Source organism: Macaca fascicularis, chromosome 10, assembly GCF_037993035.2.
Source record: "Macaca fascicularis isolate 582-1 chromosome 10, T2T-MFA8v1.1".
Lineage (NCBI taxonomy): Eukaryota > Metazoa > Chordata > Mammalia > Primates > Cercopithecidae > Macaca > Macaca fascicularis.
The window spans coordinates 55,175,253-55,319,431 of NC_088384.1; the positions used below are offsets into that span (position 1 = coordinate 55,175,253).

General features: G+C 40.4%; 1 protein-coding gene, 1 long non-coding RNA gene and 1 other non-coding gene across 4 annotated transcripts; 1 reads left to right on the top strand and 2 right to left on the bottom strand.

The window, feature by feature from the left end:
* Positions 1 to 22,910: 22,910 nt before the first annotated feature.
* Positions 22,911 to 23,014, bottom strand: LOC135965801 (U6 spliceosomal RNA). Its single transcript, XR_010578914.1, has one exon. It is a non-coding gene; the product is annotated as a U6 spliceosomal RNA (small nuclear RNA).
* Positions 23,015 to 25,922: 2,908 nt separating this feature from the next.
* LOC102115697 (uncharacterized) lies at positions 25,923 to 45,915 on the bottom strand. 2 transcript variants are annotated; one of them, XR_006689771.2, is made up of 7 exons: positions 45,748 to 45,915; positions 45,054 to 45,151; positions 36,552 to 36,619; positions 34,537 to 34,566; positions 33,373 to 33,522; positions 26,975 to 27,064; positions 25,923 to 26,082 (listed from the first exon to the last, which is right to left on the bottom strand). It is a non-coding gene; the product is annotated as an uncharacterized lncRNA (long non-coding RNA). The 2 variants fall into 2 exon arrangements; XR_006689772.2 differs by lacking the exon at positions 34,537 to 34,566.
* A 17,944-nt stretch (positions 45,916 to 63,859) lies between these two features.
* On the top strand, positions 63,860 to 69,684 carry LOC107127898 (uncharacterized). The gene is made up of 4 exons (XM_045362344.2): positions 63,860 to 64,723; positions 64,887 to 65,027; positions 67,244 to 68,207; positions 69,567 to 69,684. Exon 1 carries the CDS (start codon positions 63,974 to 63,976, stop codon positions 64,520 to 64,522), a length of 549 nt encoding a protein of 182 aa, XP_045218279.2. The 5' UTR covers positions 63,860 to 63,973; the 3' UTR covers positions 64,523 to 64,723; positions 64,887 to 65,027; positions 67,244 to 68,207; positions 69,567 to 69,684.
* The last annotated feature ends 74,495 nt before the right edge of the window (positions 69,685 to 144,179 follow it).

Consider the following 144,179-nt stretch of genomic DNA (forward strand, 5'->3'; position numbering starts at 1 on the left):
TAGTAAGGTTCCATTTTAACACTGGCTCTTTTTATGTTACCTGAAAGGCATTCTATAATCATGAATGGCAAGGTGGTCTCAGCAACAGTGCAGTGAAGATTGGGACCATTTTCTGTCACTATCATTTCTATTTTTGTGATACCCTCTTTAAATTAGCCTTTAGATGTAATTCAAAGGAGTGACTTAATTGGATTTTCTTTCTTTCTTTTTTTTTTTTTTTTTTTTGAGACGGAGTCTCGCTCTGTCACCCAGGTGGGAGTGCAGTGGCCTGATCTGGGTGCACTGCAAGCTCCACCTCCCGGGTTTGTGCCATTCTCCTGCTTCAGCCTCCCAAGTAGCTGGGACCACAGATGCCTGCCACCATTCCCAGCTTTTTTTGTATGTTTAGTTGAGATGAGGTTTCACAGTGTTAGCCAGGATGGCCTAGATCTCCTGACCTCATGATCTGCCCACCTCGTCCTCCCAAAGTGCTGGGATTACAGGTGCTAGCCACCGTGCCCGGCCCATAATTGGAAATTTTTGTACTGTTAGATCTAAGAATATTTTATGTGGTATAATAAAATATTAACTTAGTGAACTTCATTAGATAATTAGCATGGAATATATTATGCACTGCCCCGCAAGGGCCTAAGAGAATGGTCCACAGGGCTTGTGAATTTGATATGAAGACAGACAACTAGACAGTCTAGCTGAGTAAAAGTCTGTTGACATCTCTAGGGAGGAGCGGTTAGAGAAAGCCCTGACTCTCTGGATAGCTGGCATAATTTACACTAGAAAAGAAGAGCAGAGAGTCTCAGAGAGTACTTGAGGTTTAAATAAGAAAAGAGGATGAAAAATTACTTTGACTAACTACAAATTTTCTCAAGAATGGACTTATTCTCTACTCTCTATTGTCTCTTGAGAAATCATTATTTTGCATTGAGTCAAAGTAATTAGTAAGACTAATTGTGGAGGGCATTCAAAATAGAAAAACAGCAGCAGTCCCTAAGATGATATTTTATTTATGAATGGTCCCTCATTTGTAACTTCTTCTTCAGCTAGATGTTTTTCAATATAAAAATACCTTTTCAGCACCAGTTCAATTTGTGAAACGAAATGTGAAATTCAGGCATATATGTAATTTTTATGCATAAAATATTCCATGCTTTTTTCTGTTAATTAAGTAGGTATGTTTAACATGAGACATATCCTCTTAATAAATTTTTAACTGCACAATACAATCTTGTTAACTATAGGTGCTCTGTTGACAGCATACCTCCAGAACTTATTCATCTGTTATAACTGAATTTTATACCCATTGAATAGCAACCCCCATTTCCCCTCCTTCCAGTCCCTGGCAACCAGTATTCTACTCTGTTTCTAGGAGTTTAACTATTTTAGATACCTTATGTAAGTGCAATCAGGCATTATTCAAACACACTTTCAATTAGTAATGACTATAATTCTGATAGTTTAAATAAGAGAAAGCAAACATCACTACTACTAGCTTTTGGGGGAAAAGATTACAAATGGGGATGTTGTGATAAAAGCGTACAATATTTTTTACATTCAGGCACTTAGATCCATGTTCAAACTTTGCCACCTACACATGTATAGCACATTGGAATATGTGCTACAGTGTGCCATTTATAAAGACTGAAAATAACATTTTATAAAACATTATTATTTATTTTGCAACCTCATGAGTTTTGGCTTCAAAAATACCTGAATTACATAGCATAATCCTAGTGATGGAGAACAGATCAGTGGCTGCCAAGGGTTAGGGTTGGTTGGAAGATGTGATTAGTGCGGGATAACCTGAAAGCATGTTACACTTTCTTTGTGGTGATAGAGCTGTTCTGCATCCAGATTACGGTAATGGTTACATAAATCCACACTTCATAGATCTATACACACATCACACATGCACTCACACACACCTACACAAGAGTACATGTAAAATCCTTCAAAATATGAATAGGGTCTGAACCTGAGTTAATGGTATAGAAACAATGTCAATTTCCTGACTTTGGCAATGTACTAGGTTAAGTTAGATGTAATCATTGGGAAAAGCTGGCTGAAAATAACACGGTCATTCCTTTTAGTATTTTTTAACTTCTGAGTTGAGTCGAATTATTTAAAAATAATAGGTATTAAACAAAAAATCTAAAAGTTCTAAAATCAAAACCCTTATGAATTTGAACATATTATTTGATTTATTTTATAGACCTCAATTTCTTTCACCTGTAAAAATGGAATAAAAGTACAATTCCTATTTCATTATTGTCATGCTCAAATCATAGCATTTATGTAAGTGCACAGTACTGTGTCTGGCAGAACAACAATGCTTAGACACTGAGTTCCCCACTTATTTTGTGACTATTGGTTTATAGATGGTTTTAAAGTTCCTAAGTGGAAGTTTGTTTAAAAAGAGGCAGTCAAAATAAATGGCAATGTCTCAGAGCATCATCTGAACAAGAAAGGAAGGTGTTATTAGCAATTTTTAAAAGTTGCCGTACAATTTGTCATATTTCATTGTGTTCCTTAATGACAAATATGTCCAAGATTATACTGGGAGATGCCATTTTCTGTACCTTATCCCCAGATTTCGGAATGATACTTATTACAGCTTTCTGCATTTCAACAAATAGTGGCACTACTTTTAACTAGACTGAAGTCTTTTGTTTTTCTTTTGTATCACTTCCTGGACATTTGTAAATTCACAGGATGTCTTCCTCAAATCACAAAATGCCTATCTTCTAATTCAGTTGGGAGGTCACACTGGACCCTCTTGTCAGATATTGCTTTAATTCTGGAGTCATATGGATAGTGCCTGAGTTAGTGGTATAGCTGAATATCATGCAAATGTGGAAGAAGTCTATTGAATCAATACCATTTTATACATGGAAATAAGCAAATAGTTGTAAATAATATGGAACAATAAAAATCTTTCTAGTAAACCAATGTTCATGCTTTTCAATTGTCTTGCTAAAAAAACATTGATTCTTTAGCAAGATGTTATATACCATGATGGAAAATATTGTGTGCTGGAAATAAAGAAAATAACAAATTTTGGGTCTTGGCTTAGGTTATCAGTTACCCAGCCTTAAACAAAAGATATATCCCCAGTGAAATTTAGCTTTTAAAATCAGAAAAGAAAGAAAATAAGCCTTGTTAACCATGAAATATGTTGCAAAAATTAGATAACATTTAACTGGACTTATAAAAGACTTTTTTCAAGAAACAATAAGAAAATGACCTGAAATAGTATGTGTTTATTCATAAGTAAAATGATTGCTAATTCACTTTACAAGAGTCTACTTGTATTAATGGTTATCCTTGCATATTAAGTCTTACAATCCTATTAATAATTGCTCACCTACAAATGACATTTATCAAGGGATCAAAATCTTCATGTACCACATAAAATGCTTATTATAACAAAGTAAACCAGCTGTGTGTCTTTGATCACTGCATCAATAGCTCGCTATTTTACCTTCTGTTTCTGTTCCATTCTGCTAGTCAAGGGTCTTCATAAAAATACGAAGGAAAATGAACAGCTAGTAACACATTTGATGTGCCACTCTGATGAACTTCAGAATGCTTAATATCATCTTTTTAATTTCATGTTTCAAAAAGCTTCTCAATTGCAGGATCAGTTACTTTCAATCTCCACATCAGTCAGTCCAGATGGTTCTCATGATTTGCTAAGGAGAGCTGCAAATTGAACTTTTTGAACCCATGATGCATATTGTGTTAATCCTTGATGTGGAAGGGTCCTTCTGCAGAATAAGTGGAACTGAAAAAGGTGTTTACATTCACAAACAGAATATTAGTTAAGGAATAAAAGGGAATCTTTAAAGTATTAAACCCAGATGAACACTGAAAAATACAGTCGTCAGAAAAATCAAGTCATTTCACTTCTGTATTCATTGCTGAAATAAGAACATCATTTCACTTCTAATTTGAATTTTAAGATTAAAAACACTTTAGAATTGTTTCGTATTGCAGAATAATCTGTAACTTGTTCTGTAAACACTTCATTGCTAGGCGAAAACTGTGAGCTATATTTATTTGTGTATGATACCATTCCTTTATGGTCAATTTTTCCTGAACTCACAGGTAGAATATATGTTCTTTTTATTTTTATTTTTATTTTTTTTGAGACAAAGTCTGGCTCTGTCACCCAGGCTGGAGTGCAGTGGCGTGATATCGGCTCACTGCAACCTCCACTTTCCCGGGTTCACACCATTCTCCTGCCTCAGCCTCCCGAGTAGCTGGGGCTACAGGCGCCGCCATCACCCCCGGCTAATTTTTTTGCAGTTTTAGTAGAGACGGGGTTTCACCGTGTTCGCCAGGATGTTCTCGATCTCCTGACCCTGTGATCCGCCCGCCTCGGCCTCCCAAAGTGCTGGGATTACAGGCGTGAGCCACCGCGCCCGGCCGTAGAATAGATTTTCATTTGAATAATTTAAGAAGTAATGTCACCAATATGGATAGAACAGTAATTTCACTTTTGATACTAATTTAATTAAGAAGGTGATTTTTAGGCTGGGCGCGGTGGCTCACGCCTGTAATCCCAGCACTTGGGGAGGCCGAGACGGGCGGATCACAGGGTCAGGAGATCGAGAACATCCTGGCGAACACGGTGAAACCCCGTCTCTACTAAAAATACAAAAAACTAGCCGGGCGAGGTGGCGGGCGCCTGTGGTCCCAGCTACTCGGGAGGCTGAGGCAGGAGAATGTCGTGAACCCGGGAGGCGGAGCTTGCAGTGAGTGGAGATTGCGCCACTGCACTCCAGCCTGGGCCACAGAGCGAGACTCTGTCTCAAAAAAAAAAAAAAAAAAAAAAAAAAAAAAAAAAAAAAGTGATTTTCAGCAATATCCATTTCTATTTGGTTGTGTTTTTATCTATTTCAATTATTTTCTATATTGGAAGTAATCACAAATTTTAATTTTTTTACAGCCCTCATATCTTTTACTTTAAAAAATTTAATGTTTAATGAATTTGGAGGGAGGGCCAACCTTCATTCTTACATTTATTTATACATTTAATGGGAAAGGAGTACTATTCTCCTGAATGTTCAAACAAGCAATGGAAATTCGCAAGAGAGAAATAATTTAAAATCTTCATCACATTGTATTGAAATTTTTTCGTTTTTTTCCACTAGATCTTACTGAAGATGCATTGCCCATAGATGTTCTTCATTAATTTAAGCAATATTTTCAGGGAAGTTATTCTGGGAATATGCCTGTAGGACTGAACTGGTCTTTGAATTATGGATAATATTTGGAGAGCTGGAGAGGAGAGTGAAGGACACTATACAGGTGGGCAAACATCTTGAAATTTTCAAACTCTGTGTAATTATTTTACATGTAACTACCTGGGCATGACCAACAGGTATAAGAATAGCATCTGTTGGTTGCTAAATTTTTAGGTAATGTCCAACAGGTACCAATAGATGCCACTGACGATCTTTCGTGAAGTTCCCCCTAAGAGTCATAACTGGTGAACATAGTTCATCCATGGGGAACACGGACTATAACTCACTGATGGATTTAGGAAGGAATGTACCTAGCATTTTTGGAAAAAATGTGAATAAATCCACCTGATCAATGTGGTAGGTTCTTCTAGAAAATAGAAAAAAATGGGGTTAGGCTAAGTAATGTGGAGATTTAAGAAGATAGATCTGGGGTGACAGAATATTAGATACAACAAAGGCAGTTCCTTCAACTTCACCAAGTTTTTCCTGTCAGTTGTGCTGGTGTCTATCAAATTGTATGTGACCGCTTACTTTCATTATGGCAAATGCATCTTCAGAAACATTATAACTAAGATAACTTTTCCAATAGAGTGCAAAATGTCCATCTCTAGAAAGGTTTACTCAGAGAACTCCAGCAATGCAATGCCACATACATGCAGCATTATGATCTTTAGTTTGATTTCTCCTTCCCTTAACCCTGATTAGGACTCTATAGTCAAGGAAGTTGAATGGAGAGGGAATTTGAAAACTCAGGCTGTGTTTGTTAAAAGGGTTTTATGATGTCTTCACTTTGAGTAAATATACAGGCTATTGTATCTCCCTCCCTCCCTCCCTCCCTCCCTCCCTCCCTCCCTTCTCTCCCTTCTTTCCTTCCTTCCGGAATTATTTTTGAGAAACGCTGTGATGTGTCGATTGGGAGCACATCCTCTGGAGCTGGTTATTGGATTAAAATCATAACCCTTCCTCCTATTAACTATGTGACCTTGAACAAGCTACTAGGCTGTAAATTAGGAATAATAATGGCATCAATATGATCCTGCTATAGATTGAATTGTATGAGTTAATGTATGTGAAGCATTTTTATACGGTAAGAATTGGATGAAAGGTAGTTACTATTTTATTTATCGAACATTTAGCATTTTTTAGCTTTTTATTTTGAAAAGATCACAGATCCATAGGAAGTTTCAAATACAAAGGTCTCATGTACCATTCTACACAGTTTCTTCCAAGAGTTACATCTTGTATAATGTAGTACAATATCAAGACCAGGCATTGACATTGGTACAATGTGAATACATAGGTCTATGTCAATTTTATCATGTGTTGATTAATGTGACCATTATTACAATTGAGTTACAGAACTCTTCCATCACTAAAAGTGTCTTCCTCACATTTTATAGTCATATTCATCTCACATTCCTCTACAATCACTAACCTCTGGAAATAACTAATCTGTTTTCTATATGTATATTTTATTAAAGTTATATACATGAAGTAATATACTATGTGTCCTTTTGATATTGGCTTTTTTCACTAAGCACAATGCCCTTCCGATCTATGCAAGTGATTGCATGTGTCAAAAGTATATTCTTTATTTCTGGGTAGTATTTCATCATATGGATATACCACAGTTTACTCAACCATTCACCTGTCCAACATTTTGAATGGCAAGAATATGGGAATAAAGTTAAACAGATATGACTTAAGTGTTATCCTGATCATTTCTGATTTTGCTTCTAATGTTGTTCTGACCCTGCTAAATCTCAGTACCATCTCATGTTCAATACTCAATTAGATGCTATACATTGATATATATATATTTACATATGTGTATAAGTGATGTATAATAAAATGTGGGAGGAAGGAAGACCTATGCTCTCAAGGAAAGAAAAACATAAATGTTATTTTCCCACAGTTTTGTATATGTCACAGCCCCTAGGTAATTTGAATTTTTAAAATGTGTAATTAAAAAATATCAAATATGTTAAACTAAATTAAAATACCACATAAAACAAGTTTCCTTTAAAACTTTGACGCTTTGCAGCTGGAGTGAAAAGCATTTGTGAGTCTCTGTGAAGATGTTCATATAATATTTTGGCCCTTCCTGAACGGATAAAATTAATAATAATGATACAATAATGTAATATCCATGTATATTTTTATTTTACAACAACTTTTTTTTCCACTTTTTAAATGCCTGCTGTGTATCAGGGGGTTGGGAAGGTGATGTATATGTATCCTATTTGATATATTTATTTTTAATTGATACCAAATTGATAAAAATAATTTTATCTTAAAACATTTTTCCTAATTCAAAGTAGAAAAATGCCTTTAAAAAGTGCTTATATTTTGAAAAGTATATATAAAAATAATTCAGAAGTATAAAGCAAACAACTGTAAGTTTATTAATAACCTGCATTCTCATGAATATTCATTATGGGCTAAATATATCCCTTGTGTACATTATAGGACTTTCTTCAAAGATAAATAAAATGTATATTCATGGAAATAAAATCAATTTTGTTCCGGAGAATGGTTCATATTCTCAGAGTAGCTATTTAGAAATGTCATACTATAGGCTGGGTGAAGTTGCTCATGCCTGTAATCCCAGCACTTTGGGAGGCCAAAGCTGGCAGATCACCTGAGGTCAGGAGATCAAGACCAGCCTGGCCAACATGATGAAACCCTGTCTCGGCCGGGCGCGGTGGCTCAAGCCTGTAATCCCAGCACTTTGGGAGGCCGAGACGGGCGGATCACGAGGTCAGGAGATCAAGACCATCCTGGCTAACACAGTGAAACCCCGTCTCCATTAAAAATACAAAAAAATTAGCCGGGCGTGGTGGCGGCGCCTGTAGTACCAGCTACTCGGGAGGCTGAGGCAGGAGAATGGCGGGAACCCGGGAGGCGGAGCTTGCAGTGAGCCGAGATCGCGCCACTGCACTCCAGCCTGGGCGACAGAGCGAGACTCCGCCTCAAAAAAAAAAAAAAAAAAGAAACCCTGTCTCTACTAAAAATACAAAAATTAGCCAGGCATGGTAGTGTGCACCTGTAGTCCCAGCTATATAAATATGTATACTTACATTCTCAACAATCCACTGGACATGGAGCTAGAGCTGTGTTTAATGCAAAATATGGCCATGTGAGAAATACGGGCACTGAAGTGGAAAATATTTTTGCATTCTTCTGTGCCAGCATTGCCCATTTCTGTCAAGTTGCACATGCATGTGTCCACAATGGGAGCAATATTTACAAGCTGCATTTTCAATAATTCCAGAGAATGACTATCTACTCTTCCACTGAAGAGAATTCTCCTTGGCACCCCTGCTTGTCATTCAGTCCTGCTGGTTCGTTGGTTCTATTGTGTATCCTGCAGCGTGATACTTTGCAGCATCTTTGCCTGTTGTAGCTGAAGTGGAGTCATCCATCATTGTGATCACAGGAACTGAGGCCCTTATGGACCTGGAGTAAATTATGAAGCTATGAGGAAAGTGATCATTTTTGCAGAAACAGCTATTTTATGTTCCTGTTTTCTATACTATCCTTTCTTTCTTGTCTGGGATAATGAAAGAGTAAAAGCCACAGGACCAGTTTTTGTCCTTTTGATTCATGCTGAAGGAAGAAAATACAATCAATAAAAATGTACTTAACAAGCCTAAGATTGACTGGTCTTTTTCTGTTTATTTTGAATTTCAGATGTACTTCTCTGTTGACCTGCTGTTAATGCTGTGTAGCTGTGGATTTCCCAGATTTAAGTGTGTTATAAATAGATAAACTTCACCACATGGGACGATTTACACTAACTGATTTGAGATCCAGGCTGGGCATGACAAAGAAGTTGTCAATTACCTTTAGTGAATTTCAGTCATGTAGAACCAAACTAAATAACTCATTCTTTTCATACCCTTTCATCTCTCCCCTTCTCCTGCAGTGAAAGCATCAATTAATACCTGAAAATACAACCTAAATTCATAAGTTACTCCAAAATTTATATTTGCTGTATGTAATTTACATGTCTTTATTTTATCCTAGTGGATTTAGAATCAGTTTAACATTCATAATACGGTAAAATATGTTTAGGTAACTTATAGAAAAGTGACTTCCCTGATACAATTTTTAAAATTAAAATGAAGATTAAATAATACAATTTAAATAATGCTAATACATAACCAAGTGAACTGAATATTTTTTCTTCTGTCAGTTATTCTACAGTTACACAGTTTGATCTTGTAAAACCTGTCAGTACTGGTCTGCTTTGTCATTATTATACATTCATTGGCTATGTTCTAATAGATGAGTATTATACTATTATGAACACTTACTACTCCTTTCATACAATTTTTATATCTAAGAAGTGAATATTTGCTTTATTAGAGAAGGCTAAATAGCTTCACTTTAAAGACTGATTTTCTTTAACATAAATAATATGATGACTCCTCCATATGGTTACTTTGACATGGCTCTAATAGCAGAATTATGTCACATATAAATCAACAAACTAGATAATGGAATCTAAATATTTTAAATTTGGAAGGTACATTGCTTTTTACAGACAATAAGATTTTAAGGTAACAGTCTAATTAAATTCTGCATACTGGAAAGAGACTAACCCTAGGTTACATCTGGTTGCTGTATATGAAAGACAAATATTTAATGAAAATGCAACTAGCATTATTGAAACAAATATTTACCTTTTATTTAGATTGACCACACACATACTTTTTTGTACCATAGCTAATGAATGTTTATACAAAGTGCCAACATACATAGTGGTAGTAAAGTATAATGAAAATAAATGTTGGAAAAGAAATTAAACTTTCTTTGTATGGGAACAGTGTTTTTTATATGAAGCATAGCAAAGCAAGATAATCCTACTATGTTTAAATGCGAATTTTATTGAGACAAATCAAAGGCAATGAAAAGGTAGACATAGTAGTTTTATTCTATTTTCAACTACTTTATTGGCTACAGCTGCTGTTTTTGAATGAAGCCAGTCTCTTATACTTCATTGTCAGCAGCCTGTATCCAGTCAATCTTTCACTAAGAAACAGAAAGTTCACTACCCTGAGGAATACTTCCATCACTTTGCTTTAACCACTTAGCAAAATAATGAAAGGGCCACTCTGTGTTAAGAAAAATTGCATTTCTATATTATTAGTTAAAAGTTTAAAATTGTGGTGCTTAGAAATATAGGACCTACAGGAGCGCTAACTAAACAAAGATGGTTCTTGAAACACTCTTACATGTTGCATTTGTCATTTTCAGTTGTGCCAAGACTGTGCATCCAGTGGTAGCCTAGATGGAATACTTCTAAAAATTTCTAGAATTAGCCTAAGTTCAGACGCTAGATAGACCAAGATTCTAGGATTTCACATGTCCTTGCAATGAAATATTGAGACTCCCATTTCAAAGATAGATTTATAGGTGCATATGTAACACAGGTTCCTCAAATTTCACAGGAATATCCAAAATAGATTAAATTCATATGGTTTTCTATATGAGACAGAAAACAGCATTGGATGTACTACCTTTGTGTGTCTGCTTTTACTAAAGGCTAAGTTGCATAATCCATAGTTTGTGGCCTCTGGTGCTTAGTAAGTGTTTTTACTGTTTTTTTGCAAGATAGTTTGCAGATCTACAGCATAATTTAAAAACAATTTATGTAATTGACAGAGCAAGAGATTCACATGTCATATCTTAAACAGTCATCTGACTGACATGCACCCTAACATGACTAAACCTTTCCAGTAGTGCATTAATTTGCTGCATGAAGAAATAATAAAATTCATTGTTGAACTACTTCGAACTAGGGAGGAACGTTAGTCTAATTCTTGTTGTACATAAATTTCAAATGTGTGGACTCTAAAGTACTTCACCTTAATTAGATAATATAGTATAATTAAGTCACTGGTTTTGAGCCTTTTCATTCACTTGGAAAACAATTTCCACATATAAACTAACATAGCTAATCAAAAAGTTAAAGAAATTTGAGAGAAAATACACATACTGTCCACATCAGAAGCAACTAAAAAGTGCTCAACATTGTCTGACTCTACTATTTCCTGTTCAGAATTTGGAAGTTTCACTTGGTAGGTTTCTATGTTCAGTATCTTTATATTGAAGCACAAATGTTCTGATACAAATGACAGGAGCATGCATTCCATCAACTCGAAGTTTTCTCACAAAATAGCCCTTAACTGCTACAAAACTTGATTTTCATATTCCAAAGAGGAACCCCGTTCTCTATTTGATGAACACTGGGATTATTGTTCCATAGGAAGGCAATCATTATGGTGCCTTTGGCACCAGCGACTGATTTTCCCCATTTACATGTTCCTACATATTGTTAATCCTTCCCTTGTGTACTGAAAAGGCATCTAGCATTAATCAGTAGCGAAGTGAATATCTTCTATTTGCTTCAAAGATATGTTTAAGGCCCCATTTCTCTGATGTAGAAAATGCATGATTATTCATTTCTAAAGCCAGTTGTGTAATTTACCTATGGTTGTTTTTCAAAATTGAAACATTGAAATACATAAAACCCAAGGTAGGAAAAGAAAATTAACTTTTAGATAGCTGTATAATAGCAAAGGATTTTCACTTTCTACAAGTTGAAGTGATGCTTAATAAAACATAATTTTTGCAAGAATTGGTGTATTTTATCAGACATATACTCTATCCAGCTTGTTTTTGTATTTTATATAATCACCAAAAATAAAATTACAAAACGCTTGTCAGAATGGGATTTTTACTGGGATCCTGGACAACAATGACATAAAAATACAATGTCAGAAGTGTAAGAATATCTCTAGGACATCTACAAATGATGCGGAAATTTCCAAATACCCTGTGACCAATGGCATGCCCAGAAAAGTTCTCCTTTTGATCTAAGTAAATCACAGCGTTTAGAATCCCAGGGTAAACTTCCCCCTGAATATTTCCTGCACTTTTCATGCAGTCTGCTACCTCTAGTACTTTTTATCTGCTTCAACCCTAGTGAAATATTGAATAAACATCTCTCAAGAATCAGAGAAATGGTCACCCAGCATTGCCCCAGTTTTAATTTCTGTGCACTGATGTTTGCAACTTATTGAATTGGAACCAATGGTAAGACTTGGTCAACTGTTGTCATTTATTTATACCAGACAAGACTAGAAGGCACAGTGAGAACAGCCAACCGATACATGGAATTTAAAATTTAGCTAAGATCTGTAACCATGAAGAAATCAAGAGTCTTGTCATGATTCCAGATATGGATGGAGTGTCCACTAAAATTTAAGCTCTATGAGGGCAGTTCTATGCGTTCATAGAATTTAAGTTTTGTGAGAGCAGATATTTTTGTCTGCTTTATTCACTGCCATAACTAGAGTAGAACATAGTTGGCACCCCACAGACATTTGTTGAATAAATGGATGAATCAATAATATATACAACATGAGAACAAAATGCAGAACAGAGAGTAAAACAGAAGATGATGGCCAAGAAGAAAGATCAGGAACTAGAAGTCAAATCAGTTAGTAAAATATAAATCAAGCAAGCAGTCACACAGACAAGAATAAGAAAACTCCAAAATATGAGAGCAAGATAGTCAATGAAGTACTTGAGCATAATAAAGATGACCTTTTTGGGAGTACTTGTTATGTGTAGCTATTGCTCTAAGTATTGTACATATGTTACTTCTTTTTGCCCCTCACATTATCCTACTATCATCATGTTACAGAAAGGAATGTAAGTCACAAGAAGACTCCATCCAGTTTAAGGTCTCTATTTCAGAAAGTGGTAAAAATTGCATTTGAATCAGAGCTTCTGTTCCTGAACACTTTGCTATATTGCCTCCATTTGGACTTCCTGAATATAATAAATATTAAATGGAGCCTGGCATTAGAAGCAGAGAAATGGATGCACAACAGTAGGAAGAGAGCTAGATTTCCAGCCAAACATTGAGGCCAGCCAGGAAAACTAATAAATCGGATTACAGTTTGGGCAGACACCAAATCCAAGGCTTAGTTGACCCAGGAATTCATGATGGAACAAGACGTTAGAAGCACATGGTAAGATATGGACAGATTATGAGAGCAGGTTGTTTTTGTCTTTTATGTCACACTTCATCCACTTTAATTTTCTTAGTCCTGTAATTTCCATTTTTTTGAACATTAAACAATTTGTGGGAATCCTCCCTAACTCATTTTATGAGGCCAACATCATCCTGATACCAAAGCCTGGCAGAGACACAACAACAAAAGAGAATTTTAGACCAATATCCCTGATGAACATCGATGCAAAAATCCTCAATAAAATACTGGCAAACTGAATCCAGCAGCACATCAAAAAGCTTATCCACCATGATCAAGTGGGCTTCATCCCTGGGATGCAAGGATGGTTCAACATAGGCAAATCAATAAATGTAATCCAGCATATAAACAGAACCAAAGACAAAAACCTCATGACTATCTCAATAGATGCAGAAAAGGCCATTGACAAAATTCAACAGCCCTTCATACTAAAATTCTCAATAAATTCGATATTGATGGAATGTAACTAAAAATAATAAGAGCTATTTATGACAAACCCACAGCCAATATCATACTGAATGAGCAAAAACTGGAAGCATTCCCTTTGAAAACTGGCACAAGACAGGGACGCCCTGTCTCACCACTCCTATTCAACATAGTGTTGGAAGTTCCGGCTAGGGCAATCAGGCAAGAGAAAGAAATAAAGGGTATTCAGTTAGGAAAAGAAGAAGTCAAATTGCCCCTCTTTGCAGATGACATGATTGTATATTTAGAAAACCCCATCATCTCAGTCCAAAATCTTTAAGCTGATAAGCAACTTCATCAAAGTCTCAGGATACAAAATCAATGTGCAAAAATCATAAGCATTCTTACACAACAGTAACAAACAAACAGAGAACCAAATCATGAATGAACTTCCATTCACAATTGCTTCAAAGAGAATAAAATACCTAGGAATGCAACTTACAAGGGATGTAAAGGACCTCTTCAAGGAGAACTACAAGAACCACTGCTCGGTGAAATAAAAGAGGACACAAACAAATGGAAGAACATTCCATGCTCATGGATAGGAAGAATCAATATTGTGAAAATGGCCATACTGCCCAAGATAATCTACAGATTCAATGCCATTCCCATTAAGCTACCAATGACTTTCTTCACAGAATTGGAAAAAACTGCTTTGAAGTTCATCTGGAACCAAAAAAGACCCTGCATTGCCAAGACAATCCTAAGTCAAAAGAACAAAGCTGGAGGCATCACGCTACCTGACTTCAAACTGTACTACAAGGCTACAGTAACCAAAACAGCATGGTACTGGTACCAAAACAGAGATATAGACCAATGGAACACAACAGAGCCCTCAGAAATAATACCACACATCTACAGCCATATGATCTTTGACAAACCGGACAAAAACAAGAAATGGGGAAAGGATTCCCTATTTAATATATGGTGCTGGGAAAATTGACTAGCCGTAAGTAGAAAGCTGAAACTGGATCCTTTCCTTACTCCTTATATGAAAATTAATTCAAGATGGATTAGAGACTTAAATGTTAGACCTAATACCATAAAAACCCCAGAAGAAAACCTAGGGAATACCATTCAGGACATAGACATGGGCAAGGACTTCATGTCTAAAACACCAAAAGCAACAGCAACAAAAGCCATAATTGACAAATGGGATCTAATTAAACTAAGGAGGTTCTGCACAGCAAAAGAAACTACCATCAGACTGAACAGGCAACCTACAGAAACTTTTTGCAATCTACTCATCTGACAAAGGGCTAATATCCAGAACCTACAAAGAACTCAAACAAATTTACAAGAAAAAAACAAACAGCCCCATCAAAAAGTGGGCAAAGGATGTGAACAGACAGTTCTCAAAAGAAGACATTCATACAGCCAACAGACACATGAAAAAATGCTCATCATCACTGGCCATCAGAGAAATGCAAATCAAAACCACAATGAGATACCATCTCACACCAGTTAGAATGGCAATCATTAAAAAGTCAGGAAACAACAGGTGCTGGAGAGAATGTGGAGAAATAGGAACACTTTTACACTGTTGGTGGGATTGTAAACTGGTTCAACCATTGTGGAAAACAGTATGGTGATTCCTCAAGGATCTAGAACTAGAAGTACCATATGACCCAGCCATCCCATTACTGGGTATATACCCAAAGGATTATAAATCATGCTGCTATAAAGACACATGCACATGTATGTTTATTGCGGCACTATTCACAATAGCAAAGACTTGGAATCAACCCAAATGTCCATCAGTGACAGACTGGATTAAGAAAATGTGGCACATATACACCATGGAATACTATGTAGCCATAAAAGGGATGAGTTCATGTCCTTTGTAGGGACATGGACGCAGCTGGAAACCATCATTCTCAGCAAACTATCTCAAGAACAGAAAACCAAACACTGCATGTTCTCACTCATAGGTGGGAATTGAACAATGAGATCACTTGGACTCTGGAAGGGGAACATCACACACCGGGGCCTATTATGGGGAGTGAGGAGGGGAGAGGGATGGCATTGGGAGTTATACCTGATGTAAATGACTAGTTGATGGGTGCAGCACACCAACATGGCACCAGTATACATATGTAACAAACCTGCACATTGTGCACATGTACCCTAGAACTTAAAGTATAATTTAAAAAATTAAAATGAATGTATGTAAAATTATAAAAAAAATTTGTGGATTATCAAATATTAGTATTTACATTTTAGTTCCTGATCTGTTGGTTGATTAAATATATATAACAAAACACTACTAAAATGAGAGTAATTATTTTTCTATGCACTTGTATTTTGTACTTTCTAGGAGCATGTGTGTAATTTTAAAAAGTAAAAAAAAAATATTGAAGACATGTTCTTTACTTAATTGGCATGCCATTGTGAATTTGGATTGTTGAACCATTGGATGCAATTGGACGGCCACAGAAATGTAATCTAAAGAGTTGACTTTAAGCTGCATTAGGGTAACTACCACTCATTAAGTTCTCATTTGTTATCTGCTTGTATATTAATTAGCGCAGGTTTTCTCACCCTTGGCACTGTTGATATTCTGGGTAAGATAATTCTTTGCTGTGGGGAAATGCATTTTAGGATGTTTAGCAGCATCCTGGTTTCTATCTACTAGATGCCAGGAGCAAGCCTTTATAAGAGTGAGGTGCTTAGGGCACAGAATTTAATGTGCTCTTGGATTGTACCTCACCTCACTGTGGTCCCATGTGACAGATAATGTCAAATGTTCCTTTAAGCGACAGAAAAATTCTACTCACTGAACCACTAAGTTAGAGGAATATGAATAGTTTTAGCAACTACATTACAAAATGTATAAATGAAGTCTATAATATAGAAGCTTATTTCTCATTCAAATAATAGCCCAAATATGTATCACTTGCCATGAGAGACTTTTTCCACGTGAACATTCAGAGATCCAGGTTATTTGTGCATTGTGTCTCCAACATATTCTGAGCCCCTTATTTTCTGCTGGTGGACAGGGAAAGAGACAAACGAAAGAGATGCTGTTCTGCTGGTCATTGGAGGGGCAAACACATGACTTGAAAGCTGTATCTCAGATGTATCAGACTTTGGCTCACCATTACCTCAGCTACAGCTCGGTCACATGACTATTCCAAGGAGATCTGCAAAATGTAGTCTAGTTGCGTGCCCAGTATAAAGAAGAAACACATATTTAATGAATAGTTTGTGCACACATCCTAGAGAACATAGAAGCAACGTTTGTGTGAAGAAAGAAAAAAAGAAGGGGACTGGGAAGAAATATGCCTCCTACAACTGGAAATGATTCAAAAGCATGTTGACAGAGAAATGAATAAATAAGTTGGAATGCATTCACACAGTTTAATATACAAAGCCATAAAAAAAAATGGCCTGTATCTAACCATGACATCAGGGATGAACCTTTGGAAGCATCAAGACAAACTAGCAAGTCCTGGAAGATCACACTATTATATCTAACTATAAAATTTAAAAACAATCCCAAAATTATGCAGTATACTCCTTAGGCACATGATAAAACTAGAGCAAGAAGCTGGTAAACACAGAATGCAGAATTGTAGTTATCTTTTTAAAAAGACACAAGTGGGGTGGGACAAGAGAATGGCACAACGGTAGATGCAAGTTATTGGAAATGGTCTTGTTTGAAGGCTAAGTGATGGCCTTAATGTTATGCTTCATATTATTTTCTTGGTAACTTAAGTATAATATTGTTTATGCATACATAATGCATTACAATAGAAAATATTAATACAAAAACATCAAAACAGAACAAACACATTAGTATTTAGTTAGTATGGAACATCATATATTGTTTGAGCATAAAAATAAAAAAAATTAAAAAGACTATTCACTGAAGAGTTCATTCATGTTGGGATGAAAAATCAAGAAATAATCTTTTGGAGCACAAATATAGAGAAATAGCATCAATTTACCAAGATCAATGTTGTTTGTCTATGGGCCAAGTAGTTGACAGACCCTTATTATATTCAAATACCCTCAATTTAGTTACCAAATTAGAATGTGGGCTTGGATGCTGTCTGAGCTGAGGACTTTCTTTCGCCTCTTCAGATCCCTGTTTGATGTATTTTTTCATTTTCAGTTTGGAATCTATTGTGGATCATAGGTACTGATCACATTCTGGGGCCTCGTGGACAGAAAAAACGGTGCAAGAAATTCACTTAATCTTTCTTTTTCCTTTTCTCTTCTAATATCATAGGCATGCTTCTAGGGTTTCATTTAAAGTACAGCATCATAGAAATATCTCATAATTTAATTGGCAATGGATGTGTTATAAGACTGTGTTAATTACTTAATAGATGAGAGTATTTTAAAAGAGATTTCACATGAAGTCAAAAATACCCACTACATACCCATAAAAATGTAAAAAACCAGACCTTCTATTCCCTGTAACATTTAGTTATCATTTAGGTTTGAGTGTTCAAAGATATGCATATCGTTCAAGGATCCTTTTTTGGTAAAGGAACATATAAAATCTCAAGCAGATAAATTTGCATAGGGATGGTCATGACATTTTGACAAGTTTAGGGATGACACAGAAACTGTGATGCCTGACAGACGTTAGTGTCTGGTTCATTATTGTCATAGAAATTTTGTTTAAAAATATATTTGACAAGCTTTGTTATGTTTGATGCAATTGAAAAATATTGTTTGTGCAATTCCTTTGATGATTAACTGACTAGAGTTTTGATAATGCCATTGAAGAGAAAAACAAGGAAGCATCATTCCTAGAAACAGGTACCCAGCAGCACAGAAAATGATCCACATTTTTCAAATTTACCTTGAATACAGCTGTTGGATGAACATAAAATTTGAATAGTTGGAAGAAAAATGAGATATGGAGCCTAGCATTTATAATGAATTATCAAATGTGAGTAATTGCACTCAGTTGAACCAAAACACTTAGATTTTTGAAACTGACTCATCATTGTAATAACTTCCTTTTAAAAGCTGTTTTGTGCCTAATAATTTCATATATCATCAAAGTGCTTTGAAACATAATCTCTGCTATTCGTTTCATTAGATAAGGAAGAAGTGAACTTTAAAGTAAAATTTTCCCTGAAAAAAAATCTATTTTTACATGATATAATGATTACCACACTATTTATTCTGACTGTCTGGATTCATGATCTGGCTCTACCTGGTAGCAGCTGTGTAATCACAAAGCAGTTTTTGGAGAAAAATTTGGTTTGCAGAAGGAAAATTTACCAAAGAGAAAGAGCATGAGATTATATGCAGGATGGAGGTTAGACAGAAAAGGAAAAATCTTGATTTCACGCTTGCTGATATGTTAGTTGTTCAGGGCTATGACCCAGAACCCAGGACCTGTGAACTTAAACTCAATTGGCATAATTCTTCCTATTTGGGATAACCATGGTATCTGATTTTATCACATCTGCAGGGGAACAATATTACCAGTACATACTATTGCCTCTCTCAAAGAATAAATGGCATTCATAAAACTATTGCTTTTTCCTAGAGTTATAATAAGAAAGGGGAGTACAAGAAGGCACTTGTTTGATGTGACTCTGTCTTTCGTTTTACGTCTTCTAAACTTCTTAATTTTGATTGATTTCCCCTCTATACCTAGTGTTTATTGGAACAACTACTTTCCATTAAGTAGGAAGAAAGACTTTTATATACTGGGATTTACAAACCCTTATTTTTTTTATTTTTTATTTTTTACCAGAAACACTAAGAGACAGGTAACAGCTGGCCATTAAAGAATAAAGTAATACATAAAAATTTCACCTGCATTGGTTGAATTTAAGACTTGGGCAATAGTAAACCAAGCTGTGAGGCATTTTGAATTTTCAGGGTCACATTATGCAGTTGTGTCAGGAGACTATTTACTGGTGAGCAGAGACCCCAAAAATGCAGGCCTTTTGAGCCTTCTAAAATCTGTGTTTATCATTCCATAGAATGTCAAAAGTTTTACTGCATGTGTTTCTATTTTGTTCAGTTTTGCATGTTTTTGAATGCATATAAATGAAATCATACCATAAATATTCTTTAAATATAGGTTCTTTAATTAATTATCTCTAAGATTTGACCATATTGTTCCATTTAGCCATTATTCACTGGTTCTCCTTCGACCTACTATTCAATTTTCTGGATATAATACAATTTATTTATCATTCTCCTGTTTATAGATATTTAAATGTGTCCATTTCTTCTTAATGCAAACAGCGCTACTTAAACACTGTCATAGTTTTCTTCTGGTTACATACAGGTGGCTGTTTCTAGTTATATACAGGTGTTGTGGTCTGATATATGACCCCAACACAAAACAAGAAATTTGTTTTACTTGGCAATCAAGTAAACCAAAAGTTTCACAAACATCAGAAGTAATCCTTATTCAATGCAGTCTCATATTTTTATTCTATTGTATTGTATTTATACTCTATACCATGTTATTTTAGGTTGTTAACCTTCTGGTTACCCTCCAGGGTCACAACCATAACGCTAAGAACATAAAAGTTGAAGTTTATTTAACTTGACGAATGAATTCAATTGAAGGCTGGTTCACTTTTACACCCATTTATTTGAGATTCCTCTTTTACTGAATGTTGGGCATTAGAAGATTTCCTGCCAGATGGGCATCTTATAAGTATGCCGTATATATACAAATGTATATATACATATATACATTTTTGCACATACACACACACAGGATTATTTGTCAATTTCAGCAGGAGTTTAGTATCTAATCTGCAGTGTGGCTAGAAATGGAAGTCCTCGCTTTTTGGAATCTTAGGAAGTGAGACATATTAGAATTTGTATTTCCAGAAGTACTAGATGACCTTGTTATGGAAAAATTTCCCATTAAAAACAAACAGATACTAGACAAAATATAAAAACACATAAAATTATAGCTATTGGTAGAGATTACAGATCTACCAAGGTGGCAAGAAATTAGAACACAATCCCACAGAGTAGCAAAGCCCAGGTTCTCAAGGAGAAGCTATCTGTGGACATTTGCTACTACTTCATCTGCCGCCAGTCATTTGCTCACTTAAAAGCAGCCGCTGAAAGGCTGAGAGAAATTCAAATGTAAACATATGGGTAAACAGAAATGGATATTGGCTATATAAGGCAATGATAAAAGAAGCATTTTGGCAATATATACATCACATGGCAATAATAGCACAAAAGGTGGGAGAAAAAATGAAATTAAAGTAATACAGTCCTTATGTTTTCTCAAAAGTGGTAACAGTATTAACATATATTAGATTTTAACAAGTCAGAAAACACATCGAAATCACGAGGACAACCCCAAACGGAGATTTAAAGAACGTAGAGCTTACATGCTAATTAGGGAAATGGAATTAAGCAATAAAGGGTAGCTACGAAAAACTACATCAATTGTTACAGTTATTGGGAAAATAATATTTTTTTCCCTGAGAGCTTGGAAATGAATGAGAATACCTTCTATTACCATTTCTTTTCAACATTGTATTCAACATCATATTGCAGGTTCTAGCCAGTGCAATAAGGAAACAAAAGGTATAAAAATGAGAAGGAAGTAGAAACTCATTATTTGTAAGTGACACAACTGTGTATGTAAAATATGTAAATGAATCCACATATGAACTTAAAATTAATAAGTACATTTAGCAAGGTCAGGGATCAATATTATACTTCTATATATGAGCAATAAAGAAGTAAAATTATATTTAAAATTCATACCACTTACAAAAGCATAAAAATTGTACATAATATAAACCACTTAATGAATATCTACCAAAATGACTAAAATTTAAAATACTGGCTAGGCATGGTGGCACACACCTGTAGTCCAAGCTACTTGGAAGCCTGAGGCAGGAATATCACTTCAGCCTGGGAGGTCGAGGCTGCCAGGAACCATGATCTCACCACTGTATTCCAGCTTGGGTGACAGAGCAAGACATTGTCTCTAAAAAAAAAATAAACTAAAATAAAATAGGCTGGAAGGAGTGACTCATGCTTGTAATCCTAGCCCTTTGGGAGGCCAAGGCAGGCGGATCACCTGAGGTCAGGAGTTCGAGACCAGCCTGGCCAACCCATCTCTACTAAAAATACAAAAATTAGCTGGGCATGGTGGTGCATGCCTGTAATCCGAGCTACTCGGGAGGCTGAGGCAGGAGAATCGCTTGAACCTGGGAGGTGGAGATTGCAGTGAGCCAAGATCGCACCACTGCACTCCAGCCTGGGTGAAAGAGTGAGACTCCGTCTAAAAGAAAAAAGAGTAATAAAAATAGAATGAAATAAACACTAACAATTGTAAGTGTTAAAGAGGATGTGGAGCCGTCAGAAGTCTTCTAGCCTGTGCAAACCGACTGTTAGTATGCAGGCAAAAGAGAAGCTTATAGGTGTTTGCCAAGTGTTTGCAGCAGCATTATTTATAATATCCCCAAACTGAAAATAGCCTAAATATTCATCAATAGTAGATGACTGACAATAAACAAATTGTGGCATATTCCTAAAATGTAACACTAAATCACAATGAAAATGAACTCACTATGGCTACCTATAACAATGGTCATGAATCTCACTAAATTTTATTAAAATGAAGAATCCCAACACAGATAAATACAGATTTTATGATTTCATTTTATAAAAGTTAGCAAAACTGATCTATGTAGCTAGGAGTCAAGATAATTGTTAATATGGAGGAGGAAGGTCAGAGATAATAACTGAGTAAGGACATCAGAGCGACTTCTAAGGTCCTAGTAATACTTTATTTCTTAATCTAGGTGGATATGGGAAAAGCTAGAAATGAATTTTTATTAATAATCCTTATTTTTCACTCCTCTCTCTGAGCTCTTTGTCATATGACTTTAGAGTTTCTCTGATAAAGGCAGAATATATCTCCCTATATGACTTGCTTTAATTAATAGAATGAGGCAGAAATGAAGGTATGTCTGTTCAAAGCCTAGGCTTCAAAGGCCTTCATACATTTTTTAAATATTTCATTTTAAATGTCTGTGGGTACATAACAGATGTTTAAATATCTCATGAGGTACATGAGATATGTTGATAGAGGCAGGCAATGTATAATAATCACATCATGGGAAATGGGGTGTCCGTCTCCTTAAGCATTTATCCTTTGTGTTACAAAAATCTGCAATGCTTCATGCATCTGTGTGTCATCCTTACGCAGAGGCTATGCTAACCTCTGTAACATTTCAATTTTAGTGTATGTGCTGCTGAGGTAAGCACCTGCATGCATTTCTATTTGCTTTTTAGCATTTCTGCAATACTATGAGTAGAACATGTCTGTGTTAAAATACAACAAAAGCAGGGTGGATGGGCTGTAGAGCAGAATATACCAGATGTCTTACTCTGGTTGTGTTGTTGTAACAAAATACTTTAGACTAGGTAATTTATAGAGCACAGAAATGTATTTTTCATGGAGGCTGGAACCCAAGATCAACGCACCAGCAGGTTCAGATCTAGTAAGGGCCTCATCTCTCTTTCCAAGTTGGTGCCTTGTTGCTGCATCCTCTGAAGAAGAGGAATGCTGTGTCCTCACCAAGTAGAAAAGGTGGAAGGGTTGGAAGGACAAAAGAGAGAGAGGCAAACTCCCTCCATTGTGTCCTTTCATACTGATATTAATCCACCCATGAGGGCAGAACCCTCATGACCTGAATACCTCCCCAAAACCCATCCTCCCAACACTTGCATTGGGGATTATGTTTCTACCAGATGAAGTGTGGGGATACATTCAGACCATAACATCAAGTAAGCTGCCCCCATCAAATGCAACCTATAGCAAGCCCCATTGGTATTTGCAAATGCACAAGTAAGCAGCTAAACTGCAAACATAGGAGTAATGCCTGACATGTGGGTTCTGCTCTTGGTTGGATTTGGTAGGTTTTGTTTCGATGGGAAAGTTCTGTTTCATATGTTTTTCATTCTCTTCCACAGGCTAATAGGCTAGACCAGGTGTGTATTTCTCATGATGACGGCATCAGCTCATGTAGAACAGCATTTTACATAAGGTCTCTTGGATTCTTGCCTTGGAACTAGCTCTCCATAAGATCTGCTTTATTCCATTGGTCAAAACAAGTTAGTTAGATGCCCAAACCCCAAATCCAGGGGCAGAGAAATGTCCTCTTTTGTGGAAGAAAATGCAAAATCTCAAGGCAATAGCTTTAATCAGAGGGATTGTGAAATATTTGAGCCATTAACACAATGTATGACGCCTAGAAGGATGTCACACAGTGAATAAGTAATTACAGCATAATTCATTATTTACAATTGTATTAAGTATTATGAAGAAAAAATACTGCATGGTAAGCTCTACATGGAAAACTATATAGGAAACAAATATATGATTAAGCATTTCTATTTCAAGATTACAATCCTGGATAATTATAATATTGACTATCACATTTCCATAGTAAGAGGTATTTAATAATGCACATGATGTCTAGTCTGTATTTTGTTAAATGCTTAAAATTGACATTAAGAAACAAAACTAATAATATCCTGGTTATGTAAAAATCTCTGATTACTTTTCTATTTAATTTTGAGAGCTAAGGAAGCCAGGGTTTTCCTTCTTCTCCAATGATTTTGCACAAAACTTTTACACTGTTCATTACATACTGTGTGGTTTTACATCATTAGGTTTGAGAAACACATATATTGCTTAGAGATTATGAGGGAGTGAGGTAGGGAATTATTAGGGGAAAAAATGCGCTACCACCCCAGCTAGTTTTTGTATTTTTAGTAGAGATGGTTTCACCATGTTTGCCAAACTGCTCTTGAACTCCTGACCTCAAATGATCTGTCCCTCCCAGAGCACTGGGATTACAGGCCTGAGTCACCACGCCCGGCCCAATGTTTATATTTTTTTAAAACAGAGATGGGGTTTCACCACATTGACCAGGCTGGTCTCGAATTCCTAATCCCAAGTGATCCGCCCACCTCAGCCTCCCAAAGTGCTGGGATTACAGGCCTGAGCCAATGCACCCAGCCCTGAATGATTGTTTTGTCTGTACATTTCTCATGTCTTATATGGCATTGTAAAGGCAATCAGATCTTTTCATTCATGTGGTTTTGGACCTTTTCAGTAATGGTATTATTCTTTGTACTTAGAAGCTTGGCAGGCACTAGAACCCATCTCTCAAACAAAACAGGCTGAAGACATTAGGAATATAGTAGCTGCAACTTGCGGGAGGTTGCATGAAATATTAATCCTGCTTCTCTCAGAACAGAGTCCTGCAACGGAGCCAATGAAGCAATCACTAGCTCCACAAATAAGACACTGCAAAAATTAAAAAATACCTAAGATGTTTTTGTAGTCTGTGATAGCAACTATGCATAGTAGAAAGGCTAGTGCAAAACAGATACATACACCAATGGAACGGAATAGAGAGCCCAGAGATTAACCCATCATATATGGTCAACTAAATTTCAATAAGGGTACCAAGAATACACAGTGGGAAAATGACCGTCTCTTCAATAAATGATGTTGGGAAAACTGGGTATCCACGCACAAAAGAATGAAATTGGACCCCTGCTGTACACCACACCCAAAAATCAACTCAAAATGGATTAAAAACTAAAATGTAAGACTTGACACCATAAAACTCTTAGAAGGGAACATAGGGGAAAAGATCCTGGATATTGGATACAATGCCAAGCAAAAATAAACAAGTGCAACTATATCAAACTAAAATGCTTCTGCACAGTAAACAATCAATAAAATGAAAAGATAGGCCGGGCGCGGTGGCTCAAGCATGTAATCCCCGCACTTTGGGGGGCCGAGATGGGCGGATCACGAGGTCGGGAGATCGAGACCATCCTGGCTAACACAGTGAAACCCCATCTCTACTAAAAAAATACAAAAAAAAATAGCCGGACGTGGTGGCGGGCGCCTGTAGTCCCAGCTACTGGGGAGGCTGAGGCAGGAGAATGGCGCAAACCCGGGAGGCGGAGCTTGCAGTGAGCTGAGATGGCGCCACTGCACTCCAGCCTGGGCGACAGCACGAGACTCCCTCTCAAAAAAAAAAAAAAAAAAAAAAAAAAAAGAAAAGATAACCTATAGAATGGGAGAAAACATTTGCAAACCATATTATCTGGTAAGAGTTTAATATCCTAAGAGACTCATACAACTGAATAGCAGAAAAATCCACAAATAACCTGATTGAAAAAATGGGCAAAGGACGTAAATAGACATTTCTCCAAAGGAGACATACAAATGACCGACAGATATAGGAAAACATGCTTACCATCACTGATCATCAGGAAAATGCAAATCAAATCCACAATGAAGATGGCTCCTGTTTTTTAAAAAAGATAACTGTTGGTGATGATGTGGAAAAAAGGAAAACCTTATATATTACTGGTGGGAATATAAATTGTTACAGCCATTATAGAAAATAGTACTCAGGTTTCTCAAAAAATTAAACGTAAAACTGCCATGTGGTCCAGCACTCCCATATTGGGTATATATCCAAAGGAACTGAAATCAGTATGCTGAAGAGATATTTGTACGCTCATGTTTATGGCAGCATTCTCAACAGCCAACATATGGAAACAACCTACATGTTGATTGATGAACGAATGAATGAAGAAATTGTGGTGTATACACACAATGGAGTATTATTCGGCCCCCCCAAAATGGAAATCCTCTCATTTGTGACAACATGGATGAACCCAGAGGACATTATGTTAAGTGAAATAAGCCAGATACAGGTAGCACACACTGTATGATTTTACTTACATGTGAAATCTAAAATATGAAGCAGAGAGTAGCGTGGTGGTTGCCAGGTGCTGGGGGAAGGGGGAGATTGGGAAGTGATGGTTACAGGGTACAAAGTTTCATCATAGTGCCAATAGCTGACAATACTGTACTGTGTACCTAAAATTGCTAAGAGGGTAGATCTTCTGTTAAGTCCTCTTATCAAAACAACAACAATCATAATAAAGGGGGTGGCAGGAAACTTTGAGATGTGACAGGTTTGTTTATAACCTTGATGGTGGTGATGGTTTCAGGGATGTTTGTTTATCCCCAAACTGATGAAGATATATATGTTAAATATGTACCACTTTTTATATGTCAATCATACATCAATTAAGTGGTTTAAGAAAAACAATAACAATAACAAAGGTTTGTGGAATACACTAATCAGACAATATAAACATCATCAGGGAGTTGCAGAGGCAGCTTACCTGATTACTCGGCCTGATTTGGGGCCAGACATGGGGAAGCCAACTTTAGGAACAACCAAATGAGAATTCATTACAACTCACAGCACAAAGCTACCTCAAAGGAATCCAGTAGATACGCCGAAATTACACATTACATGAAAAAAAAAGAAAAAAGAAAAAACTATTGCAATTCTGAAGAAAACTTCTGAAGTCAGATTGTGTGTATGTGCCCATTTGTGTGCATCTTTTATTTTTTCAGATATTTTCTTGCAAAATTAACAAATTTTTCCTTTCATATTTTCCCATCATTCCACAGTTCCATTTCTTTTACCAAGTCCTAAGTAGGCTTTTACTCCCCTGTCCACCAGTAAACATTGGTTTGGCAAAGCCAAGAGATTATCTAATTTTCATCCAAAAAGGATGGTGACCCTTTGCTGGTGATTTGCATTTCTGCCTAGAAATCTAAACAATTTTTGTTTTCAAAGTTAAAAAATTTAACTAGAACATAGCTTACAGTTAATGTTTCTCTATGAATCTATCACTAATTATCTATAATGTTGTTATCTCATATCTTTTGGCTATTCTATCTTTAACAGGTTTTTTCATTGGTGGGTTCTCTACTTCAGGAACATCAATTGTTTTTACGTTGATCACTTTTTGACTGTCCTCCATTATTGATTATATTGTCTCTTATTGCTTTGTCTTTTATTCTCTGCACTCATCATGACTAAATGAAGCCTTTATATCAGAATTTTAGTTTAGCTAAGTATTTCAATCATTGCTATTTTAATTAGATTATCTGTCAGTTCCATGGTGGTGGTGTTTTAGCTCTCAGTTTCTTTCGCTTTGCAGTCTTTCTTCTCGTTTCATTGTTTAATAATCTTTGATTTCCTTTAAAAACATATATGTTATTTCATTCCTTAGCAACATGGTGCAGTTGCATAAAATTGTCTTCCTTTCCTTGCCTTCTGTTTTCTTAAGTTATGATTAAGTTCTTCACTTGTCATTTTTGTGTTCAGTTTTATTCATTCAATATTGATTTACTGAGTGCCTACTATGTGTCAGGCACTATTCTTAATACTAAGGAAAGGCCTGTTAGGGAAACCACATTCTTGCCCTCATGGATATTACATTTCAGATACAGAAGTCAGACAACAAATAATAGATCTATAATAAAACATCAAGATAGTCTATACTGGGGGATTGTGAGCTCCTGGCCTAACTCTCAATTCCTCCATTGCCACTATCATGAAAAAGCAGCCATAGACAATAGGTAAACTAATATGTGTTACTGTGTTCCCATAAAACTTTGCTGACACCTGCTTTCAGGCAGCTATTTGCATTTATCAATGTTATTCTCATCCTCTTTCTGGTATTGTTTTCTGAGGTCATTCCACTTACTGATATTATGACAATCAGGTATAAGGTTCTGGGTGGGCCAGTAGAGAAAAAAAGAGGATGATGACCATCCCCAAGGACATGCGTTGAGCCCTTTCCTTCACTTACAATTACTTTAAGACAAAGGAGAAGGGGTCATTTTGTTCTCTTCTGGCCGCTACCCATTTCTGGTTGTCTGTATGAAAGAACGGAAAGGTTGGAATCTGATACTGGCTTCATCCTGCAACTATCCAGGCCTGCTACTGGGGTGACTACCAACTAATGGGGCACCCAGAGAATGAGAAAACATGGACATCCACCAATGAAGTTCCCTAAAGGAGTAAGAGGTCAAGTTGTAATGGCACCTGCTGCTTAGTATTTTCTTCTACTGCCTGATTTCTTTTATGCCCGTGGTAGACTTAAACATTTAAGTGTCAGCTTATTTTCCTAGGACACTAAAATACTTTAAAAACACATTTTAATTCTTATTACCAGCCTCAACATCATAGTGAGATCTTGTCTCTACTAAAAGTAAAAACAAACGAACAAATACAAGATAGCCAGGCATGGTGTTGCATGCCTGTAGTCCCAGCTACTTAAAGCAGAGGCGGGAGGCTCATTTGAGCCCAGGAGTTTAGTTTACAGTGAGCTATGATTGTGCCACTGCACTCCATGCTGGACAACAGAATGAGACTCTTTCTTAAAAAAAAAAAAACCCTCTAATTTAAAACAAAACAAAACAAAACAGTTTTTATTCATTGCAGAAACAAATGCAAATAGGCAAAGAGCATAAATATGATCCTGAATCCCCTCTCCCAATATGACGAATGTTAACATTTCTAGACATATCTTCCAAATATAAACCTATATAAAACTAACATATGTGAACGCGTTATATACTAAAACATTAAACTCATATTGAATATGTAGCACTTTGCAGCCTTCCATAAGTAACACATGACAGCAATAACAAACGTAACAGAATATAAAATACTCTCAAATTGGCCTGATTTATAACCTGCTTTTTCATTTACTATCATGAAACCTTTTCTAAGTCTCTAAATTATTTTGGGTTTTTTTTGGCAATGGTTGTATAGTATTCCACTGCACAAATGTACCATAACTCATTTAAATAATCTCTCCTTGTTTGGGAATTTAATTTGCTTTGAGTTTTTCAGTATTATGACCAACACTTAAATGAATATCCTTTTACCTAAATATAGGCATATATTCTTTTTTTCCCGTACTTGCTATTTTTGTTTTTGTTTTGAAGATGGTTTCTCTCTGCTGCTCAGGCTGGAGTGTACTGGTGTGATCAGCTCACTGTAGCCTCAAACTCCTGTGCTCAAGGATCCTCCTGTCTCAGCCTCCCGAGGAGCTGAGACTACAGGCATGCACCACCACACCTGGCTATTTTTTTTTTTTTAATTTTTCATCTTGTAGAGATGGGGTCTCACTTTGTTGCCCAGGCTGCACTTTATAACCTGCACTTTGTAATAGAATTCTTATTTATAAATATACTTTACCTCCTCTGGGCACTGGTCTCATTTTTATGTTGAAAACTTGGTTGCAACACTTGAGAAATGCTGGTTCTCTTTGCTAGTTCTGGTGGGGCGGGAGGATAGGTAGACAACCGTGGGTTAGGGTTAGAATACTGATGCTCTGTGAGGCAGTACCCACGAGGTGATGAGGCCCATGGAACTCCTTGAAGAGGTTAAGGGATCCAGTAGAGGGTAACTGTGAGTCAGAAATCCCATTGTGACCACTACTACCTATACCAGGAAAGTGACATTCAACCATGAAACACTAAAGTGGGCATGAAAAAAATCCAAAGGGTATCACCAACTGACAAAGGGCAGAAAATGTATACTCTAGGTTGACATTTAGCCCTTAACACACCATGACAGCATGAGGCTCCATGGGTGTGTCAGCATGGGGGATCGGATGAAACCCTCCCCTCTCTTGCAGTCTGTGGCTCTGCCTCATGTAATATTATCACACAAACCTCTGCGTGAACACCATAAAATGCATACTTTTTGACATCTGAAGCCTCAGCTGGTCAAGTCCATCCGGGAAATATATCCTGAGATGGGTGGAACTTTCACATCTTATTCATATTTATACTTTCTTCTTTTCTTTTCTTCTCTCTCTCTCTCTCTCCCCCTCCTTTCCCCCTCCCCTCCCCTCTCCTCACCTCCCTTCTCCTTTCCTTTCCTTTCCCCCTTGTTATCTGCCTGGGAGTCTAGGATACAGCAGGCTCCGGGTAAATGCGTATTGTAAAGGTGGCAGGTAGAAAGGGCTTGGCTGTTGTTTTTCAAACAGATTATGCATACGCTGACATTATTAAAAACACACGCACATGTACATCACCATTGCCCCAGAAACCTCTCCAGCTGACTAGTGTCAAGCTAGTGATTTATAAGATTGTCTGCACATATTATATTTTAAAACACATATTGCTTTTGTGAAATGTGTATTTATTACACATTTTGGAATTGATAATATTCGCCAAAAAGCAGCCTCTCCTTGCTGGATCTGAGACAGTCTGTCACGTAAACACATTTCTGGAAGAGACTTCATACAAATGCTTTAGATGGGGCCAACCAGCTTCCATGGTCTCTCCCTCTCTCTGTCTCTCTCACACATACACACACACACACGCCCCTTCTCCTCCCCCGACCATGTCACACCCATACAAATAAATAATAAAAACAGTAATGGAACAACAGCCCCAGAGGAAAGCTCTGTTAGGAATAAGTCTTATTTTCAAAGCTGCACAAAACCCATCCAGCGAAGTAACCTTGTGAAAAGCAACACTTTATAACTCCACAGATTGGGCTGCCCCAAATTAGCGAGATGGCTCTGTGAGCCCCACCAAGTGTGTTCTTCAAATACCCTGAGCTGTGACTCCAAGTGCGAGAGTTGACAGGAAATCCAATTTGCGGTCAGTCTATAGAAAGAGTGTTCCAGACTCTGATCACCTTGGTACGGCCATGTGGGTCAGTATATGGCTGTGTGGGTGTGTGGGGCTGGGTAGGTATGTGGGTCTGTGTGCAGCTCTGTGGGTTAGTGTGTAGGTGTATGACTCTGTGGGTGTGTTGCTGCATGGCTGTGTGGGTCAGTGTGTGACTATGTGGGTGGGTTGGTGTGTGGACGTATGACTGTGTGGGTGTGTGGCTACACGGGTGTGTGGGTCAGTGTGTGGCTGTGTGGGTCGGTATGTTGCCGTGTGGGTCGGTGTGTGACTGTGTGGGTCGGTGTGTGGCCATGTGGGTTGGTGTGTTGCTGTGTGGGTCGGTGTGTAGCTCTGTAGGTTGGTGTGTGGGTGTATGACTGTGTGAGTGTGTGGGTGCACGGCTGTGTGGGTCAGTGTGTGACTGTGTGGGTCAGTGTGTGACTGTGTGGGTCGGTGTGTGGCTGTGTGGGTTGGTGTGTGGCTGTGTGGGTTGGTGTGTTGCTGTGTGGGTCGGTGTGTTGTGTGGGTTGGTGTGTTGCTGTGTGGGTCTGTGTGTTGCTGTGTGGGTTGGTGTGTGGCTGTGTGGGTGTGTGTGTGTAGTCACCCTGTGTAATGTGCATTCACACCCCACTCTGGCAGCTTAATCTTTTCCTCCCCAGCATTCACTGGCATAATCAACTGGGGGCCTGCGCAGAACCTGCCAAGCTTATATTAACGTTGGCTCAGGGAGAGATTTCTTCCTTCCTAGCACAGCACAGGCTGTACCTGGCTCAGCTACGACTCTCCCACCTTTACACCCCTCACTACACTACACATACACACAAACATGCACACACACACACAGGCGTGCGCACGTGCGCATGAACACACACGAACACACACAAACACACACGAGTGCCAGGTGGAACTAGTTCTGGTTAGTGTTTGGAAGGGGAACTTCCTTGGCCTCTGCCAAATATAGTCAATCACCCCAAGATTTTCAGAGCCTCTGCCTCATTGTTTGATCTGGAAACCCCTTTCCTACTCTACAGGGGCCACAAGCACATTATAAATGCAATCTCACTTGGAGGCTTAAGTGCCAACCTGGGCTCAAACAGCCGTGTCATCTGAATGAGTAATTTACTCATTCATAAAATGGGGATGATATTAGCAGGATGACATCGTGAGGTTCCTCATTAAGATATCATTTTAAAATGAACCCCAGTCCTTGTCCAGTGGGAGAGGCATCAGACAGAATGTCTACTCCCGCCTCAGTCCAGGATGGGATTAATCTCAGCCTGTTAGCCCTGCTAAGTCCAGTCACACAAACCCTGCAGGGAGAAAGAGGAGAGCATCTGCCATACAGTCAGGCTGCCATCCTGTTCACTTGCTTCTGTCCTTGCCCCTGTCCCTGAGCTCCAGACACACAGAACTCTTCATTGATCCCAGGACACACCCCCATTGCACACGCTGTGTCCTCTGCCTGGATTTCCCTTCCACCTATTCTCTGCCTAGAAAACTTATATTCATCCTTCAAAGCTGAGATCTAAAACCACCATTTATTGCAGCCTTCCATGCTCCCTCCTCTTCTCCCTCAGCCTCAAGCAGAGATAATTTCCTGGGTCATCATGGAATCTCATGGAAAGTTCTATTTGAACACTTCCCATACTTGCAACACCAGGACGTGATGTGGCTCTTCCACCAGATTGTGAACCCCTTGAAGAGAACAGTTATGTTTATCTTTGATTCCCTAATACTCAACCCGGTGTCAAGCACGTAGTAGTAAACTTAATCCATGTTTGAATGAATTATTCTTTGTGTCCTCAAAGTTTAACTCCACGACTGGGGCATACTAATTACCTAATGATTGTTTGTGGAAATTGTTATGAATCTATCTCTGCAGCACCATAGCCTAGTAGAGTTGTTTGAATGAGTGAGCTGTGCCTCATTCTGGCCACTCACTATGTTTCCTGGACTGTAGTAGGTGCCAAAAAAAAAGTCTGCATGAATGTTCATTCCCCCAGCACCTGTTATAAAGTTTATCTAACTGTTGCAATTGACAACCTTCATGTTTCTCCTCAACTCAATCAGTGCAGGTTTTACTTACCTGACGATGCAATGCAGGTTCAGGGCACCAGAGGATGGGGGAGGGAAGGAGGGCTCTGCTCCACTGGTTCATTCAAGAACCCAGGCTCCTGATGGCTCTGCCAGTTTCAACAAGTGACCTTCCAGGGTCATCCTTGGTGTTGAAACCTAGCTGGAAGGTTGTGGAAAAAGCAGGAACATTTTATGGCCAGGTCAGGAACTACCCCACATCACTTCTGCTCACATTCCTTTAACTAGAATTCAGTCACTTTGGTCACACCTCACTGCAGGGAAGGCTTGAAAATGTAGTTTAAACTGTGTGCTCAAGTAAAAGTGGAAATGGGTTTGACGAGCAGTAGTAAGTCCAAAAAACTTATCAATCATCCACAAATATTTGATGAACAATATGAATAATGAGTTTTTCTATACCTGGAAGCTACGTATAGGTATGTTTGCACATAGCATATGCTCAATGAGTAGTTGAAATAATTCATCTCTGTATCGTCAAAAACCTTACATATTGTCTCATGTGGAGATGGTACTCAGTAAATAAATGGATGAAAAGGAGGGAGGGAGGGAGGGAAGGAGGAGGGAGGGAAGAAGGAAGGAAGGAAGGAAGGAAGGAAGGAAGGAAGGATGGATGGATTTAATAACAAAGAGTAGATAATGTATAGATGAATGGACGGATGGATGCAAGAAATCAAGGATGCGTGGGAGGAAAGAAGGAAGGAAGGAATGAACAAATGAAAGAAGGAGAAAAGGAAGGAAAATAGTAAGAAAATATTTAATAATGGATGGATGATGGATAGATGAATGGATGAAAGAAAGGATGAGCGGTAGAAAAGAAGATGAGAGGGAGGAAGGTGTATATATACGTACATACGCACACATACACACATATATACATATACATAGTCTTGTTAATATGTAACAAGAATTAGGAGTTATATATATATGCATACACACACACACATACACATACACACACACATAAGTATATGCTTGGGAAATTAAGTACTTGGGAAATTGTTACCATCATAAACTAGGGCAATGGGTCACCCCTGAGGTGTTCCTGTTAGCCCCAACTGCTCAGTCCCTGCTTGGTCCTGATCCCTTGCCCCACACCTTATTACACCCTACACAGGGACTTGACCACCTTCTAGCTTCCAAGTAGGAGTGAGCTTACCTCCAGGTTTCCTGGGTGTGGTGGCTACAGCTTCAAGTGCGAGCCATGGAAAATGGGTGAGAAGACAGAGCAAGGTTTTAGATTCAAGGTCTACACTCTGCTTGAGTGATCAACATCATTTCCATACTATAATTACATTGCCCAATTCTCCCGATTGTACTGCTATCTTGTAGGCTGTCCTGGTTGGAAGTAATCTGAAACTATGAGACATTAGATTCTGTGAAACAATCACTTCCCAAAGAAATATGGTCCTAGACAGTAATTGATAAATCCCATTAAGCCTCTTATTTCCTATTTGGTCTCTTCTGAGATGACATTGTTGATTTGTGTAATGCAAACTGTGTCCCCCATATTGCCAAACGTGAAAGATTTGCCCAGCTTTGGAGGATAAGGGCTCAGGGAGTCTAAGCCAGGGAGCAGAAGGAAGACGCTGTTGAGTTATGATAGGTGGCTAGACCAGATATATCTTGACGGATTTTTCTCCATGGTCTGCATGATTATTCTGCTCCAGAGAACTCCTACAAGGACAGCTTACAACTACTGTGGTTTAAGTCAGAGGCCACAGGATCTGTTCTTGTGAAACTTGGTTAGCATAAAAGGAAAAGGGACGCATTTGGCTCAGAGCTCAGAGGTGCTCCACAAGGGATGCCCCAGAACACTGCAGATGGTCCAGGAGGAGCACACATCTTTGCAAAGCACCCCTGACTCTCCAGTCCTGATATCCTCAGTCCCTGGCTTCTGTACCCTAAATCCAGAACTTTGCTGAGTTAGAGTGTGTTAAAATAATTGTGTTTATCTCATGCTCTTGTAAAATTTAGGACTTGTTTGCTTAGACATCCCCCGACCCAGCCAATTTCTTCCTTACCCTGTCTTTTCTGGGTCCAGGGATGAGAGACTAAAGACTTTTGTTAAAGAGGAAAGCAAGCTGAAGTGAAAAGGAAAGAGCACTAAACTAGGAGTCAGGCAATGAAATTACAATCCCTATCTTGTGGCAAAGTTGCTGAACTGCTTTGAGCAAGTCTCGTCCCCTTTCTGGCCTGGCCTGCAACTCCCCATCTTAAGATAAGGGATTAGTCTAGAACATTTTAAAATTAGCTGCCAATATTTAAAATCAAGAGATCCCACATAAAAGAGGTTTTTTTTTTTTTTTTAGCTCCTCCCATAAATTCTGATTGGAAACACCAGTCTCACACTCCCACTTGGCCTCAAACAGCTGAAACTGAGTGGTGGCTTCTTGCTTTAGGTGGGGTTTGCACCTTCAGGTTAACCACAATCCCCACTACTCTCTATTGCTTTAAACCTTGCTTCACTTGCTTATGTTATCAACTGGCTCTCATAAGCTTATGTTTGTAATTTCTAGATATCTATTCCCACTCCAGCTTCATTAATTCAAAATAAACTCACTCTCACACAGAAGCCAAGTGTAAGAACCATCACCTGGGACTGCTATTTGTCAACACTAATTAAGCCTGCATGGCCCCAGTTCTGCACCCTGGACAAATTATTGAGCGCTATTAGAGGCAAGTGAGTCCTCCCATATCCCACCAAGTCCTGTCTAACGGGCAGCCACACCCTCGCCCAGACTGAGAATATGCTGATACCTGGTAGACTAAAACTTCATCTTGTTATTAGCACCAAAGCCTTGAATCCCTACTAAATCTGCCCTGCATTTGATTTCTTTGTAATTCTGCCATTCCTTGGGATCAGGATGGGGATGTGGGGGGATGAGGGTGAGATGGGTAATTCTTCTCTATCAAGACATGTCTAAACTGCCTATCTTTTAGGTGCAACTGCTGCTTCCAAAAGGCCATCGTTCTTGTTGCTGTAAAGAATGATGGATGTGATACCATATATTACCACTGTGCACTTTCATTTTCAGTGTCTGATTTTCCTCCCCCAAATTGCCAAGTGATCGAGAGGCTAGGGTTGCTTTTATGAGATGTGTCATAAGGCCTTCTTTATGACCAACGTGGCCAGGCAACGTGGATCAGAGATAAGGAAAAACTTTCAGGTACCTCCGAGTTGTTTCTTGCTGGTATCTTTTCGCAGGTTCCCTCCAAGGCGTCTCTCCAGGAGTCCATGGCTGCCAGGAGGATATCAGGTGGTTAATCTGCTTTCAACTCCTTACAATTACTGAGCCCACCAGTCAAAACCCACCACAATCTGAACCCACTGAGGGCCCACTCTGTGGCAGGCACTGTGCTGAGGTCTAAGAGGTGAGAGATAAAAAGTATATCTCTGCTCTTGTGAAGCTTCTATTCCAGTGAGCAAGAGACAATTAAAACAAAGCTATGGTGTGGTGCAGTGGGTCACACCTGTAATCCCAGCACTTTTGGAGGCTGAGGCAGGTGGACCACTTGAGGTCAGGAGCTCAAGACCAACCTGGCCAACATAGAGAAACCCCGCCTCTACAAAAAATACAAAAATTAGGCTGAATAGGAACAGCTCCAGTCTACAGCTCCCAACATGAGTGATGCAGAAGACGGGTGATTTCTGCGTTTCCAACTGAGGTACCGGGTTCATCTCACTGGGGCTGGTTGGACAGTGGATGCAGCCCATGGAGTGTGAGCCGAAGCAGGGCAGGGCATCACCTCACCCGGGAAGGGCAAGGGTTTGGGAAATTCCCTTTCCTAGCCAAGGGAAACCGTGACAGACAGTACCTGGAAAATCAGGACACTCCCACCCTAATACTGAGCTTTTCCAATGATCTTAGCAAATGGCACACCAGGAGATTATATCCCACACCTGGCTCTGAGGGCCCCATGCCCATGGAGCCTCACTCACTGCTAGCACAGCAGCTTGAGATTGAACTGCAAGGTGACAGCGAGGCTGGGGGAGGGGCGTCCACCATTGCTGAAGCTCGAGTAGGTAAACAACATGGTTGGAAAGCTCAAACATGGTAGAGCCCACTGCTGCTCAAGGAGGCCTGCCTGCCTCCGTAGACTCCACCTCTGGGGGCAGGGCATAGCTGAACAAAAGGCAGCAGAAACTTCTGCAGACTTAAACATCCCTGACAGCTTTGAAGAGAGTAGGGGTTCTCCCACATGGAGTTTGAGATCTGAGAATGGACAGACTGCCTCCTCAAGTGGGTTCCTGACTCCCGAGTAGCCTAACTGGGAGACGTCTCCCAGTAGGGGCCGACTGACACCTCGTACAGCCAGGTGCCCCTCAGAGACGAAGCTTCCAGATGAAGGATCAGGCAGCAACTTTAGTCATTCTGCCATATTTGCTGTTTTGCAGTCTCCACTGGTGAAACCCAGGCAAACAGGGTCTGGAGTAGACCTCCAGCAAACTCAAACAGACCTGCAGCCGAGGGTCCTGACTGTTAGAAGGAAAACTAACAAATAAAAAGGACATCCACACCAAAACTCCATCTGTACGTCACTATCATCAAAGACCAAGGGTAGATAAAACCACAAAGATGGGGAGAAACCAGAACAGAAAAGCTGAAAATTCTAAAAATCAGAGCACCTCTTCTTCTCCAAAGGAATGCAGCTCCTCGCCAGTGATGGAACAAAGTTGGACAGAGAATGACTTTGACAAGTTCAAAGTTCCCTTTGAAAGGGAAGCTCATCAGACTAACAGCGAATCTCTCAGCAGAGACTCTACAAGCCAGAAGAGAGGGTGGCTCAATAGTCAACATTCTTAAGAAAAGAATTTTCAACCCAGAATTTCATATCCAGCCAAACTAAGCTCCATAAGTGAAGGAGAAATAAAATCCTTTACAGACTAGCAAATACTGAGAGAGTTTGTCACCACCAGGGTTGCCTTACAAGAGCTCCTGAAGAAAGCACTAAACATGGAAAGGAACAACTGGTACCAGCCAGTGCAAAAACATGCCAAATTGTAAAGACCATTGATGCTAGGAAGAAACTGCATCAACTAACATGTAAAATAACCAGCTAACATCATAATTACAGGATCAAATTCATACATAAGAATATTAACCTTAAATGTTAATGGGCTAAATGCTCCAGTTAAAAGACACAGACTGGCAAATTGGATAAAGAGTCAAGACCCATCAGTGTGCTGTGTTCAGGAGACCCATCTCACATGCAGAGACACACATAGGCTAAAAATAAAGGGATGGAGGAAGATACACCAAACAAATGGAAGCAAAAAAAGAAAAAAACAAAACAAAACAGGGGTTGCAATGCTAGACTCTGATAAAACAGATTTTAAAGGAACAAAGATCAAAAGAGACAAAGAAGGCCATTACATAATGGCAAAGGGATCAATTCAACAAGAAGAGCTAACTGTCCTAAATACATACGCACCCCATACAGGAGCACCCAGATCCATAAAGGAAGTCCTTAGAGACCTACAAGGAGACTTAAACTCCAACACAACAATAATGGGAGATTTTAACACCCCACTGTCAACATAAAACAGATCAACGAGACAGAAAGTTAACAAGGATATCCAGTACTTGAACTCAGTTCTGCACCAAGCAGACCTAATAGACATATACAGAACTCTCCACCCCAAGTCAACAGAATATACATTCGTCTCAGCACCACATCGCACTTATTCCAAAATTGACCACATAGTTGGAAGTAAGCACTCCTCAGCAAATGCAAAATAACAGAAATTATAACAAACTGTCTCTTAGACCACAGTGCAATCAAATTAGAACTCAGGATTAAGAAATGCACTAAAAACTGTTCAGCTACATGGAAACTGAACAACCTGCTCCTGAAGTACATAACTGGGTACATAACGAAATGAAGGCAGAAATAAAGATGTTCTTTGGGGCAAAAACTGGAAAAATTCCCTTTGAAAACTGGCACAAGACAGGGATGCTCTCTCTCACTACTCTTATTCAACATAGTGTTGGAAGTTCTGGCTAGGGCAATCAGGCAAGAGAGAGAAATAAAGGGTATTCAGTTAGGAAAAGAAGAAGTCAAATTGTCCCTCTTTGCAGATGACATGATTGTATATTTAGAAAACCCCACTCTCTCAGCCCAAAACCTCCTTAAGCTGATAAGCAACTTCAGCAAAGTCTCAGGATACAAAATTAAATTGCAAAAATCACAAGCATTCTTATACACCGGTAACAAACAAACAGAGAGCCAAATCATGAATGAACTTCCATTCACAATTGCTTCAAAGAGAATAAAATACCTAGGAATCCAACTTACAAGGGATGTAAAGGACCTCTTCAAGGAGAACTACAAACCACAGCTCAGTGAAATAAAAGAAGACACAAACAAATGGAAGAACATGCCATGCTCATGGATAGGAAGAATCAATATCGTGAAAATGGTCATACTGCCCAAGGTTATTTATAGATTCAATGCCATCCCCATCAAGCTACCAATGACTTTCTTCACAGAATTGGAAAAAACTGCTTTAAAGTTCATATGGAACCAAAAAAGAGCCCGCATTGCAAAGACAATCCTAAGTTAAAAGAACAAAGCTGGAGGCATCACGCTACCTGACTTCAAACTATACTACAAGGCTACAGTAACCAAAACAGCATGGTACTGGTACCAAAACAGAGATATAGACCAATGGAACAGAATACAATCCTCAAAAATGATACCACACATCTACAGCTATCTGATCTTTGACAAACCTGAGAGAAACAAGAAATGGGGAAAGGATTCCCTATTTAATAAATGGTGCTGGGAAAATTGGCTAGCCATAAGTAGAAAGCTGAAACTGGATCCTTTCCTTACTCCTTATATGAAAATTAATTCAAGATGGATTAGAGACTTAAATGTTAGACCTAATACCATAAAAACCCTAGAAGAAAACCTAGGTAGTACCATTCAGGACATAGGCATGGGCAAGGACTTCATGTCTAAAACACCAAAAGCAATGGCAGCAAAAGCCAAAATTGACAAATGGGATCTAATTAAACTAAAGAGCTTCTGCACAGCAAAAGAAGCTACCATAAGAGTGAACAGGCAACCTACAGAATGGGAGAAAATTTTTGCAATCTATTCATCTGACAAAAGGCTAATATCCAGAACCTACAAAGAACTCAAACAAATTTACAAGAAAAAAACAAACAGCCCCATCAAAAAGTGGGCAAAGGATATGAACAGACATTTCTCAAAAGAAGACATTCATACAGCCAACAGACACATGAAAAAATGCTCGTCATCACTGGCCATCAGAGAAATGCAAATCAAAACCACAATGAGATACCATCTCACGCCAGTTAGAATGGCAATCATTAAAAAGTCAGGAAACAACAGGTGCTGGAGAGGATGTGGAGAAATAGGAACACTTTTACACTGTTGGTGGGATTGTAAACTAGTTCAGCCATTATGGAAAACAGTATGGCGATTCCTCAAGGATCTAGAACTAGAAGTACCATATGACCCAGCCATCCCATTACTGGGTATATACCCAAAGGATTATAAATCATGCTGCTATAAAGACACATGCACACGTATGTTTATTGCGGCACTATTCACAATAGCAAAGACTTGGAATCAACCCAAATGTCCATCAGTGACAGACTGGATTAAGAAAATGTGGCACATATACACCACGGAATACTATGCAGCCATAAAAAAGGATGAGTTTGTGTCCTTTGTAGGGACATGGATGCAGCTGGAAACCATCATTCTTAGCAAACTATCACATGAACAGAAAACCAAACACTGCATGTTCTCACTCATAGGTGGGAACTGAACAATGAGATCACTTGGACTCTGGAAGGGGAACATCACACACCTGGGCCTATCATGGGGAGGGGGGAGGGGGGAGGGATTGTATTGGGAGTTATACCTGATGTAAATGATGAGTTGATGGGTGCTGATGAGTTGATGGGTGATGAGTTGAAGGGTGCAGCACACCAACATGGCACAAGTATACATATGTAACAAACCTGCACGTTATGCACATGTACCCTAGAACTTAAAGTATAATAATAATAATTAATTAATTAAATAATTAATTTAAAAAAAAAAGATGTTCTTTGAAACCAATGAGAACAAAGACACAATATACCAGAATCTCCGGGACACGTTTAAAGCAGTGTGTAGAGGGAAATTTATAGCAATAAATGCCCACAAGAGAAAGCAGGAAAGATCTAAAATTGACACCCTAACATCACAATTAAAAGAACTAGAGAAGCAAGAGGAAACACATTCAAAAGCTAGCAGAACGCAAGAAATAACTAAGATCAGAGCAGAACTGAAGGAGATAGACACACAAAAACCCCTTCAAAAAAATCAATGGATCCAGTAGCTGTTTTTTTGAAAAGATCAACAAAATTGATAGACTATCAAGACTAATAATGAAGAAAAGAGAGAAGAATCAAATAGATACAATAAAAAAATGATAAAGGGGATATAAGGCCGGGCGCGGTGGCTCAAGCCTGTAATCCCAGCACTTTGGGAGGCCGAGGCGGGCGGATCACAAGGTCAGGAGATCGAGACCACAGTGAAACCCCGTCTCTACTAAAAATACAAAAAATTAGCCGGGCGCGGTGGCGGGCGCCTGTAGTCCCAGCTACTCAGGAGGCTGAGGCAGGAGAATGGCGGGAACCCGGGAGGCGGAGCTTGCAGTGAGCCGAGATCGCGCCACTGCACTCCAGCCTGGGCAACAGCGTGAGACTCCGTCTCAAAAAAAAAAAAAAAAAAAAAAAAAAGGGGATATAACCACTGATCCCACAGAAATAAAAACTACCATCACAGAATACTATAAACACCTCTACACAAATAAACTAGAAAATCTAGAAGAAATGAATAAATTCCTGGTCACATACACCCTCCCAAGACTAAACTAGGAAGAAGCTGAATCCCTGAATAGACCAATAACAGGCTCTCAAATTTTGAGCCAATAATTAATAGCTTATCAACCAAAAAAAGTCCGGGACCAGACAGATTCACAGCTGCATTCTACCAGAGGTACAAAGAGGAGCTGGTATCATTCCTTCAGAAACTATTTCAATCAATAGAAAAAGAGGGAATCCTCCCTAACTCGTGTGATGAGGCCAGCATCATCCTGATACCAAAGCCTGGTGGAGACACAACAAAAAAAGAGAATTTTAGGCCAATATCTTTGATGAATATTGATTCAAAAATCCTCAATAAAATTCTGGCAAACCAAATCCAGCTGCACATCAAAAAGCTTATCCACCACAACCAAGTGGGCTTCATCCCTGGGATGCAAGGCTGGTTCAACATATGCAAATCAATAAAGGTAATCCATAATAAACAGAACCAAAAACAAAAACCACATGATTATCTCAATAGATGCAGAAAAGGCCTTTGACAAAATTCAACAGCACTTCTTGCTAAAAACTCTTGATTAACTAGGTATTGATGGAATGTATCTCAAAACAATAAGAGCTACTTATGACAAACCCACAGCCAATATCATACTGAATGGGCAAAAACTGGAAGCATTCCCTTTGAAAACTGGCACAAGACAGGGATTCCCTCTCTCACCACTCCTATTGCAACATAGTGTTCGAAGTTCTGGCCAGTGCAATCAGGCAAGAGAAAGAAATAAAGGGTATTCAATTAGGAAAAGAGGAAGTCAAATTGCCCCTGTTTGCAGATGACATGATTGAATATTTAGAAAACCCAACAGTCTCAAGCCAAAATCTCCTTAAGCTGATTAGCAACTTCAGCTAAGTCTTAGGATGCAAAATCAATGTGCAAAAATCACAAACATTCCTACACACCAATAACAAACAGAAAGCCAAATCATGAGTGAACTCCCATTCACAATTGCTTCAAAGAGAATAAAATATCTAGGAATACAACTTACAAGGGATATGAAGGACCTCTTCAAGGAGGAACTACAAACCACTGCTCAATGAAATAAAAGAGGACACAAACAAATGGAAAAACATTCTATGCGTATGGATAGGAAGAATCAATATCATGAAAATGGCCATATTGCCCAAGGTAATTTATAGATTCAATGCTATCCCCATCAAGCTACCAATGACTTTCTTCACCGAATCCGAAAAAAAAACTATATTAAAGTTCACATGGAACCAAAAAAGAGCCCTCATTGTCAAGACAATCCTAAACCAAAAGAACAAAGCTGGATGCATCACACTATCTGACTTCAAACTATACTACAAGGCTGCAGTAACCAAAACAGCATTGTACTGGTATCAAAACAGAGATACAGACCAATGGAACAGAACAGAGCCCTCAGAAATAATACCACATATCTACAACCATCTCATCTTTGACAAACCTGACAAAAACAAGGAATAGGGAAAGGATTCCCTATTTAATAAATGGTGCTGGGAAAACTGGCTAGCCATAAGTAGAAAGCTGAAACTGGATCCCTTCCTTACATCTTATACAAAACTTAATTCAAAATGGATTAAAGACTTAAATGTTAGACTGAAAATCATGAAAACCCTAGAAGAAAACCTAGGAAATACCATTCAGGACACAGGCATGGGCAATGACTTCATGTCTAAAACACCAAAAGCAATGGCAACAAAAGCCAAAATATCAAATGGGATCATTAAACTAAAGAGCTTGTGCACAGCAAAAGAAACTAGCATCAGAGTGAACAGGCAACTTACAAAACAGGAGAAATTTTTTGCAATCTATCCATCCGACAAATGGCTAATATCCAGAATCTACAAAGAACTTAAACAAATTTACAAGAAAAAATCAAAACAACCCATCAAAAAGTGGGCAAAAGATATGAACAGACACTTCTCAAAAGAAGACATTTATGCAGCCAACAGACACATGAAAAAATGCTCATCATCATTGGCCATCAGAGAATTGCAAATCAAAACCACAGTGAGATACCACCTCACACCAGTCAGATGGTAAAATGTCAGGAAACAACAGTGCTGGAAAGGATGTGGAGAAATAGGAACACTTTTACACTGTTGGTGGGACTGTAAACTAGTTCAACCATTATGGAAAACAGTATGGTGATTCCTCAAGGATCTAGAACTAGAAATGCCATTTGACCCAGTCATCCCATTACTGGGTATATACCCAAAGGATTATAAATCATGCTACTATAAAGACACATGCACACGTATGCTTATTGCGGCACTATTCACAATAGCAAAGACTTGGAACCAACCCAAATGCTCATCAATGACAGACTGGATTAAGAAAATGTGGCACATATACACCATGGAATACTATGCAGCCATAAAAAAGGATGAGTTCATGTCCTTTGTAGGGACATGGATGAAGCTGGACACCATCATTCTGAGCAAACTATCACAAGGACAGAAAACAAAACACATGTTCTCACTCATAGGCGGGAACTGAACAATGAGAACACTTGGACACAGGGTGGGGAACATCACACACCAGGGCCTGTCGTTGGGTGGGGAGAGAGGGGAGGGATAGCATTAGGAGATATGTTAGGAGATATGTTACATTAAGAGATACCTAATGTAAATGACCAGTTAATGGGTGCAGCACAGCAACACGGCACATGTATACATATGTAACAAACCTGCACATTGTGCACATGTACCCTAGAACTTAAATTATAACAAAAAATAAATAAAAATAACAATACCAAAATTAGCTGGGCATGGTGGCACTCACCTATAATCCCAGCTACTCAGGAGGCTGAGGCAGGAGAATCACTTGAATCTGGGAGACAGAGGCTGCGGTGAGCCAAGAAAATGCCACTACACTCCAGCCTGGGTATAAATAAATAAAAAATAGATAAATAAATAAATAAAAGCTATCTACTAGCCAGCAGTGATAAGCACTGGGAAGAAAACTATCTGAGTAAAGACAGGATGATGGTGATGGATATTGTAGGTTCGAGCCACCAGGGGAGACCTCTCCCTGAGGTGGCTTCTATGCAGACCCCTAGATGAAGTGGATGCTCAGGCTGTGAGGAAGAGCTGTCTGGGTGATGGGAACAAGTGCCAAAGTCTGGCAGCTACAACATGCTTGGAACATTTGAAGACCAGAAAGAGGGTCTTTGTAGCTACAGCAGAGTAAGAGAGAGAAACTGAAGAAGACACTAAGGTCAGAGAACTGGTCCTCATTGTCCACTGCTCCATTGACCTTGGCTTTAAGTATTCGCCTGCAGTCTCCAGAGAAACAGGAAGAACAGGATATGTAGACAGAGATATGAAACCACACTTAGAGATAGAGATGGAGACAGAGATAGAGATGATAGAGATGGTGATGAAGACGGAGGTACAGATGGAGATAAAGAGGTAGAAGTAGAGGTAGAGGTAGAGAGAGACATAAAAAAAAGAGAGAGAAATTAAAAAACACTTACTTTAATGTATCTGCTCATGAAATTGTGGGGCTGGCCAATTCCGACATCTTCAGGGCGGGTCAGCAGGCTGCAAGTGCTCAGGCGGGAGCTGATGATGCTGCAGTCTTGGGGAAGAATTTCTTCTTCCTCAGAGAAACCTCAGTTCCACTCTTTAGGCCTTTTAACTGATCAAATGGGGCCTATTCAGTTTACTGAAGGTAATCTCCTTATCTTAAGTCAACTGATAGTAGATGTTAGCCCATCTACAAATTCCCTTGAGAGCAACACCTAGATGAGTGTTGGATTGAGTAACTGGGTGCTATAGCCTGGCCAGGTGGACACATACAACTCCCCACCACAGGCTCTTTGAGCTCCTGCCTTATTTTCCATCACATGCCTCTGCTTTTGGCATCCTCTCTGTGCATAGCTCCAAGTGCGTCTCCTACCATAATGACCAGTATGGGGTCTGGCCTAAGGATACAGTACAGATGTTACTGCTATTATTTTGTTAGTCACCTTAAATATTTTTAGAAGAGTGATGATATTTTTCAAAATAAAACGTATGATTTCCATGTCCCTATCTGGGTTCTGAGATGTTTAGATTTCAGCGAGAGGAGTTTGGCAGACTTGCCCCATCTCCTCCAATGCTACCAGAGCACTGATGGATGAAGGATTGCCCTGTGAACCTCTGACTCATCTGCTTGTTCTCTGAGCTTTTCCATAGAGCAGAAAGACAGCTCTAGACTGAGTCAGAGCCAGAGAGGGCTGTGGCATTATCCTTAAAGACACAGCATCCATGAATGTGTCTCCACACCCCATCCCCAGCCTATATGCCTTTGGGGAGAAAGAGTGCTAAGCCCTCTCTATGAGGCTGCCCCAAGTCTTTCTAGGCGGGGCTCTCTCTGACTCCACTTCACCACATCAGGCATTTGCTGTTGAATGAATAATCCTAACCCCAGCTCTGGTCTTGACAGCCCTTGCTCAAAACTTCAGCTCTCTGTGGACTTCAGGAAGGAAGACCAACTCCACAGCATGGCTTTGGAAAGCCTCCATGATTGTCCCAACCAAAACTCCTGCAGCCTCCCCCCCGGCTCCAGATTCTTACACATCCCTGAGGGTCAGGTGACACCTGTGTCCTCCAAGGTCCTGACATTCCCACCTCCCTCCCTCTGCTCAAACCCCTTCATCCACTGGAAGATGCTGTTTTCTTCATTTAAATATCCTTAAGAAAATTCTATTCTGTTGCAAGAAAAAAGAAATAAAATGTATAATATTACAAATGAGAATATCTGTCCAACAAATATCACCATTAGGAGAATGAGAGAGCGACCTACAGAATGGAGAACATATTAGCAATAATATCTTCAACCAAGAACTAATATCCAGAATATATAAAGAACACTTACCAATAAGAAAAAGGTAGAGTACCCAATCGTGAAAAAAACAGGCAAAAGACCTGAACAGGTACTGTACCAAAAGAAAGAGCAGGAAGGCCAGGTCAGAAGGCCAGAATGTTAGGAGGCAAAAGGCCAGGCCAGAAGGCTTGCCAAGAAGGCCAGAAGGCAGAAAGCCAGGAGGCCAGGCCAGAAGGAATAGGGCCAGAAAACAATAGGTCAGTCCAGAAGATCAGAATGCCTGAAGGCCAAACCAGAAGCCAGACGGCCAGAAGATCAGCAAGCAGAAGGCCAGATGGCCAGAAGGCAGAAGAGCAGGACAGAATGCCAGAAAGCAGAAGGCCAAGCCAGAAAGCAAGAAGGCACAAGGCCAGAAGACAGCAGGCCAGAAGGCCAGAAAACAGAAGGCAAGGCAAGAAAGCATAAAGTCAGGCCAGAGGACAGAACACCAAACAAAAGAAGGCCCGGAGTTCCAAAAAGTCAGGAGGCCAGAAGACAGAAGGCCAGAAGAAAGGACAGGCCAGAGAGCCAGAAAGCCAGAGCCAAGAAGACAGAAGGTCAGGAGGTCAAAGTCAGAAGGCCAGGCCAAATGGGCAGAAGGCCCGAATGCAGGAGGCCAGGTCAGAAAGCCAACAGGCAAACAGTAAGAAGGCACAGGACCAGGGAATAAGGCAGAAGGCCAGGACACAAGGCCAGAAGGCAGCAGGTCAGATGCCCAGAAAGCAGAAGGCCAGGCCAGATGGCAGAAGACCAGAAGAAAGAAGGCCAGGCCAGTGAGCCAGAAAGGCAAAGGCAAGAAGATAGAATTCCAGAAGACAAAAGTCAAAAGGCCAGAAGGCAGAAGGCCAGGCCAGAGAAACAGGCCAGGAGACAGGAGGCCAGAAGACCAGCAAGCGGAGGCCAAGCCAGCAGAGGAAGGAAGGAAGAAAGTGAGAAGGCCAAAGGCCCGGCCAGACAGCCGGAAGGCAGATGGCAAGATGGCCAGAGGCAGAAGACCGGGGAGGAAGGCCAGAAGGTAAATAGGAAGCAGGCCACAAGGCCAGAAAACAGAAAGCCAGGCAAGAAGGGCGAAAGCCAGGCCAGAAAACAACACACTGAAAGGAAGAAGGCCAAGCTGGAGCGCCAGAAAGCCTGAAGGCCAGAAGAAGGACAGAGGAACGAAAGGTTGCAGGCCAGAAGACCAGAAAACAGAGCACTGGGTCAGAAAACAGGAGGCCAGAAAACAACATGCCAGATGACCAGAAAACAAAAGGCAAGGCAAGAAGGCAGAACAGGAGGAGGAAGGCCAGGCGAGAGCACCATTAAGCCAAAGGCCAAAAGGAAGAAGGCAGGCGGCCAGGAGGCAGAAGGACAGGCCAGATGGCCAGAAAGCAGAAGGCCAAAGCCAAAAGAAAGCCAAAGCCAGAAGGCCAGAAGGCAAAAGGCCAGGCCACATGAGCAGAACAACAGAAGCCAGAAGGCCAGAGGCCAGGCCAGAGAGAAGAGGGCCAGAAAACAAAAGACCAGGCAAGAAGGCAGGAATGCCAGAAGGCAGAGGGCTGGAAGGCCAACAAGCAGAAGGCCAGGCAAGAAGGCAAAAGCCGAGGCCGAGTGGCCAGAGGTCAGCAGGCTGAAAGCTAGGAGGCCAGAACGGCGATAAGAAGGCGGCCAGTCCAGAAGACCAAAAGTCCGAGAGCCAGAAATCCAAAAGGGAGAAAGCCAGGAGAAAAAAAAAAAAAAAGAAAGAAAACAAACAAAAAGGCTAAATAGGCAAAAGGCCAAAGGCCAGGAGGCAGAAAGCCAGAAGGTAAGAAGGCAGAAGACCAGGCTAAAAGGCCAGAACCTATAAGGGGTAAGAAAGCGGAAGACCAGGAGAGAAGACAGAGGCCAGAACGGCAGATGGCAGAAAGCCATGCTAGAAGACAGAATGCCAGGCCAGACGGCCAGAAGACAGAAAGCCACAAGGCCAGGTCAGAGGGAAGAAAAGGAAAAGCCATGCCAGAAGGCCAGAAGGTAGAAAGTTAGAAGACCAGCAAGCAGAAGGGCAGAAAGGAAACAAGAAGGTGAGCGGGCTGGAGGCCTGGCCACATAGCCAGAAGGCAAAATATCAGGCCAGAAGGCCAGGAGGCAGAAGGTCAGGGAAGAATGTCAGAAGGTCAGTGGGCAGCAGGCCAGAAGGCCAGAAAACAGAACACCAGGAAAGAATGCAGAAGGCCAGGGAAGAAGGCCAGAAAAAAGTAGACAACGGAAGAAAGACAGAAAACAGAAAATGAGGCAAGAAGGCAGAAGGTCAGACCACAAGAGAGAACACCAACAGGAAGAAGGCCAAGCCAGAGTGCCAGAAAGCCAGAAGGCCAGAAGGTTAGAAGGAGGAAGGCCAGAAGAAAGAAAAACAGAAGGCTGAAAGCCAAGCCAAATGAGCAGAAAGCCAGAGGCCAGGCCAGAGAGATGGAGGCCAGAAAACAAAAGACCAGGCCATAAGGCAAGAATGCCAAAAGTCAGAAGGCCAAGCCAGAAGACAGAACACTGAAAGAAAGACAGACGGCCACGCCGGAGCACCAAGAAGCAAGAAGGCCAGAAGACCAGCAAGCAGAAGGCCAGGAAGGAAGCAAGAAGGTGAGATGGCCAAAGGCCTGGTCAGACTTCCAGAGGGCAGAAGACCAAGACAGAATGCAAGATGGCAAAAGGCCAGACCAGAAGGCCAGAGGGTAGAAGGTCAGGTCACGTGGCCAGAAGGCCAGCAGGCAGAAAGCCAGGGAAGAAGGCCAGAAGCAAAAAGACCAGGGAAGAAATCCAGAAGGCCAAGACAGAAGGTCAGAAGGTCAGAAGACAGCAGGTCAGAGGCCAGAAAACAAAAGACAAGTCAAGAAGGCAAAAGGCTAGGCCAGATGGGCAGAAGACCAGAAGGCAGAGGGCCAGAGGCCAGGCCAGAGAGAAGAGGGCCAGAAAAACATAAGGCCAGTCCAAAAGGCCAGAATTCCTGAAGGCAGAAGGCCAGAAGGCCAGCAAGCAAAGGCCAGGCAAGAAGGCAGAAGCCCAAGCCAGATGGACAGAGGTGAGCAGGCTGAAAGTCAGAAGGCTAGAAGGACACAACACAGAAGGCCAAGCTAGAGAAAAGAGAGCCAGGAAAGAAAAAGCCAGGCCAGAAAAGGCCAGAAGTCAGAAAGAAGGCAAGACCACAAACACAGGCCAGAGGGCAGAAGGCCAGAAGAACAGCCAGCAGAAGGCCAGGAAGGAAACAAGAAGATGAGAAGGCCAAAGGCCCAGTCAGCTACCCAGAAGACAGAAGGCCAGATCTCAGAAGGCAAAGACCAGGACACAAGGCCAAAAAGCAGAAGGCCAGAGAGCAGAAGGCCAGGCCCCAAGGTCAGATGGCAGGAGGCCAAAAAGCCAGGGAAGAAGGCCAGAAGGTCATTAGGCAGGAACAAAATACAGAAGGCCAGGCAAGAATACAGAAGATAAGCCAAGAAGCCAGAACAACAACAGAAAGATAGTAGATGGTCAGGCCGGAGCGCCAAAAAGCCAGAAGGCCAGGCCAGATGAGCGGAAGGCAGAAGGCCAGAAGGCAGAAGGCCAGGCCAGAAGGCAGAAGGCTACAAGGCACACAAAAAAAAGACCAGAGGACAGAAGGCCATAAGCCAGAAGGCCAGGAGGCCAGAATGCAGAAGGCCAGGCCAGGGGCAGAAGGGCAAATGACAAGAAAGCAGAAGGCCAGAAGGACAAAAGCCAGAAGGCCAGAAGGCAGAGGGCCAGGAGGGAAAAGGACAGAAGGCAGAAGGACAGAAAACAGAAGGCCAGGCCAGAAAGCAGAAGACCAGAAGGAAGAAGGCCAGGCCAGAAGACCAGAGGGCAGAAGACCAGGGACAAAGGCCTGAAGGTCAGTAGGTGAGAAAATAGAACTCCAGGCGAAAACGCAGGAGCCCAGGCCAGAGGGCAGAACACCAAAAGGAGAACACAGAAAGGAGGATGGCCAAGGAGGTTAGAAGGAAGGACAGGAGGACGGAAGGCCAAAGACCAGGCCAGATGGGCAGAAAGCCAGAAGGCAGAAAACCAGAGGCCAGGCCAGAGAGAAGACTGCCAGAAAACAAAAGGCCAGGCCAGAGAGCCAGAATGCGGGAAGGCACAAGTCCAGGCCAGAAGACAGAACACCAAAAGGAAGACATCATGCCAGAGCTCCAGAAAGCCAGAAGGCAAGAACGCAGAAGGCCAGGCCAGATGGCGGTAGGCCACATGGCTAGAAAGCAGAAGGCCAGAGGCCAGAGGCAGAAGGCCTGAATGACCGGAGGCCAGAATGCAGAAGGCCAGGCCAGAAGGCAGAAAGCCAGATCAGATCATCAGAAGGCAGAAGGCCAAGTCAGATGGTCAGAAGGCAGAAGTAAATAAAGCCAGAGGGCCAAATGCAGAAGGTGTGGAGGCAAGAAGGCAAGGCCAGAAGGCAGAAGGCCAGGCCAGATGGCAGCAGCCAGAAAGGAACAAAGTAGAAGGTCAGAAGGCCAGAAAGGCTGGAAGGCAAAAGGCCGGAAGCCGAGAAAAGAGGAAGGCAGAGTCAGAAGACAAGAAGGCAGCACGTGAGGCGAGAAGGCAGAAAAATGAAGGCCAGGCCAGGCGGACAGAAGTTTGGGTTGTATGTGAAATCTTCCCCAGGCTCATTACATTAAAAAAGTTCCACTCTGGTAAGAAATCTCTGCTCTTGGCATGGAAGGAAGAGGCTGTGGGAGGCTTGCTCACATACATTCCTTCATTCATTCCTTTGCATGTTACTTCTGAGTTGGCCCTTCAGGGATCCTCTCCAGCTTAAGTCTCCCTGAGTCAGTTATCTTCAAATGGAGTGTTACTTTCTTACATTCGCATCCAGTTTCTAAACTTCAGCCCGTCACCTGCATTGCTTTCCGGTTAAGTTTTAGATCTTGTTTATGTTCCAAATGCTAGATATGTGAGGTATGATTAAGCAGTCTCCATTTCATAGAAACTCAGATTACAGTTTGACTTTAGGCCAATTTCATTCCAAAATTCAAATTATGCAACATTTGCTACTGGGGCAGCGCCTACGTTCATCTCTATTTTCAGGCAGGTGGTTGCGCCGAGTTTCTAACTCATCCCAGTCCCAGGTCCCTTATGTGGACAGGCAGGGTCATTCCCTGAGACTTAAAACTGACGCATGGATGAATGGGAATTTCCTAAAGATATCCTGTGTGACTATCGTTTCATACCTTTCAAGTTCACTTTCCATACCTGAGAAGATGTGAAAAGATGTTTCTTTGAGAAAAGAAACAGCTATAGTGGCATTAGGGGAAGGAACATTTTACAAAAGCAAGCAAGTATGTTTCAAATATTGATCTTCAACAAAGAGTGAAGACACGAAATAAAGGAATATACCAGCGATCAGAAGAACATTATAGGACATCAACAATTAGAGAATACTGTTAAGACCAAAATGAGAGGGAAAATTAAAAGATGGATGTTGGGAGATTGAGACAGGGGAAATCAACAAGGGGAGGGCCAAAAACAAAGGGTACTGTATCAAGTTTAACTCCCGTCAAAGACGCATGGAAGGAAGATGCCTCCCTCTGAGGCCAAGGAACGTGCTGAAGGCTAGATGAAGACAGAGGGAAATGTCTGAAGAATTATGACACCACTGGACAGGCATTTTTACACTGACCTCAATACGACGTTGGAAAAGCCACTACCTCAAGGACATCTGAGGTTGACATGGCCCCAGCCCTGTCCCTCCTGGGTGGCTCTTCACACCAGCTCACAGGACCTGGAGCTCACCTGCACTCAGGATTTGGGGCAACCTCCTCCCCTCCGCTTCTCCTCTCCTGGCTCTGAGCACTCACACCTGATTTGGAGACCTGATATCCTGTTTGCAGAAAACATGGGCTTGAACGTTTAGTTCTGTGCTGAGATCTGTGACTGATCATCAAGGGCGGGGAGGGGAGGAACACAGCACACATGAAATGGCAATGCCAGGAAGAGTGCCCTGAATACCAGAGACATGGGAGGCGCCGCCCAGAGCAGGAAGGGCACCTGGCCTGGAGCTCAGAGACTGGGGAGCTGTTTGCTGATGCTCGTGCCCAGGGCTAAAGATAGACTGCATGGCCAGGCATGGAGGCCTCTACCTGTAATTGCAGCACCTTGGGAGATTGTGACTTGAGGCTGGGAGTTCGAGGCCTGTCTGGGCAACACAGAGACCTTGTCTCTAAAAGAATAAAAACTCAGTTAGGTATCGTGGTGTATGTCTGCAGTCCCAGTTACTCAGGAAGCCGAGGCAGGAGGCTCACTTGAGCCCAGAAATTTGAGGCTGCAGTGAGCTGACTGTGCCACTGCCCTCCAGCTTGGGTGACAGAATGAGACACTGTCTCTGACAGGCTGCTATACCTTCTCTTTTTTACAACCAGGATGGTATTGTTTCCACAGCGGATTAGATCTTATTTTCAAAAGACGTCTAATAGGCATAAGCTCAATCAGAACGCTGAGAGGTCTATTTTAGAGGAATAGTCTCTGCCATGTTTACTACTGGGGTGTCAAACTCCACCATGGTTCACTGAGCAGAACGGTTGTTAGTAAATACTTAACACAGTTTTTCCTCCTTTTAACAAATATCCATTGAGCGTCCAGCATGGTTCTGGGTGTTAGATATGGAGTAGCAAAAAAACCTATAAATTCTTGGTCAGGAAGTGAGCATTCTCATGAGATGACAAACTACACATAAGTGAATAAATAAGCAAATTCTGTCCAGTTAGTTCTGAGTGCTATAGGGGTGCTAACTAGTCCTCCCTCAGTTGAGGTTATGCTTTTGTGGCTTCAGTTACCTGCAGTCAACTGTGGTCTGAAAATTAAGTATCATGCGGTAAGATATTTTAAGAGACCACATTTACATAACTTTGATTGTAGTAGATATTTATATGATTTGATTGTATTATTAATTTTTACTGTTAATCTTTTGCGTGTGCCTAATGTAAACCTTATCATAGGTATGAATGTACAGGAATAAACAGCATAGAGATACTCTCTCATTTCAGGCATCCACTGAGGGTCTGGGAATGTATTTAAAGCAGATGAGGTGGGGACTACCGCATAGGCACCAGGGCAGAGATGGAGTGGAATGTGGGGAAGCTATTCTGGGTAGTATTTGATGAAGTAAATGAATGTTGACAGATTCAGCCACAGATGCCACAGGATTCAAGATCTCCAGCATCATGTCTCTGTTCTTCCTCAGGGCTGTGTCCAGCAGGGCCCACTCCTCCCTGGTGATGTCCACAGCCAGATCCTTGAAGGACACCGACTTTTTGAAGGACACCATGATTCAGACTGTGCTACTCCCCATCAGCATCCACAGGCTGCAGTCAAGGATGACATCCCTGAGAATGTGTGTATGAAAAGCTCAAACTGACTGGGCGCAGTGGCTCATGCCTATAATCCTCAATCTTTTGGAGGCTAAGGACAGCAAATCGCTTGAGTTCAGAAGTTCAAATGTAGCCTGGGCAACATAGTGAAACTCTCATTTCTACCAAAAAAAAAAAAAAAAAAAAAAAAGTAGCTTGGTGTGGTGGTGGGCATCTGTAGTCCCAGCTACTCAGGAGGTTGAGGTGGGAGGATGGCTTGAGCCTGGGAGGCAGAGGTTGCAGTGACCTGTGACTGCATCACTGCACTGCAGCCTAGGTGACAGAACCAGACTCGAGGGACAGAGACAAGGACAGGGAGAGGGAGATGGAGAGGAGGAAAAAAAAAAAGGAAAGAGACAAGAGCAGATGAGATGAGAAAAGAAAATTTTTGTCAAACTCCGTCAGAGACCAGGCCATGGCTTGGCTCCTCTGGGCTGACTCAGCAGATGTCTTTTTGATACATCTAGAGATACACTCTTATACATAATAACTTCATTATCAGGTCATGCAACAGGAGCTGCAGTGTGAAATAACCTGGCAACTCCACAATAAAGTGCCAGTTCTACTTCAGAGTGATCATAAAATTTGTACCAGGAAATTTATGAATTCTACTCCCCTCCAATCTAAATGAAATCTACAGGCTAACCAAGAGAAGGAACACCAATGTTGTGCCACTTATCCACTGTGGTGATGGGCAAATTATCCCGATATGAATCTCTCAATTCTCTCTTTTTTTTTTTTTTTTTTTGAGATGGAGTCTTGCTCAGTAGCCCAGGCTGGAGTGCAGTGGCCGGATCTCAGCTCACTGCAAGCTCCGCCTCCTGGGTTTACGCCATTCTCCTGCCTCAGCCTCCCAAGTAGCTGGGACTACAGGCGCCTGCCACCTCGCCCAGCTAGTTTTTTGTATTTTTTAGTAGAGACAGGGTTTCATCGTGTTAGCCAGGATGGTCTTGATCTCCCAACCTCGTGATCCGCCCGTCTCGGCCTCCCAAAGTGCTGGGATTACAGGCTTGAGCCACCACGCCTGGCCTGAATCTTTCAATTCTCATCAGTGAAATGGTTTAACAACTTGTATTAGTCTGTTCTCATGCTACGAATAAAGACATAATTGAGGCTGGGTAATTTATAAAGAAAAAGAGGTTTAACGGTCTCACAGTTTCACACGACTTGGAAGGCCTCACAATTATGGTGGAAGGTGAAAGGCACTTCTTACATGGCAGCAGGCAAGAGAGCATGGGAGTGAAGCAATAGGGGAAACAGCTTATAAAACCATCGGATCTCATGAGACTTATTCACTACCAGGAGAATAGTATGAGAAAAACCACCCCATGATTCAATTGTCTGCCACTGGGTCACTCCCACAACACATGGGAATTATGGAAGCTACAATTCAAGATGACATTTGGGTGGGGACACAGCCAAACCATGTCATTTCACCCCTGGCCTTTCCCAAATCTCATGTCCTCACATGTCAAAACTAATCATGCCTTCCCAACAGTCCCCCAAAGTCTTAACTCATTTTATCATTAACTCAAAAGTCCACAGTCCAAAGTCTTATCTGAGACAAGGCATATCCCTCCCACCTATGAGCCTGTAAAATCCAAAGCAAGTTAGTTACTTCCTAGATACAATGGGGGTATAGGCATTGGGAAATTATCCCCATTCCAAATGGGAAAAATTGATCAAAACAAGGGGCTACAGGCCCAATGCAAGTCCAAAATCCAGTGGGGCACTCAAATATTAAAGATTCAAAATAATACCCTTTGACTCCATGTCTCACATCCAGGTCACACTGATGCAAGAGTTGCCATGGTCTTGGGAAGCTCTGCCCCTGTGGCTTTGCAGGGTATAGCCTCCCTCCCAGCTGCTTTTATGGGTTGATGTTGAGTGTCTGAAGCTTTTCCAGGCACGCAGGGCATGCTGTTGGGAGATCTACTATTCTGGGCTCTGAAGGATGGTGGCCTTCTTCTCACAGCTCCACTAAGCAGTGCCCCAGTGGGGACTATCTGTGGGTGCCTCAGCCCCGTATGCCCCTTCCACATTGCCCTAGCAGAGGTTCTCAATGAGGGCCCTGCCCCAGCAGCAAACCTCTGCCTAGACAACCAGGCATTTGCATACATCCTCCAAAACCTAGGGGGAGGTTATCAAACCTCAATTCTTGACTCCAGCCTGGGTGCCAAAGTGAGACCCTGTCTCAATAAAACCAAAAATGTTCAGTGAGTTGGAGGCCCCAGTGAAGAGACAGCAGTTAAGTGATTATACTCTAATGACATGAGGTAATGGTCAGAGAAGAGCATGTCTGAATCATTGATTTCGGAAGTGGGATAATTCTTGAGGAATGAAAGGGACTAGAATGTAGGTGATGAACTTTGGTGACAAAATGCAAACTATGCACATAACAAAGGGAATAATGCTCCAAATATATGAGAAAAATTTCACAATAACTCAAATACAAGACTATGTTTTCGCTACAAGGAAATGCTGAGGTGAGAGATCTGCTAAATAGCTGATTTGACTATTGTGCAATGGCACACATGTAAAAAACATCACACATTGTATCCTATAAATATGCACAATTATTACATTTCAATTAAAAGAAAACTTAAAAATACAGAATACTTTTTTTTTTAACTTCAATTTCTGGGATACATGTGCAGAATATGCAGCTTTTTAACATAAGTACCCATGTGCCATGGTGATTTGCTGAACCTACCGATCTTTCATCTAGGTTTTAAGCCCCGCACACACTAGGTATTTGTCCTAATGCTCTCCCTCCCCTTGTCCCCCACCCACCACGGACAGGCCCCGATGTGTGATGATCCCCTCCCTCTGTCCATGTGTTCTCATTGTTCAACTCCCACTTACGAGTGGGGACGTGCAGTGTTTGGCTTTCTATTCCTGTGTTAGTTTCTCAAGGATGTGAATTCATTATTTTCTATGGCTACACAGTATTCCATGGTGTGTATATGCCATATGTTATTTATCCAGTCTATCATTGATGGACATTTGGTTGGTTCCAAGTCTTTGCTATTGTAAACAGTGCTGCAATAAACATATGTGTGCGTGTGTCTTTTTAGAAGAATGATTTATAATCCTTTGGGTACACACTCAGTAACGGGATTGCTGAGTCAAATGGTATTTGTGGTTCTAGATCCTTGAGGAATCGCCCCACTATCTTCCACAATGGTAGAACTAATTTACACTCACACCAACAGTGTAAAAGCATTTCTGTATCTCAGCAGCCTCATCAGCATCTGTTGTTTCCTGACTTTTTATTTTTTTTTTTTATTTATTTTTTATTTATTTATTTATTTTTTTTGAGACGGAGTCTCGCTCTGTCGCCCAGCCCAGGCTGGAGTGCAGTGGCGCGATCTCGGCTCACTGCAAGCTCCGCCTCCCGGGTTCACGCCATTCTCCTGCCTCAGCCTCCCGAGTAGCTGGGACCACAGGCGCCCACAACCGCGCCCAGCTAATTTTTTGTATTTTTAGTAGAGACGGGGTTTCACCGTGGTCTCGATCTCCTGACCTTGTGATCCGCCCGCCTCGGCCTCCCAAAGTGCTGGGATTATGTTTCCTGACTTTTTAATCATCGCTATTCTAACTGGCATGAGATGGTATCTCATTGTGGTTTTGATTTGCATTTCTCTAATGACCAGTGATGATGAGCTCTTTTTCACGTTTGTTGACCACATAAATGTCTTCTTTTGAGAAGTGTCTGCTGATATCCTTCACTCACTTTTTGATGGGGCTTTAGATTTTTCTTGTAAATTTGTTTAAGTTCCTTGTAGATTCTGGATACTAGGGCTTTGTCAGATAGGGAAATTGCAAAGAATTTTCCTCCATTCTGTAGGCTGCCTGTTCACTCTGATAATAGTTTCTTTTGCTGTACAGAGGCTCATTAGTTTAATTAGATCCCACTTGCCAATTTTGGCTTTTGTTACAATTGCTTTTGGTGTTTTAGTCATGAAGTCTCTGCCCATGCCTATGCCCTGAATGGTATTGCCTAGGTTTTCCTCTAGGGTTTTTTTTTTTTTTTTTTTTTTTGGTGGGGTCTTATATTTATAAGTCTTTAATCCATCTTGAGTTAATTTCTGTATACTGTGTAAGGAAGGGGTCCACTTTCTGTTTTCTGCATATGGCTAACCAGCTTTCCCATCACCATTTATTAAATAGGGAATTCTTTCCATATTGCTTGTTTTTGTCAAGTTTGTTGAAGATCAGATGGTTGTAGATGTGTGGTGTTATTTCTGAGTTTTCTGTTTTGCTCCATTGGTCTATGTATCTGTTTTGGCACCAGTACCATGCTGCTTTGGTTATTGTAGCCTTGTAGTATAGTTTGAAGTCAGGTAGTGCAATGCCTTCAGCTTTGTTCTTTTTGCTTAGGACTGTCTTGGCTATACAAGTTCTTTTTTGGTTCCATATGAAATTTAAAGTAGTTTTTTTCTAATTCTGTGAAGAAAGTCAATGGTAGCTTGATGGGAATAGCATTTAATTTATCAATTACTTTGGGCAGTATGGCCATTTTCATGACATTGATTCCTCCTATCCATGAGCATGGAAGGTTTTTCCATTTGTTTATATCCTCTTTTATTTACTTGAGCAGTTGTTTGTAGTTCTCCTTGAAGAGGTGCTTCACATCACTTTTCAATTTTATTCCTAGGTATTCTGTTCTCTTTGAACCAATTGTGAATGGGAGTTCACTCATAATTTGGCTCTCTGCTTGTCTATTATTGGGGCATAGGAATGCTTGTGATTTTTGCACATTGATTTTGTGAGACTTTGTTGAAGTTGCTTATCAGTTTAAGGAGTTTTTGGGCTGAGATGATGGGGTTTTCTAAATATATAATCATATCATCTGCAAAGAGAGACAATTTTACTTCCTCTCCTCCTATCTGAATACCCTTTATTTCTTTCTCTTGCCTGATTGCCCTGGCCAGAGCTTCCAATTCTATGGTGAATAGGGGTGATGAGAGAGGGCATCTTTGTCTTGTGCCAGTTTTCAAAGGGAATGCTTCCAGCATTTGCCCATTCTGTACGATACTGGCTATGGGCTTGTTTTAAATAGCTCTTGTTATTTTGAGATATGTTTCATCAATACCTAGTTTACTGAGAGTTTTTAACATGAGGGAATGCTGAATTTTATCAAATGCTTTTTCTGCACCTATTGAGACAATCATGTGGTTTTTGTCATTGGTTATGTTTATGTGATGGATTATGTTTATTGATTTGCATATATTGAACCAGCCTTGCATCCCAGGTATGAAGCCAACTTCATCATGGTGGATACACTTTTTGATGTGCTGATTTGTTTTCCAGTATTTCATTGAGAATTTTTGCATCAGTGTTCATCAGGGATATCAGCCTGAGATTTTCTTTTTTATGTTGTGTCTTTGACAGGTTTTGGTATCAGGATGAGGCTGGCCTCATAAAATGAATTAGGGAGAAGCCCTTCTTTTTCTATTGTTTGGAATAGTTTCACGAGGAATGGTACCAGCTCCTCTTTGTACCTCTTGTAGAATCTGGCTGTAAATCTGACTGGTCCTGGGCTTCTTTTCATTTCTAGGTTATTAATTACAGCTTCAATTGCAGAATGTATTATTGGTCTATTCAGCGATTCGACTTCTACTTGGTTAAGTCTTCGGAGGGTGTATGCGTCCAGGAATTTATCCGTATCTTCTAGATTTTCTAGTTTATTTGCATAGAGGTGTTTATAAGTATTCTCTGACGGTAGTTTGCATTTCTATGGGATCAGTGGTGATATTCCCTTTATCATTTTTCTCATGTTTATTTGATTCATCTCTCTTTTCTTATTAATCTAGCTAGCAGTCTATTTTGTTAATCTTTTCAACAAACTAGTTCCTGGATTCATAGATTTTTTTGAAGGGTTTTTCGGGTCTCTATCTCCTTCAGTTCTGCTCTGATATTAGTTATTTCTTGTCTTCTGCTAGCTTTGGAATTTGTTTGCTCTTGCTTCTCCAGTTCTTATAATTGTGATGTTAGGGTGTCGATATCAGATCTTTCCAGCTTTCTGATTTCCCTCTTAACACTGCTTTAGTTGCGTCCCAGAGATTCTGGTACATTTTTCTCACTGTTTTCAAAGAACTTCTTTATTTCTGTCTTAATTTCGTTATTTACCCAGTAGTCATTCAGGAACAGGCTGTGGTTTTGAGTGAGTTTCTTAAAACTGAGTTCTAATTTGATTGCCCTGTGGTCTGAGAGACTGTGTATGATTTCCGTTCATTTGCTGAAGAGTGTTTTACTTCCAATTATGTGGTAAATTTTAGAATAAGTCTATGCGGCACTGAGAAGAATGCGTTCTGTTGATTTGGGGTGGAGAGTTCTAGATGTCTATTAGGTCTGCTTGGTTAAGAGCTGAGTTCAAGTCCTGAATATCCTTGTTAATATTTTGTCTCCTTGATCTGCCTAATATTGACAGTGGGGTGTTAAAGCCTCACAGTATTATTGTGTAGGAGTCTAAGTCTCTTTGTAGGTCTCTAAGAACTTCTTTTATGAAGCGCAGTGCTCCTGTATTGGGTGGGTGCACATATATTTAGGATAGTTACCTCTTCTTGTTTCCTTCATCTCTTTATAATTATGTAATGATCCTCTTTGTCTTTTTGATCTTTGTTAGTTTAAAACCTGTTTTAGCAAAGACTAGGATTGCAACTCTGCTTTTTTTTTTTTTCCCGCTTTTCATTTGTGTGGCAGATATTCCCCAATCCCGTTCTTTTGAGCCTATGTGTGTCTTTGCATGTGAGATGTTCTCCTGAATGAATGCAACACACTGATGGGACTTGGTTCTTTACCCGATTTGCCAGTCTGTGTCTTTTAATTGGGGAATTTAACACATTTACATTTAAGGTTAACATTGTTATGTGTGAACCTGATCCTGTCATCACAATGCTAACTGATTATTTTGAACATTAGTTGATGTAGTTTCTTCATAGTTTCCTTGGTCTTTATATTTTGGTGTGTTTTTGCAGTGGCTGGTACCAGTTTTTCCTTTCTATATTTAGTACTTCCTTCAGAAGTTCTTGTAAGGCAGGTCTGGTGGTGACAAAATTCCTCAGCATTTCCTTATTTAAAAAGGATTTTATTTCTCCTTTCCTTATGAAGCTTAGTTTGGCTGGATATGAAATTCTGGGATGAAAATTCTTTTCTTTAAGAATGTTGAACATTGGCCCCCACTCTCTTCTGGCTTGTAGGGCTTCTGCAGAGAGATCTGCTGTTAGTCTGACGAACTTCCCTTTGTAGGTAATCTGACCTTTCTCTCTGGCTGCCCTTAACATTTTTTCCTTCATTTCAACTTTGGAGAATCTGACAATTACATGACTTGGGGTTGCTCTTCTCAAGGATTATCTTAGTAGTGGTTCTATTTCCTGAATTTAAATGTTAGCCTGTCTGGCTAGGTTGGAGAAGTTCTCCAGTATAAAATCCTGAAGTGTGTTTTCCAACTTGGTTCCATTCTCCCCATCACTTTCAGGTACACCAATCAATCATAGGTTTGGCCTTTTCACATAGTCCCATATTTCTTGAAGGCTTTGTTCATTCCTTTTCATTCCTTTTTTCTCTAATCTTGTCTTCATGCCTTATTTCAGCAAAGTGATATTCAATCACTGATATCCTTTCTTCTGCTTGATCAATTCAGTTATTGGTACTTGTGCATGATTCACAAAGTTCCTGTGCTGGGTTTCTTCAGCCCCATCAGGTCATTTATGTTCCTCTATAAACTGATTCTTCTAGATTGCAGTTCCTGTAGCCTTTTATCAAGGTTCTAAGATTCCTTGCATTTGGTTAGTCTATGCTCCTTTAGCACAGAGGAGTTTGCTATTCCCACCTTCTGAAGCCTACTTCTATCAATTAGTCAGTCTCATTCTCTGTCCAGTTTTGTGCCTTTGCTGGATAGGAGTTGCTATCATTTGAGGAGAAGAGGAATTCTGGTTTTGGAATTTTCAGCATTTTTGCACTGTTTTATCCTCATCTTCGTGGATTTATCTACCTATGATCTTTGATGCTGATGGCCTTTGGAAGACGTTTCTGTGTGGGGTCTTTTTTGTTGATGTTGATTGTGTTGCTTTCTGTTTCTTAGCTTTTATGCTAACAGTGAGGCCCCTCCTGTTCTGCAGGTCTGCTGCAGTTTGCCGAAGGTCCACTCCAGACCTTGTCCACCTGGGTATTAACACCGGAGGCTGCAGAACAGCTAACATCGCTGCCTCCTCCTTCCTCTGGATACTGCATCTCAGAGGGACACTAACCTGATGCCAGCCAGAGCTCTCCTGTATGAGGTGTCTCTCAACCCCTGTTGGGAGGTCTCTCCTGGTCAGGAGGCTCAGGGGTCAGCGATCCACTTGAGGCGGCAGTCTGTCCCACAGCAGAGCTGGTGCGCTGTGCTGGGAGAATCCCACTTGTCAGGATCAGCTGCTCTCTTCAGAGTCGGCAGGCAGGAAAGTTTAAATCCACTGAAGCTGCGCCCACAGCTGCTCCTTCCCCCAGGTGCTCTGTCCCAGGGAGATGAGAGTTTTATCTGTAAGCCCCTGACTGGGGCCTTTCCTTCAGAGATGCCCTGTCCAGTGAGGAGGAATCTAGAGAAGTAGTCTGGCCACAGCTGCTTTGCCATGCTGGGGTGAATTCCACCCAGTCCAGACCTCCCAGCCTCCTTAGAACTATGTTTATGGTTCCCATTAAGAGTAAGGCATAAAACCACAGGGGCACAAGGATCAAGAGGTTACTATGAAAAGTACAGTTGTGCTCTGAAGCACCCCCTGCAGGCAGGATCCTGTCCAGAGAGCCAGGAGGAGGGAGGCCACTGGTCAGCATTCTGGGCTATTTTTGGCTCCCTCCCACCTGCCCCTCCTTTCGGCCCAAGTTCTAGTCCCACTTGCTTTGTCACCCACTGCCTGTTTATGGCAGCTTCCTCTCTGGTCTTCAGTGTCCTCATTGATCTAATGAATACACATCGCTCCTCTAATCACAAATATTCATGCAGAAGTATAAATGATGTGAAAGTGCTTTGAAAATTGTAGTAAGTGAAAGGGCACTGACTTCTTCCCATTTTCCCAAGTCCTGCTTCAGAACCACTCTCCTAGGCCCCCAGTCCCTAGCTCCATCTTGGACCTTTGATCAAACTTTGCCTACTGAGGGGCATAACTACATGGTATCCCCAGAAAAGGGACTAATATTACAGCCCCCATTTCTTCTCTGCTATTTTCCATGATAGCTCTTACATCTAGAAACTGGGATCCGTTCTCTAGTTGGTGGGGCCCTCTCCCTAGACCAAAAGAGAGGGGCACACAGGCATCATAATGGGCATTCAGACATGGTATGATGCAAGGGGTGGGCATGTTATAAATGCTGGGGTAGGTCTGGGTACATCCCACGTACTCATTTGGACTCACTGGGAGAAGGGATTAACTAGAATTCTCATTGGAAGAATTGACAGGAAAGCTCCCTCCAATTTCTCAATTTCCACCCCGCCTGGTACCTGGTTTTATGATTCCACACCCTCCTGATCCATCCTGCCCTCCTAATACATCCCACTCTCTTAAGCCATCCTACTCTTGTGCTCACAAATCCCTCCCCCTTCTTCAATCTGCCAAGCCCCTTCCTCCTCTCCAGAAGCATGTGGATTTTTCAGTTTTCTGCCCTAACTGTTATCCCACTGTGGCTCATACCTGCCCTCCCCACTACCCTACCCTAATACTCTACCTGCCCTGCTCTTCTGCTATTCGTTACAAACCATCCATTTGTCATTGCTCTGGTCCCAGATCTCTTTCTGGAAACTCCCCTATCCATCACCCTAGCCCTCCTCCTAGCCCTACTGGTCAACTTTGGGGTCCCAGAACTCTTCCTTGTGATTACCCAATCTGTTCCCCTATTCCTCCTCCTAGCCCTCCTTGCCAACACTCTGGTCCCAGAACTCTTTTCTGTGACTCCCCTATCTGTCCCCCTACTCCTCCTCCTAGCCCTGCTTGCAAACACTGTCGTCCCAGAGCTGTTTCCTGGGATGCCTCTACCTATGACTCTACTCCTCCTCCTTAGCCCTACTTCTTTCTAGTCCCCAGCCCCAGCCCCGCCATCTCCACCAGACCTGACAGTTCACAAATCTCATCTTGGAGATGGTTTCCCTGCTCCTGGGGCAGTTCTGGTACAGTTCAGGATGGCCAGGACTGTGGGTTCTCAGCAGCCTGGCCTGGTGGACAAAGGAAATGCAAGACGGTGGCAAACCAGCATTCAGCCTCAGTAAGTCACAAGAGCCCTTCTCCATGACCAGGTCATGGTCACCCTACTGTCATCTGTACTTTGCCTTTATTCCCATCCTGTTAATACTCTTCAGAGACCAGAGATACCTCTAACAATTTTCTGTCTCTAAACAGTCTGCTCCTTTCCTCCCCTGCCTGATCAGCCAGCCTGCATGAGCCTCTGTATTTGTTTCTGGCTTCTCCATGGAACTCAGCCTACAGCCACAAAGCAAACCACGGGGCCAGTGACAGAGAAGGCAGAGGGGAGTGAGGAGTGGGAAACACCTAACCTGTTCTCAAGGAAGGTAAGTCCTGCCCTGGGTTAAACTGAGTGCAATAACAGTGACCCCTGAGAGCTCACAGGGCACAAGGCCCCCACTATCAGTGGAAAATCAGTGTTGGTTTTGTTTATGTATTTGCTGCCTGGCTTATCCCAGAATTTATTTGTATTCACCCTAGGATTCTAGAACCATGGTAGAGATGTTCTGTCCTTGAGAAATGTCTCCTGCAGTAGGGGGTGGGGCCCTCCACTGTGCCCTTATCACAGCACAAAGGGCTGAGCCTCTTTCATCAGCTGCTTCTACCTCACAATGGGGAGGGGAGCAGAGTCTGCAAAGCAAGAGCCCATCCAGATCCCACTCAGATGCCTGCAGGACATGCACTGATGATGCTTACAAAAGGCCTCTTTTCCACTGGTTATCTAGATTCTCCATCAGACAACATCAAGAATCTCAATCAAAATCCCACTATATTTTTGAGAACTTGACAATTGAAATTTATATGGAAATGCAAAAAGCCAAGGTTAGCCAACACTCTCATAAAAAGACATTTTCCCTACCAGATATCAGAACTTAGCATGAAAATTATAGTAATTAAGATAGCATAGGAGTGGCGAAAGCATAGACAAGTAGACAAGTGGCACAGAATTGAGACCAGAACGACACTCACAGACATGTGGACACTTTCTTTAAGACTCCTGCAGCAGGCCAGGCGCGGTGGCTCACGCCTGTAATCCCAGCACTTTGGGAGGCCGAGGCGGGCAGATCACGAGGTCAGGAGATCGAAACCATCCTGGCTAACACGGTGAAACCCTGTCTCTACTAAAAATACAAAAAAATTTTCAGCCAGGCGTGGTGGCAGGTGCCTGTAGTCCCAGCTACTCAGAAGGCTGAGGCAGGAGAATGGCGGGAACCCAGGAGGCGGAGCTTGCTGTGAGCCAAGATCTTGCCACTGCACTCCAGCCTGGGTGACAGAGCGAGGCTCTGTCTCAAATAAATAAATAAATAAATAAAAATAAGACTCCTGCAGCAGACAGAACAGTGGGGACAGGATTGCCTTTTCAACTAAGTGGTGCTGGGTCAGTTGGTTACTCATTTGGAAAAAAAAAAAAAAAAATCAAGCGAGATTCCCACTTCACACTACACTCAAAAATCAGTTAGGTAGAAGACAGGTCTAATGTGAAACAGTAAAAGCAATAAATATTCTATAACTGCTCTGCCCATGCATGGCTACTGAATACTTGAGATGTGCCAATAAGCGGAACACTTGCATTGGAATGTTAAACAGTAGGAAAAACCAATGTTAAATATCTCAATAATTTTTATATTGAAAGTTTGAAATTATAATAATTTGTATATACTGAGTTAAATAAAACACTATTAAACTTAGCTTTATTGGATTCCCTTTTCTCTCTCAATGTGGATACTAGATAATATTTAGTCTAGATAATATGTGTCTCACTTCATAATTTTTATTAGATGGCAGTGATCTAGAAGGTAACACAGAAATATATATATCTTCAGGACATCAAATCAAGAAAAGATGTCATGAATGGCATTTACGAAACAATAACCATAAAGTGAAAGACTAATACATTCGACCGCATTTAAATTTTTGGTCTCAAAAAAACAGCATTAAGAGACTAAAAAGGCAAGCCACAAAGAGAGAAAAGATATTTGTAGCACACATAATTCTCAAAATAATAAACTCCAAGAAACTAATAAATGGAAAACCAGTCAATAGTAAAACACATCGAACACTGTCTCCCAGACACGCAGCGCATCCTGAAGCACACTGTGTCCCGAATGAATGAAGGAACACATGGTAGGGAAGAGCACAGGCTTTAAAGTCAGTGTTTAGGCACTCGCTAAATCCAGGGGGTGGCTAATTTCTCAATGCTAGGCATACTTTGGTTCTTTTAAAGTAAACAGTATTACATTAAGCATCTAGAAGAGTCATTCATAGTAACAAAAGGTAAAATGGTGGCTGCCAGGGGCTGGAGGGACGGGAAATGGAGAGTTGTTTAATGTGTGTGAAAGAAAACGTTCTTAGCACTACTCACTTAAGAATGCCTAAGATGGTGAGTTTTATGTGTAGTTTATAACGAACATTTATAAAACTCTCAAGTCACCATGTTAATTAGAATGGAGAGCTACTCCGTCTGAGATACACACAGTTTGGATTCTGGACATCTGCTTTTAAGTAGGGAGAGGTTTCTGACCCCTTACGAAATCTCTTTCAGGGAATGACTGGCCAAGATGAGATTCAATCGTATGTCCACTACCTCCTGGCCTGCCACCTGGCTGTGAGTCCTTTGTAGGTGGTGTCCAGAGGCGGTTCCAGTGACCAGGCAGGTGCTGAGAAGCACAGGCAGGTGAGTTGAGCGATGGAAGGAGGTGGGGTGTGAAATAAGATCCTGAGAGGTGGGAGGGGAGTGGGCAGGGTGGGTGGAGGCAGGGGAATGGGTGACAACACCGAGATCTACTCCCCCTCATGGGACACCTGCCAGGAGACAGTGTGTGATGCCACTGCCGAGAGTCGGCAGAAGACCCAGGAGCAGGCAGGCAGCACAAGGGCACCCAGAGTGCTCCTGATCAGACAGAGCAGCATGGAGGCTGCAGTGGGACACCCGAGGGAAAAGGTGACCCCAGATGAGGTTCAGCAGAACCAGATACTGTGGGAACTCCCTAACCAGACCAAGCAGCATGGAGGCCACGGTGAGACTCCTGAGGGAGAAGGCAAACCCAGATAAGGCTCATCAGGACCAGATCTTGTGGGAACTGGAGAGAACAATCCCAGATGACGTCCATTGGGACCAGATCTTGTGGGAAACACAGAGAACAATCCCAGATGACGTCCATCGGAACCAGATCTTGTGGGAACTGGAGAGAACAATCCCAGATGATGTCCATCAGGACCAGATCTTGTGGGAACCGCACTTCAAAGTGCTGCCAACCCACAAACACTGCATGCAGCATCACATGGATGCCCTCTGCAAGGGGGAGGGGATGCTTGCAGGATGGAGGAAATACCAGAGTGGCATGTGGGGCTCATTAAAGGAGAAGTTACCCTCTCACACCCTACCTCCTTCTATAGACTTTAGGAGCGATGTCTTTGGAAGGGGCTCGCCTACATCACATCAGATGTATTAAATATATTAAAACACATCCACGCCTCATGGAACATTTTCACTGTAGAAATGAGAGGTTGAATATCATTTTCTAATTTTGTTTTTGAAACATAACTGTATTTTGCAGGATTGCTATGTGTTGGTTTTGTTGCTATTTTGGTTTCTTTCTAACAAGCTAAAGGTTTCTACTCAGGCTTCTGACCTCATAGACCTTTCGAAAGCTCAGGGTTGTGGAAGCCTCTGGGCCCATGGTGTTCCCCTGATGAGGCAGCCCTGCCCTCCTTTCTCATCACTGTGCACGCTCCATGGGCAGTCACATCCGGGCCTGCCACATCAGCTCCCCCTAGGCTACTGGGCCTTATGTGAAGCTTCAGAACCACGTACAAAACCACCTCCCATCTCCCTTCCCTGGACAACCCACAGGCACCTCACACTCACTAGGTGGAAAGCCAGGTTACCCTGTACCTTCTTCCAAAACCTCTGCTACTCTAGACAGTCTTGTGTCTCAGCACAAGGCAACACAGTCATCCTCTCTCCCACATTAGAAGCCCAGGAGTCACCCCCAGTCTCTCCCTCACTCCACACATGTAGGGAGGCACAAGTCCTGTTGATTCCTTCACATTTGTCTCACCTGTTCCTCCCTCAGTGTAAGACTCCACTATGCACGTGGAAGCATCTGCACCTCCACCCACATCATTTCACCCTCCAAGCAGCATCTAAACCTGCCTCTCACCGCTATCCTCACTCCCAAAGCCTCAGCAGGGCCCTGCTCTCTCTTCCCTGGATTAGTCTGATGGGCTTTTCAACTACTCTCTTTCCCTCCTGCCCATCCCCTCCATGGTCCTGCTAGTCAGGGCTATGTCAGTAGGTCAACTAGATCACATCAATCCCCATGTAAGGTCTCTCCATGGCCCTCATAGCTCCTGAGCTTAAATCAATCAGCACACATGGCACCTTTGGGTCTGGCTCTGGTTTCTGCCTGGATTCACCACATACTCCCCTCCACCTTTCCACCTGCAGCTCTATTTATTTATATAAATTATTTTTGAGATGAGGTGTCACTCTGTCACTCAGGCTGGATTGCAGTGGTGTGCAGCGCATTGCAGCCTTGAACTTCTGCCCACTTAAGCCTCTGGAGTAGCTGGCACTCTAGGCACACATCACCAAAACTGGCTATATTTTTCCCAACTCCATCCCCAACTCCTGGCCTCCAGCAATCCTTCCACCTCAACTTCAGCTTCCCAAAGTGGTGGGATTACAGGTGTGAGCCACTGAACCCAGCCAGATATGTGTGTATATATATATTTTTTAATTATTTGCTTCTTGCTTTTGAGCTTTTGTTTCATTAGTGTATAAAGTCTAGACTGGGTATATAGTTCTGAATTTAAATGCATGCTCTATGACACGGACTGTTCACTTTTTTTCTGAACTGCAGTTTTTCCATCCGAAAAATGGAAATAACAACCCACCACTCCACGAGTCTTTTCAGAATTGAAGATTTGCTTAAAGCATGTGGCTCAGTGGAGGTATACAATAAATAATGTCTATCATCATCCTGTTAGTCTTTACCCAATGATTATGAGTGTTCAATTGTTCTCCTCACCAGATAAGTTAGTTTCACCAATGTATTTCCTTACTGCCTAGTCCCCATGCCTCTGTTTATTGGTGTCATCTCATATCACACAGCAGCTCAGTGATGGTGCTGGCCAATCTTGGTGTGTATTCACATCTGTGTCCTTAGCACTCCATGGCACTAGCTCTACACCTATCTCTGCAGCCTACAACTAATCCAGAAAAAGACCAGTGGGAGTACCTCTGGATCTACCAGATACACTCTGACATCTACCTGAATTCTCCCCTTTAGAATTTTTCACAGGATTCTTACCTACTATATTCCAACAGGCATTTTCTCCAAATAGTCCTTTCTTCTTGCCTTTTAAAATCAGCTGGGTTAGAACAGACACCCAGGCATTATCAGGCCCATGGGACCAAGGAGATGACTGACACAAAAACTGCTGAAGATGGAGCTGACTAGATAGGATGAGAAAACTTTGTCTAGCAGAAAGTGGCTATTGTTTTAGTAGTTTTAAAACTTGCCAAACTCACATGAACAGGATATGAGACTTAAATTGTTTGATCATGATACAATGTGTCATGTGTGTCAAAACATCAAACTGTACCCATCCAGTATACAGAATTATAATGTTTTAATTAAATAATTAAAAAGTTAGTATATTTCAATTACTTTGGAGAACTGAGTGACATTATAAAAAATTAAAAATTTGCAGGACACATTTTAACTTAACTGGCATATGGGATTTAAAACTGAGTACCATAACTTAGGAAGCATGAAAATAAATTCTTCCTGCATGTTAGTGTGAGGTTTTTTTTCCAGCCATTACGACCATTCAAGAGCAGTGAAACAAACTCATTTTAGAGCCACACACGCAAACTCTCATAATAATTATTCAACACAGTTTTCAAACGTAATAAACCACACTTAAACACAGTTTTACATGAAAAAGTAAATCAGATACTTTCCTGATACAATATATTAAAAGGCAAATTCACTGACAGCAGGGGCTTTAAAAAGCGACAACATTCTGAGAGTGTCGGCACAGTGCTGTGTTTTGGACACGAAGTGGAATTCACTAAATGACGCCAACATGTTTAAAAGAACCTCTAGCGTAAACTTTTTTAAAATCTCAAATCTAGAAGGCCCTAACGTATGTGCATGTTTCTAAATACAAAGTAAGTTATCGCCAAGGAAATAATGACCAGGAAGCAATAATAAAGAAAAGGGATTTATTTATTTTCCTTTTAGAATTAGTTTAGGAATTTCTCTCTAGTTTAGCTAATTATCTTCAAATCCCAAATACTACATTCTCAAATACCACACTAACACCTACTAAATCACACAGCAAGTTTTTGGTATGCAATAAAATAAATCTTCACTAATCCAAAAGGAAGACAGCTGGGAACTGCATCCAGCAAACTTGCTCCCAATGTATTACTAAATAAGACGCTACAAAGATAAGGAAGCTCCGTAACTCCCTCACCATTTGCCCTGAGGTAATCTTCTTGTGGGCAAAGGATGAACAGAGCACAATGCCATCTCTCTGCTCACCTGACACAAACGCACATCTCATTGCTTCTTCTGCTGTATCGTTTCACTAAGCTAGACTAAGGCATAAGTGAAGATTCTTTTACCCTCCTCTCACATGTAAACTGTGTAATCAGAAAAAGGCTAATCAGAGACTCGAAAGAATGCAACCATTTGTCTTGTCTACTTATGACCCGGAAGCCTCCGCCCATGCTTCGAGTTGTTGTCCCACCTTTCTGGACAAAACCAATGTACATCTTACACATATTGATGGATGTCTCACAACTTCCAACAATGTATTAAAGCAAGCTGTACCCCAACCATCTTGGGCACATGTCCTCAGGACCTCCATAGGCTGTGTCACGTCCATAACCCTGGCAAACTAAACTTTCCAAATTCATTGAGACCTGTCTCCGATATTCTGTATTCACAATTGAAAAGCAACTTACAGTGAGAAGTCCTCGGCTTCCTGCTCTACACAGCTAACTTGAGTCTTCTTTGGTGACCCCCGGCGTTCTCATCAGACCTCCCTGGTGGAAGAGCATGTGGGATTATATCATTGACATACACAAGTGTATGTGTTTGCTTTACAGCACAGCATTAAGAAGTCTAAATGAAAAAGGTTTTCTTGTCTTGACAATCTAAAACAAAGGGCCCGAGAATCCAGCAAGTAACTACTCACTAAATGTGTTAAATGCAAAGTGTAAGTAAAATGAGGAGGGTTTTTTTTAAAGGTTACTGCTTAGAGTGGAAGTTAGGGGACCTCAGTTCTGGTGATAAAATCAATCCCTCCTTTGGAGGTTGATATTAGGGTGAATTCTGGCAATCATACTTTATTTGACCCTTAAAAATTAGCACTGAATGCATGATTACAGTGGCACAATACAGAACTCTAATACAGTGAATCTAATACAGGAAGAAATTTCTAAATGCCCCTAGAATATCTCAAAATTATTTGCTAAGAAATGCTAAGATCTCGGCAAAATGGCTTTCAAATAGCTAACTGTGATTGGGTTTTTGATATACTTTCCCTGATATATAATTTTTTTTGTCCTAGGAGTGGGGAGATTGGAGGTAAAGACTGCTTTGCCACACTAATGAATATGGTGTTAAAAGTACAGGTGCTAAAAAATATGTTCTCTAATTAATTATGCTCCTATGTAAGTGAAACAGACATTTGAAGATTTTACTGGACAACCGCTTCTGAAACTAGCTTTAAAGTTAGATTTCTTTATTTATTAGTGTCTCTTTGATACTCATTTCATGACCTTACAGTACACCTCCCCTCCCCCACCTACTCACGGTTCTATAGCTAGAGCAGCAGTACTAGAAAAAGTCTATTCTATCTTTAATTTAAAGAATCCTACTTCCAATTTTGTAGAAAATTAAATTAAAAACCAAAACTAATGTAAGCTATCCATTTGTATATCCTTACCTTGATCATACAATTTTGGTCTATATTCTTCACCAAAGCATTCGCACTCCGGAATCTCATTATTTAGGTCGAATTCTTCTGTCACTGTGTCATTTACTTTATACCACTTTCCTTTTCCACAACCCCTAGAACTCAGAGATCAGACAAACACATTAAGGTTAAAAACAAACACCCTCGTCCCCAGCATTTATCTCTATGCAATGTCTACAAATAAAGTAGGTAACCATGATCTTAAACATCTAAGAAAAATGTGGCAATAATTATTTCAATTTCTAAAATAACTTTTCAAATTGAAGGGATAAAGCCAGCTACATTAAGCTTTAAAAATTCAGAATGAAATGAGGTCAAAGAACAAAGTCAACGTGTCCTGTACCATGAAGGTGAGCGTGGATGATAAGGGAGGCAGAGAGAGCAGGGGAGAGGCTGGTGGCCAGTGAGCAAGCACCACCTGCAGAGACCCTCCCAACCTGTCCCTCATAAAAGAATAGCAGGGGCCTGTGTGTGCTGCCCATTGTATATGATGACATGAAGTGCACAGTCTTCTATGAAGGCACTTTTTTTTTTTTTTGTGGGGACCCTCCACCTTCCTGGATCTATACTTCACCCATCTTCACCAATTCCCAAAGAGATATTCTGCCAAACCATTCTAGAAACTGTAAGTCTCCATGTTCAGCATCCAGGGAAACTATGTTAAAGGAAAAAGACCATATTAACATGGATTAGTAACACAGCAGGACTCAATTAAGTTAGACAGAATTCAGAGGATGTGATTTCCTAGTTTAAGGACAGAGTATCTACCTCATCAATTTAATCACAAAATCTAAGAAACGGCAATTCTGGGAAAGCCTAAGTAGCCCCTGGTTTGAGCATTAGGCATTTTCCTTCACAGCAATGACAAGGCTGCACTCTAGAAATGAGTGCTCCTGTATAGAGATCTGCCTGTCCCATGAGCAGCAACTGCTTCGGACAAGGGGTTCCTCATACACTGGGGTCACAGCCTTTCACATGGTGAATGAAACATGAAAACCAAAAAAAAAAAAAAAAATGAGCGAGGAAATTGTTTTTAGAAATTTCAGGAGGAGAAAAGTTGCCTTTATTTGTTCATCATATTTAGCGGAGCAGCTAATCTCCCAGTCAAATCCAAATCTCATTAGGTCAATTACTCAGATACTGATACTAGGTCAAAACTTAATACAGTTCCTTTCCACTGAAACAGAATTCACAGACACAAGCAAATACAAAGAAAAGATAAATCTAACTAAGAATAAAATCCCACTTGCTACAAAGTAGTTATCCAATTTTTTTTCTGCTTTTTGCTTGTAATTTAAAATTGACCCATCTGACAGAAACTTGTGGCTAGTGACGGAATCTAGTGAATCAGCTGAGATAAGCAACAGTCAAGGTGTGGGAATGAATAGTTGGGAATCTGATCTCTAGTCCTGGCTCACCACTCATCACAGAGTTTCCCAAAAATAGAGTAAAATATTTAGGAATTAATTTGACCAAGAAGAATGGAAGACTTGTATAATGAACACTATAAAGAAGACATGAGTAAATGGAGACACAATCCACGTTCACAGTTTGGAAGACAATATTGTTAAGATGTCAATACTATCCAAAGCAATCTACAGATTTATGCAATTCCCATCAAAATCACAATGACTTTTTACAGAAATAGAAATATCTATTCTAAAATTCATAAGGGATTTCAAGGAACCCCAAATAACCAAAACAATCTTGCAAGAAAAAAAAAGCTGGAAGATTCACAATTCCTGTTTTCAAAACTTTCTACAGTCATAATAACCAAAACAGTGTGACATTGGCATAAAGACAGACATATAGGTGAATGAAATAGAACAGAAAGCCCAAAAATATATACTTACATATATGGTAAAATGATTTTCAACAAGAGTGTCAAGACCATATAATAGGGAAAATGTCATTTTTTAAACACATGGCATTGGGAAAACTAAATATCAACATGAAAAAGAAGAAAATTGGATCCTTACCTAATACCATATACAAAGTTAAAATGGATCAAAGACTTAAATGTAAAACCTAAAATTATGAAACTCTTAGAAGAAAAGATAAGATAAAAACTTCACAACACTGCATTTGGCAATGATTTCTTGAATATGACACCAAAAACACAGGCAACAAAATTTTAAAAATAGACAAACAAGACTTCATGAAAATTGCAAATTTTGTGCATCTAAATACATTATCAACAACGTAAAAGTGCAGCCCACAGAATGGGAGAAAATACTTGCAAATAAAGTGATTAATATCCAGAATATATAAAGAACTTCTAAAACTCAACAACAAACAACAATTTAATTCAAAAATAAGCAAAGGACTTAAAAGGAATATTTCTTCAAAGAAGATAGAAAATGGCCGATAAGTATGAGAAGATATTCATTATCACTAGTCATTAGGGAAATGTGAATCAAAACTGCAATGAGATACCACTCCATACCCATCAGTATGACATCTATAAAATAAAATAAAAATAGAAAATATCAAGTTTTGTCAAGGATGTGGAGAAATTGTAACGCTTTTGCATGGTTAGTGGGAATGTGAAGTGGTACAGCTATTGTAGAAAACTGTATGTTGTTTCCCGAATAAACTAAAAATAGAATTACCATGTGATCCAGCAATTGCACTTCTCAGTATATACTCAAAAGAACTGAAAACAGGGTCTTCAAGAGATTATTTGTACACCCGCATTGATAGCTGTATTACTCCCAATATCCAAAATATGGAAGCAATCCAAGTGTCCATTGACAAATGGATAAGCAAAACGTGGTCTTCACAGATGACGGATCGTCAGTCCTAAAAAGAAAGAAAATCCCGTCACATCTACAATATGGATGAAACTTGAAGACATTATGCGGAGTAAAATAAACCAATCACAAAAACAAATGTTTTATGATTCCATTTATATTAGATACTTAAAACATTAGTCAAAATCAGAGACAGAAAGTAGAATGGTGGTTACCAGGGGCTGGGGGAGAAGGGAATGGAAAGTTATTGTTTAACGGGTACAGAGTTTCAGTTTTAGAAAATGAAGAGAGATATGGAGATAGATGATGGTGATGGCTGTGCAACCTTATACATGTATTTATTACCACTGAATGGGAAACTTAAAATGGCTAAGATAATAAATTTTATGTTATATATAAAATTATATATATTTTTTATATAATATATATATTATATATATTTTTATATATAATATATATATTTATATATAAATATATATAAAATTATATATAAAGTTATATATAAAATTTTATATATATATATATATAATTTTACCACAATTTTACCACAATAAAATTTTACCACAATTAAAAAATTGTAGGGGGGGAAAAATGTCCTGGGTACACAGTCTTCCCTCTTCTAACAGGAAAAACAAAAACAAAAAACTCGTGTTTGTTGAATATTTTTCTCCTCTGATTACATTTTTTAGCAGAAAATTGAAACATACACTTTTCAAAATAACTAACACCATGCCACTCATTTCCGTATGCCCCTTACAGTTTTTAACCAGAATACAATATCTTCACTCCACCTAAGATGCCAAGTTGCTCTGCTCTTTTATAATTTATCACTTAAAATTTACAGGAAATGCTTAAGCTTGCTTACTAAATCTGACAGCCAAGCTTCTATGCAATGTTTATATCTGGTACCTAATTCCACTTGCATTAGCAAGGAAGCTTTCGGTGATGACCTAGCAAGACTTGCTTTAAATGGTGCTTTTTTTTTTTTTGGACAAAGCCTTGAAGCAAGGATAAACAGTATATTCTCCACATCTAAGTTTAACACCAGAACAGACATAACCTCACACCTAACACTTGGCAGTAGTTGTGTTTAAATCTGAAAGTAGTCTGTTGCTAAAAGGGTAGTATTTCCCTCTTTAATGTGCTTTGATTTACTGTTGTACTGCATTTCAGACAAAACTCTTAGTACATGATGTTTATCAGGGAGAGGAAGATTAGTAGGGGTTTACCTTGCTTGATGTCTACTCTATTAGGAATATCATTAGTTTCCATTAAGTTTGATTCTCTCAGCAACAGACTAGGACTGAATTGATCACTTTGGGAAATTAAATTTACTCTCACAAGCAAGTAAGGCACTATTTAGTGAATTAGTAATCCAAAGCAATAATGTTAGCCCATAATAGGTTTCAAAATTCATTAGAACAATGAAGTTCTACCCAAGTTGAAATCTGCACAGATACACCTCTCATTTTTCGCCACAGGTGTCTCCTTACTCCCATCCTCATCCGGCGATGGCTTGTATTCTAAACTAAGAGAGAAGCAACCTCAAAATCTAACATCTATTAAACTCTGAGCACTTAATCATAACCTGATACATAGAAAGCTCAGGAAACAAAATGTCAGGCCAGATGCAGTGGTTCATGCCTGTAATCCTAGCACTTTGGGAGGCCGAGGCAGGCAGATCACTAAGTTGGTAGACCAACCTTGCCAACATAGTGAAGCCTTGTCTCTACTAAAAATACAAAAAATTAGCCAGGCATGGTGACGTGCACCTGTAATCCCAGCTACTCAGGAGGCTGAAGCAGGAGAATCCCTTGAACCTAGGAGGTGGAGGCTGCAGTGAACTGAAATTATGCCACTGAACTCCAGCCTGGGCAACAGAGAAAGAAAAACAAAACAGAAGAGGAGGGGAGGAAAGGAGAGGGCAAGGAGGGGGAGGGAGAAGGGAAAGAGAGGAGAGGAGGGGAGGGGAGGGGAGCAAAGGAGAAGAGAAGACAGTGTCAAATGAATTAGTACAAGTTGCTGTCCCAGACACAGCAAAGGAGGAGGCTGGAGACAAAGGCAGGAATGTTGGAGACAAAATGCATTAAATTGGGTCTCTGCTCTCAAGGAGCTTGTAATCTGAGTCAGATAATGAATCACACATGTAAAAATTAATTTGTGTCATATTTTCTCTACAATCCTCCTCTAGTTCCAAAGAAGGAAAGAGCCTCACATATTTAGAAAACAGAAAGAAAACCACTGAGCCTGGCTACAACATAGCGTCGAAGCTGAGGGTAGGAGACAGGGAGCCAATGAAGGGCCACAGATGGTAAAGAGCCTATTCATTCTGAAGTCACAATCCCCCGATAGGGTTTAGGAGGAAATGAAAGCCTGAAAAGTCACTGTAGTTGCCAGTGGAAGAATGACACGAACGGGTGAAAGAGGAAGCAGAGAGACCCTTGAGGAAGCTACTGCCTTACACCAGATAAAAAAAGCAAAAGGCAATGTGGTCTACAAAAACAAAAACAGAGAAAGCCAATGCAAAGGTGATCTATGTTGGAGTTGAAGCTCTGACTGCATTTTCAGATAAATCGGATGGTCAAAGTCAGGAAAGTATATCAAGGGTGTTCTGTAAATGTTTAGATGGTAGCTTGTCACCTCTCTCCTTGAACCCCAAATGGCACTTCACAAAAATGGCACCCATGAACTTCATTTGGACAAATCAATTTTGAGATGTTTATTCACTCAAGTGGTGTTTTCAAGTAAGTGGCTGGACATATGAGTTAAAATTCAGTTTAGCGGTCAGGGCTGGAGTTACTAGCATCCAGGAGATTTTCACAGCAATGGAACCATTTAAAGAATAAATAAAGACAGAGATGAAGTAATATCTCAGGTCAAAGGGCTGGGACACCCCAACCTTTATGATGCAGGCAGTTTAGGAGGAGCCTACAAAGACGACTGAGGAGAAGAGGGCAGAGAAGCAGCGGGAAACCCGACTGGAAGCCAAGAATGAGAAGACTTTCAAGGAAGGAACTATGTCAGATGCTGCTAAGCTGCCACGGAAGAGGAAGAATAAAATGTCAGGTTTGGAAATATTGAGGATGTGGATAAATCTGACAAGACTGGTTTCTATGCAGTGACAGAAAGAGAAGCTACATGGCAATGTTTGTAATAAAATAGAAAAACACCAAACATCACCCATGTGGCTATGCCACAGATGAGAAAATTCTCAGGCCTTTTGCCTGAGCACAAATTTTGACTGGCTTTGACCATGAATACACAGCCTTTGGCACCTCTCCAGTATCAGTGGAATGTATGCTCAGAAAAGCCAAAAGCAGGGCATGAAACTGCATTATTCAACAAGCCTCTTAGGCATAGGTTGCCTACTAGTTCCTCCAATATGCATTATTCATGTTCGATGTTAGCAATTATTAGTCCGGAGACCATGAACTTAAGGGTTTATGAGGGACCATATGAAAAATTATGTGCAAATGCATTTTTCTACTGCAAGAGTCCAAAGCTTTTATCAAATTTTCAAGAGTTCCATGACTCTCTCTCAAAAAATAAAATATTAAGAACTTTGCCCAACACCAATGAATTTCTACAGCTCACCAAACTGAGACAGACTTTCCCTGAGATTAAGCTCCTATGAGACCATCATTTCTCATCATCCAGGGCACCACGTAACATTTGCTCCATAGTCAAGGAAACTCCAAATAGCCCAGAGGTCTAACAAATCACCCACCTATCTCATTGAGCACTCCACGAAGCTTTCAAAGGCTCTGAATCCAGAGAAATGTCACTTCTGGGCATGGAGCTTCAGAGGCTGATAAATGCTAAGTAATCCATTACCTTGTATGAAGACAGAGCAGGGACTGAGTGGGACGCCACAGTGTTTTGCCTAAAGAATTGTAGCTCAAGCACAGAGCACTATTTGACGAGGGTCCTCCTAATTCAATTTCTACAATCAGTTCCCATCAGGAACTCCTGCTCTGGGTAAGATATGATGGCTGTCTTATAAGCGGTACTTGGCATTCTGATTGGGTCAATACTAACTGAAGGGTTTCATTCCACTTTGAATACTTGGGCAAAGGCTGCTAGAAATGTTCAGCAATGATGGTGAATTTGCTTCTTCCAAGAATGTGAAGGGATTTTAGGACATTTGTGCTCTTTAAAGTGCCACAGGTAAAGCATAAATTGACTCTCTATCCATGCAGACCAACAGTGCACTCCTTGCAAGGCACTGTGAATGGATCTGTTGTGAAATTTCAACCTCACCTAAAATTCAGGTTTAACTCCTCAGCTGCTGCCACTGTATTTGGTCACTACAGAGTCAGAGCTCACATCCAATCACAAACATGACACTTAAATACTAGTGGAAACATAGCTGGCCATACTGTGAAGTGTCCTTCCTTAGAAGTACTCTCAGTCTTCAATCAAAACACACAAACATACAGCCTCTGAAACTCCATGCCCAGAAGTGACATTTCCCTGAAAGTGGCCAAACTGCCCAGAGTAATTTATAGATTTAATGCTATTTCCATTAAACTGCTCTTCACAGAATTAGAAAAAAGAAAAAAAAACTCTAAAATTCCTATGGAACCAAAAAAGATCCCATATAGCCAAGACAATCCTAAGCAAAAAGAACAAAGTTGGAGGTATCATGTTATCCAACTTGAAACTATACTACAAGGCCACAGTAACCAAAACAGCATGGTACTGAAGGAAAAGAAACACACTGTTAGAAACATTTTACTGCTTCACACAAACCTCGACAGATGTACATATGAGCATCTTGTGTACGCTGCTATTTTAGAATACTCCGTGTGTGTGAACATGGCTACAATTCTACAGATACTCAGCTTCAATACTGTCTTGCTTGTGTAACTACGAACAAATCATCTATTTAAAACTGATTATGAAAAACTGGCCTAGCAATACCAGGATCTCTACAACAAGTAAGTACAACATATTATACATGGAATACTCTCAAAATTACTGCCATATTATAAGCTACTATCACATTATTATGAAATTCTGAGATAGAACATACATATATTTTGGAGACAGGGTGTCGCTCTGTCACCCAAGCTGGAGTGCAGTGGCACAATCGCTACTCACTTCAGACCTGAACTCCTGGGCTCAAACAATCCTCCTGCCTCAGCCACCTGAGTAGCTTGGGCTACAGGTACCTGCAACTATGCCTGGCTAATTTTTAGATTTTGTGTAGAGATGAGGTCTCAGTGTGTTGTCCAGGCTGGAGCATATTTCTAAAATACCAAGTATGTTAGCAATTTTATGGAATGTAATTTGAGAATAACTTTGGAGTTCAATAATCACATTAGGTCAAGTCTATCTGTAATACAGGCAGTTTATTACAACAGAAGATTTATTAAAATGTGTGAGTATGAACAACACATCTATATAGATTTCAGAAGCTACTAAATTGCCTCTAGTTATGGCTAGTTTTAGCCAATTCTGAAAGCAATTAAAAAGCATAAAACAATTTTCAGGCAAGACATATATTATCTGTCATACCAAACAGGACAGATGAAGGAAATTCCTCCAGGGAGGCCAGGTTGCACAGGCAGCTGCTGGAAGACAGCATTCACATATGAAGTCACGCCAGCATCTCCAGCCCCTACACACTGAACTGAACATACTGTATCCACTGGTGGAAGGTACTGGGAAAGAGAGGAATAGAGGCCAGGCGCGGTGGCTCAAGCCTGTAATCCCAGCACCATGGGAGGCCAAGGCGGGCGGATCACGAGGTCAGGAGATTGAGATCATCCTGGCTAACATGGTGAAACCCCGTCTCTACTAAAAAAAGTACAAAAAATTAGCTGGGCCTGGTGGCGGGTGCCTGTAGTCCCAGCTACTTGGGAGGCTGAGGCAGGAGAATGGCGTGAACCCGGGAGGTGGAGCTTGCAGTGAGCAGAGACCGTGCGCCAATGCACTCCAGCCTGGGTGACTGAGCGAGACTCTGTCTCAAAAAAAAAAAAAAAAAAAAAAAAAAAAAAAAAAAAAAAGAGAGGAATAGAAACAGTAGAAGAACAGAATTAAGATCTCCACTACAGGTGAAATAGGAAATTAAAGGAAATTAAAAAGTGTATAAATCATAAATTCAGCAGAAACTCAGTTACATGTTGAAACCAACCCCCTGAGAGAGACAGCTAAAGTCTTTCAAAAATTAACTGCCTGTTTTTCTGTAGTTACTGAACCTTATCTCTCCTCCCTTCCCAGGCATTCCATGAGGACCCTGTTTCCCTTGCTATACAGTTACAAGGTCACAAGACAGATAAGCCTCAGTCGCAAAACATGTTTTCCTTGGAAAAACAAGAAATGATGTAATGCATGCCTCAATTGATTAACTGCCTTTGTTTCTTGCTTCTTTAGCGCACTTCCCCCTGCATGTATCTCCCGCCACGAAACACTTAAAAGGGAGCGTGGCTCTTTGTTTGGGGCTCAGTCTTTTGGATGTTAATCCTACTGGGCTGGTGCACCTAAACAAATATCCTCCTGAACCCCATCAGTCTCTCTGATTCCTTAAAATTCCCACAACACAGGCATATTGTCACTGTAGTGCTATGGGATGTTTTTCTACAGAACTAAAAAACAAACCAACGGAAAAATCAAGTGGAAAACATATCCACAGCAAATGAAAGTAGGTAGTTCTTGTCCTAACATTTAATATGAGACAATTAGTTTATGGGTAAATATCACTTTAAGTAAATTGTACACATGAAAATACACTTGGATTCCCAATGTTTTAGGAGTAGGATATTTATTTTTACCAAATCCATCATGATTTATTTTGGTAACAAGCTCTCCCAGTATATTAGTTTGATTATAGTAAACTGTAGTGTGAAATAGTTTTCTAGATAGAGAAACGGTGGCTCAGGACCATTTCTTGCTTGTCAGTATATGGAAAGGGTGACTGTCCCACGGTGCTACGCCACCCACTCCTGCTGGGTGCACCAGAATAAAGACATAAAATACAGCCTCTTGCATAGGGTTTTCAAGATCTGATGCCTACAGTGGGATCATCTGTAGTCCAACTGAGAGATGCTGAAGTTCTCTGGAAAAGGTCACATTTATTTGTTCCTCCAGAAACAACCGAAACAACAGGGTTTGCAGAGCTTCCGGGTTACTGAACACAAGGAGGTGCTAGGAGGGTGCTGTGCCCGACAGAGGGCATGGAAGCTCTGTGTCCCTCCCCACATACCTTGCCTTATGCATCTTTATTTTCTTTTTTATCAAGACAGGATCTGGCTCTGTGGTGCAGACTAGAGTGCAATGGCAAAATTTCAGCTCATGCAACCTAAGCCTCCCCAGCTCCAGGTATCCTCTCACCTCAGCCTCCCCAGTAGCTGGAACTACAGGTGCACACTACTGTGCCCAGTAATTTAAAAAAAAAAAATTGTAAAGACAGGGTTTCACCATGTTGCCCAGGCCGGTCTCAAACTCCTGAGGTAAGGCCCACCTCAGACTCCCAAAGTGCTGGGATTACAGGCATGAGCAACTGCATCCAGCATGTACGTCTCTTTCATTGGCTGTTTCTGAGATGTATCCTTTATCATGAACCAGTAATAGGAAATTAACTGGCCAGATGCGGTAACTCACATCTGTAATCCCAGCACTTTGGGAGGCTGAGGTGGGAGGATTGCTTGAGGCCAGGAATCTAAGGCCAACTTGGGCAACACAACAAGACCCCATCTCTACAAAAAAATAAATTAGCCAGATGTGTTGGTGCAAGCATACAGTCTCAGCTACTAAGGAGGCTGAGGCAGGAGGACCACTTGAACCCAGGCAGTCAAGGCTGCAGTGAGCTATGATTGCCCCACTGCATACCAACCTGAGCAACAAAATGAGACTCTGTCCCTCAGAAAAAAGAAAATAAACTGTTTTATGAGTTCCGTAAGCTGTTATAGCAAATGATGAAACCCAAAAAGGGAGTCATGGGAACCCCTGATTTGTAACTGGTTGGTCAAAAGTACAGGTGACAACCCAGGACTTGCCATTAGCATCTGAAGTGAGGGTGGTCTCGTGGGACTGAGCCCCTGACCGGTGCGGTCTGCACTAACTCCAGGTAGCATCAGAAGAAAAATGGGAGATACCCAGTTAATATACAGAGCATTGGAGAATTTCGTGTAGAAACTCCACACTCACATTCAGTCAGAAGTGTGCGAGCAGGCAGAAATACAGGCTTTTCTTTTACCTGTCTATGTGCTTAACTGCAAAGTAGAGACAACACATGGTGCTCATGAACAAAGCACGCGTTAAAGTCAGACCAGATCCAACATTTGACTCAGTCTTAGTATCCATGTGACCTTGGGCAAATCACTCTTCACTCCCAAGTCTTCATCACTTCATTCATACAATGGGGCTAACTGTGATACCTACCTGTGTTTTTGAGGATTAGTGAAATATTACACTTGGTGTTATTGTGATTATCATAACTATTTCAAACTATTTAACAAGGACAGCGATGGATGATAACATCAAAAGATTAGAAACTGTAATGAGGTTTAGTGAGAAATTCCATACAAGTAAATTAATCTCTCTGCAAAGCATTCCTGCCACACTTAATTCACCATTCCCTGAACAAAATGTGCCACCTTGATTGTCCAGGTCTTTCTAGTGCTGGTTTCCTTGCCTGGGCAGCTCACTCCATCCCAATCCATTCCCCACCCTCTACCACCACTTTCTCTCCCCACTCTCACACAACTCTTCCTCATCTTTCAGGACTCAGCTTCAATGTCCCCTTATCTGGAAGCTTCTCTCACCCTCCAGAAGAGCTTCCCGTTGCATTTGATTCATGCACTATTATTTGACCATTTTTGAGTTGTTGTCCAAGTCTTTTAATACCTGAATAACATGCTGTCCAGTCAGTCTCTCTTCCTGGGCTCTGAAGTATTTCGTAGTTGATCCAGCTAGAGGGACAAAAACACATTCTTAAAAAAAAAAAAAGGAATGACACAAACATCAGTACTTAAAAGCTTTTACTGGTATGTAAAAATGAAACAAAATTCAAAGGCTTCTGGGGAACACTTCAAAGGGAAAGAACTACTTAGAATGTCATAGAGGGTTAATTTTTATTTTATTTTAGTTTTTGAGACAGAGTCTCATTTTGTCACCTAGGCTGGAGTGCAATGGTGCAATCAGGGCTCACTGCAGCCTCGATCTTCTGGGCTCAAGTAATCTCACCTAATTTTTCTTTGGTTTAGGAAACTCAGCCTTGGTTGAGTGAGGTGGCTTATCCCTGTAATTTCAGCACTTTGGGAGGCTGAGAAGTGTTGTATTTCTCCTCACACAGGGCACCAGCTGAGGTAAGGCTCCTCATCAGAAGGTATTAGCTGTGGGGTTCTGCCCACAGACCCAGACCCAAACGACAGATGGATAAAACGTACACCAACACACAGATATTCTGTTGTGCCAGTCCAGCTGAGTGTCTGACCGCCTGTACACCAAGAGAGGTTTGTCACTGTGGCTGGCCTTGAGCAGCTCACACTCTAGACATTTTATTTAGTATACAATTAACAACAGAAGCTCTGAATCAACACACTTGTGGATAATTAACATGGTTAAGAGAATAGTTCTAAGAACGATTACAGCTCAGGTACAGTGGTTTAAAGTAAATACCATCGGGGGCAATCTCTGGGGTCGCCCTCCCCCTGAGAGGGCTATTTGGCTCAAAGGTTAGTTAATGGAGGTAGGGTAAACAGCCTTAACTGGGGAAGCCTCTACCATCCCTAGTATTTACTCTATGACCTAATGCTCTAAGGTAAGAACTGGCTGCCTTCAGCCTGTTCAATTATTACAAGCTAGGTAACCTTTCGGCCTTCCTAAAGGTTTGTGACAATTTCCTCTAACTTTCCCTAATATTCTCCTTTAATATTTCTGCCGCCATCCTGAGTGAATCCCAACAGAGAAAGGTGGATTGCTCGAAGCCAGCAACTTCAGATCAGCCTGGGCAACATATTAACACCGTCTCTACCCAAAAAACCAGAGTGAATTTGTGGAAGACAATTTTTCCACAGACTGGGGGTGGAGGGAATGGTTTCAGGATGATTCAAGTGCATTACCTATATCGTACACTTTATTTCTATTATTATTACATTGTAATATATAATGAAATAATTATAGATCTCATCATAATGTATCATCAGTGGGATCCCTGAGCTTGTTCTCCTGCAACTAGACTGTCCCATCTGGGGGGGTGATGGGAGACAGTGACAGATCATCAGGCATTAGATTCTCATAAACACTGTGCAACCTAGCTTCCTTGCATGCGCAGGGCACTATAGGCTCCGCACTCCTGTGAGAATCTAATGTCCCTGATGATCTGACAGGACATGGAGCTCAGGTGGTCATGTGAGTAATGGCGAGGGGCTGTAAATACAGATGAAGTTTCCCCTCACTCACCTGCTGCTCACCTCCAGCTCTGTGGCCCTGTGGTTGGAGACCCCTGCTCAAGTTCACTTGAAAGGATCCATCCCATGCCATTCTTCGGAGTCATCTTTACTGCTGCAGTGGTCAAGTGTAGCACCCTTTAGCTCCCAGGGAATGTGCCTCAGCTGGCATTTCATCACAATCAACACGTGGTAGCTTGAGGTCACTGTGAGGTCACTTCCTGGAAATCACCAGCATTCCATATCCCGCTGGGAAGGAGCTGGGCACTGCTCCTTGGATAACCAAACCTAGGCCCAAATTCAATCAGGAGACATAAACCTCTGAAATGTTTATACTGCAATGGGTGCAGTGGCTCACACCTGAAATCCCAGAACTTTGGGAGGCCAAGGTGGGTGGATCACTTTGAGCTTAAGAGTCTGAGACTGGCCTGGAAAACACAGCAAATCACCCCCATCCCGTCTCTACAAAAAACACAAAAAGTAGCCGGGCATGGTGGGACATACCTGTAATCCCAGCTACCCAGGAGGCTGACGCAGGAGAATTGCTTGAGCCTGGGAAGTGGAGGTTGCAGTGAGCCGGGACTGTGCCACTGCACTCCAGCCTGGGTAATAGAGTGAGACCCGGTCTCAAAAATAATTAATTAAATAAATACATATATATATATATATATATATGTAAAATTTAATATAAAGAAATGTTAATTGTAACAGGGGATCAGCATGATGAGGGACACCATAGCATAAATAAAGACAACTCTAGAGAATATACAACTAGCAGAGGCCAGGCACGGTGACTCAGGCCTATAATCCCAGCAATTTTGGAAGCCAAAGCAGGAGGATCAATTGGTACCAGGAGTTGGAGACCAGCTTGGGTAACATGGTGACACCCTGTGTCTACCAAAAAAAGAAAAAAATTTAGCCAGGAATGGTGGTGGTGCACAACTGTAGTACCAGCTACTTGGGAGTCTGGGTGCGAGGATGCCTTGAGCCTGGGAACTCTAGGCTGCAGTGAGCCAAGATCATGTCACTGCACTCCAGTGATGGTGACAGAGCGAGACCCTGTCTTAGAAAAAAAGAAAGTGTTAATCTAATCCCCCTATGGGAATTCTCTTCTCCTGCCCTCTCTGGAACCTCACTTGTCAGTTCTTCCTCAAACTTCCCTGTATCTCTAACATGTCCCCCACCAATCACTTCGGTCACTGTGGTGGCCAAAGTAATGCCCCCTACCAATTGCTCAAGTCCTGTGTTACACAGCGCAGTTACAGAGGAAGGGGGATATTAAGAGTGCAGATGGAATTAGTGTTGCTAATCAGCTGTCCTTGAAACAAGATTATCCTGGAGTATCTGGGTGAGCCCATGTAATTACAAGGGTTCTTTAAATACGGAAGAGGGAGGCAGGAAGCTAAGAACCAGAGAGGATGGGCACAACGGCTCATGTTTGTAATATCAATACTTTGGGAGCCCCAGGCAGGAAATCCCTTGAGTGCAGGAGTTCAAAGCAAGTCCTGGCAACACAGCCTGGCCCCATCTCTACCAAAAATTTCAAAATTCACTGAGTGTCATGGCGCTTACCTGTAGTCCCAGATACTCGAAAGGCGGAGGAAGGATTGCTAGCCTGGGGGTTTGAGGCTACAAAGAGCCGTGATTGCCCCACTGAACTCCATCCTGGGTGACAGAGCAAGATCCTGTTTCTGAATGTAAATGACAAGTCAATGGGTGCAGCACACCAACATGGCACCTGTATACATATGTAACAAACCTGCATGTTGTGCACATGTACCCTAGAACATAAAGTGTGTGTGTGTATGTATATTGTGTGTGTATGTGTATATATATATATATATACACACACACACACACACACACACACACACACACACATACATAAAGGACATTGGAATCAGGGCTTTCTCCATCCTAAGGTTCCCACACGGCATCTCTCTCTGCAAATGAGTAAACATACTCCAACTCTCTGCAGAGTGGAGCAGCAGGAAAACACACTCACCTCATTTCCGTGCTGCTTGAGAGGCCTGGACAGCCCAATAACCAACTCCTTCCTAATGAAGAAACCTGGAAATGGCTGGACTTGAGCTAAGGAGAATTTAGTTCCTTCTTTTGGTTCTCAATAGGCAGGGTGGGGGCCAGGCACGGTGGCTCATACTTGTAATCTTTGCACTTTGGGAGGCCTAGGGGAGAGGATCACATGAGGCCAAGTGTTCAAGACCAGCCTGGGCAACATAGCAAGAACCGGATGGCATGCACCTGTGGTCCGCAGTACTTGGTAGGATGAGGTGAGAGGACTGATCATTTGATCCCAGGAGTTTCAGGCTGCAGTGAACCATGATCGCACCATTGCACTCTGGCCTGTGTGACACAGCCAGATCATGTCTCAAAAAGTGAGAGAGAGACAGAGAGAGACAGAGAGAGAGAGAGAGAGAGAGAAACTATAGGCAGGCACTAGCACATTCAGCTAATTTTTAAATATTCTGTAGAGACAAGGTCTTGCTAGGTGGCCTATGCTGGTCTAAAACTCCTGGCATCAAGAGATCCCCCTGCCTCAGCCTCCCAATGCCCTGGGATTATATTTGTTGTTTACTATTATTGAAGACACTTGTTCTTATACTGCTTTAAGGTATAAAAGGAAAAGAAATACAGATAATAACAAATGTTAGTGAAGGCCAGGCACAGGGGCTCAGCTTGTAATTCCAGAACTTTGGGAGGCTAAGGTGACCAGACCATTGAGGCTAGGAGCATGAAACCAGCCCGGGCAACATGGTAAAACCCCATCACTACAAAAAATATATAAAAATTAGCCAGGCATGGTGCTGTGTATCTGTAATTCCCAGCTACTCAGGAGGCTGAGATGAGAGGATCACTTGTGCCTGGGAGGTCAAGGCTGCAGAGAACTGTAATGACATTACTGCACTCCAGCCTGAGACAGAGCAATCCTCTGTCTAGAAAAAACATAATGTCAGAGAAGATGCAGAGGAATTGGAGCCACATACATTACTGGTGGGAACATAAAATGGCATAACCACACTGGGAATTTCTTTTCTTGTTATTTTAATTTCATTTTTTTTTTTTAATCAAGACAGGGTCTCCCTATCTTGCCTAGGCTAGTCTTGAACTTGTGGGCTCAAGTCATCCTCCCAACTGAGCCTCCTAAGTAGCTGGGATTACAGGTGTGAGCCATCACACCTAACTGGTCTAACCACTTTAAAAAACATCTGGCAGTTTCTCAAAAGCCTAAATGTGCAGTCATCACATAATGCAACAATTTAACTCCTAGGCATGTATCTCAGAGGAAAAAAATATATATGTCCATACAAAATTCTGTATAGGAATCTTCATAGCAGCATTATTCATAATGGCCAATACACGAAAACAACCCAAATGTCCACCATTGATGAATGAATAAACAAAATGCAGTGTGTCTACCATGGAATTTATTCAGCTGTAGAATGAATGAACTACTGATAAAAGCCACAACATGAAGGAACTTTGAAAACACTGAACTAAGAAGGAAAAAAAGCCAGCCACAAAAGATCACGTATTGTACAATTCTATTTGTCCAGATTAGGCAAATACACAGTGACAGAAAACCAATCAATGGTTGCCTAAGGCTGAGGGCAAAGGCAGGTGGTAGGGAGTAGGAATCAGTGGCTAAGGAGTGTAGATTTCTCTACAGGGTAATGAAAGGTTCTAAAAGTGACTGTGGTGATCGGTGCACAGCTCTGTGAATACTCTTAAAACCCACTGAATTGCAGATTTCAGCAAATAAATTGCATGACACATGAGTTATATTTTTATAAAGCTGTTATTTAAAAAATAATAATAAGGGGCTGGACACAGGTAGTCACACCCGCCTGTAATCCCTGCACGATGGGAGGGTAAGGCAGGAGGATCACTTGAGGTTGGGAGTTTGAGATCAGGTTGAGCAATCTAGCGATATCCTGCCTCTACAAAAAAAAAAATAAAAAAAAATTCAGCTGGTCATGGTGGCACACGTCTGTATTCCCAGCTACTTGGGAGACCGAGGTGGGAGGATTGCTCGAGCCCAGGAGTTTGAGGCTGCAATAAGTCATGATTATGTCACCATACTGCAGCCTGGGCGACAGAGCAAGACCCTGTCTGTACAAAGGAAAGAAACGTGCTGCGCATGGTGGCTCATGCCTGTAATCTCAGCACTTTGGGAAGCTGAGGCAGGTGAATCATCTGAGGTCAGGAGTTTGAGAACAGCCTGGCCAACATGGTGAAACCCTTTCTCTACTAAAAATTACAAAAATTACCCGGCTGTGGTGGTGGATTATTGTAATCCCAGCTACTCAGGAGGGCTGAGGCAGGAGAATGGCTTGAACCCGGGAGGTGGAGGTTGCAGTGATTCCAGACCATGCTACTGCACTCCAGCCTGGGTAACAAGAGCAACACTTCATCTCAAAATAAATAAATAAATAAAAATAAAAAAGAAAAGAAATGCAAGTTCTTATCACTTTGTGAGCGTAGCCAAGTTTGAGAAGGAATAGACAAGAATAAAAGAACACTGAATAATGAGGGTGAGTGGCTGGTTAGTCTCAGTTGCTAGCCAAGAGGGTTCTGAAAAATTCATTAGTAAAGTTACAGCTCCGGGACAGTCATGCAGTCAAACAATGAATGCTAAATTCATTACAAATGGCCTTGGTCTTTCTTCACATGCCTTCTAGTGAAAAATTCCTATGTGCCAAAACAGCAAGTTTGCAATGATAGCAGCTGTTTATTATAAAGACTACAATAAAGAAATGGCATCTTCTTCAAGAACAACATAATGTCGCGAGATAAAGAAGCTCTAATTCTGCCTCTGTTCAAGCGTTGATCTGATTTAGCCAATATGACACCAATTTTGGATAAAGTGCAAACAACACAATTTCATTTTTCATTAATCAAAACTGATTAGGTAGTGTAATATCAACTCTGATTTTATAAAAAATTGTTAAGTGCCTGGCACAGTGGCTCACTCCTATAAAACTAGCACTTTGGGAGGCCAAAGTGGGTGGATCATTTGAGGTCAGGGATTCGAGACTAGCCTGGCCAATGTGGTAAAACCCCGTATCTACCAAAATACAAAGAAGTAGCTGGGAGTGGTGGCACGTGTTTGTAATCCCAGCTACTCAGGAGGCTGATGGAGGAGAATCGCATGAACCTGGGAGGTGGAGGTTGCAGTGAGACAAGATTGTACTCCAGCCTGGGTGACAAAGTGAGACTCTGTCTCAAAATAAACAAACAAAAAAAATTGATCCGATAAAAAATATGAAATGATGGAACCAATTAGATATTAAAACTTGTCCCAAAAAGAATTCCAAAACCCACATGTATCTGAGACCATCAAGACCATTACTACTATATTTAAAAATAAACTGATTATACAGTCAACAATAATTGGGCAGCAGTCTTCTCATCCACAGCCACACAAACCCAATCATGTGGCTATGCAGTTGAAAGGCCTGCATAGCCTAGATGGAACTGGTCTGACTTGAGATTTCATTTTATTTGTATTTGTATTTTGAGACAGGGTTCTGCTCCATCACCCAGGCTGGAGTGCAGTGGTGTAATTATGGCTCACTACAGCCTTGACCAACTGACATCAAGAGATCCTTCTGCCTAAGCCTCCCTAATACCTGGGAATGCAGGCAGGTTCCACCATGCCAGGCTATTTTTTTTAAATTTTTGTAGAGAGAGAAGTCTTGCTATGTTGCCCAAGCTGGCCTCAAACTCCTAGCCTCAAAAGTTATCTGTCCACTTCAGCCTTCTGAGTAACTGAAACCACATGCATACACCACCATGCCTGGCTACATTTATTTTACTAAATTTCTTTCTTTTATTTTTGTAGAGAGGAGGTCTTGCTATGTTGCCAAGGCTGCTGACTCTTGGCCTTAAAAGCCACTCCCATCTCTGCCTCTCAAACTGTTGGAACTACAGGTGTGAGCCACTGCACTTGGCCTGACTTGAGATTTTTCTTTCATCTAGCATCCTTTACTTGGTAGGATTGGGAAAGGCAGTAGTGTTTTTTTTTAATTACTTAATAATTCAATTTGAATCAAACTCAACCATGACCCCTGCCTTCTCTTACACCCCACGTCCAGTCTCTCAGGAAATCCTGTTGATAGTCTTCAACATGTATCCAGGTTCTGACCATCTCTCACCGCCACCAGGACCCTGGTCAGGACCACTATCATCTCCCACCTGGATGTTGTGACAGCTTGGCCTCCCTGCTTCTACCAAAACCTCCCTGTAGTCTTTCCCAAATCAGCAGCCAGGGGGTGCTTTTAAATAGAGACAGATCATGTCACCTCTCTGCTCAGAACCTTCCTGCAGTTCCCATCTCAGTCAGAGTAAAAGTCAACACCCCAGCAATAACCTCCCAGGGCTCACACAATCTGTAGTGATCTCAGCCCAACACCTCCCTGGCCTCCTCCCCTGCTTCTCTTCCTCCCTCTCTCTGCTGCACTGGACTCCATCCTGAGCCTTAGACACACCAAGGAGTTCCCTCCTAACATCTTCATTCTGTTGCTTCTGCCTGCAATGCTCTTCCCTAAGCACCTTGGCCAGCTCCTTTCCCTCCTTCAAGCCTTTGTTCAGTTTTCACTTATGAGGACAACCCTGAACACTCTATTTAATATTGCCGTCTGTCCCCATTCCCACCATGCTCACTCATTTCTTTTCTTTTCTCTCCTTTTTTTTTTTTTTAAGACAAGAACCCCCTCTGTCAACCAGGTTAGAGTGAAGTGGTGCAATCACAGCTCACTGCAACTTTGAACTCACATGCTCAAGCAATCCTCCTGCCTCAGCCTCCTTAGTAGCTAAAACTACAGGTGTGTGCTACCATGACTGTTTTTATGTTTGTTTGTTTTTTTCTTTTTAGACAGGGTCTCACCATGTTGTACAGACCGGTTTTGAACTCCTGGGCTCAACTGATCCTCCCACTTCAGCCTCCTAAAATGCTGGGATCGCAGGCATTAGCCACTGTGCCTGGCTTTGTGTTCATTTCTTCTTGCTTCTTTTACACACTACCCTACATTGAGTGGCTTGTAACATCACAAGTCCACTATCTGATGGTTCTGAAGCTCAGAAATCCAAAATAGGCATAACAAGGCTAAAGTCAAGGCGTCAGCAGGGCTGCATTCCTCCTGGAGGGCCTAGAGAGAACGTGTTCCCTTGCCTTTTCCAGCTTCACGAAGCCACCCACATTCCTTGGCTCATGGCTCCTAACTCTATCTTCAAAGCAAGAAGCGGAGCATCTCACCTCTGCTTCCATCATCACATCTCCTCCAATTCTGACTCTTCTACCTCCCTCTTGCTATCATAAAGACCCTTGTGATTTCTTGGCATGGTAGCTCACATCTGTAATCCCAACACTCTGGAACGCCAAGGTGGGAGGAACGCTAGAGGCCTGGAGTTCAAGACCAGCCTGGGCAACATAGTGAGACTCCACCTCTACAGAAATGGTAGTAATAATGACTTTAGCCAGTCATTGTGATGTGCACAGGCAGTCCCAGCTACGTGAGAGGCTGAGATGAGAGAATTGCTTTAGCCCAGGAGTTTGAGATCAGTCTAGGCAACATAACAAGACTGCATCTTTATAAAAAATACAAACATGATCTGGGCGTAGGTGGCATGCACCTGTAGTCCTGGCTACTCAGGAAGCTAAGGTAGGAGGATTGCTTGAGCCCAGGAGTTTGAGGCTGCAGTGAGCTATGATCACATCACTGCACTCCAGCCTGGGTGACAGAGTGAGACTCTGTCTCAAAAACAGAAAACAAATGAAGAGGAAGACACATTTGGTCTCTGCCCCTGGTCCTGGCACAGAGCTTCTAAAGCTCTTATGAAGTCCTCAATGATAGAAGTGATAGGAGCATCTTTTGTTTTCATATTTGGTCTTAGTCCTAGGTTTCTAGCACAAGATCTTCCTGTAGATCACCCTACCCCCTACTTCCTACCCCATCCTCCACAAAACAACCCAATTCTTCTCCATAATGGAGCTATATTACAAAAGTTGTACTCATTTATATTTTGAATTTCATTCATTAAAATTTTGTGGAAATTTGTTTTATCTCGTTACACCTGCATGCTATTCTTGGTTTTGTCTCTTAGTCTTTGAAGCCTAAAATATTTAGCATCTGGCCCTTTAATGTGTTAACCCTTAGACTAAAGGAACTGGGAGCACTTTAGACTGGAAGAAAGAACACAATATGGCAACTGCCCTCAAATGTTTGCTGGATTCAATAGGGAGCTGGATCCATCCATCACCAGGTCATATTTACTACAGAACACTCCCCTACCTATGAAGAAAGAGGCAGTTCTGTCTCTACAAAAACAAACAAACAAAAGTAAGCCATGCAGGGTAGTGTGCGCCTATAGGTCCAGTGACTCCGGAGGCTGATATGGGAGGATTGTTTGAGCTCAGGAGCTTGAGATTACAGTAAGCTATGATTGTGTCACTGCACTCCAGCCTGAGCAACACAGCAAGACTCTGTCTCTAAAAAGAAAGAGAACAGACACTCTATGGAATGGGATAAAATATTTAGAAATCATATAGCTAACCAGAGTTTATTATTTAAACTTTAAAACAGGCAAAGTACTTGAATAGTAGGCCAAGCATGGTGGCTCACACCTGTAATTCCAGCACTTTGGGAGGCCGAGGCAGGTGGATCACGAGGTCAAGAGATCGAGGCTATTCCTGGCCAGCATAGTGAAACACTGTCTCTACCAAAAATACAAAAATTAGCTGGGCGTGGTGGTGTGTACCGGTAGTCCCAGTTCTCCTCAGGAGGCTGAGGCATGAGAATCACTTGAACCCAGGAGGTGGAGGCTGCAGTGAGCCGAGATCACGCAATTGCACTTCAGTCAGGTGACAGAGCAAAACTCCGTCTCAAAAAAAAAAAAAAAAAAGACTTAAATAGTAATTCCACCAAAGATATACAAACGGCCAATAAGCATATAAGAAAATGTTCAAAATCATTCATTATTAGGGGAAGAAAATCAATCCTAAAATGAGATATCACATCATACCTGCTAGGATGGCTATAATAATAATTAAAAGATAACAAGTGCTGGTTCGAAGAAGTGGAGAAATTAGAACGCTTGAATATTCTTGGTAGGAAAGTAAAACGGTACAGTCACTGTGAAAGTCTGGAAGTTTCTCAAAAAGTTAAACACAGAATTACCGTATGACTAAGCTATTCCACTCCCAGGTGTATACCCAAAAGAACTGCAAAAATGAACTCAGAAACATGCTGAGTGCTGACGTGCAACTGCTGATGCTGGCTGGAGACAAGAGAAGAAAGGGAAGCCTGAGGACAGTATTCACTGCAGCATTAATCACAATTACCAAAAGGTGGACACACCCCAGGTGTCCATCCATAGATGAAGGGATAAACAAAATGCGACATACACGTGCAATGGAATATTACTCAACCATGAAAAAGAATGAAGTTCTGATCAATGCTATCAGACATATTGTTACAACCTGGCTGAACCTCGAAAGTATTAGGCTAAGTGAAGTAAGCCACACGTAAAAGGGCAAGTATTGCATGATTCCTTTTATGTGAGGTACCCAAATAAGCAAATTTGCAGAAACGCAAATTAGATTAAGAAGTTACCAGGGTGTCAGGGAGGAAAGAATGGAAAGTTATTGCTTATTGGGTACAGAATTTCTGTTTGGGATGATGGAAAATTCTGGAAATACATAGTGATGATGCTTGTAAACCTTGTGAATGTAATTAAATGCCACTGAATTTTACACATTTTAAGTTAATCCTTTCTAAAAACCAAAGAGAAATGGAATGGCATTTATTACCTATCAGTTGTGCTAGATACATTATAGCCATTATCTCACTAAGCTCCATGAATGTCTGTGAGGTAGGAGCTCAGAACGGTCAAGTATCTTTCTCAAAGTCTCACAGCTAGGAACGCGCAGTACATGTTTTCACTAGACAATGGGTACTTTCCACATAAGGGTCAAGGATCATCTGCCAGGACTATTTAATACAAAGGAGATTTTCACATTACAAAGCAGATTCTTAATACAACCAACAATACTAGTAACATGCAGTTTGCATACATTATCTCCCGAATTCTCACAAATAGGAAAGAAAGAACTTAAGACATCAGAGAGCTACTTAGGATTCAGAATGCAAGCTGCCCCAATATGCATCCTCTGTCCTTAAAGACCTGAGCTGCAAACATGGAAAAGATTGAAAAACACTGCCTTCAGGTGTGAATAAAAATATATTACATCTTAGTAAGAATGCAGGGAAGCAAATGCTTATCTATTTTGTCTTATCTACTGATAACTAAATTCAGAAATTGTGATAAAAGTAATACAAATGTTATAAATATATTTCCTCTTAATTTTTGAAGAGCAATGATTACAGTCTGAAAAACTGTCATTAAGCGATTAGTATTCAAAGTGCCATACTGAGGCCAAATCTTTTTGGCTTTCAATATCTAGCTTTATTATGTCACAATGACATTCAGTTTCTTTTCCACTTACATTGTAAAACTGCACATGAACTCAAAACTCTAGGTAAATCTATAAACATACACCTATGAATCAACCTTTAGTTCATTAAAAAATATACTTTCTCTACACACACTTTCTTTCCCTTTCTAATGTGCATTATCTTATATAATCCTCAAAGCAATCTCTTGAGCTGGATTTTTTTTTTTTAAACGGATACATGTGCAGAACATGCAGGTTTATTACATAGGTATACACGTGCCATGGTGGTTTGCTGCACCCATCAACCTGTCACCTACATTAGGTATTTCTCTGAATGTTATCCCTCCCCTAGCCCCCCACCTCGCACAACCCCCGGTGTGTGATGTTTCCCTCCCTGTGTCCATGTGTTATCATTGTTCAACTCCCACCTATGTGTGAGAACATGCAGCGTTTGGTTTTCTGTTTGTGTGTTAGTTTGCGGAGAATGATGGTTTCCAGCTTCATCCTGCAAAGGACATGAACTCATCCTTTTTACGGCTGCATAGTATTCTATGGTGTATATGCACTACATTTTCTGGGAGTGTAAATTAGTTATTCCTTTTTTTTAACCTTAAAATTTGAATTTATGGAGCATTAAGTTCTGGAGTGTAAAATCAAAAAGAAAAAAGAGATGTGAGGTCAAAGGAAGGAGAGATAGTGAAAAATGAGCCAGCAGTTGAAAAGTAAAATTTTTCAGTAAAGAGTAACAGTTAAGATGGTCCTTCATGTTGTTATCAAAACAAAAGAGGTTTGGTCTGGGTCCTGCTTCTCACCGCACAGAAACCCAGTGACAAGTATTGCTAAGAAAGAAGGCTGTAACCCGGGTGGTGCAGCCAAGGAGAGGGAAGCTCAGTCTTAAATCCATCTCCTTCACTGACTAAAACTGGGAGTCTATTTGGCAGGAAGAAATGTAACATTGTATAAGAAAACAGGAATTAGGGAAGAGCAAGGAAGCATCTGGCACTGTGATCTGGTGAGTTTCAGCTCTTTGATACTTCCTGAAGGTCTTTTTTTGAGGGAAGGCAGATAAATACAAGTTTCAAGCTTTAACAGCAGGGTTAAATTTGTTTATCCTATGGGACTACCGGGCTGGTTTCAAAGTAAGCAATGATTCCATAGGCCCTTTCTGTTCTTTTAAAATCTGAAATAAACAATTGAATATATGTTATACGCTGAACCTAATGAAAATCCATTTCATGTGCTAAAAACCAGAGCAGATCGAAGTAAAAGCTGTTACAAATAGCCTGTAAGTATCAAGTTTGGGAACACCAGGAAAAATTCCAAAAAAGGTAATCAATTCATGAAACTTACAGATGAACAAGTGAATATTTCAGAATTCTTCTCAATACTAAGTATCAACATGACCTTATCAATATTTGCATTACTAATCATACAATAAAAACCTGACTTCCGACTATTCTAAGGTATAAATGTGTACTTTACCTTAAATAGGAAAATGTGTCATGTATCCATTTTGAGATTCATTACAAGATTCACAGAAGAGAAAACTGATAGCCCTGTATCGATTAAAACATTTTTTTTTTTTTTTTTGAGATGGAGTTTTGCTCTTGTTGCCTGGGCTGGGGTGAAATGACAAGATCTTGGCTCACTGCAACCTCCACCTCCCAGGTTCAAGTGATTCTCCTGCCTCAGTTTCCTGAGTAGCTGGAATTACAGGTGTCTGCCACCATGCTGGGTTAATTTTTTGTTGTTGTTGTTATTGTATTTTTAGTAGAGATGGGGTTTCACCATGTTGGCCAGGCTGGTCTTGAACTCCTGACCTCAGATGATCCACCCACCTCAGCCTCCCAAGAGATGGAATCTCACTATGTTGCCCAGGTTGGCCTAGAACTCCCAGGCTCAAGTGATTCTTCCACCTCAGGTTGGGGAGTGACAATAGGGTGCACATCCAGATGAGGGTAATTTTTGTAACAAAGGGAGTTAGGAAACTTACTATCAGAGAAACCTCAAGGCCCAGAAGGTTTCACTGGCATATTTTACCAACTTATTAAAAAAAGAACGTAATTAATTCCTAATGTCACAAGCAGTAAATTACTGAAAACTGCTAAAAACATGAAATTCACTTGGACATGGCTTAATATGTGTATACACATACTCACATAATTATGAGCCAGATTTACTCAAAACACTTTCAGTGTTCTCTAGACCTCATAAAGCTATCCTTTGAGAGAAAATAAACCTATTAGGCAATTGCAAATTAAAACCACAATGAGCAATCACTGCATATCAACTTAAGATGGTAAAAATAAGATTGACCATACAAGTATTCACAAGAATGTCAACCAAAACTCTCATACCGTGCTGATGGAAATGTAAAATAAACAGTTTGGCACTTCCTTCAAAAGTTATATACCTACCATAGATCCCAGCTGTTCCATTCCCAGATATCTACTCAAGAGAAATGAAGGCCTATGTCCACACAAAAACTTGCACACAAATGTTCATAGTAGCTCTATTTGCATTAGCCCCAAACTGGAAGAACCCAAATGGCAATCAACAGACAAATGGATGAACAAATTTTGACCCAGGTATACAACAGTGTATTAATCAATGACAAAATGGAATCTCCTATTGATACATGCAACACTGGATGAATTTCATAACAACTATGTGAAGTAAAAGAAGCCACAATAATCTCCACCCCATGAAAATAGTCCACATGTTGTCATATCATATATCATATATATGACTTTCTAGAAAATGCAAACTAAGCTTAAATGGAAAATCAGCATGTTGCCTAAATACTGGGCAGGGTCATGAATTACAAGGCGACACGAGAAAACTTTCGGGGGTATGGATATTTCAGTATCTTGGTGGCAATGAAGATGGTTTATTAGGTATGTGCATCTCAAAACTAACTGGATTTTATACTTTAAATATTTAATTTACTATAATTAAGCATTGATAAAAAATTAAGCTGATTATATCGGCACTTGCCTAATAGGTTTATTTTGCAACACTAGAGACTGGGATTGAATTCTAAATTGTGCCACAACTTCTGTTTATACTTTTACAAACATGAATGACTATTTTACATATCCTCTGAATTGTGTGAGTTGACTTTATATCCACATTTAAAAAATATTTTATCCCAGTGACTGATTTACAAATACACATGTCAATCAAGAACTAATCGATAAAATACTACTTTAGAAGTTAAAGCAACTGATAAACTTTAATTTTAACCACAAATATTTTTTATAAAAAAATTGCATTAACCCTTATTACCTTGAATGTGGTATAAATCATAATCGGGATCTTGATTCTTCCTTTCCTGTCACTGCTGCCACTTCCAGGGAAATGCCTATAAAAGCAAATAAAATTATATGATTGCGTGTCAGGGCTTTCAGCTAGATTGTGTAGGGAACTCCTCTCCATGCTCCCTATAAATACAGCAATCTATACCCATTTTAAATAAAGACTTTAAAAGTCTTAGAAAGGACACAAGTTTGCTAGGTAGCAGAGTGTAGGAATTGCCTATAGTCCCAACCAAGACAAAGTTTTAGCCACATATTAATATTCTGCAATTACTTGCTAATTTTTTTTCTCCAGCAAATTCTTATCTTTAGAATTAAAGAAAATTCAGTCACAATCCACGTTCACTGAATACTAAAAATACTATTATTAAAACCATTGAAAAACCCTTATATACATCAGTTTTAATAACTCAATATTTCAGCCAGGCGTGGTGGCTCACGCCTGTAATCCCAGCACTTTGGGAGGCTGAGGCGGGCAGATCATGAAGTCAGGAGATCGAGACCATCCTGGCTAACACGGTGAAACCCCATCTCTACTAAAAATACAAAAAATTAGCTGGACGTGGTGGCAGGTGCCTGTCGTCCCTGCTACTAGGGAGGCTGGAGGCTGAGGCAGGAAAACGAATGGCATGAACCCGGGAAGCAGAGCTTGCAGTGAGAACACGCCAATGCACTCCAGCCTGGACAGAGCGAGACTCCGTCTCAAAACAAAAAACAAAACAAAACAAAAAACTCAATATTCCAGAGTAGAGATGGTATAATTTTTGGCAATTTCAATGATGAGATACGTTGCTTTTTTTTCCCTCCTCATAAATCTCTTTTATTAACAAGAGGACAAAGCATACCTTTCTGCATAAAGCTTTGCCCACAATTAGGATAGGTAATTTGAAGCGGACTTTTGTGGCCAGATACAAAAGAGTGCATACTGGGTAATGTCTCTCATTTGAAGGTCAAAATAGGCAAACAAAATCCTTGTTATTGAATATCTAGGCTGGGAGTAGTGGCTCATGCCTGCAATTCTAGTACTTTGGGAGGCCGAGGCAAGCAAATCATCTGAGGTCAGGAGTTCAAGACCAGCATGGCCAACATGGTGAGACCACGTCTCTACTAAAAATACAAAAATGTAGCTGGGTATGGTGGCACATACCTGTAGTTCCAGCTACTTGGGAGGCTGAGGCAGGAGAATGGCATGAACCCCAGAGGCGGAGCTTGGAGTGAACAGAGATCGTGCCACTGCACTCCAGCCTGGGTGACAGAGCAAGACTGTCTCAAAAGAAAAAAAAAAAAAGCCGAAAAGCTGGGCACGGTGGCTCATGCCTGTAATCCAGCACTTTGGGAGGCTGAGGTGGGTGGATTATGAGGTCAGGAGATCAAGACCATCCTCACTAACTTAGTGAAACTCTGTCTCTACTAAAAATACAAAAGATTAGCCAGGCATGGTGGCAGGCGCCTATAGTCCCAGCTACTTGGAAGGCTGAGGCAGGAGAATGGCGTGAACCCGGGAGGTGGAGCTTACAGTGAGCCAAGATTGCACCACTGCACTCCAGCCTGGGTGACAGAGCGAGACTCCATCTCAAAAAAAAAAAAAAAAAAAAAAAAAAAAAAAAAAAAAAAAACAAACAACTAAAAACGTTAATGTAAGGTAGTAAACTCAATAAGGAATAAATTTTTGTGACAATTGACAGCAGATTAGAATGACTATAGTTAACAACAATGCATTGTACATTCCAAATTAGTTAGAAGACAGAACTTGAAATCATAAATAGTCAAGGTTATAGACACCCCAGCTACTCTGACTTGATCATACCACAGATGATACATACAACAAATATCACAGTTACCCTATAAATATGTACAAATGTATGAATTAAAAAGGTTAAATCCAAAAAAAGTCTTGGAAGTTGCAGAAACATAGGCTGTAGCAACTATACGTATTTTCTTCCTTTCCTGTTATGAATGTGTTTGTATGCAGATTATGTATTTGCATATATTAACTATTCCCTTCTTTTGTGCAATATTTTACAGAAGTTTTATTGGAGGTTTCTTTTCCATTTGTCCATTAGACTAGAGATTACTCAAATAGGCTAGGATTGAATTTGAAGAGTACGTGATACGCCTCATGACTAGTCAGTCTCCCAGAGACAGGTGTGGCTGTTGGAACACTACATCTCCTCATTTTGAGTAGATGGTAAAAAGTGATTTATCTGTAGGAAGTTGCACTTTGTTGGATGGAACAGTTGTGTTGTACAGAAAGTCACATGTGCAGGGAAGGGTGTGTATATTTCCTGAGTAGCCAAAGCGGGTAGCCGTGGCTAGCCATCAAAGCTGATGTCTCTCAGCTGCAAACCCATCCTCTGGGTTTGTGTTGAAGCTTGCGCTCTGCACAGCAACTGGCTTTGTGTGAGTCTCTGCCACAAGAACACACTATGTGGAGACAACAGGCCAGAGAAGGCAGAGGGATCTGTGCCTTCTTTTGGTCTCCTTGTCTGCACCCTAATCCCATCAAGGTCACTCCTTGGTACCTTCATTCTGCCTGGTGAAGGAAGGCCCTCCAATAACAAGATATGCATCTGGTTGGCAATGCCTCTGACACTACCGACAGCTTCACTATGCCCCAAAGCCGCCAGTGCCAGCCACACAGTATCCCACCTCAAAAGTCAAAAGGAGAGTGGGTGCAGTGGCAGCCATGGCCTAGAGTTGTTCCTCAGACACCTTAGTATTCTAGTTTTTTGGAAGAGGCCAGGGCAGGTGGATCATTTGAGGTCAGAAGTATGAGTTCAGCCTGGCCAACATGGTGAAACCCAGTCTCTACTAAAAATATAAAACTTATCTGGGCATGGTGGCACTCACCTGTAATCCCACCTACTCAGGAGGCTGAGGCAGGAGAATCACTTGGACCTGGGAGACGAAGGTTGCCCTGAGCTGAGATTGCACCACTGCACTCTAGCCTGGGCAACAAAGTGAGAGTTTGTTTCAAAACAAAACAAAAAATAATAATACTTCTATAGTTTCTTGCAGCTCTCCCAAAATACACTTACATACATAAAAGCTCATTCACATGCATGCACACACTCATATTATCACAGTCCTTCCCCTCTCCCCAGCAATTCATTCCAGATGCCATTACATGGTGCTAAGTGTGGCAGGTGGTTGCCCCGGGAAGCACAGCAGGATGAGAAGGTTCAGGAGGAGCAGGAGAAGTTGCCAAGTCCCTGGGCAGACAGAGGCAGATGAGTGGCAGGCAAGGTGGTAACAGCCCACCAAGGAGTGTCCCATGTGAGTAAAGGACATGGGTCAAGCAGCGGGAGGCTCGATGGTGGCACTAGTACGCAAGATAAACACTGGGGAAATGATGGAATAAATCAACAGGCTGAAAATATCTGGTTAGTATGGTTCTATGAAAGAATTATAAATAGGAAAAGAAACAAACCAGCAAACAAAAAACAAGCCCTGGATGTTAAGAACAGAAGTGAAGATACAGGTATGAGCTTTTGGCCTTCAACCTGTGTAAGAACACAGATAAATACAGATGTAAATGTGCGCATGCACACGATTTTCCTTATTGTGCTGACTGTATTGTGGTTACACAGGCCAATGTCCTTGTTTATAAAAATTACACATGGAAGTAGCTGAGAGATAGGGCATTGTGCTGGCAACTTACTGTCAAATAGTACAGGAAAAAGTTTATTGCACCATGTACATGGATGCTTTCTGGGGGCTTTCTGTTAGCTTGAAATTGTTTCAAACTGTAACTGATTTTACAACAAAAATGTAAAAGAATTACAATATTATTTATCTCTTCTATATCAAGCTTTTCTCTTGTGGTCTATCTTACAGGTATTTCCATATGAATATAAACAGAGCCATCACTTTGTGTTTATTGGCAACATGAATAGAATTTCCAGAATGGAACTATAGGTTAATTATCTTTTTTATAAAGCAGCAATGGGTTAAAGAATATACGTATCTTGAAAATAACAGATTTCATCAAAGTACCATCCACAAGATAGTTATAGTCTACATGCACATAAACAATGTCTTAACCTGCCTTTTTTTCCAAACCCTTTGCTAAGACTGAGCATAAGCAAAATTTACCGTCTGCCAACCTACTAGGTGTCAAACATTTTAATTCTTAGATTTTTAGCTCCACTTCTTTAATTAGATTGAGAATTTCTTGAGTCTCATTTATTTTGTGGATTGCTTCTTTTAAAAAACTATACAGTGGGGCTCTTCCTTTGTTGCCCAGGCTGGGTTCAAACTCCTGAGGGCAAGCAATCCTCCCATCTTGGCCCCTTAATGCACTGGGATTACTGGTGTAAGCCACCGTGCCTAGCCTGGATTTGTTCTTTGCAAATCGAACCCTTTGTCATCTTCTTGCAAATAGCCTACCCTTTCTCTTACATGGCCTTTGACACATTTTAGTTGGTTTTGCCATACAAAACATTTAGATTTTTGGTCAAATGTGTGCATAGAATACATTTAAAGAAACTGAAGTGTATTTTTTTTCACCTGTTTTTAATCTAAAGTCTTACTATATCTGGATTTTAACATTTCTTGAAGTAATGTCAGATTATAAATGTTTGGATTTTATTCATTTTCTAAATGATTCTGACTGGTTTCCTACATATATAATCATATAACCTGCAAAAGAAGATGTGCCCTTTACTTTCTAATTATTTACAAGTAATCTGCACTGGTTTAAACATCTAGGAAACTGATGAGTACCTGGGGTGAATGTGTATCTGTTTCATATGAAGCATGCTTCTAGTGGTTCACTATTAGATAATAATGGGTTGGCATTTGCAATAATATTATTGCAACCAATTATATTAAGGATTTCTGCTGCTTTTTCATGAGATACCCAGATGATACATTATTTCTAGTTAGTTCAATAATATGAGAAAATGAATTAAGATTTTTTATAAAATTATCCTGTGTTTCTGGATAAATCCTAAACCTGAAATTCACTGTAGAATATATATTTTTATTTTTTAAAGACAGAATCTTGCTCTATTGCCCAGGCTGGAGTGCAATGGTGTAATCCTAGCTCACTTCAGCCTCCAATTCCTGAACCCAAGTGACCCTCTTGTCTCAGCTTCCTGAGTAGCTGAGGCGACCGACATGCACCACCACACCTGTCTAATTTTTGTATTTTTTATAGAGGTGGAGTATTGCTATGTTGCCCAGGCTGGTCTCTAACTCCTTGGCTCCAGCAATCCACATGCCACAGGCTGCCAAAGTGCTGAGACTACAGGCATGAGTCATCACACTGAGACGGAAGTTTTTTTTTTTTTTTTTTTTTTTTTTTTTTTTTTTTTTTTTTTTGAGACAGAGTCTTGCTCTGTCGCCCAGGCTGGGGTGCAGTGGCCGGATCTCAGCTCACTGCAAGCTCCGCCTCCCGGGTTTAGACCATTCTCCTGCCTCAGCCTCCCGAGTAGCTGGGAGTACAGGCGCCCACCACCTCGCCCGGCTAGTTTTTTGTATTTTTTTTAGTAGAGACGGGGTTTCACCGTGTTAGCCAGGATGGTCTCGATCTCCTGACCTCGTGATCCGCCCGTCTCGGCCTCCCAAAGTGCTGGGATTACAGGCTTGAGCCACCGCGCCCGGCCGGAAGATATTTTTTGAACTCATGTGAAAGCACAGTTAAAAGCCCCACGATGCCAGGATCTGCAACAGTGAAAATTCAGATAGAACACAACCGACAACTGGCTCTCATCCTCTGCAAGAGGTTAAGCCCAGAGACATCAACTATTTTTCAACAATGTAAAATTGTGTTTCATAGATTAAAATTTTTGGGCCCCACATATAACCTAAAGACAGGTTAAAGCGCTTAAAGGAACATATAAGCTATAAATCCCTTAATATACAAACTAGTGCCAGGCACGGTGCTGCGTGCTTGTAATTCTAGCACTTTGGGAGGCCAAGTTGAGTGGATTACTTGAGCCCACGAGTTGATTTCTGAAAAAGGTTTTATGGTAAGTAAGTGGAGAAGGAATGGTCTTTTCAACAGATGCTGCTGGTACATCACGTGCAAAATGATGACTTTAAACTCTTACCTCACAATATGTGCAAAAAATAACTTACAATGGATCTTACCCTAAACATAACAGATCAAACTATAAATTTCAGGAAAAAAATCTGAGTTTAAACATTTGTGACCTTAGGTTGGACAAAGATTCTCTAGATACAACACCAAGAGCGTAGTAATAAGAGGAAAACTTGAAAAACTGAATTTCACCAAAGCAAAAGCTTTTGAGCTATAAGGGATACCACCAAGAAAATGAAACAACTAGCCAGACAGCAACATGTGCAGACTCTTATTTCTGATAAAAGACTTGCATCCAGAACATATCGAGGACTTAGCTATAACTTGTAAAAGAAGAACACAGTTTTTAAATGGGCAGACACTTATATAGACATGTCACACACAATAAAAGTAAAACAAAATAAAATCTTCATGCTTTTGGGTTAGGCAATGGTGTCTTAAATAGGAAGTCAAGGCTGGATTCGGTGGCTCATGCCTGTAATCCCAGCACTTTGGGAGGCCAAGGCAGGTGGATCACGATGTCAGGAGATCGAGACTATCCTGGCTAATACAGTGAAACCCCATCTCTACTAAAAATACAAAAATTTAGCCGGGCACAGAGGCACGTGCCTGTAGTCCCAGACACTTGGGAGGCTGAGGCAGGAGAATTGCTTGAACCCAGGAGGCGGAGGTTGCAGTGAGCCAAGATCACGCCACTGCACTCCAGCCTGGGCGACAGAGCGAGATCCGTCTCAGGAAAAAAAAAAAAAAAAAAAAGTGAAGTCAAAGGCACAAGTGCCAAGAGAATAATCTGGTTTCTCTCAAAATTAAAAACTTTTCTGCCTCAAAACAATACTAACAAGAAAGAGAGAAGACAACTTATATATTAAGAATAATGTAGAATTATTAGAATTGGAGAAAATATTCCCAAATCCTACACCACAGCCTGCATGAAAGAGCGACATCCTGTCTCACACACACATTTTTTTTTAAATCATCAATCAATTAGGGACTTATATCGAGACCATGTAAAACACTCTTCTGACTCAATAATAAAAAGATATACCCAATTTTAAAATGGGAAGAGGATCTAAATAGACATTACTCCAAAAAATATACGTAAATGACCAATAAGCACACTGAAAGATAACACAAACCTGTAATCCAAGCACTTTGGGAAGCCTAGGCAGGTGGATTGCTCGAGTCCAGGAGTTTGACACCAGCCTGCGCAACGTTGAGGAAAGCCCATCTTTAAAAAAAAAAAAAAAATTTCAAAAATTAGCCAGGTATGATGGCGCACATCTGTAGTCCCAGCTACTCAAGACCTGAGGCAGGGGGATCATCCGGTTGAGGCTGCACTGAGCCCAGATCATGCCACTGGACTCTAACCTGAGTGACAGAGTGAGACTCTGTTTAAAAAAGAAAAAGTGAAAGGTAACACAAAATCAATAGTCATTGGAGAAATATAAAACAAAAGAAAAAATACCAAAATGAGATACCACTTCACACCTATTACGATGGCTAACATCAAGAAGACAGTAAGTTGGTAGCGATGTGGAGAATCTGAACGCTCATAATGTGCTGCTGGAATATAAAATGGTACAGCCACCTGGGAAAACAACTGGTCAGCTTCTTCAAAGTTCAGTGCAAATGTACCCTATTCCTGGAAATTATACTCCTAGGTATACATACAAGAGATATTCAGGTATATGTCCAGACAAAAACTTTCTCAAGTATGGTCACTGCAGCATTATTCATAACAGCAAAAAATGAAAACAACAGAATCATCAAGTGATGATGAGATAAACAGGTGGTATGTTCAGAGAATACTTAATGCTCAGCAATAAAAAGGAGCTACTGATACACGCAACAAGCCCAATGAGCCTGAGGTGAATTATGCTCAGTGAAAAAAAACTAATTTCAATAGAAACACACTATACATTCAATTTCTGTATCATAATTCAGAGACAGGGGTAATAAAAGCATCCTAAAATTAGATTGTGACAATGGTTGTAAAATCATTTTTAAAAAAATTTAAGACTGTAAATTTACCATCAGTGAATTAAATATTTCAGATGGGTGATTTTCATGGTGCATCAATTATACCTCAACAAAGCTGCTAAAAATTAATCTTTTCACTACAATGAGAATAAAACAAAGGTTAACAGAAAACATAATGTGTGTGTTCATGTGCATGAACACCCAAACCTGTGCCCAAAAACACCATGCCTATTCAGTGACATGAGATCAATTAATCCTACTCAGAATGCTTGGAAGTGGGGGCAGATCTATGATCTTACCTAGAAAACAAGCAGCTGATCTGAAAACAAAAAACAAGTCTCTACTTTCTCAGCTCAATGAACTTTTCTTGGTTTATATAAATATCTAAGGATAATAAATGAAATCCCGACTGTGTTCTGCAAAATCCATTTCAGGGTTGCAAGATCACAATTCTCAGGGTGTTTAAAGGTAAACCCATCTGGAAGCCCCATCCTATCAAAGCTGACTGGTCTTGTAGCATCTTCTCATATGGTACAGGCACCTCTGTGGGGTTTTGTAAAGCTTCCCCTGGGGCAGGTGAAAAGCAGATAAATGTCATTAAATTGTAAGATTTACAAAACCATCACTACCTTATTGTGGCTTAATAAAGACATACATGATCATTTGTAATATGTGATTTTAAAATTACTTAATACTACAGCACCCTATTCACATGTAGGAAGTTCTAAACCTGACGCCGATCCAAAGGGCCAAAATGAAAAGTATACTAAATATATGACTTTTAAAACCACACAAAAGGAGAGAGAAATGTCTGATTTCTTGCATTATTGTCTTTAAGATGGTCCTACTGTGGCGTATTTCTTGGGTTCCTCCTAACTAGAAATGGAAAAAGTAAGGTTATTCCTCATCCATTCAGTTTGTGAAAATGTGTGTTATATGACTGTTAAGTCAATGGCATAACATTAGAAAATTCTATTATATCATGTATCTTTTATAAAATTGCCTTTGAGATAGCAAAAGCAGAAATCGTCCTCAACTCTTTTTTCTGAGTGTTGCCATTTCTACAGCTTCTACACTCATCTGATTCGCCTGGGTTGTAGACTTCATTTTATGCATCTCTGCAACCTTTTCTTCTTCTTCAACACCTGTAACAAATATTAAGGTGCATATATATTCTCTTAGCATTTATTTGGCTTTTAATAAAAATAGTATTTCCTGTGTTCCAATATTTGTGATCTGTTTTACAAACAAAACATAAGTAAAATGAGGTGGCCCACACTTATAATCCCACCACTTTGGGAGGCTGAAGTAGAATTGCTTGAGCCCAGGATTTTAAGACCAGCTTGAGCAACATAGAAACAACCTATCCCTACATAAAAAGATAAATAAAATCAGGTGTGGTGGTGCGTATCTGCAGTCCTCGCTACTCTGGAGGTTGAAACAAGAGGATTGCTTGAGTCCAGGAATTTAAGGTTACAATGAGCTATAATTATACCACTACACTCCAGCCTGGGTCACAGAAAGAGACCCTGTGTTTAAAAAAACAAAAGCAGGGGGAAGATTTTAAAGGGAGCTTTTAAAATAAAAACCTAACATAAGAGTAATTTATTGGCTATAAACTGAAATATGGGAAGACTATCATCAAGAAAAAAATTCTAGGCTTACAAAGTCCAGCACAACAACCACTAGACACGCGTGACACTTGAAATGTGGCCAGTCCAAATTCAGATGTTCTGTAAGTGAACAACAGACACTGACTTTTGAAAACTCAGCACAAAAAGTATTCCAAATATCCCATCAATAATTTCTATATTGATTACACATTGAAATATTTTAAAGTATTGCCACTAAAATGATTTTCACTTGTTTCCCTGTATATTATAATATTATAACTAGAAAGCTGTAAATCATGTGAATGACTCACATTATATTTAGTTCTATTCAATAGCACTTCACTAAATCCCAGAGAAGGGCTCAGAATTCTCCTGAAGAATTTCTACAACTTCCTCATGAACCTATTGATCATGTTTCAGAAGAACACTATTGTAAACAAATAAAAGGTACTTGAGAATTAGGTACAAAAACCATTCTTCATGGTATCAAATTAGTAGCAATGTAAACAAATTACAAATACCAATAGACCGGGACTACAACTCGCAACGAGAACAACTCCCCTAATGCTTAGTTCTAATCAATGGAGAACCATGTATAACCATGGAGCACAGGAAGGGGAGAGTAAGCACAGCTGCCCGCGAGACTGTGGGATTTGTGGGTCAGAGGGCAGGTGATACACACACAATCAAAATAGCATTATTAGTATAAAGACACATACAGTCACGGACTTCACATTTCTCAAAATTATAATATTGGCAAAATTTAAAAAATAGGTTACTACCATAAAGCTTGGAAGATTGTATCACAGGTGGTGAGGGGAGGGTTACAGTGGCAAGGATAGTTTTTTTAAGAAACTAAAAATGCTACACAGAATAGGAATTGGCAAAAAATGCTACACAGAATAGGAATTGGCAAATAGTGAATTGGCAAAATTTTTAATACACTAGTAATCTGCTCAATTTATCACGAATTGAATCTAATCTGACGACAGAAATTTAAGTTTAAACCTTAGTGGCATACAGACATCTGTGGGAGATACTGTAGGTTCATTCCAGGCCACCACAATCATGGAAGTATAAAGTGAAGTTACACAAATGTCTTCATTTCCCAATGCATTTAAAAGTTATGTTGAATCTTTCTTTCACAAAAGATCTCTGGGAGGTATGATGCTATTGGATACCATTTTATACACAGTGGAACTTCTTTCCAAATCGGAGTCAATCCTACAAAACCCTGCCTTTGCTCTATGAAGTAAATTTATGGAATATTCTAAATCTTTTGTCATTTCAACAATATTCATGACATTTTCACAAGGAGTAGATTTCATTTCAGAGACCCCTTTCTTTGCTCACTGTAAGAAGCAACTCCTTACCTGTTCACATTTGATCATGAAACTGCAGCAGTTCAGACCCCTCTGCAGGCTCCACTCTTTTTTTTTTGAGACAGAATTTCACTCTTGTTGCCCAGGTTGGAGTGCAATGATAGGATCTCGGCTCATTACAACCTCCACCCACTGGGTTCAAGTGATTCTCCTGCCCCAGCCTCAAAAGTAGCTGGGATTACAGGTATGCACCACCATGCCTGGCTAATTTTGTATTTTTAGTAGAGATGGGCTTTCTCCATGTTGGTCAGGCTGGTCTCAAACTCCCAACCTCAGGTGATCCACCCACCTCGGCCTCCCAAACTGCTGGAATTATAAGCATGAGCCACTGTGTCCAGTCAGCAGGCTCCACTTCTAATTCTAGTTCACTTGCTATTTCCACCACATCTGCAGTTCTTTCCTCCACTAAAATCTTGAACCCCTTAAACTCACCAATGAAAGATGGAATCAACTTTTTCCAGTCCTGTTAATGATATTTTGTTCTCTTCCCGTGAATCAAAAATGTTCTTAATGACACCTAGAACAGTAAATCTTTCCCAGAAAGTTTCTGATTTACTTTGCCCAGATCCTTCAGAGGAATCACTATCTCTGGCAGCTATGGCCTTACAAAATGTATTTCTTTCTTTTTTTGAGACGGAGTCTTGCTCTGTTGCCAGGCTGGAGTACAGTGGTGCGATCTTGGCTCTCTGGAACCTCCGCCTCCCTAGTTCAAGCGATTCTCCTGCCTCAGACACCCAAGTAACTGGGATTACAGGCGCACACCACCACACCCAGTTAATTTTTGTGTTTTTAGTAAAGATGGGGTTTCACCATGTTGACCAGGCTGGTCTCGATCTCCTGACCTCGTGATCTGCCTGCCTTGGCCTCCCAAATTGCTGGGATTACAGGTATGAGACACTGTGCCTGGCCTACAAAATATGCTTCCTAAAGAATAAAACTTGTAGGCTGAGTGCAGTGGCTCACACCTGTAATCCCAAGCACCGAAGAAGGCCGAGGTGAGCCGACTACTTGAGCCCAGAAGTTTGAAACCAGCCTAGGCAACATGGAAACAAAACATCTCGACAAAAAAACCCCACAAAAATTAGCCAGGCGTGCTGGTGCACCACCTGTGGTCCCAGCTATTCAGCAGGCTGAAGTGGGAGGATCACCTGAGCCTGAGAAGATTGAGGCTGCAGTGAACTGTGATTGTGCCACTACACTCAAGCCTGACCAACAGTGAGATGACCTTCTCAAAAAAGAAAATATAATAATCATAAAACTTGAAATTACTCCTAGATCCATGGGCTGCAGAATGGATGTTGCATTAGCAGGCATGAAAACGACATTCATCTCTTTGTACACCTCCTTCAGGGCTCTCAGAGGGACTGGGTACAGTGTTAATGAGCAGTAATATTTTGAAAAGAACTTTTTTTTTTTTCTGGGCAGTCGGTCTCAAAAGTAGGCTTAAAATATTCAGTGAACAATGCTATAAAGAGATGTGCTGTCATCCAGGCTTCATTGTTCCACTGATAAGAGCACATGCAGAGCAGATTTAGCATAGCTAAGGGCCCTAGAATTTTTGGAATAGTAAATGAGCAATGGTTTCAATTAAAGTCACCAGCTGCATTAGCCCCTAACAAGAGTCTCAGCCCATCCTTTGAAGTCTTGAAGCCAGTAATAGAATTCTCTCTAGCTAGCAAAGTCCTAGATGGCATCTTCCAATGTAAGGCTGTTTTGCCTACATTAAAAATCTGTTTTTTGAGTGTAGCCATCTTCATGAATTATCTCAGTGAGATCTTCTGAAGAACTCGCAGTTCTTACACCAAGCACTTGCTGCTTCACTTTGCACTTTATTACAGAGACTGTGTCTTTCTTTAAACCTCATGTGCCAACCTCTGCTAGCTTTCAGCTTTTCTTTTGCAGCTTACTCACTTCCTCTCGGCCATCACAGAATTGAAGAGTTAGGGCCTTGTTCTGGATTAAGCTTTGACTTACTGGAATGTTGTGGCTGGTTTGATCTTCTCTCCAGACCAAAGTTTCTCTATCAGCAATAAGGCTGTTTTGCTTTTTTATCATTTGTGGGTTCACTGGAGCAACACTTCTCATTTCCTTTGATAACTTTTCCTGGGCATTCACCACCTGGCAAACTGGCCTAGCTTTCAGCTGCCAATATGTCTTCATCACTTTCTTTCTTCATCATTTTTATCTTTTGATTTAAAGTGAGCAGACTGCAACTCTCTTTTACACGAACACTTAGAGGCCACTGGAGGGCGGTTAACTGGCCTCATTTCAATATTGTGTCTCAGGGACTAGGGAGGCCTTAGGAGAGGAAGCGATGGGAAACCACCTGATTGGTGGAGCAGTCAGAACACACAACATTTGCCAATGAGGTTTGCCATCTTATATGGGTGCGTTCATGGAGTCCAAAACAAATTCAACAGTTACATCGAAGCTCACTGATCTCAGGTCACCTGAGGTCACATATAATAATCATGAAAAAATCTGAAATATTGTAAGAGTAACCAAATGTGACACCGAGAACCAAAGTGAGCATGTGTTGTTGGAAAAATGGCACCACAGACTTGTTTGACACAAGATTGCCACAAATCTTCAATTTGTAAAAACTGCAGTATCTGCAGGGCTCAAAATTGAGTTATGCCTGTATGTATTCTGTGCCTATAGATGCCCTGCCTTTTTTTGTTCCCTTTCAGTGTTTTTAAGAAAATGCTGTATCACTCAGTTAACATGAAACCTATCGATAGTGTTAGGTTACATACAGATATGAAACCTGTCATACTGTGAAAGGCCATAAGTGTTAACACCCTATAGTAAATGCTGTGTTCCAATGTCAAATAAGCTCACTGCTCTAAATGAGGATTACAAAACCCACTGAAGATTCAGATAAGGTGATTCCACTCAGTGAGTTCAGAACTGTTTAATTCTGTACCATGCTTAAACAAACTCATTTGCACAGTGAATTTCTTGTTTTCAGTTCACCATCTTTATCTAGAACTCCTTATCTGAGTAAGAACTTTTAATCTATTCACAATTTCCCAAACTTCATTACTTTCTCTCTAATGTGTCTCATCAATCCAGAGGGAAGCCAAACAAGGAGCCCCACACAATAAACACTTGCCATTTTCCTCAATTCCTCAGTATCTACCCTGACATATTACCACCTCAGTGATTCCTTTTGAGCATTGTGAAATGTCTTCATAAACATTTCAGAAAATCATTCATAGTTTAGGCTGTGCACAATGGTTCACACCTGTAATCCCAGCACTTTGAGAGGCCGAGGTGAGTGGATCATTTGAAGTCAGGAGTTCAATACCAGCTTGACCAACATGGTGAAACCCCATCTCTACTAAAAATACAAAAGAAAAACAAAATTAGCTGGGTGTGGTGCCATGTGCCTGTAATCCCAGCTACTCAGGAGGCTGAGGCAGGGGATTTGCTTGAACTCAGGAAGCAGAGGTTGCAGTGAGCCGAGACCTCACCACTGCACTACAGCCTAGACAACAGAATGAGACTCCATCTCAAAAAAAAAAAAAAAAAAGAAAAAAAAAATATACACACACACACACACACACATACACACACACACACACACAGTTTAAACTTCTTTCTGCTTTAGAAGAAAATATGACTAGTCTTATCTATAAAAATTAAGGTTTAAAATTCATGAAATAAAAATGACAAAAATACAATGCTTACAATATTTTACAAAGTCTATTTGAAAATTCTTTCTGGTATTGAAAAAAATTGTGTCCTCTGTCCTTCAGTTCCTCTTTATAATCTGTGATGAGGTCACTTTGACCTTAAACTTGGCCAGTTCTTTAAACTACAATAAGAACAGCAAACATTATGTTAAAGGCAGACATTTAAAAGCACCATTTCTGCTAGATGAATTAAAAAATCTAACACAAGCCTGGGCAGAAAGCCTCACACCGGAAGTCCCAGCACTTTGGGAGGCTGAGGCAGGTGGAGCATGAGGTCAGGAGATCGAGACCATGGTGAAACCTGTCTCCACTAAAAATACAAAAAATTAGCTGGGTGTGGTGGTGGGCACCTGTAGTCCCAGCTACTCGGAAGGCTGAGGCAGGAGAATGGCGTAAACCCAGAAGGTGGAGCCTGCAGTGAGCCGAGATCGTGCCACTGCACTCCAGCCTGGGCAACAGAGCATGACTCCATCTCAAAAAAAAAAAAAAGAAAAGCAAAATAATAATAATAAAGAAAGAAAGAAAGAAAGAAAGAAAGAAAGAAAGAAAGAAAGAAAGAAAGAGAAAGAAAGAAAGAAAGAAAGAAAGGCCGGATGTGGTGACTCATGCCTGTAATCCCAGCTACTTGGGAGGCTGAGTCAGGAGAATTGCTTGAACCTGGGAGGCAGAGGTTGCAGTGAGTGGAGATCATGCCAATGCACTCCAGTCTGGGTGACAGCGCAAGATTCTGTCTCAAAAAAAAAAAAAAAAAAAAAAAAAAAAAAAAAAATCTAATACCATTTTTTAAGTTACCACTCTTTCTAAATAGATTTCTGCCTGATTTTAAACAAAAGACAAAATTTATAAGAAAAAAATGCAGAAATCCCTTGTAATCTGTTATAGGTCAGATTCTTGAAGAAAAAGACTGAGATTTCAAGCAGGCTTGCTGGGGAGCACTGTCAATAACAGCACCCAGGAATGGGAGGCAGGCATGGATGAACAGGCAAAGTGCTGAACAGGATGCAGCTGCACCAAGGGCTCAGAAGCCAGTGTGGCCCTCCCCAGGGAAAAGGTGGACAAGGTGACTCAAACACTGGCAGCAGCTGGGGAAATTAGTGCCATCGGTATTGAAAGAAGGGACTGAAACCCACACTGCAACATTCAGTACATAATCCCCTCCTCCAGAAGTATTCCTCCATCTACACATAGCCAGAGTCACATTTAGGTGATTACTTACCGACTTTCACTAAGTATATTTCTATAAAAGTCAAATTCTTTAAAAACGTTATAGAGTACATAGTATTCCATTTTATGGATACACCATAATTCATTTAGTGCTAACATTATTTCAAAGGTCAGTGATTCAAACTTTCCCTCCTAAAAATAACACTATTGTAATAGCCTGGGAAGAAAATATTTATGTACATCTTCAATGACTTTCCCAAAAAAGACATGAAAGTCAAGAAAAACCACCATTGACTTGGAGAGCTTCTGCCAAGAGATCTGCTGTTAGTCTGATAGGCTTCCCTTTGTGTGTAACCCAAACTTTCTCTCTGACTACCCGTAGCATTTTTTCCTTCATTTCAACTTTGGTGAATCTGACAATTATGTCTTGGAGCTGCTCTTCTCGAGGAGTATCTTTGTAGCATTCTCTGTATTTCCTGAATTTGAATGTTGGCCTGCCTTACTAGGTTGGGGAAATTCTCCTGGATGATATCCTGCAGAGTGTTTTCCAACTTGCTTCCATTTTCCCCGTCACTTTCAGGCACAAGAATCGGACGTAGATTTGGTCTTTTCACATAATCCCATATTTCTTGGAGGCTTTGTTCATTTCTTTTTACTCCTTTTTCTCCACACTTCTCTTCTCACTTCATTTCATTCATTTGATCTTCAGTCGCTCATACTCTTTCTTCCAGTTGATTGAGTCAGTTACTGAAGCTTGTGCATTTGTCATGTATTTCTCGTGCTATGGTTTTCATCTCTATCAGTTCTTTTAAGGTCTTCTCTGCATTGATTTTTCTAGTTATCCATTCATCCATTCTTTTTTCAAGGTTTTTAGTTTCTTTGCGCTGGTTACGTAGTTCCTCCTTTAGCTCTGAGAAGTTTGATCGACTGAAGCTTTCTCTCAACTTGTTGAAGTCATTCTCCGTCCAGTTTTGTTTCGTTGCTGGCAATGAGCTGCGTTCCATTGGAGGGGGAGATGCGCTCTGATTTTTTGAATTTCCAGCTTTTCTGCACTGCTTTTCCTCATCTTTGTGGTTTTATCTGCCTTTGGTCTTTGATGATGGTGACGCACTGATGGGGTTTTGGTGTGGGTGTCCTTTCTGTTTGTTAGTTTTCCTTCTAACAGTCAGGACCCTCAGCTGTACGTCTGTTGGAGTTTGCTAGAGGTCCACTCCAGACACTGTTTGCCTGGGTATCAGCAGCGGAGGCTGCAGAAGATAGAATATTGCTGAACAGCGAGTGTTGCTGTCTGATTCTCACTCTGGAAGCTTCGTCTCGGGGTGTACCCCACCGTGTGAGGTATGAGGTGTCAGTCTGCACCTAGTGGGGGATGTCTCCCAGTTAGGTTACTCAGGGGTCAGGGACCCACTTGAGAAGGCAGTCTGTCTGTTCTCAAATCTCAACCTCCGTGCTGGGAGAGCCACTGCTCTCTTCAAAGCTATCAGACAGGCATTTACTTCTGCTGAGGTTTCTGCTGCTTTTTGTTTAGCTATGCCCTTTCTCTACAGGAGGAGTCTACAGAGGCAGACCGGCCTCCTTGAGCTTCGGTGGGCTCCACCCAATTCCAGGTTCCCGGTGGCTTTGTTTACCACCTAAGCCTCAGTAATGGCGGGCACTCTTCCCCCAGCCTTGCTGCTGCCTTGCAGTTAGATCTCAGACTGCTGTGCTAGCAATGAGGGAGGCTCCGTGGGCATAGGACCCTCTGGGCCAGGTGTGGGATATAATCTCCTGGTGTGTCATTTGCTAAGACCCTTGGTAAAGTGCAGTATTAGGGTGGCAGTTACCCGATTTCCCAGGTGTTGTGTGTCTCAGTTTGCCTTAGCTAGGAAAAGGGATACCCTTCCCCCTTGTGCTTCCCAGGTGAGGTGATGCCTCGCCCTGCTTCAGCTCTCGCTGGTCATGCTGCACCTGCTGACCAGCACTGATTGTCCAGCACTCCGCAGTGAGATGAACCCGGTACCTCAGTTGAAAATGCAGAAATCATCCGTCTTCTGTGTCACTCATGCTGGGAGATGGAGGCTGGAGCTGTTCCTGTTTGGCCATCTTGGGTGCACCAGAGTGGGGACCAATATTCAACCTTCTAAAAGAAAAGAATTTTCAACCGAGAATTTCATATTCAACCAAAGTAAGTTTCATAAGTGAAGGAGAAATAAAATCCTTTACAGACAAGCAAATGCTTAGAGATTTTGTTACCACCAGGCCTGCCCTACGAGAGATCCTGAAGGAAGCACTAAACATGGAAAGGAACAAAAGGACCAGCCATTGCGAAAACATGTCAAAATGTAAAGTCCATTGATGCTAGGAAGAAACTGCATCAACTAACAAGCAAAATAACCAGCTAATATCACAATGACGAATCAAGTTCACACATAACAATATTAACCTTAAATGTAAATGGACTAAATGCTCCAATTCAAAGACACAGACTGGCAAACTGGATAAAGAGTCAAGACCCATCAGTGTGCTGTATTCAAGAGATCCATCTCACATGCAGAGACACACATAGGCTCAAAATAAAGGGATGCAGGAAGATCTACCAAGCGAATGGAAAACAAAAAAAAAAGCAGGGGTTGAAATCCTAGTCTCTGATAAAACAGACTTTAAACCATCAAAGACCAAAAGAGACAAAGAAGGCCATTACATAATGGTAAAGGGATCAATTCATCAAGAGAGCTAACTATCCTAAACATATACAACCCAATACAGGAGCACCCAGATTCATAAAAGGAAGTCCTTAGAGACTTACAAACAGACTTAGACTCCCATACAATAATAATGGGAGATTTCAACACCCCACTGTCAACATTAGACAAATCAATGAGACAGAAAGTTAACAAGGATATCCAGGAATTGAACTCAACTCTGCACCAAGCAGACCTAATAGACATCTACAGAACTCTCCACCCCAAATCAACAGAATATACATTCTTCTCAGCACCACATTACACTTATTCCAAAATTGACCACATAGTTGAAAGTAAAGCACTCCTCAGCAAATGTAAAAGAACAGAAATTATAACAAACTGTCTCTCAAACCACAGTGTGATTAAACTAGAACTCAGGACTAAGAAACTCAATCAAAACCACTCAACTACATGGAAACTGAACAACCTGCTCCTGAATGACTACTGGGTACATAACCAAATGAAGGCAGAAATAAAGATGTTCTTTGAAACCAATGAGAACAAAGATACAACATACCAGAATTTCTGGGACACGTTTAAAGCAGTGTGTAGAGGGAAATTTATAGCAATAAATGCCCACAAGAGAAAGCTGGAAAGATCTAAAATTGACACCCTAACATCACAACTAAAAGAACTAGAAAAGCAAGAGCAAACACATTCAAAAGCTAGCAGAAGGCAAGAAATAACTAAGATCAGAGCAGAACGGAAGGAGATAGACACATAAAAATCCCTCCAAAAATCAATGGATCCAGGAGCTGGTTTTTTGAAAAGATCAACAAAATTGATAGACTGCTATCAAGACTACTAATGAAGAAAAGAGAGAAGAATCAAATAGATACAATAAAAAAATGATAAAGGGGATATAACCACTGATCCCACAGAAATACAAACTACCATCAGAGAATACTATAAACACCTCTACACAAACAAACTAGAAAACCTAGAAGAAATGGATAATTTCCTGGACACTTACACTCTCCCAAGACTAAACCAGGAAGAAGTTGAATCCCTGAATAGACCAATAGCAGGCTCTGAAATTGAGGCAATAATTAATAGCCTACCAACCAAAAAAAGTCCAGGACCAGATGGATTCACAGCCAAATTCTACCAGAGGTACAACGAGGAGTTGGTACCATTCCTTCTGAAACTATTCCAATCAATAGAAAAAGAGGGTATTCTTCCTAACTCATTTTATGAGGCCAGCATCATCCTGATACCAAAGCCTGACAGAGATACAACAAAAAAAGAGAATTTTAGAGCAATATCCCTGATGAACATCGATGTAAAAATCCTCAATAAAATACGGGCAAACCGAATCCAGCAGCACATCAAAAAGCTTATCCACCATGATCAAGTGGGCTTCATCCCTGGGATACAAGGCTGGTTCAACATATGCAAATCAATAAACGTAATCCAACATATAAACAGAACGAAAGACAAAAACCACATGATTATCTCAATAGATGCAGAAAAGGCCTTTGACAAAATTCAACAGCCTTTCATGTTAAAAACTCTCAATAAATTCGGTATTGATGGAAAGTATTTCAAAACAATAAGAGCTATTTGTGACAAACCCACAGCCTATATCATACTGAATAGGCAAAAACTGGAAGCATTCCTTTTGAAAACTGGCACAAGACAGGGATGCCCTCTCTCACCACTCCTATTCAACATAGTGTTGGAAGTTCTAGCTAAAGCAATCAGGCAAGAGAAAGAAATAAAGGGTATTCAGTTAGGAAAAGAAGAAGTCAAATTGTCCCTGTTTGCAGACGATATGATTGTATATTTAGGAAACCCCACTGTCTCAACCCAAAACCTCCTGAAGCTGATAAGCAACTTCAGCAAAGTCTCAGGATACAAAATCAATGTGCAAAAATCACAAGCATTCTTATACACCAGCAACAGACAAACAGAGAGCCAAGTCATGAATGAACTCTCATTCACAATAGCTTCAAAGAGAATAAAATACCTAGGAATCCAATCTACAAGGATGTGAAGGACCTCTTCAAGAACTACAAACCACTGCTCAGTGAAATAAAAGAGGACACAAACAAATGGAAGAACACACCATGTTCATGGATAGGAAGAATCAATATTGTGAAAATGGACATACTGCCCAAGGTAATTTATAGATTCAATGCCATTCCCATCAAGCTATCAATGACTTTCTTCACAGAATTGGAAAAAACTGCTTTAAAGTTCGTATGGAACCAAAAGAGACCCTGCATTACCAAGGCAATCCTAAGCCAAAAGAACAAAGCTGGAGGCATCATACTACCTGACTTCAAACTATACTACAAGGCTACATAAACAAAACAGCATGCTACTGGTACCAAAACAGAGATATAGACCAATGGAACACAACAGAGCCCTCAGAAATAATACCACACATCTACAGCCATCTGATCTTTGACAAACCTGACAAAAACAAGAAATGGGGAAAGGATTCCCTATTTAATAAATGGTGCTGGGAAAATTGGCTAGCCATAAGTAGAAAGCTGAAACTGGATTCTTTCCTTACTCCTTATACTAAAATTAATTCAAGATGGATTAGAGACTTACATGTGAGATCTAAAACCATAAAAACCCTAGAAGAAAACCTAGGGAATACCATTCAGGACATAGGTATGGGCAAGGACTTCTTGTCTAAAACACCAAAAGCAACGGCAACAAAAGCCAAAATTGACAAATGGGATCTAATTAAACTAAAGAGCTTCTGCACAGCAAAAGAAACTACCATCAGACTGAATAGGCAACCTACAGAATGGGAGAAATTTTTGCAATCTACTCATCTGACAAAAGGCTAATATCCAGAACCTATAAAGAACTCAATCAAATTTACAAGAAAAAAACAACCCCAACAAAAAGTGGGCAAAGGATATGAACAGACACTTCTCAAAAGAAGACATTCACACAGCCAACAGACACATGAAAAAATGCTCATCATCACTTGCCATTAGAGAAATGCAAATCAAAACCACAATGAGATACCATGTCACACCAGTAAGAATGGCAATCATTTAAAAAATCAGGAAACAACAGGTGCTGGAGAAGATGTGGAGAAATAGGAACACTTTTACACTGTTGGTGGGATTGTAAACTAGTTCAACCATTGTGGAAAACAGTGTGGCGATTCCTCAAGAATCAAGAACTAGAAATGCCATTTGACCCAGCCATCCCATTACTGGGTATATACCCAAAGGACTATAAATCATGCTGCTATAAAGACACATGCACATGTATATTTATTGCGGCACTATTCACAATAGCAAAGACTTGGAATCAACCCAAATGTCCATCAGTGACAGACTGGATTAAGAAAATGTGGCACATATACACCATGGAATACTATGCAGCCATAAAAAAGGATGAGTTCATGTCCTTTGTAGGGACATGGTTGCAGCTGGAAACCATAATGCTAAGCAAACTATCAGAAGAACAGAAAACCAAATACCGCATGTTCTCAGTCATATGTGGGAATTGAACAATGAGATCACTTGGACCCAGGAAGGGGAGCACCTCACACCGGGTCCTATTGTGGGGAGAGGATGGGGGGAGGGATAGCTTTAGGAGATACACCTAATGTAAATGACAAGTTAATGGGTGCAGCACACCAACATGACACGTGTATATATGTAACAAACCTGCACGTTGCGCACATGTACCCTAGAACTTAAAGTATAATAATAAAATAAATAAGTGATTAGTTGTATAACTAAAAAAAAAAAAAACAAAAAACCATTTAGAGTCAATATTCCAAACACTCAAAATCCACTAATATTTGCTTTCTAATAATGTTCGTAATATCCCAGCAAATGTTACCACGTGACTTTTCCAGAAATCTTGAAAAAGGGTATCTTAGTATAATAAACATACTCCACTGATTGGTGTTAAAATTAAAGAGCATCGCAGCATAATTTTCTGCAAATTACTATATCCTTTGTCTATTTATCAAATGTGTTAGTGTATCTCCGACTGACCCATAAAAGTACATCACTTATTTTAGGCATAGAGAAGCCATTTATGGAATTAAATAATTACATAATAATTACATATATTTTGTTTTGGTTTTAAAATTTGTCTCAGTAAAACTATTTTTGCTCATCTAGAATTTAACTGATTACATGATGAAGACTATACGTTGAAGCTTGTTTTTACCAAAATTTTAACTTTTTACCAAATAGCCTATTTTCTCAATATCATTTGTTGAAAACTATAAGCTTTCCACTATTTGTTTTTGATTTGTACAATAACTGCCCTCTAATTTTTTAAATGGAGATTATTTCTGCATAATATTGCTTTAAAATGTTATCTTCAGTAACTAATTTAGCAGTTAGTGAGGGGATCAGAAATCTTTTGAGCTATAATAAAGCCATGGTAGAGAACTTCTGACCTGCAGGTGGCCCAACAGTTGCCCCAGAGTGAAGAATGATGGGCCACGGTAATTTCCTTCCATTGCACTTACATGACATGTGCTGTGACTACTCTCCTGTAAGGAACTATTATTTACTTACCTTGCAGTAAATGAGGGTACATGCTTGCTTCACTATCCGCACTCTTAAAACAATCCTGTTAACAATGGCAATGTTTATGAAAGAGTAAAGCAAGGTTCATGTACTATCCACAGATTAGCTAAAGGACGTCTACTAGCCAAGGAAGAGATAAAGTCAGCCTGGATCTGTTTAGCACTCAAGCCAGTGAAGCACTCACTTCAAGCCAGTGAAGAGCTCAGCAGTTTCTACACCTTTACTTATAGTGTGTAATATACAAGTAGAAATAGGAGAAGAAATAGTCTTACTAATGCTGGGGAGGAAGAAGTAAAGGCTGAGAATAGTGGAATGACTATGCCAAAGATGAGGGAACTGTAAAGAAATTCCAAGGAAGTGACTGGATCTTATGAGGCCCTATGGTACTCTTTGCAGAGATCAATATTTTAAAAAATGATTTTATTATCAACAGAACCGCATTTCATCTCCAAATTTTTATTTAGAATTTACAGTCACAAAGTTTGGCTGATTTTATGACAACAAGGAAGAAACAAGTCATTCATAAAACAACAATAGATTAATAACAAACCATTCTGAAATTTCTTTAGGGAGATAATTTTATAAAGTTTTAAAAACTTTTTTTAATGCCCTAATAAGAAAACAGAAAAGATGGTCAAGCACAGTTGCTCAAGCCTATAATCTGAACACTTTGGGAGACCGAGGCAGGAAGGTCACTTGAACCCAAGAGGTCAAGGCTGCACTGAGCTATGATCAAGCCACTGCCCTCCATTCGGAAAGAGTCAGATCCTGTCTCAAAAAAATGAAAGAAAAACAAAGCATCCACAAACTGTCACACAGAGCTCTGTGAGGTTGAGCACCACATAATACTTTTCAACCACTTAAGAGGAGGAAAATGCATAGCTCCTCCTGCTTAAAATGTTTACATTTAATATGTCAGAAAATACCTAAGGCTGTGCATGGTGGCTCATACCTGTAATCTCAACACTTTGGGAAGCCAAGGCAGGACAATTGCTTGAGCCCAGGAGTTTAAGACAAACCTGGGCAACATAAAGAAACCCTGTTTCTATTAAAAAAAAAAAAAAAAAAAAAGCTTAAAAATTAGCTAGGCCAGGAGCAGTGGCTCATGCCTGTAATCCCAGGACTTTGAAAGGCGGAGGTGGAACTGATTGAGCTCAAGAGTTAAGAGACCAGCCTGGGCAGTATATTAAGACCTCATCCCCATTAAAAAGCAAAACAAAGCAGCCAGATGTGATAGGACATGCCTATAGTCCCTGCTACTCCGAGGCAGAGGTAGGAAGACTTGAACCCAGGATGTCCAGGCTGCAGTGAGCCATGATGACATCACTGCATTTCAATCTGGACAATAGAGTAAGACCCTTTCTCAAAATAAAGTAAAAAAAAAAAAAACAAAACACCTGAGCCTGATACTTTTTATAATAAATACTAGTTTCAGCCATATACCCATAAAAATATAAATTAAATGTATAACTGCCATGATAGTAATATAAAAATACAAAACTACATAATCAGTACTCAATATTTCACTGTAATTATGCAGATGATAGGCTTTTTTTAAAGTAAAGAGGTGGCCAGGTGCAGTGGTTCTCACCTTCAATCTCAGCCATTTGGGAGGCCAAGGCAGACAGATCACTTGAGCTCACGAGTTCAAGATAAGCCTCGCCAACATTGTGAAACCCCATCTTTAGCAAAAATACAAAAATTAGCTGAGTACGGTGGTGCACGTCTGCAGTTCCAGCTACCAGAAAGGCTGTCAGGAGAATCACTTGAGCCTGGGAGGCGGAGGTTGCAGTGAGCTAAGATCGCACCACTGCACTCCACCCTTGGTGACACAGTGAGACTCCATCTAAAAACACACACACACAGACACACACACACATATAAACAGCTAACACTAAACAATTTAGAAAGAGGTGGTTAACGCAATAGTGAATGTGTAAGCAGAAGAAATACAGATACACAATAGTAAAGATGCCATCACGACCCCAAATTCCGGAAATCTACATACAGATACAATAAAACTCCAGTACCACACTCTAGTATACAAACTCATTCTGAGTAACCACAAATATTAGATATAATTTCAAAGTTAACACTTACAAAACAAATGATTGCCTAAAATAATGGTAGAAAATTATTTGAGATTCAATGTAAAAATTAAACACTCTGAAGCATGGTAATAAAATGTGATTTGAAAAGCAAAACTACTATCCAAGAAAAGAAAACTATTCCTTAAAATTAAAAAAAAAAACACCCATAAAATTATATCTTCTACAAAAACAAATCAACTTTATCTACAGCCTAGTTCTACCCAACTATGGAATGTCAGAAGAGAAGGTCTCACCACGGACTCAAGAGCTGACATGAGGAATATCACCACCATCCTGCTGAGGACTCCTCATCTTCAACGGCCAGGGTGGACATTTTTACTTGGGCCATGATCTTTGTGAAACACAAGTAATAAGAAAGTGAGTGGTAAAAATCTGGTGTTCCAAACCCACATTCAGAGCTCTGAGGATCTCCCACTGGCTGTCTAATTTACTGCTTTTTTTTTGCCTATGAGAAAAAACAAGACTCAAAAACTAAGTATGTGATTTGTCTAAAACTCTCATCACATAGAGAATCTATTCCATAACTTTGTATCTAGTGTTATTTCAATAACATTAGGTTAATATCACACCCAAAATAAATGCAGATGGCACTCAGAATCAGTGAAATTTCTCCCAAGGAGGAGAAGGAGGAGAGATAGACGGACTATCACAGACCAACGTGGGACAGAGCTGCCCAGCTCCCTCTCTCCCTTGCACATCCTGACATAACGAAGGGTGGGTGCAGTGGACTGAGGCTGGGGGGAGACACGTTTCCCTTCTTACTGAGAAAACAGATCACAGGCATCAAGAAACAAGTAAGATGATTTATATTACAGCACGTTGCTCTATTTGAAAAATGTTTTGTAATATTTCGGTAACAACAAAGACCCTCAAACGAATTTCAAACACTATCAATATTCAACACATAAACAGAAAATATGAACTGTCAGCAAGGATATCGGAAAACCGGACCCTGTACGCACTGCTCTTCAGAACGTAAACTGCTGCAGCCCCTGTGGAAAATGGTTTGGCAGCTCCTTAAAACATTAAGCACAGAATTATCACACAATCCAACAACTCCCTTTCAGGGTATATACCCAAAAGAACTGAGAGCAAGGACTCAAACAGGTATTTGTACATTCATGTTCACAGCAACATTATTCACAGTGGCCAAAAAGTACAACCAACCCTAAGGCCCATCAATAGGTAAATGGATAAACAAAATGTGATACACACACATACATGGAATATTATTCAGCTGCATAAAGTAAACAACGATTCTGGCCAGGTTCAGGGTCTTACTCCTGTAATCTCAGCACTTTGGGAGGCCGAGGCAGGCAGATCATCTGAGCCCAGGAGTTGCAGACCAGCCTGGGCAAAATAAATAGCAAGACCTCATCTCTGTAAGTTTTTTTTTAAAGAAAATTCTAATAACGCTATAGATGAACCTTGACAGCACTATGCAATCTACGCATGCAACAAAACCGTACTCATACTCCACAAATATGTAAAGTTGTTTTAAAATGGGGAATTCATCGAGGAAGAAACGTGACCCACAGAGAGCAGAGAGGAGTGAGACAGAAAAGCCACCCACCCAGAATCGGCGTGGAGCCCAGGGGTCTCCCCACGGCAGGGAAATGGTGAGTAAGCAAGGGCCACTGCTGACTCACCCTTCTGCCATCAACTTTTGAAATCCTGGGCACAGAAAATCCTCCGACACCCTCCCCACAGAGCTCCCCAACTGACACAGAGAGCTGCATGGAGTCTGGTAAGAGCCTCCAGTCAGGCCCACACGGAACCCTAAGGACGCTGGACCCCTGAGCACCACAGTGCCAGCTGCTATAGCTCTGCCACCAGAAGAGGCCAGACTCGCTCACATGCTCCCAGGATAGGGGCCATATCTATAGTGCTGAGGAGCAGACAGACTCACCTCCTGTCTCCACTCTACCTCCTGTAGAGGCCTCACCTCCACTACACCTCGCCTGGTAATGCCCACTGGCCTGGGTCTCAGTGCAGCCACTTACCCCCTGCCTGAGCACTCAGGCTAACTGCAACTCTGTAGACAGACCTCCCAGAGGTACCTGTCAGGTCTGCTGTTTCTGCAATTGCCATGGCCCCTGCACTTTTACCTTTCTGAGGCTAGGGAGAGACCGAAGAGCCCAAGAACTGTCACAGGTTTCTAGCACACCACAGCTGCCTTACAGAGAGTGCACAAACTGTTTCCACGTTGGTCCCCCTCTCTGCTATGCCTCACTGGGAAGGTCTCCTGACCTGGGCCCCCAGCACAGCCATCCTGCACCCCCACTCTGACGAACTGCTTCAGTCAGTGGCATCTCTGCATCTCTCTGAGATGGAGCTTTCAGGGGTAACCCACAGGCTCTCTGCTATTGCCACTGTAGCAGTACCACCATTGCTGCCCTTGGTCTGGGCAAAGAATAAAGACCCTGATTGCTTTGCCAGCACCTCCAGCATGCCACAGCCACCAGAAGGAGAAAATTCCAGTTTCTCTTCTCTGTGAGCTTTCAGCTTCCTGCTCTTCACCAGAAGGAGCCCCAGGTTTAAGCCCACAGTTCGGCCACCTCACCCTTGGCAGAACATTCTCACTGGCAGTGGCTCTGTGTCTCTCTGGGGTGGAGTTCCCGGAGGCAACTGACAACCTTTCTGCCATTATTGCTGCAGTGATGCTGCCCTTGCTGCCCTCAGGTTGGGGAAGAAACAAAGTGCCTCAGTGCTTTGCTCACACCTGCAGCAGGCCACAGCCACCATATGGAGGGAAGTCCAGTCTGTCTTCCCTGTTGGCCCCAAATCTCCTGCTCTTAACCAGGCAAGGGTCCCAGCTTAGGCCCACAATGCAGCTGCTCCTTTTCTCACTGATCATTCTGATTGGCAGCAGCTCTGCATGTCTCTGAGGTGGTAGCCCAAGAGACAAGTGAAAGGCTGTCTGCCATTGCCATTGCCGAGGTCCCCAACCCTGCTGCTCCCAAGTTGGGGAGAAAATGAAAAGCCTGAGTTCACCCCAGAGCTATGATGCACAGGGCTATGGGATGGGAGAGCCAACCCAAGACCTATGGCTAGTACTCAAGTGGGGGACCAGCATAAAACTGCTGAAATGGCAGAGAATTCAGAGCCTGGATGCCAATGAAGATTGTCAAGATTCGGGAGAAAGTTGCAACTCATTTCAAGGAATCTAAAAAATTCAGTAAAACTATTCAAGAGGTGAGAGATGTAACAGCCTTCTTAAAAATGAACAAAATTGATCTGACAAAGCTGAAAAACTCATAAAAAGAATTTTGTAATACAATCAGAAATATTAACACCAGATGAGACCAAGCTGAGGGAAGAATCTCAGAGCTCAAAGACCAGTTCTTTGAATTAATTCAGTCAGACAAAACTAACTGAAAAAGATTGTTTTTCATGAATAAAAACTTTAAGAAATATGGGATCATGTGAAGACTCCAAATCTACAACTCATTGGTATCTCTAAAAGAAAGGAAGAGAGAAGAAATAACTTGGAAAACATTTTTTTAGGATACTGTCCAAAATAATTCTCTTTACTTTCCTGGAGAGGTTGAAATTCAAATTCAGAAAATTCAGGGGACCCCTGGGAGATAGTACACAAGATAACCATTCATCCCCAAGACATATAATCATCAGATTCTCCAAGGTCAATGTGAAAGAAAAAATATTAAACACAGCTAGAGACAAGGGGCAGGTCACTTATAAAGGGAACTCCATTAGGCTATCCGCAGACCTTCCAGCAGAAGCCATACAAAGACAAAAGCAATTGGGGGGTCCCATGTTCAGCATTCTCAAAGAAAACAAACTCCGACCAAGAATCTAAGCACACCAAACTAAGCTTCATAAACAAAAGAGAGAAGATATCCTTTCAGACAAGCAAATGCTAAGGGAATTCATTACCACTAAACTTGCCTTAAAAGTGATTCCTAAGGGTATGGTAAGCATGGAAAGGAAAGACTATTACTGGCCACCACAAAAAGCACACTGAAGTACATGGGCTATTTACACTATAATGTAAATACACAATCAAGTTTACATAACAAACAGCTAACAACACAATGTCAGGATCAAATCTGCACATGTCAATATTAACCTCGAAAAAGAATGTGCTAAATACCCACTGAAAAGGCACAGAGTGACAAGTTAAATAAAGAAGGAAGACCCAACTGCATGCTGTCTTCAAGAGACCTATCTCACATGCAAGGACATCCACAGACTCAAAGAAAACAGATGGAGAAAGATCTACCAAGCAAATACAAAACATAAAAGAGCAGAAGTTGCTATTATTTTTTCAGACAAAACAGACTTTAAATTAACAATGATTGAAAAAGACAAGGGGATTTCAAAATAAGGGGTTCAATTCAGTAAGAAGACTTAACTATTCTAAATACTAATTATATGCACCCAATGCTGGAGCACCCAGATTCATAAATCAAGTTCCTAGAGACTTATGAAGAGACTTAGATAACCACACAATTACACTGTGAGACTTGAAAACCCCACTGAAAGTACTGGACAGATCACCAAGGCACAATACCTACAAAGATATTTAGGACCTAAATTTGACACTTAACCAAATGGACCTAATACTCATCTACAGAACACTCCAGCCAGCAAAACCAGAATATACATTCTTCTCACCTGCACGGGACACATACTCTACAATTGACCACCACGCACTTGGCCATAAGGCAACTCTCAATATGTTCTAAAGAATCAAAATCATACCAACCACACTATCTATCGGACCACAGTGCAATAAAAACAGATATCAATACCAAGAAGATCTCTCAAAGCCATACAATTTTGTAAAAAATTAAATAAGCAGCTGCTGGATGACTTTTGGGTAAAGAATAAAATTAAGGCTGGAATCAATAAATTATGTGAAACTAATAGAAACAAAGATACAACGTACCTAAATCACCAAGAAACTGTTTAAAAAAAGTGTTGAAGGGAAAGTTTGTAGCACTAAACACCCACATTGAAAAGTTAGAAAGATATCAAATTAAGAACCTAATGTTGTATCTTTTTATTGTATTTATTTATTTTTGAGACAGGGTGTTGCCCTGTCGCACAGGCTGGAGTACAGTGGAGCAATCTCAGCTCACTGCAACCTCCATCTCCCAGGTTCAAGCAACTCTCCTGTCTCAGCCTAGTTGAGACTACAGGTGTGTGCCATCATGCCCGACTAATTATTTTATTTTTAGTAGTGACAGGGTTTCACCATATTGGTCAGGCTGGTGTTGAACTCCTGACCTCAGGTGATCCACCCACCTTGGCCTCTCAAAGTGCTGGGATTACAGGCGTGAGCCACTGTGCCAGGCAATATCTGGAGGAAACAGAAATGTAACAGCAAATCAACCCCAAAGCTAGAAGACAAGAAATATCAAAGCTGAACTGAATGAATGGAGATAAAAAAAACTGTACAAAAAACTTATTTCTGAAAGAATAAATAAGATTGATAGACAGCTAGTTAAAGAAAAAAAGATGATCTACCTAAACACGATAAAAAGTGATAAAGGAAATATTATCACTGATGCCACAGAAATACATGAAACCATTAGAGACTATTATGAATACCTTTATGCACACAAACTAGAAAACACAAAAGAAATGGATAAATACCTGGAAACATGTAAACTCCCAAGACTGAATCAGGAAGAAATTAAAACCCTGAATAGACCAATACTGACTTCTGAAATTGAATCAATAATAAAAACTTTACCAGAAAATGCTCTGGATCAGATAGATTCTCAGCCAAATTCTACCTGACATATAAAGAAGAGTTGGAAGTTCTACTGAAACTATTCCAAAAAAAGGAGGAGGAGAGACTTCTTCCTAACTCATTCTATGAGGCCAGCACCATTCTGACACCAAAACTTAGCAGATATGGGGGAAAAAAAAAAAGGCAAATTGGTCTGGGCGTGATGCTTCATGCCTGTAATCCCAGCACATTGGGAGGCAGAGGTGGGCAGATCACCTGAGGTCACGAGTTCGAGACCAGTCTGGCTAACAAGGTGAAACTCCATTTCTACTAAAAATACAAAAAACTGGCTGAGCATGGTGGCACAGGGCTATAGTCCCAGCTACTCGGGAGGCTGAGACAGGAGAATCCCTTGAACACAGAAGGCGGAGGTTACAGTGAGCTGAGATCACGCCATTGCATTCCAGCCTGGGCAACAAGAGTGAAGCTCCATCTCAAAAAAAAAAAAAAAAAAAAAATATATATATATAAAAACACACACAAATATATAAATACATATTTATATATTTATACATACATTTATATTTATTTATATATATTTATATTATTTATATTTATTATATGTATGTATCAAACCGAACCCAGCAACACATCCAAAAAGCTAATCCCCATGATCAGGTAGGCTTTATTCCTGGGATGCATGGTTAAACACCCTAAAAAACTAGGCATCAAAGGTAGGTACCTCAAGATAAAAACAGCCATCTATAACAAACCCACAGTCAAGATCATACTGAAAGGGCAAAAGCTTGAAATATTCCTTTTGAGAATCAGAACAAAACAAGGATACCCTCTCTCACTATTCCTATTAAACAAAATACTGGAAGTCCCAGTCAAAGCAATCAGCCAGGGGAAAGAAATGAAAGGCATCCAAATAAGAAGAGTGGAAGTCAAATGGTTTCATTTCACAAATGATATAACTCTATACTTAGAAAAGCCCACAGTCTCTGCCCAAAGGCTCCTAGATCTGAAAAAGAACTTCAGTAAAATTTCAGCATACAAAATGAATGTATGAAAATTAGTAACATTTCTATACACCAATAACATCCAATTGAAAATACAATTCTATTCACAATAGCCACCAAATGAATAAAATACCTGGAAACACAGCTAACCAGGGAGGCAAATGATCTCTACAATGACAATTACGAACCACTGTTAACAAAAAAATTAGAGATGACAAAAACAAATAGAAAAACATTCCATGCTCATGGATAGGAAGAATCAATACTGCTAAAATGGCCACACTATCAAAAGAAATTTACTTTTGAATTCAATGTTATTCCTATCAAACTACCAACAACATGTTTTACAGAACTTGAATACTCAAAGCTATTTTATGCAAAGGAACAAAGCTGGAGTCATCATACTACCCAACTTCAAACTATACTACAAGCCTACAATATCTAAAAGAGCATGGGTACAGGTACAAAAATAGATACATAGACCAAAGGAACAGGCTAGAAAACCCAAAAATAAAGCCACACATCTAAAACCATCTGATTTTTCACAAAGCCAACAATAATAAACAATAAGGAAAGGACTCTCTGCCAGGCACGGTGGCTCATGCCTGTAATCCCAGCACTTTGGGAGGCCAAGGCAGGCAGATCACCTGAGGTCAGGAGTTTGAGACCAGCCTGGCCAATATGGTAAAACCCCATCTATACTAAAATTACAGAAATTAGCCGTGCGTGGTGGAGGGTGCAATCTCAGCAACTCTGGAGGCTGAGGCAGAAGAATCACTTGAACCTGGAAGGCGGACGTTGCAGTGAGCTGAGATGATACCATTGCACTCTAGCCTGGGCAATAAGAGTCAAATACCATCTTAAAAAAAAAAGGGAAGGAAGGAAAAGACTCTCTATTCAATAAATAGTGCTGGCATAACTGGCTAGTCATATGCAGAAGATTGAAACTGAAACACTTCATTTATACCAGATAGAAAAATTAACTCAAGATGGATTAAAGATTTAAATATAAAACCTAAAAGTATAAAAACCTTAGAAGAAAATCTAGGAAATACCATGCTGTACATTGGCCCTGGCAAAGACTTCAAGACTCTAAAAGCAACTGAACAACAAGAAGTTGACAAATGAGACCGGATGAAGCTAAAGAGCTTCAGCACAGCAAGAGAAACTACCAACAGAGTAAACACACAACCAACAGAATGAGAAAAACAAAAAACCAAAAAACTTGCAAACTACGTTTTTCAGCAAAGGTTTAATATGTACAATCTATTAAAGAAATTGTAATTCACCAAGCAAAAAAACAAACCTTATTAAAAATGAAAGAAGAACAAGAACATACATTTCTCAAAAGAAGATATACATGCATCCAACAAGCATATTAAAATGCTCAATATCACCAATCATTAGAAAAATGCAAATTGAAACTATGAGATACCATCTCACACCAGTCACAGCAGCCACATTAAAAAGGCAAAGAATAATAGATGCTGCTGAGTAGTGAAGAGAAAGCTTATGCACTGCTAGAGGGAATGTAAATTTTTCTAGCCACTGTGGAAAGTACTCCGGAGATTTCTCAAAGAATTTAAAACCAAACTACCACTTGACCCAGCAATTCCATTATTGGTATATACCCCCAAAATAGAAATCATTCAACTGTAAAGACACATGCATGCTTATATTAATCACAGATCACAGTACTATTACAACACTATTTACAAGAGTACACAGTACTATTCATAATAGCAAAGACATGGAATCATCTGATGTCCTTCAATAAATAAATGGATTTTACAAATGTGGTGTGTGTTTGTGTGTGTGTGTATACATAATTTCACTGTATATATACACAGAATGTAATATAGATATGTTACACAATAATGTAAATACACAATCGTATTTCATTGTGTATACATACCATTATACACACACACACACACACACACACACACAATGAAATAGTATTCAGCCATAAAAAGATAAAATTCTGTCCTTTGCAGCAACAGGGATGAACCTGGAGGACACTGTGTTAAGTAAAATAATCCAGGCATGAAAAAAATATACTGCACATTCTCACTAATATATAGAATCTAAAAAGTTGATCTCATGGGATTAGAGAGTAGAATGGTGGTTACTAGAAGCTAGCGTGTGTAAAAGAGCGCAAAATGAGGAGAAAATGGTCAATGGGCAGTAAGTTACAGTTAATAGGAGGAAAATATTATAGTGCACAGTAAGGTGACCATGGTGAACGGTTTTGTATTGAATATTTCAAATGGCTAGAAAAGAGAATTTTGAATGTTCTCACCACAAAGAAATAATAAATGAGATGTTGGATATGCTAAATCCCCTAATTTGATTATTACATATATAAACACATATCTAAAGCTCACATTGTACCCCATCTACATATAAAAGTATTGTGTCAATTAAAAACAAAATTAAAGGCTGGGCGTGGTGGCTCATGCCTGTATAAATCCCAGCACTTTAGGAGGCTGAGGTGGGCTGGTCACGTGAGGTCGGGAGTTCAAGAAAGCCTTGCCAACATGGTGAAACCCCGTCTCTACTAAAAATACAAAAATTAGCTGAGCATGGTGGCGGGCGCCTGTAATCCCAGCTACCCAGGAGGCTGAGGCATGAGAATTGCTTGAACCCAGGAGGTGGAGGTTGCAGCGAGCCATGATCACACCAGTGCATTCCAATCTGGGCAACAGAGTGAGACTCCGTCTCAAAAGAAAAGAATTTAAAAGGAAAAATGAGGTCATGAGCTAAACATCTGCCGCCCAAATTGTATGGAAAGGTATATGAATAAAGATAATCACGACTCACCAGAAGAGAAACCTGTAAGAAAAAACTTCAGTAGCAATTAGTACTGTGGTAGGAAACCTACACGGTAATGGAGGAATTGCTGAAGCCTGAGAGTGGACAAGTGTGAGAGTTAAAATCTCCAGGGACGCCAGTCTTAGTTCCTCCTTCTCACTTTTGAGAGTTTTATCTTCAGAAGCCTTACCAGATTCTTATAGTAGAGAGAAAAATCTCTTGTTTCTGGCATAGGGAAAGGAAATGCACCCATTCTAAAAGCCACCTAGAACATTCTATTCTTCTTACCAAGCTCTGTCATCAGAAAACTATTTTAGCAAAGCCTAACCTACTGGGGTTTTGTCAGAGTTTATATGACTCAGTTAAGGGAAACACCCATCACCAGACTGCTCTAGTCTTCAGTGGGGAAGAAGAGAAATATTCAACTTCAGACCACCTGAGCCCTTCATGTGAGAGAAGAAACATGTGCAACTCCCATCCCTTCAGCCTCCCTGTTAAATCTAAGGGGTGGGAAATGTGAAGCATTTTTTAAGATGACAAGACAGAGGCACAGACTCAGTAAAAGACACAGAACTCAGTGGCTGGAATGGAGATGTCCTTCTGTTCTCAATAAATGCATCAGGACAAATTGATGGGAGCGGAAGTAATAAGCAACCTAGGTTTCCTCCCTGTTATCTCATGTTCTGTGTCATAGATGTGTCCTCTGGAGGATGGAGCACTTCTCTTATGTAGCTCTGAAAGAAGTAACACTTTTCTGACTTCCAAAATGCTTTTGATCTAGTTCAATTCAGAAAACAAAAATTCACTAAGGAACATATTTGAAAAACACTACAAATCACCTGTAGAGAATCCATAGAAACACATTAGGAAATGTGACATTGTGTTGTGCACGTTTTGAAGGCTGGATTATTTGGGAGGTATATTTTGTTGACAAGTTCTGAGAACATACAATCCATTAGGCAGAAGCTGCATAGAAAAATGAGCTTTCACATTAAAGAGTTTGGAACCCAGACGGTACAATAAAAGTTTAGAAATTGTACACTCTGTGGATGTGCTGATGTTTTATATTATTTGATGTGGAAATGAGTGAAGAGGCTAGATTATCCAGAATGTATATGAGATAATCAGAGTTAACCAAGGAATAGGTAAAATTAAAATGATCATGGTAATTATTTGGAGCACTAAAGAACAAACATTGTTAATGCGAGATCTGTTGTTTTTTCCCAGATACATGAAATACATTTCTTGTTATTAAGATGAACATACTTTAAGCATAATGCTTCTGTTAAACTTAAAAACACCTTTCTTCAGTCAGGCACGGTGGCTTACGCCTGTAATCCCAGCACTTTGGAAGGCTGAGATCGTGCCACTGCACTCCACCCTGGGCAACAGAGCAAGACTCCATCTCAAAAACAAAATACAAAAATCCTTTTTCCCCAACCTGTCTTTGGACTTTTAACCAACACCTCTTACCTTTTCTTCAACATCTTCACATTCCTTCATGATCAGAAATCGAAGCCCCATGACCTGGTCAGCGGCAACTCAGCCTTCATTCATGTAGTGATGTTCCTCACTGTGGTGGATGCTTGGCCTCCAGATACGCTTGAATCACTGCACTTAGGGAATGAGTTCAAATGTAAGTCCTTGTCTAAACAGAGTGAGGATGGGCCTGTGTGTCTGTTAACATCTGTCTCCTGAGTGTACACCAGGCTGGCACCATCAGCCCCAGCAAATGCTGTTTGGCAAGGCTTCAACACAAATTCACAGTAACATTAGCAGCGTTATTTTTTTTTCTGGTCTGTCACTTTGTCTTTCATTTATAACATAATATTCTTCGCTGTGGCTTCTGCTAATGTGACCCAGACCAACCTACTTAAGGTCAGCAAATACTGTTCACTTTCTCCCATGAAGTCCTTCAGGAGAAAAGTATTCTTTACTCTGACATTATCCAGGGATGTCTTCATTATAGGAATGACACTGCATTCAATTGCACACATGGTGATCCTTTTCTCCAGGCATCAGAGGCGATCTCCTCACCTTCACAGCATCAGCATCTCTCCACCACCCTTCCCAGAGAAAAGGGCCACTCAGACCAACCCGCTGTTAGTGAGCTACTTTCTCGTCATAAGCTGGGTGGACCTCACCATCTCATCTTCTTCAACCCTGCTGTGGACGCGTAACCCAGTCATCCTGAGTGTGCAGAACCTTGTGGGCAATGTCTATGCCACTGTTGTTCCACCAGTACAAATCAGCTCTGATAAAAAGATAGATGACATTCTCCAAAATATGCGAAGTGCTATAAAGCTTTAACAAGTTGGTGACGGAAAACATTTCTAAAAAATAGTCTTCTCCTACAGTTAAATTGTTCAAGTAGCCCTGGAGTTCCTTTTATCTTATTTAATAAAATGCACGGAATCACACTTCTATTGTATTTATATGCTTTCAAAACTGATGCATCCAAGGACCATGTAATTTAATTCCAAAGTCTACCATGGGTTGACATTTCTATATCAAGTTTCTTTCATTTTTATTTTCATTTTGATAGCAGAAAATGTTTCTCCTGAAGTATTCCTTTTTTTTTTTTTTTTTTTTTTGAGACAGTGTTTCTGAGGCTGGAGGGCAGTGGTGCAATCTCAGCTCACTGCAACCTCCACCTGCTGGGTTCAAGGGATTCTCCTGCCTTAGCTTCCTGAGCAGCTGGGATTACAGGCATGCACCACAACGTCCAGCTAATTTTTGTATTTTTAGTAGAGATGGGATTTCACCATGTTGGTCAGGCTGGTCTTGAACTCCCGACCTCGTGATCCGCCCGCCTCAGCCTCCCAAAGTGCTGGGATCACCATATTGGCCAGGCTGGTCTCGAACTTCTGACCTCCTGATCCACACACCTTGGCCTCCCAAAGAGCTGGGATTACAGGCGTAAGCCACTGCACCCGGCCCCTTATCTATAGTTAATAATGCTTCAATAAACATAAGAGTGAAAATATCTCTTCTATCTCTTCAAGATAGTGATTTTATGTTCTTTGGATATTTACTTACACGTGAGATTGCTGAATCACATGATAGTTTTATTTTTAATTATCTGGTGAAACTCCATGCCATTTTCCATAATGACTTTACCAATTTACATTCCCAGTGACAATGTACAAGGGTCTCTCTTCTCTATATTCTTGATAACACTTGCTTTCTTTTGAATTTTTGATAAATATCACCTTAATATGTGTTTGAATGCTAACTCATTGTGGTTTTGATTTGCAGTTTTCTCAGAATTACTAATGGCTTCTTTAAAAAAAAAAACTAGCTTTCTGGCCACTTTTTAAAACAATGTGTTACTTTTCATTGTTATTTTTATTTGGGGGGCTTCAGTTGTATGAGTCTCTTGCAGATTTTGAACACCAATACTTTATCTGATATTTGCCACACAGGTATTTTTCTCCAATTCTGTACATAGCCTTTTAATGTCACTGACAGTCTTTTGCTTTGCAGTAGAAACTTTTTAGTTTGATGTAGTCCCACTTTTTTTCCTGTGCTTTTGGTGTAAAATACAAAAAAAAGAAAAAAAAAAAAACTATTGCTAGGATCAATGCCAAAGAATTTTGCTTAGTGTTGTCTTCTGGAAGATTTATGGTTTTCAAGTCCAATGTTTAAGTCTTTAATATATTTTAAATTAATTTTAAGTATGCTGTAAAGGTTGGGTGCAATCTGTTTTTGCATATGGATATCCCATTCTCCCATCATCATTTATTGAAGAGTTTATTCTTTCACCATTGTCTGTTTATATGCCTTTGTTGAAAATGTATTGACTGTATACAGATGGATATATATATATATATCTGAGCTCTCTATTCTGTTCCATTGTCTTATGTTTTTGTGTTTATGCCAATATTTTGCAGTTTTGATGACTACAGCTTTGCTATATAGCTTGAAATTAGGTAGCATACTGCTTCTCGCTTTGTTCCTCTTGCTCAAAATTGCTTTATTTGAGGTCTTTTATAATTCCATACAAACTGTGGATTTTTAAAAAATTTTTGTTGAAAATGCTATATACACCAATTTCAGTAGTACGAATATTTTTTTTTTTTTCTTGGTCTTGCTTTTTTGAGATGGAGTCTCACTCGGTCACCAGGCTGGAGTGCAGTGACGCAATCTCAGCTCACTGCAACCTCCGCCTCCTAGGCTCAATCGATTTTCATGCTTCAGCCTCCTGAGTAGCTGGTAGTACAGGCATGTGCCACCACACTACCTAATTTTTGTATTTTTAGCAGAGACAGAGTTTCACCATTTTGGCCAGGATGGTCTCGATCTCCTGACCTCATGATCCACCCGCCTCAGTCTCCTAAAGTGCTGGCATTACAGGCGTGAGCCACTGTGCCTGACCAGTATGAATGTTTTAATACTAATTTTTCTAATCCATGAACACTAAGTATTTTTAAATTTGTCTTGTCTATAATTGTCTCCACTAATAGTTTACAGTTTTTGTTGTACAAATCTTTTACCTTCTTTATTTCTAAGTGTTAGGTTGGTGCGAATGTAATTGGGGTTTTTGCCATTAACAACCTAATACTTTATTATTTTAGACGTTGTGGCAAATGTAACTGTCTTCTTGATTTTTCCAAGATACTTGTTGTTGGGGTATAAAAATGCAATTGATTTTTTGTGCATTGATATAGTATCCTGCAAACCTACCAACTTCGTTTACTAGTTCCAAAATTTTTTCATGTAATGATGAGCACACTGGCCTGTATTTATACATTGATAGTTTTTATTAACATATCACAGTGCCTAAAAGTGTGTTCTGTTGTATTTTTGTTGTGACAAATTCTATGGCATCTTTTAGTCCTAATCTTTTTTTTAAATGCTTTTGTTTGGTATTTGATAATAATGTGTCTATGGTTACTTTTCAATTGTGCAACAATTTATCTCCATGCCAAGTCAAACTTTCTAATGAAGTTTATAGTTTTATGTACATTTAGTTATTGTAAATCAAAACAGTAAATTTTTATGACAGTTTTAAAGTTCCTAAGATTGAGAATATGTCATTTTTTCACTGCCCATGAATCTGTGGGATCCTTATTTTAAACAATTATATATGAGGTATATATATATATTATATATATAGTCTTAGAATCTTGCCTAATATATTGCATGCACTAAGCAAGCACTAGTAAAATTATTCATCAAATTATCATCTTCATACCATTCTTCAAGTGGCATACTGTTTGTTCTAATTAAAAACTATGTTTCTGTCTTATGTAAGTATCAACAAAAATTAGAAGGTCTACTTGGTCTGCCCTCTTGAGAAAATCCAAAGTTAACTGGTAGTTTTACTAATTTCCTTTAGATTTAGTACCTTATTTCCTTATTTCCTCACATAATAAATGTAAACATTAAGGACAACATCATATTTAAATGATCCGTCCTACAACAGACAGACTTTGGGTCATTCATTGATTGGGCTGAAGCCTCACTCTATATTAATTCTGATTTTTTCATGTTAACAGCCTAGAAAATCTATTACACATGGAATGTTATAAATTAGAAATTAATATCTTGGATGTACAAATTATGAAAGTAAACAGAAAAGTATAATGTAAAATAAATATTTATATATTATGAATTGTTACCCAAGTAAAGCAAAAGCATTCATTTAAAATATTTTCACAAAGAAAAGTCCAGGGAAAAATAATCTATATAAAACGTTCTACCAATATTCAATAAATAATTAATACTAATTCTTCAGCAGAAAATACTTCCAAAAAATGAAAAAGAGGGAACATTTTCCAATTCATTCTAGAGGCCAGTATTACTGTAATACTAAGGCCAGACACAAGAATAAACAGAAGGTCTGTGGGCAAATGTGCCATATTCACGTAGACACATACAGCCTCAGAAAACTTCAGCATGATAAATCCACGCACATAAAATATGAATATACACCAAGAACAAATGTGATTGTTTCGTAAATGTAGTTGTGACTTAGTATTTGAAATTCAATCAAGATAAGAACAAGAAGCGATCCTTTAAATAGGTACAAAGTTACAAATATCTAGCATCCTTTCCTGACAAAACCCCAGAAAACCACTAATAGAAGATTCTGAGACCCACTAAGAGATATCTATAAAAAACCTACAGCTAACATCATACTTAATGGTGACAGACTTGTGCTTCTTTACCTGAAAGTTTGAGAAGACAAGAATTTCTACTTTAACCACTCTATTCAGCATTGTACTGGAGGTATTAGCTAGGGAAATTCTACAACAGAAAAAACTGTCCAGATTGTAAAATAAAAGTAGAACTGTCATTATAGCAAATGAAATAATTTTCTGATAAAAAAAAAAGGATTCACTAAAATATCACTAGAATTAATACACAATTTTATCAGGGGTTTTTAAGAACTGTGCAGGGTGGGACTCTAGAGGCACAGGTTCAGTGCATAAACATACATCTTTAGGAGGCCGAGGCGAGTGGATTACCTAAGGTCAGGAGTTCAGCCTGGCTAACATGGTGAAACCTGGTTTCTACTAAAAAAGAATACAAAAAAAAAAAAAAAATTAGCCGGGCAAGGTGGTACACACCTGTAATCCCAGCTACTTGGGAGATTGAGGAGGAGAATAGGTTGAACCTGGGAACCGGAGGTTGCAGTGAGCTGAGATGGTGCCCCTGCACCCAAGCCTGGGTGACAGAGTAAGACTCTGTCTTAAAACAACAACAACAACAACAACAACAAAAAACAGACCTAAAAGCCACTAGGGGTCACCTGTTAAAGTTTGTGCTGGTTGGGGATCCTACCTCCTTCTGATATCTGGTCAGGGGTGGAGAAGCTCTGGCGCTGTTGGGCCATCTGGTTTCTTTATATAGCTGTGCCTACAAATAAAATAAAGAAACTGAAGAAACACAGTAAGAAAAAGAACTTTAGCAGTTATTTCATCAGGGTGGCCCTGGTAACATTTTTATTAATTTTTCTTTTATTTACTTATGTATGTATTTTTATGTATTTATTTATTTTTTGAACTGGTGTCTTGCTCTGCCACCCAGGCTGGAGTGCAGTGGCTCGATCTCAGCTCACTGCAACCTCCACCTCCCACCACGTTCAGGGGATTCTCCTGCCTCAGCCTCACACCCGGCTAATTTTTTGTATTTTTAGTGGAGACAGGATTTTGCCACGTTGGCCAGGCTGCTCTCGATCTACTGACCTCAAGTGATCCACCTGTGCTGAGATTACGGTCATGAGCCACCGTGCCCAACCTAATTTTTCTTACATTTATGTAGAGCTCGCATTTATTTCAGTGTTTAATATTGTAAGTGTTTTGGGCCCTTCTAACTTTGGTGACGTTTTTGTGATCAGAAATATGCCATAGAAAATGAACTATTTCTATCAATTAGGCTATGGTAGAATGGAAAAATGGTTTAATTACAGGTCACAGTTTTCAAGAATGTATTAAATCCTCACACTAAATAAGAACTTACTGTATTCAGCACACAGTGGATAGTCAGAAAAGCTTAAGCAAAAATGTGTAATTCTTTTACCAGAACACAGTTGATAAAGACGTAATTTTATGAAGCATCAAGTTTATAACAAAGTTATTAAATTATGTAGATAGTATTAGGGCTGTGAAAATAAAGGTCACGTAGGTCCATTTGTCTGCAAGTCAGCACATAAACATAGGATGATTAACAATATAAGCTGTAGCTTATGCTAAATGTTGGCTGGAACAGACAATAAATTATGGAGAACTTCAGAGGTCACTAAGCTTGGATGGGATCTTGGAAGTTTTACAGGTTAATGTCACTCCATCTATTGGCTGATCTTCACTAGTTTAATAAATGGACAACGAAGATAACATATATCAGAAGTTAAAATCATTTCATTGAGTATCTGCCACGTCTGTGCCATTGGAGTGTACTAGGTGCCTTATAGCACTCATGAGTCCTCTACTTACAAAATGCTTTTCACAAAATATGAAACTCCAGGCAAAGGTTCAGACATATGAAGTTTGCTTTTGAAATCTTTATTTAAATTAATTAATTTTTGAGACGGAGTCTCGCTGTGTCGCCCAGGCTGGAGTGCAGTGGTGCGATCTCGGCTCACTGCAAGCTCAGGCTCTCAGGTTCAAGTGATTCTCCTGCCTCAGCCTCCTGAGTAGTTGGAACAAAACATGTGCGCCACCAAATCCAGCAAATTTTTGTACTTTTAGTAGAGGCGAGGTTTCACCATGTTAGCCAGGATGAGTCTCGATCTCCTGACCTCGTGATCTGCCCACCTCGGCCTCCCAAGGTGTTGAAACTCCCGGTGTGAGCCACCGTGACCGGACTGTTTTTAAAATCTTTGTAAAGCCTGGTATCCTTTTTCCTTTCCTTCCTTTTACCCTTTTATGAGTTTTATCTTAGACTAACCTCTGTAATGTTGCTATATGCCAGTATTCAGTTGCTGTGTTTGATGAATCATAAAATGGTGTAAAACTTCAATTAATGTTCTTTTTAAGTAAAATATTTATGAATGCATCCAGCAAAATGCTTAAGATTTGGGTATTCACAAAGTATTAGTTTTCTATGGATCTCTCTAACAATAATGTGAAAACCCAAAATGAATATAAAATATTAGCTAATATATATTTCAAAGTATTCTACAAGTATAAAAACTATGACATTATTACTTTCATATACATAAAACATTAATAAATTTTAGTCAACATAAACATGACCTTTACATCTAACCTTGTATTAATTCAATTAAGAGTTAATACAGTATCCTAAAGTCATCAAATACTCAAAAATAGAATGTATTCTGACTTGGAATGTGCATAAAATTAATTATTTTCAGCTGAGTGCAGTGGCCTATGCCTGTAATTCCAGCACTTTGGGAGGCCGAGGCAGGTGGATTGCTTGAGGTCAGGAGTTTGAGACCAGCCTGGCCAACAAGGTGAAACTCTGTCTCTAATAAAAATACAAAAGTTAGCCAGGCATGATGGAGCATGCCTGTAATCCCAACTACTCTGGAGGCTGAGGCAGGAGAATAACTTGAACCTGAGAGGCGGAGGTTGCAGTGAGCCGAGATTGCACCACTGCACTCCAGCCTGGGTGACAGAGATTCCATATCAAAATAAAAATAATAATAACCATTTCCTGTGACTCCCAAGATAAAACAACATTATAGAATACCGAATAATCCTGAATTTGGTTTTCTTCATTTTATTTTGCTTTGTCATTATTTTTGTTCACCTTGACCAGTGGGCTGGTGGTTCTTAGGTGCACCTGAGTGTTCCTTGTTAGGTTCAAAATTTTAAAACTTTAATGTGGTAATTTCTCTAATTTTTTTGACAGTTATTTCTCAGGTTGCAAGTTAAAATAAAATTTCCATTTTACTAAAGTCTTTGATTTATTAATGATTTTATAATGACTTAATATATAATTTAATGGGTAATGAGGGGTACTACAAAATTTCAGAAATCAAAACTAAAGAACTTATTCGTGGAACCAAACACCAACTGTTTCCCAAACACCTATTAGAATAAAAAATATAAAAACAATTTTTTAAATAAAAACTAAAAATGAAAATGAAAAAATATATATCCAGGTTAAAAAAGAACTATTTCAGTTAAACAACAAATACATTTTGGGGGACTTTACTACAAAATTGTCTGTTGTTATAAATAAGACAGAAAAAAAAATCTAAGTTTTTAAAAATAAAAAATAGTAAGTAAAAAAAAAGATATAACAAATATTGGTATATTGGTGAAGACTGGGCTCAGTGGCTGTTTTCCA

Coding starts and splice junctions, on each gene's coding strand:
- LOC107127898 (XM_045362344.2), top strand. CDS start 63,974: ATGATTCCACACCCTCCTGATCCATCCTGCCCTCCTAATACATCCCAC.